The sequence below is a fragment of the Buteo buteo genome, chromosome 1, assembly GCF_964188355.1.
Source record: "Buteo buteo chromosome 1, bButBut1.hap1.1, whole genome shotgun sequence".
NCBI lineage: Eukaryota > Metazoa > Chordata > Aves > Accipitriformes > Accipitridae > Buteo > Buteo buteo.
Genome location: NC_134171.1, coordinates 10,096,840 through 10,241,018, shown reverse-complemented (window position 1 = coordinate 10,241,018; position 144,179 = coordinate 10,096,840). Strand labels below are relative to the sequence as shown.

General features: G+C 40.3%; 2 protein-coding genes and 2 long non-coding RNA genes across 6 annotated transcripts; 1 reads left to right on the top strand and 3 right to left on the bottom strand.

The window, feature by feature from the left end:
• Window positions 1-7,036: 7,036 nt before the first annotated feature.
• On the top strand, window positions 7,037-16,612 carry TNIP2 (TNFAIP3 interacting protein 2). 2 transcript variants are annotated; one of them, XM_075020691.1, is made up of 6 exons: window positions 7,037-7,537; window positions 10,282-10,587; window positions 12,506-12,589; window positions 13,148-13,429; window positions 13,807-13,926; window positions 14,423-16,612. In XM_075020691.1, exons 1-6 carry the CDS (start codon window positions 7,448-7,450, stop codon window positions 14,702-14,704), a joined length of 1,164 nt encoding a protein of 387 aa, XP_074876792.1. In that variant the 5' UTR covers window positions 7,037-7,447; the 3' UTR covers window positions 14,705-16,612. The 2 variants fall into 2 exon arrangements, with proteins under 2 accessions (XP_074876792.1, XP_074876706.1); XM_075020605.1 differs by having other exon boundaries at window positions 7,037-7,927.
• Window positions 9,357-21,819, bottom strand: LOC142027106 (uncharacterized). The gene is made up of 5 exons (XR_012649024.1): window positions 21,525-21,819; window positions 12,999-13,288; window positions 12,432-12,547; window positions 10,379-10,518; window positions 9,357-9,530 (listed from the first exon to the last, which is right to left on the bottom strand). It is a non-coding gene; the product is annotated as an uncharacterized LOC142027106 (long non-coding RNA).
• Window positions 21,820-28,160: 6,341 nt separating this feature from the next.
• Window positions 28,161-53,160, bottom strand: LOC142027154 (uncharacterized). Its single transcript, XR_012649026.1, has 3 exons — window positions 52,425-53,160; window positions 50,669-50,894; window positions 28,161-28,252 (listed from the first exon to the last, which is right to left on the bottom strand). It is a non-coding gene; the product is annotated as an uncharacterized LOC142027154 (long non-coding RNA).
• A 5,215-nt stretch (window positions 53,161-58,375) lies between these two features.
• Window positions 58,376-140,016, bottom strand: FAM193A (family with sequence similarity 193 member A). 2 transcript variants are annotated; one of them, XM_075020407.1, is made up of 22 exons: window positions 139,491-140,016; window positions 106,921-106,986; window positions 103,947-104,192; window positions 101,416-101,582; window positions 100,956-101,123; window positions 97,817-98,051; window positions 94,389-94,513; window positions 89,764-89,908; window positions 84,877-84,954; window positions 83,154-83,266; window positions 82,756-82,998; window positions 80,608-80,761; window positions 80,316-80,495; window positions 77,008-77,259; window positions 74,381-74,579; window positions 72,830-73,102; window positions 72,203-72,485; window positions 69,779-69,965; window positions 67,686-67,916; window positions 64,984-65,827; window positions 61,921-62,002; window positions 58,376-59,257 (listed from the first exon to the last, which is right to left on the bottom strand). In XM_075020407.1, exons 1-22 carry the CDS (start codon window positions 139,761-139,763, stop codon window positions 59,164-59,166), a joined length of 4,638 nt encoding a protein of 1,545 aa, XP_074876508.1. In that variant the 5' UTR covers window positions 139,764-140,016; the 3' UTR covers window positions 58,376-59,163. The 2 variants fall into 2 exon arrangements, with proteins under 2 accessions (XP_074876508.1, XP_074876589.1); XM_075020488.1 differs by lacking the exon at window positions 84,877-84,954.
• Window positions 140,017-144,179: the final 4,163 nt, after the last annotated feature.

Genomic DNA, 144,179 nt, shown 5'->3' with positions numbered 1-144,179 from the left:
GATTCCCTGTGGTCCTTCCTCTACAGATTAGGGCAAAAAGATAGTGTAATAATTTTGCCAAACAGCCATCTGCCCTAAAATGTACATTAACCCAGCAACAATCATAACATATTGGATAAATATAATATAATTAAATGAAGAAAGCATTTCATTTAGACCTGAAAAGATTTATTCCTGTTGAAACAGGCATATTTCACTGTACCACAAGTGTAAGTTCCTGTGCCACTTAGTGATATCTTAGGTAAATTTTGCCATGAAAAATAGCTGCAGTGGCTTTTTTCAAGAGTTATCACTTTTAAGAAATATGTTATTTTTTCTTACTGTTTCCTGATTTAATCTTCTATAATCCACACATCTGCATGTCCACATTAAACTGGTATCGTGGTTTAACCCCAGCCAGTAACTAAGCACCACGCAGCCACTCACTCACTTCCCCCCCACCCAGTGGAATAGGGGAGAGAATCGGAAGGAAAAAGGTAAAACTCGTGGGCTGAGATAAGAACAGTTTAATAGAACAAAAAGGAAGAAACTAATAATGATAACAGTAACAAAAATAAAATGACAATACTAATAAAAGGATTGGAATACACAAAACAAGTGATGTACAACGCAATTGCTCACCACTCGCTGACCAACGCCCAGTTAGTTCCTGAGCAGCCATCCCCCCAGCCAACCCCCCCCAGTTTATATACTGGGCAAGACATCATATGGTATGGAATGCCCCTTTGGCCAGTTGGGGTCAGTTGTCCTGGCTGTGTCCCCTCCCAACTTCTTGTGCCCCTCCAGCCTTCTTGCTGGCTGGGCATGAGAAGCTGAAAAATCCTTGACTTTAGACTAAACATTACTTAGCAACAACTGAAAACATCAGTGTGCTATCAACATTCTTCTCATACTAAATCCAAAACACAGCACTATACCAGCTACTAGAAAGAAAAATAACTCTATTCTAGCCAAAACCAGGACAACTGGTTTATTGCTCTAAGGCTGAACAGATACTGGCATGCAGACTCCTCAGAAACACTATTTTTTCATGCTCCATGAATCCTGTTTGAGAGCAGAAAGTGTCAAAATGCTTGTCTACTTCAAGTGTGATGGACAACTCGTCTACAATTAAGAATATACTTACTCTTGCTTATAACAAAAATACAGTCAAACAAGTGCTGAAGTTTTCAGCAGTTGGTATCTATATGGCATTATTTCTTCAGTCTACAAAAGACTACATCAATTACTTGAATTTAAAACTCTGCTGAAAACAGCTTTTCCATGTCCTGCCAGGATGATTGATGGATTTTCTGCTTTATAGTGGAGCTCCAGAGGAACATTAACGTGCTGTTTCTTGCCTCTCAACCAGACACTAATCAGAATTTTGGTAAATTGTGTTATTCATGTGGAAATGGCATGGTGCGTGGGAGGGGAGTGAATGGCGTGGCAAGGACACTTCCACTTACACTTCCACTTTCTTGTTCTATTTACTTAATTCCTTCCAGCCCTTCTTCAACAGTCTAGTTCTGAAAACTATTTCACCATCTAGTACCAAGGACATGTTAAGAAGCCTCCAATATTTCTTTTTTTTCCTGATTTATATATAGAACTTCTACTCAACTACGATTTATTTTGAGCTTCCTGATAGTCTTAGGAAATTACCTTTCCCAATCATCCTTTTAAAACAAATATTTAAAATAAAACATTTAAATCAAACATTTCTCTAATCAAACTCTAGAGGTCTGTTTGCTCTCTAGGTCAGAAAAGCTAAAGATCAGAAACATGTAAACTGATTTTGTTCTAGTTAGAATGAGTGGTCTGGATCACAGACACCATGGAGCCTGCATTAGGAAGCTTCATTACACAACATTAATGTATAAAACAAATGCACAAAGAATTAGGGTTTCACCTGCAACCTTTTGCTTCCAGTCTTGCAACTGAATGCCTGGCATTTAGTCATACTTAATAATTTTATTTTTTCCCCCAATTTAGCTTTAAAACTGCCTGGCCTTTAAGGAAAGGTGAATAACAGAAACCAGAAAACTCGCAGCACTCTATGTTAATCAAAGCAGAAAATTCAATCCGTATATACAGAATTCCCAAAGAATCTGTAATATGGATCATGTTAAGAATATCAGAGCTGGGGAGTGTTTCCTGCAACCCAAAAAAGGTTTCTCTGGAGTATTTCAAAGCATCAGTTTTTAGGAAAAAATGTCCTATGACAAATACAAGCCAGCGTATCCTGCACTGCCCACCAGGAATAAATAGACATGGGCAAACCCCTAAGTTTTTTAAACTACAAGGTCAAAGAAGTAATTTGCTTTTCTCAGTAGGAGTGGTAGCTGTAGTGGTATAAGCCTGTGAGTATGCAAACTGTCTCCAGTTGTCGACAACTTGTGTTCAACAAACAGGGAGCTTTTTTGCATTCCTGTAAATAAAATCATAGCTCAAAAATCAGTTATGTTGTGATAGAGTTTCCTAAAGGACCAAGCATACTGCTTGAACTTCTCAGATCAAGAGACAGCATCAACAACAGAAATAAATTCCAGTTTGTAAGGTGAGACCCAGTGAACTCATACTACTGTGCCATAGGCAAACAGAGGAGAAACTGCAAGAAGTAAAAATATCCAGAAGAAACTAAAGCCAGGCCTGAAATAGCTAAACACTTGGGGAGGAATATCCAACACAGGACCAGTAAGCCTGCACAGAATTGCAGCAAAGATTTAAAGCATCAAAGAGTAACAAGGCATAACAGAAGCCTGTTGCCTGGATACAGACCTGAATTGATCACACGACTTGTGAGAGAGACCTACAAGTGTATATCCTGCTATATATACCTATAAAGATGAGACTGAACCATCTTAGTCCAGATAAATGTGAAAGAAACACTTCTTCGGGAAAAGCAACAGCACTGCTTTGGATCTGGCCGATGTCATGGCTTTTCATTCTGGTTATTTCAGCCTTGCTGTGATTCAGAACACAGGTCCTGGGACTCTGCCCTAAGCATCAAAACACTTTTGGTTTTGACATCCTCTCAAGTTCAAACCGTGCAAAAAAACATGTGGGAAAAAGCTTACATTAGAAATAAATAAAAATCATTCTGTTTCTCCTAACTACACTAAATATTTTCATGTGTATAAATGGAAAACAAGACTGAAAGAGGAATGTTGTGACCCAAATCAGAGTCCCAGTGGAGAAAGATGGCTACATACGTATGTCATAGCAATGAGTTCACCCAGTTTTGGGAATCCTGAATGCCCTTGAGCTAACCTCTCCGTAAGTTTGCCATTCCAACTGTAAAATACGTAGAACATTAAATTATCAGAACATCCAGTACAGTAATGTATATAAAGGATGTTTACTCCTTCCCATGTAAGAAGTGTAAACATGGCTGCAGCTTATAATTACTGTTAAACTATGAGTCACAGAAGCATAGACATTCTACTTGCTCAGCAGGAGTATTAGATTCTCGGATGCACACAGAGCTCTAAGGCAGACAGCTTTTGTAGCAGTAGCATCATATCAGATGATTTCACTGGGGAAAATAAACCGTTATGGGTTTTTATTCCCTTTTGCACTGCACAATCAACAGCAAAGGAAATATGAACTGCTATTGATTTTTTCAGCCTACAGCAGCAAGAGGATCACTTACTAATTTCTAATCAGCTCTGCTTAGGTAAATCAGCTCAAGGCAACAGAACATATCATAATTGTCATTAGGTCATGACTTACCCTCCAGGACAATTAGTGGTGACTTAAGACAATGGAGAAAAACACAGCTTGATTGGCTGAACAGTGTCTGGAGTTCACAAATATAAATACACGTTCTTGCAAATTGACCATACGTTACTGTTTGGAAAACAACAGAACCTGCACCAATATGTTTTATAGTCTTGTCCACACAGAATTACACTTTTAAATACGGAGACTTGTTCTTGTATTATTTGCGCTGATATTACAGAGATATAACTACTATGTTCAAAGGAATTATTCTTACCAAATCTACAAATAACTAATTTTAAAATTAATTTTTAAATATATCTACATCTGTGCACACTTAATCTAATCTAACTATACTCTTCACCTTTCCTTCTTCCTGGTTTCCTAAGATCTGCTTCATCTCCTTTTTGTTTCTAGGTAGTACCTAATCACTTCTGTTCACACACTGTGTGACACTTCTTACGCGTTATAACAGTTGATTGTGATGTGCATAGAATTACTTATTCAAAATAACTTTGTTAAAATTTCTTTAATAAAATTTAATTTAAGGTTAAATTTTTCTCTAGTGGCTTTAATATCCTGTTACATCCTGTCCTGAGAAAAAGTTAAAATGAACTTCACCTTATATTTCAAGTTGAGACCAGTTAGGTATGGAGAATAAAGTTTTTTTCTTTATATAAAGTAGTGCACAGCATGCCTGTTGTTCATGCGATTATTTGCTGACCAGAATTACTGTATTTAAGAAGCCTTAATTTGATTGTCTAAAACTAAAAAAAGGACAACTATGCCACTCCACAGACCAGCTGCTTTATCAGCAGATCTCATGAACAGCACACGAGAGGCAATCTCGGAAAAGCCAGGTACACTATGAAACACATCTTACTATGTGACTCATTTTTTGGCACCAGCTTCTCTTACTGAATTCCCAGGAATTCCTTCATATTTCAGAATTGACAAAAGGAAACAGTCATCTAAGGGCATTCCCGAGAACATACGGGATCAATTTCTTACTCACGACTTACGCAGGTCAAATTTCCCTTAAGTCAGTGGTGTTTTCCTTGGGGGAGTGCTGTCTTTATCCAAAGCACTGTTAATACCAAACTTTCAGTAATCAGATGCAATGCTTGATTTTAATATACTGATATAAGAGTATAAATATAACTGTATTATAAAGTATTCTGTTTGATAGCTAACTAAATTCCCTGATGTTTGGTCTAAGGACATCACTGCCCCATCTGCAGGCATTGGATTTCTGAGTTTCCTTGCAGTTTGAACTGGCAAGAAATCAAACAGATTTCTCCATTACTAGGGCCTCATCATACATTTCTACAAAATATTTTGACAGTCATCAAAAGCAATCTTGCTCTGAATTTTTCAATTAGCTCTGACTGTAGCACAATGATGTTGAAAATATATAATGAAGTCTATGTAGTTTTTTTCCCTTTTCCTACTAGTATATAGGAAAACCATAAAGTGCAGGTATTTTGAAGCAGTAACTTTACTTTCTTCACAACAAAACCAATATCTTAAGGTTGTAGGATATAATGCTGTACAAGTAAAAAACCAAAAACTGTATTCCCTCAACCTCCACACAGATTTTTCACTGTCCTTAATCATGGGGTATTTACATTATTTATAAGATGAAATAGCAAATACAGCACAGACCTGTACCTTTTCTGTCACACAGGATCTGCTAGGTACATAAAGTTCAGTTATATTTTTTGAAACAGCTAAGCTAACGGACCATTTTGAATGTATTGCTCCTAATCTTTTGGGTAACCCTTTCTAGCATAATTGAGGTGACAAAACAACGACTTTCCACCTTGAAAAAGCTGAACTGAATCGCAGGATAATTCACATTGGAAGGGACTTCAGAAGGTCTCTAGCCCAAACTCCTGCTCAGAGCACTTCCAATGTTTGACTGCTCTTCCAGGGAAAAAGTTTTCCTTATATTTGATGGCAACCTCTTGTTTCAACTTACACCCACTGCCTTCACGAAAGGCTGAAACGTTATACCTTGCATTTCATACACACCAGTATCATGCGGCTTCTGATCCGTCACCAGTGGCACTGAGCATCTTGACTTTACAGTTCAGTATCCTCTCCTTTCATCATGTTCTGATTCCTGTAAATTCTTCCATGCAAATTCTTTATTGCTGTATCTTTTTACCCTGACACCTACGAGTAGCTAAGGTGCCAACATAGGAGGCTGCTCTCCATCACACTGACCAAAGTCTTTTCTTTTTTCCTCCTCTACCACTTGCATGTGGTGATTTTCACTTGCTCTGTCATTGGACAGCGTTTTGGTCCAGAAGCACCTTCTGTGATCGTGCTGAACTGAGTGTAATAAGGCTGTGTGCACATATAGAGCTCCGTGTGGTATATGTTATTATACACATGCATACATATACACACAGTAAACGTTATTACAAATAATAACAAAACGTAACCCAGGCTTTATTTTTGTATTGGTTTACAGCTTCTTCCTCCCAAGCCGTTCCACCGGTATGATGACACGGACAAAACTAAACCAATCCAAAAACCACACCGGTCCAGTCTACCATCGTCCCCTCCCGCTGTGAGGCAACCCCTCCAACAGCCGTGTCCTCCGTTAGCAGGTTCTATCGCTACGCTGCCACTAACGACGTCCTCCACCGTCCGTGGGGTGGGTGTCAGGCAGCTGGGTGTACTCCCACCAACTCCGCTCATCTCCATGCCCAATCCCGAGGGTACAAAGACGAGCTGATGACGGGAAGTCTGACGACCGGGAGATTTTGGTCTCTTCGAGGCCTTTTCCTAAGCCAAGCCTCTCCTCAAAACCTGCAAAGCTGTGCAAGCCTCGGAGGAGCGCCGCGCTGCTTTGCCTGGCTCCGAAGCCTTCCCGTTGCTACCGATCCAAGCTCCAACACGCTCTACAGGATTTCCTGGGCGTTTCGTCACCGTTTGCGGGGGCAAAGCCGGGGCAGAGACCCGGCTGCCGCCCCCGGGGTGAGGGTCATGGCGCAGCGGCGGCGTCGGGCGGGAGGCCGCCCCCGCCAGCCCTGACCCGCGGCGCATGCGCCGGCCCGACCACCGCCGCCGCCTCTGTAGAGGGGTGACGGGGGACGAGCGGCCCGGCCGCGGGGGTCGCCGCCAACGGGGAAAGCCCCCTTCCGAGCCGGGAAATTCCCGCCGCGGCTCCTGCTGGGACGCCGGGCTACGGGGCTGTAGCAACGCGGGGCCAGCGCCGTCCTCCAGCCCCTCGAAGGACCCTCGCTCCCCCCCCCCCCTCGTTCCCCTCAGCCACCGCCCCCTCCCTCAGCCCGGACTTCCCCCGTCCCCTCAGCAGCCTCCCGCTCCCCCTCACTCGCCCCCGGGTTTCGGCCCGCTCCCGTTTCTCCCGCCCCGCAGCCCCCGGGCGCCCTCTCTCCTTTTCAGCCCTCGCCGGGGTTCCCCGACCAGCCTTACCCCCGGGGCCGGCTCCCCCCCCCCCCCCGCTGGCGGCGGGGAGGAAAGCGCTGCCCTCCCCCGCGGCGGGGTTCCCCCCTCCGCAGAGGCGGAGCGCGGCCCGGCCCGGCCTGCGGCGTAGCAAAGCGGCGGGGAAGGAGAGAGGGAGGGCGAGCGGGCGGGCCCTGCGAGCCCTTAAAGGAGAGCGGCCGTCCTCCTGCCCCCGACGGGGAAGGCGGAAGAGCGAAGCGGGAGCAGCAGCGGCAACAACAACAACAACAACCGCCCCCGGCCGTGCCTGGCGCCTCTGCGGGTTTATATGCACCTGGCAGCATTACTGCTCGCCCTGGAGAAGAAAGAGAAGGGGCAGCAGCGTGACCGCGGCTCACCTTCCCCGGCCATGTGCTCGGTAAGCGAGGGTAGCAGTACGGACCCCCTGGTGGCCCGCTTCAAACAGGTGGAGGAGACGCTGGAGAAGCTGCACCGGGAAAACAGGAGCCTGAAGAATAAAGTGCCTCGGTACAACGCGCTCTGCACCTTGTACCACGAGTCCGCTCAGCAACTGAAGCACCTCCAGCTGCAGCTGGCTGCCAAGGAGGCGACCATCCGGGAGCTGCGGAGCAGCCTGGCCCGGCGGCAGCAGCAGCCGCAGCCGGCGGCGGGCGGCGAGGCGGAGGCGGCGGGCGCGGAGCCGGCCCGCTCGCTGGTGGAGAGCCTGCTGGAGCAGCTGGGCCAGGCCAGGGAGCAGCTCAGGGACAGCGAGCGACTCTCGGCGCGACGCGTGGAAGCTCTGAGCCAGGTAAAACCGCGAATGCCCTCGCAAGAGCGCGGGCAGGCGGCGCCTCGCCTCGCCCGGGCGAAAGGGTGCGCGTATAGCCGAGGAGCGGCAGCAGCGTGCACGGCGGGAGCCGCGTTTCCGCACTCCGCTCCAGCAAAAACGAGCGATTTCAGTGCAGTGAGCCCGGCGGGGGCTGTCTTGAACGGAGGATGCAGACGTTTTGCATTCAGACTGCTCACTCGCGTTTGTGGAGACAGATGGGGGTGCGCAGGCACCAGCCCCGACAACTTGGTTTCAGTGACTTGCCCACTGTCACGGCAAGCGGGTGGTGGCAGAGCCTGGACCAGAGAGCAAATGTCTTGACCCCTGCAGTGCAATGCTTATCCAACAGTAGTTCCCACTGCATTAAGTTCAAGGAGGTAAACCATGAAGTCCTAAACCAAAAACTTAGCGTGGCATTATGAATCTTCATGCAACTATTTTCACAAGGAGAAGGAAAAATAGTAAAAAACCCTAAATTTGCAAGTTCTGTATTACTTACTGAAGACCCTCCTCTTTATCAGATGCAACATTTTGTTCTGTAAGATAAACAACTGATGCCACTGCTTTTTCTGTTAAAGTGGGTTTTTTTAAAGTGCACTTAAAGATGGATTTTCCTATTGACATTAAGGCAGCACGTTAATACTTGGAGAAGTAACTGGCAAGTCTGGATTGTGAGGAGGTAGATGAGGGAAATCAGTATCTTTCATGACAGGGAAAAAAAAGTCTTTGAACTGCATCCCCTCCCATCCACCACAAGTGCTATTTTTGTTACTGTCATTAAGACTTTCCCACGTTCAGTCTGAAATACTTAAAGAATTTTAAAGCATTTCTTTCTATATGAAGCCGCATAAAGGAATTTCCAAACCCAGAAGCAGTACTTAAAATTGAAACAAGTATTTTTGTCATAAGTAATCTCTTGACCTAATGCTTATACAAAACATTTTCCATGTATGACACTCACCTAAAACACATTTAAAGAAGCTCAAGTTTGGAAATTTGTAATAAGAGGTGATCTTACTGACACTTTGCAGACAGATGACAAACCTGTGGTATCTGAATATATTTTGAAGTCTGATGCTGAATGTCTTTAATCTATAGCAAAAGGGAAATTTAGCACGATGCTGAAAAATTTAAACATCAGTAATAAGAACAAGTACTGTCTCTGTAAGTTAGATACTAATTTTAATCTTTTTAGATAAAAATATTTTATGCCCAAATCAGAAACACTGAAATCATTGTCACTAAAAATAACACCACCAAAAGAGAGACATTTTGTGAAGTCAGAGGCCTACATGCTGGCAAAGAAGAGTGTTCCCTGTGATTTACAGCTCCATTAGCCCTCCCGAAGAACTGGAAGGGTAGAGTCAAGCTTGTACCTGTCTCATGGTCTATGCTGGCATCCAGGGCGTCATTGATTCTGCAGGAGCCGTGCTGCAGAGGCTTCTGTTATCAGCATCCGCTACTTTTTGAGGATATTGAGCACAAGCTGGTTTTGACAACGTCAGGACTGGTACTTCAGATGCATGGTACTACAAAGTGGTTTACCCCAGTCAGCAAGCAAACTTCTTCCTACTCCAAACACCTGCAGAGACATTAACTTAATGCCATGCTGATGATCCCACAGAGCTTCCAATTCAATAAGAATGTGTGGCAACAAGATACACAGTTGTCTCCTAAGAGTATGTCCGACCTGCTCACATAGCTTGGAGAGTCAGCTATGGCCAAAATAGAGTCATTGCTGCCACATGGATTTAATTTTCTGTTTGCTTGTCCTTGTCACTCATCCTTTCCTAGGTGGGAAAGTTGCTGTGTATGCTCCTGCTGCTTTGTCCTTATGACAGTGCCAAGCAATGAATACGCTTCACTGGTTTTTGATAAGATGACTTTCCAGTTCTTTTCTCCACACCACACCCCCCCCTCCCCCAAGAAAATCTTTACTATCTGGTAGTTATAATGCAGGACCAGTAAGCATTTCTCAGTCTCAATAGTTATTCCTTTAATTCATTTCTTGTAAGTTCTATCTTTAGTTTGTGGCTGCTGTCTATCTTTTCATAAAATCTTCCTGAATTTTGGCTGGTTGTTTCTTCATTCTACTGACTAGGAAATGCTTGTATAGCTCTCTGAGCAGTTCTTGATTTTGACTGATCGATCTGTCGGTTCCAAGGTCAAGTGATTATATAGAAATGAGTTGGATTTCTTTTACTTTTTAAGTACTTTTGCAGTGAGTATAGGAACGATATGGCATTACTGCAGTATGGAATTCAGTCTTAGACATATTTTGGCTTTTGAGTTCACTTTGCTTTTAAATAACTTCCCCTCCCCCTTATGTTTAGGAAGTACAGAAGTTGAATCAGCAACTAGAGGAGAAAAACGGAGAGATACAGCAAATGATAAATCAGCCTCCATATGAAAAGGAGAGAGAAATCTTACGACTTCAGAAGAGCTTGGCAGAGAAAGAGAAGGCTCAGGCTACCAGCGATGTTTTGTGCCGTTCACTCACTGATGAAACTCATCAACTTCAACGCAAATTAGCATCCACAGCAGAAATGTGTCAACATCTGGCAAAATGTCTAGAAGAGAAGCAAAGAAAAGAGAAGGGGAATTCAGATGACCAGATACCTACCGAAAGATCTAATCAGGTATTCTTACTGCTACTATGCTTCTTTGAAGTCTTATTAGCTTCTGAGGTGTTAATTACAATGTGATAGTTGTAACTGGGGAGTGGTGAGAAACATCCCTTTCAATAAGTTTGTGTAGGGTGAAAAGACTACCATGGCAAACTCTAAACAATTCCGAGTACCAAAAATTTAGGATGGAAGCAGTTGTCAGTCACTTGCATTTTGGCCGTCTCACTTATGTCATCATCAGAGGCTTTTTTTGGAGAGGAGAGGATCTTGAGAGGTCCCTTCTAACCTTAGCAATTTGATGATTACCATTCTTCCCTGCATATCCAGGAGACTGTACCTTCTTTATACCGCAGCAGGCTTCTGGGCATCACTAGATGGTGCTGCGCTTTTGAAGGTGGTATCTCCTGATTACTTGTTTAAGCAAGTAAATCACAAAACAAACTAGAGGTATTTTAAAGTAGTGTTTATATGAAGAACTCTATAGCACGTGGTCTTCTCAGATCAGGATTTGGCTTTGCACACACAGTACAGACCTATGGAAAGTTGGTTAGGGAAGAATGAGTCAAGGTGTCTTACCTTTTTTTTTCTTTGGCTCTGGGGTTCCCCCCTGGCCTCCCAATGCCAGGCAATATTTCTCTCCAGCAGGGATGTTTAGAAAAATTGTTTCATGATAGGAAGGTGACAGAAATGCTACTGAGGGGCACAAAGGAACACCTGGATTTTGGCGTACTTTGCTAACAGCTGTATGACTTTGCTGCATCACCTTAGCTGAAGCTTTTCAGCATAAGGTAGAGGTAGATCATGTTATTCTGTTTTTCCAGAAGTCATGATGGTTCAGAGTTGTTAGATAATTCATGATAATACCATAAGGAAATAACACTAGAGGTGCCACCCCCAATGACAGATCAGAGCATTGAGTAGGATGCTACAGCCAGTTCTCACAAAAAAAGAATAATTGTGTCTCATGTTCTTACTGCTACGTAGTGGTAATGCTGTGTTTCACATGACCACTCATCTATGCTTTTATGATAAACTATACATCGCTCACTTCGACTTTGTAAAACATCCCACGAGTATTTCCAAAGAAAACTTATTCACATCAAAGTTACCTGTAATAAATAGAGGTTGACCAGATATAAGAAAAAAGTGACTTTTTAAGGGACTTGAGGCATTTAGTATTAATAAATTTTACGTGTAATTGATAGACAGGAAACTTGGTTGACTTTGATATATGTAATAAGTAGCTAACCTTGTACGGTGGGGACTTCCCTGTTGAAGAAGAGAAATTTCAGATGCAATTACTAGCTGATTCTAGGGAATTTTGTACAAAAGAGTTCTATATTACTCACATACACCGGGGGTTTTTTAAGCAGATGTCACAACTGTAAAAAAGGGGTATCATTTTAGTCAATTATTTAGCAAGCAGGGTTTTTTTCCCCCCTCAGTAATTTCTTCCTAGTACTGGCCAAAATTGACAGTAATAACAAAGCAAGATGAAGGCATATCTGTGTCTTTGTCATGCATTCCCCCACTCCAAACAAGTAGTTTCCAAGGAGTTCGTGTAAACTGTTAAGCTCTGTTGTCATCAGTGTAGACCCTCATGCATGTAAAATGTGTGGTATTTTTTCTTGTTACCTTCAGTAGGCTCAGAATTTGGTAAGACAGGTATGTTTTTATGACGACACATACCTATTTAAAAGCAATAGCAAGGTAGTAAAAACCTGAGTATGTTTTTGCTCTGCTTATTAATAACAAAAACTGTAGGCTATACTATTAGTATTTAGAAATATACTATATAGAAATAATATATGTATTTAGCAAATAGTTTTAGAGGAATTAAAAAAAAGATTACTTACAGTTTAACAGCATAGCTAAGTAGCATTTGGGATTTTTATGTTAAAGTAACACTCCCTTTATCTGAAAATTACAGCTTTTAGACAATGAAACTTCACTTCAAGCTCTTATCTGCAACCTGCAAGATGAAAACAGGATGTTAAAACAAAAAGTAGCTCACGTGAGTACTTTCATTCTGTACAAGATTAAGATTTGATTGAGTATTGCTGAATTACAGTAAATTTGGCATAGGTAAGACCTGGTTAATCTAATTAAATGACAGTTTAATGCGAGTCCCAAATTCTTCTTAGTCCTTTCAACATGGCACATTGTCTTTGTTCCCTTAGCTAAGAACAACTTATTACATTGTTTTTAATGTATTGGGGTTTTGTTATTAAAAATACACTGCAGAAGAAAATTTTTGTGTTCCTTCCGTGCATCAGTATTGCACCCCAGGAGAACAGCACCAGGGCCACGGTGACTGCCAACCCCTGCCATTCCATATTACTTAATACCGTCCCTATGGACTGGCGAATGGGGAAGGCTGCCCATGAAGAGCCTGGCTTACAGCACGATAATCTTCTGCTCACCTGTAAAGCGGCTCAGCCACACTCAGCGGTTGAGTCAGCATATTATATTGTCTTTTAGAGAATTTTGGTCCTGCACATATAGACAGTCTGTGAAAGCTTGGAAGTTTTTGTCTTCATGTTCTTCATGACTCTCCTGGGTAATCTTTCAGGTGGAAGACTTAAATGCAAAATGGCAGAAATACGATGCGAGTAGGGATGAGTATGTGAAGCGACTCCACTTGCAGCTAAAAGAGATGAAGTCTCAACTGGAGCAGCAGCATGGCATAGCTTCAGCACAAACGAATTCTGACCTGATGCACAAGGAGATATTCCGGTTAAACAAGCTACTGGAGGAAAAAATGAATGAATGCATAAAAACAAAGAGAGAATTAGAAGATGTGAAGAAGGCTAGTGAAGGAGATAATGAGCGCATACAAATGCTGGAGCAACAGGTCATTAAGTTTCTTTTTCCTAGAGGTGGGAATTCTTAGTTTCTCCCCAGATCACTGAAGTCCCAGGGGGAAAAATGAATTATTTCTTTTGACATTTGCCACTTGTCTTGCCACATTTGGCTATACAGATACTTAACAACACAGATTTAAAGGAAACTCACTACTTAAAGAACTGCATGCAGTTCTGCTGGATTTAATACAAAATATGAAAGGTCTGAAAAAGAAATACAAATACCTTTAAAGTATCAGATATGGTAGAGAACATAATATTGAGATCTTCAGAATGAGTATTTACAAAGGAATCACAGCCTCAACTTTTTAGTCTAACCTTCCAGTGCTCTAATTTATAAAATATTAACATAATAATCATGTTTCAGGTCCTAGTTTATAAAGATGATTTCACATCTGAGAGATCAGACAGAGAACGAGCACAGAGTAAAATACAAGAGCTTCAGGCAGAAGTTGCGTGTCTGCAACACCAACTAGCAAGAAGACAGGTAAGGAAGCAACATCCTACTTTTTCAATTAAACACGTCAACAGGATTCAGGACTAAAATATACTTTTAAATAGACTTTTAAAAAAATTTAGTACTTCTAAAACCATTTCAGCTCAGGGCAGCTATCAAAACTGACATTATTTCATAGTCAGTTCTAGTGGAGATGTTTCCCAATACACATGTAATACCCCTTTCCAGTCTGCTTCCCTTCTATTTTGGATCAACATACTAAGGGTGAATTCTTAGAAGGAAGAGAAGGATGGCCATGACGCTTGTAACAGTGGCATCTTTAAAGTAGCATACTGGCTATATTCTGTGTTTTCTACAAGCCTTCTATTACAACTATATTAATACAACTGCAAAAACTGATGCGTATTTTATTTACAAATCTTCTGATAAAAACATGAGCAGTGTTTCAGATAAAGGTGATGAAATAGTCTGTTAAAGAATATCTTTTTACTTCATGTTTTTCAAGAGCTCTTCTTTCTCTTTCTAGGACTCAAGAGACACAAGTAGTCATTTCAGAGTTCACATTGGTAACCAAAATCATATGTATGTACAGACGAACGTTGAACATCTACGAGGCAATAGCCCAGGCCAAACAGGCTTGAGAAGAACATCTTCACAGTCTGAACAAGCTTCTCCTCCTGCGAACAATGGAAACTCAGGATCTGAGGGCAGGGCACAGGGTGAACTTAGATGCCCTCATTGTATGAGGTTTTTCAGTGATGAACTCAGTGATGAATTCCTCAAGCACGTTGCTGAATGTTGTCAGTGACCACGTGATGTGAAGCGTGTAAGTCGATCACTACTTTATAGACAGTAAAACTCTTAGAAATTAGGAGGATGAACAATATCTACCTCTTATTTGATTTCACCTTCTCTTGGACTGTATGAAAGACTTCAAGATAAAGCAAAGTGTTTTTATGAAGAACTATTTTTAACAACTGTGAGGAAGGCAAGAATAATGCAAATTCTACTACAAACTAAACTGAAACTTACAGTGGTAGTTAGCTTCAGAGTGCAGCTTGACTTGTATTTGAGTCTAATTCTTCACAGCAGTCTGAAGTCTTGTGAAAAAAATTACTGAACTTGAAATTTTCCTCCTCTTCCAAAAACGTAGGCTGAAGAACGGGGGAGAAGCATTTTGGCAGAAGATAGATAGGAAAAAATCTTATTGTGCTTTATCTGGATTAAAAGCGAAAGTATTTTCTTCTCAGTCTACTGAGGCTGAACTTTCAGACATCTCATCTGAAAATCCTTGTGTTCCACTGAAATCAGGAGAAGTGAAGAAAACGTAAAAGGGCTGGTTATTGACTAAAACTAGCCTGTCTTCTTGCACAGAAACAATGTACAGGGATATTTATTTTTTCTGTGCAATAAGTAACTATTTTACACATTTGTAAATGTGTATTTGTGTAATTATTGACTGTATTCCTATTTTACCTAAGGATTATTTTTATAATAAAAGTGGTTGTGCAGTTGTTTTACTACATTAGTAAAGTGGTCAAAAATCTCTCTTTCAGTGTAAGTATTTAAATGTGAAATAGTCCCAGTAACTATACTAAGGGCTAACTAAATGTCATGGTTTCAGATTAAGAGTTATTTCATTACTTCAGTGATAACCAGTGTCTCAGACTATTTTCACATATGTTGAAAAATCACTCCTCATTTACGTGAGGAAGAATGACCTTTCAGATGCATGAGAGCACATTAACGCCCTACCCTACCACACGTCTGTGATGATGCCAGTGCTAGCTTAAACGTCTTATTACCCTACTTAGACTGGCAATAACTTCAACAAATCACAGGGAGCTGTTTTGAGAAGTATCAGAAGTTACAGTGTACAAATGTAACAGAGCCACGGGTTTTTTTTCAGCCTTGGCTCCAAGTGTTTCTCACCATGTCAGAGCTGGAGTTAAGGAGGGGATACAAAGTAAAGGCATACTGCAACCAGGACCTTTCATAATTAAAAAAATTTACTTTGTGTAACAACGCTCCTGTCTTCTGCTTTGCTTCCTTCCCAGTACTACACTTTAGGAAGATTGTGGATATTTTCCTTGATGTTTCCTGTTCAGGATCCTGTTGCAGCCCCAAAGAAAGACAATGGTTTATGCCAATGTTGTCTTAGGTGGGATATTGCCAAAAAAAGATGCATGGGCCATTGCATGCAGTGTGCAGGTGCAATTGTTCTTCTTAATCTAATCTTTAACTGATTGCAAACCTGTAATTGATTACCAACTGCTTGTTCCCAACACAACATGCACAAACATGCAGAGATTTTTATTTTTTTCTTCTTTTTTTAGTGACCATTTTATACATTGCCTTTTAAGGTCTTAGAGATCAGATGCAGCCCACAGAATATAGGCTGAGAAACGTATGATTAAACTTCCTGTGGCATAAGCTAATCTTACTGTTTCTGACTGTTCTCATTAGACAAACCTTGTTTACAGCTTCAGTGTACATCAATACTGTATCGCCGGTGATTGATACAGCAGAATATGGACTTTAGTGATTCACATTACAAGACAGTTACAAACACAACAATAAAGTGAGTTAGATCTTGGCAGTGTTGTTTTTTTTTTATTGCATTGAGATAATCACTGCTTTAATATACATCAGAAGCTCATGCCTGCTATAGATTTCCCCTCTTGTTAATCCCTGTGGGTACAGTGGGACAGACTGACCTACAACTATTAGAAATAGATGCAAGAATTAGATATGAGAATCTGCAGTCTGCAGTACCCAGAAATTAGTAGTACCTATTCTTGTGGGTTAGTGCCCAGTCAAAGCAGAGATTAGTATAAGTCCTGGGAAAGGAGGGCACTTCAGTGCTGGGAAACTGGATATACCTACAACGAGGACCACACTGGACCAACAGGCACAAACAGGTGAAGTTACAGATCATGCACAGATCACAGCTACCACCTAAAGCTGTGCAATAAATGATGACTGGAATTTGAATACCCATGGCAAAAATCTAGGACAGATCTGCTGGTTTTCAGTATAAAACCACCTCACTTCAGAGCTATTTTACTTTACCTTTTCCTACTGAGTTTTATTTTTCTAGCTGGTAAAAAGCCTTACCTATTTCTTTCTTGTTTTGGCTTAACCAAGAAATCGGTTACACACACTATGAAGAACTACCAGTGTCTTACATGCAAATGTTTGTCTCAGATTATAGGGCATAAACTATTCCTCCTAAGAGAACTTGTCTATTACCCAGTGCTTTGACTTTTCCAAAATGACTGGTAAATGTCCTGAAGAAACACTGTAAGATCTTTATATGCCCTCTCCTCGCCAATCAAAGCATACACATCAAGGCATCCCAAGCAATTACCACCACCACCACCTACATTCACAGTTCAGGTTCCTCAACTTGTAGACCAGAATGCATAAAACCTGTCAGCTCCACTGCCCCAACACTAAAGTGAAAGCAGCCATGAGCTCCCAGGATTTTTTTGAACCCTTTACGTTAAGGAGAGCTCCTTCTGGCCTCACACTGGTGTTCTCTGCCACTTGGATGCCCGTCCAAGTTGTGCATGTCTTGTTCGGTTAAACGGTAAAAGTAACCCAGTTCCTTTCCCAAAAGAAAGCAATAAAGGCATATGAGTAAGAAAGTAACTGCATAAAATGAAAGGAACTTCAATAGCATAAACTTTATGAACTTTCATTATCCATTTGTACTACACTTGTTCACTGAAACACACATCATCTGTAAAACTGCAGAAACAAGTCCTCACACAAGAGACTCTTAAAACGATACAGAAAAACTATGTGACCATATGGGACCTGGTTCCTTATTTGCTGTATTGGTAACGAAAGGCATCCAAGATAACTGAACCCTGTTATCAGGCAAAGTTAATGCCCGTTTCGGCTTCTGTAAACCTATCACTGCTGGTGAGCAATGCCCATATTGGAGAGGCATGCCAATACTAGAAGAAATACAGAGGTACCTCTAAGTCCAGGGAGGCTGGGAGGAGGCAGGATAACTGTCTCTTCTGGGACTTGCAGGAATGTGTCTTAGCATGTTAAGAGCTGCCAAGATGTATTTGACCAATTACCTTCATGATTAGTCCATCCCTTCTCCTAAAATTTCTCCCTCATTAAATTACCTTCCCTCAGTTTTGCTCTCCAAACCAGCCAGAGTTCAGACCCAGGACGAGCTCAGAGCTCCTGAGCAGCTGTCTCACCAACAATGAGGTTTTCAGACCATATATCCTCCAAGTGCTAGCAAGCTGGTTCTCATTAGTCCTGGACCTAACTATAATGTATTTTGCTTGGGATTTTAAAGTAAACGCTGTTTACTAATAACTATGCTGGTTGCCATGCAGAAGTAGGCCCTTGGCACACAACCACGACAGCAACTGTGGGCTAGACTAACTCACTGAATCTCAGAAAGTACAACTGGGAGAAGCCTCAGAAGTTGGTCCCCTCCCCAAAAAGCCCTAAGGGAGAGAAGATCAACAATAATGCTGTCTTCTGTAGCATGGGCAGTACAGAGCCTAAAAAGCTTCTCAAATCTTCTGCAACTTTTAAGGTAATGCCTGCTTCCCCCTCCAATGATTTAGGACATCACGTCTTTTAAAACAAGCCTTAAATGATGCCTCAAGATGAAGTGCTCACTAATAATAAAACTGACTACAAGAATAAAAGTTGTTCAAGAATAAGATACCTATGCTCTATGGTATTTTTTTTTAAACTTCCATTTCCTGTGGCTTCGCTGCGTGTGTATATATAGAAAGCAAGGGAAATTCCAAACAAGATGCCACACCATTATACTCAGAACAGCAGTGCTTCTCATTCTAAAAAAAGGGAAGTCTCAAATGCTTTTTCTACAAAATCTATGTGAATTCAAAGTATGCTGTAGTAATATTTCCTAGTACCATGCTCCAGTAGCTACTAGCTGGGGGGGTTCAGCTAAAAACCTAAAGCATGAGAAATACTTACAAGGCACTAGGTCAACCCAGCAGGACCTCAGCAGAGGGATGGGGTTATCAGGTTAAGCACTCCTGCCTTCTCACCCGATGCTGCAAATCACTCGCTAAGGGCAAAGCGCAGCCCAGCGCCCTCACTGAAGTGTTCCCTGCCATGGGCCGTCCTAGCTGGAGGGTCAGAGCTCCAACAAGGTTGGGTGGGGGTTTACAAGGTGCTGCAGCAACTGCTGAAACAGGGGCTCTTGAAAGGCACCAACTATCCCAAGCAGCACAGCCTCCACTCCTGCTGCTGCTCAGTTCATTCTTCCCCTTTCTCTTTAGTACGTCCACATTTTCCTCTTTTTCCTCCTTTTTTACATTTACTGGTAAGAAGCTGTTGGTGCAGGAACTCCTCACAATATGCACTGGATGTATGGCATCCATAGTGGCCCACAGCATCCCTCAGGAACTGGAGATATTTCCATAGCACATGGAGCTCCACTGCGAACAGCACTGAACGATGGCGGGTTACGAGACAGCTTGTTTCTAGAAGGCACAACCTCCCCATCCCCCAAAACACATGAAACGTGTACTTGGCTTAACCACGCTTGTTCCCCTGACTGTCCTTCCCCAGGCCGGTCCTCCAGCACGTCTTCTGGAGACCTGGTTGATGGATGGACCGAGCACCCGCGAGCAGGGCAGCTCTGGCTGCTCGTGCTGACGCCCACCTCCTCAGTGTCACACGAACTCACCTTGCCTGAGGCTTTCACACTCTAATTTCTCAAGGAGTGGGAGGGAGGAAAGAGCAGCGGGACCCAGCTGTGCAGCACTTGCAGATCCACCTCCATCCCCTCCCTATCACCGCTGCACCCTTCTCTCCCCGCCTCCCCCACCCTGCATTCACCCAACCTCTTTGTCAAATCTGTCTTCATACAAAAAGCATGTGTGCGTTTGTTGTTTTTTTTTTTTTTTTTTTTTTTTTTTTTTAAATCGCCGATAGACAGACACCTTCCTGGTTACACGCAAATATCACAGGCGGTTTTTACAAGAGGGGCACACGTGTTACCGGGCAAGCCTGGTGTCTGCCCCGCCAGCTCTTTGGCCAGCACTAGCACACCTCATGCCTTGCTGAGCTGCTGGGTTCCTGCTGCAGCCAGGCTTCCTCCAGCCACGTCCCAAACCTCCCCTGCACAGCCCAAACCGGCGTGGCTGAACGGGACAGTGGGTTTCACAGCTCAGCGTCCTGCTCCACAGCAATCCGGACTTGGGCGATGCCTGGCGTTACCTTCTCTGCCGAGACAGGAGCCCACGCCGAGGCAATGGTGCCTTGCTGGCACGGAGGGCAAGGTGCCAACCTGTGGTCTCCCTCCAGCTGTGCCCCTCCGCAGCCCTCCCTGGGCTGGGCCAGCTGCGGTTCGTGCGAGCCAGCCACCTGCGCCTGCCACCTGGGCCGGGAGGAGAGCCCCAGGCAGACATACCAGCTCTGGGAGCAGCCCCACTGTGACTAGTCCCGCTCAAAGCCCTGGAGATTTTCCTGCCCGGTGAGAAGCAGGTCTCAGACCACGCTACGGGGCAGGGTCTCCATCTCTCTCGGGATGCACGGTGGGGGAAGTGACAGGAGCTCAGATCTGCTTGGACTAAGCAATCCCAGCTCATACGAAGGGGAAAAGGAGTTAGGAAACGAGCTCAGTCACCCACAGAGGAATCAGCCCTTGTTCTGACCATCACCACCACATCTCAAGGAAGCACAGGCATCCAGAGAGGCATGCAAAGGTTCACAGACATTCAAGGAAGAACATAACCTACCAAGAGAAAGGGGGACTTGGTGGGTTGTGAAGTGACTCATACACACCACAGCTCAGCACAGTCTAAAAGAGCATCCTACTCCTCCTTCCCACCGTCTGAACTCGCCCTCAGTAATGCAGATCTCATTTAGTGGTTCTCAGCCCCTCTTCCGACCTCAGCACTGAGTACCTGCTCCACCTCATGCAAGGCCCCTTCTTACCTCCCCGGGTGGAAGGACAGAGCTCTCCCATGTGCCACCCCTAACGACAGCTGGCAGACCAGAACCAGATATCTCCGGAGAGAAAGGGATCTTCCTTTGATCCTAGCTGCTGTGATAAGGGGCCTCTCCACCCTCCACAAAAACCAGTCCTAATTTGATCCCTAAACTTCAGTAGTGGTTGATCCTTACCAGCAGGAACATCTATTACCCACGAGACACACCTCCTGGGTGCATTTTTGGAACTGCTCCTTGAGCATTGACTGCTCTGCGCTGCCAGAGCCACCAAGCAAGCCCCATCAGAGACCTGGTGTAGGGTCCCTAGAAAACAAGAGCTAGAGCAGTTCCCATCCTTAATGGCCTCCGAGACTTCTTAGAGCACTTTGCAAAAGCCCACCTCTGCCACCCCTCACACGTGACAACAGGACAGTCAAAGCAAAGACCCAGAGGAGCAAGAGCAGCACAGAGGTGAGCGGGGCAGAGGTCCACCAGCAGCTGCATCTTCCAGACCCTCCTTACTCACAACGTGACATGACCCCTAAAACACGCCATATTCTCCAGGCAGTTAAGTGATGCACTGAAACAGCAGCTGTTACACACACGCGTGGTGGGCACATGAAAGGACGTGTTTTTAAGGGGGGCATCTTTCCCCATGTTGGGGTACCTCCGTGCAGGCCCACCTGGGAACAGCAGTGGGGAAGGTCTCCTTCCCAGCGACAGCTCTCCAGCAACGCATGTCCTCTGCTGCGAGGCTGGCAAACCTTCACCTGGGAGGCACAAGTTGCACCTGTAGTTGAAGATCAAACAGATGCCAACTGTGAATGTACATGAGATGAGTCTTAGGGTGCGGACACGTCCCCTGTCACACCAGCGATGAAGCAGAGAAGTGCAGGAAGTCTGTCTGTCTGTGCTTCACTTCTGCACAACACAGAGGAGGGGCATCACACCAAATGCAACTGCCTGGACAGAGTCTAAATGTTGTTAAAACTTACATCTATCAATGGCAGGACTGGGAAAATGTAAAAGTCTTTTCATTTACTGCAATTACAAAATTCATTAAAAAGGGTCACGGTGATCTACTTTAATGCTCTTAAAACAACAGCCTCCCAGTTACCAGCATTCATTTGTCCGGGATGCTCTTCGCTGGGTGAGCATATTGAGAGGGGAAGAGATGAGTCCAGAGCACGTGAAAATCCTACAGAACAGCAGCTACAGCCTGCAAGAAGAGCAAGCGAAATCCAGACTAACCTCATCACTACAGACCTGCGTCCTGAGAGCAGCTTTTAAACAGGAAGCCGAAGCTCACACTACCAGTAATTGCAAGGTCAGACCTACAATTAGCCATGAAAAACAACCCTCTGAAGAGAAGTTGAAGGGATATAGATGAAGGTAACGTGGCATTGCCAGGGAACGATTGAGGAATGCAGTGGTTTGCAGGGAATTTGGAACTTGGGTATAGCAGGCAATAGGCATGCGTGTGCAAGTACACACGCTTCTCGTGCTAAAAAAAGGGATTTTAGCCTTTATTAGAGGGTGAATGATGCAAAAGATGCTCTGCCTCTGAGCTTGCACCTCTTGTTTTTTTATGAAGCAGAATTTTGACAGCTCCCCTGTAACTCTAAAATAGCTTTAAAACCACAAGTTACCTCTTTTAATAGGACTGAGGAGGTCAGGCTCTCTCTCTCCCCTGAGCAGTCCACTTACTGATCACCAGACTCACTTGTGCCCTATTCCAATGACACTCAAACACAATAACAGTTCTTGGGGCAGGACCCAGAGCCCATGACACTGGCCACCCTATTTGAGTGCCTCTAATCACCAAGACACACAGCTTGGCCTCAAAAGCACCATATGATTGCCCTTCTTGCTCCTTCAAGTACCTCTTGTATTATAAAGAGTGGTCATCAAAAGGCACTTCATCTCCAGAGGTAACATCACTTTCCCACCTGCGAGGTTTTACACCTTTTCAGGGCAAGTCTTCATGCAAGAAAGATATTCCAGAATATACAGGACACAGGTTGTGCCCAGTGGTGTGCTGGGACTGAGGGGAGATCCTCGACAGCCCCAACGATTTGTGCCACATGCAAACCAGGAATTCATCTCCCAGCAGAGGGAACAGCTCTGCAGCACTTGCCACTGAGCAGAGAGAGTCTGGAAAGGGGAGTAAGGTGGAATTTGTTTGAAAGAGACACAGAGGCAAAGCAGTGGACTAGACCAGGGTGTTTTAGAGACAGTTCTGTGCACTAAACTGATCTTTTTAGATGAATCTCTGTGGCCGAGACTAGGAGCCAGTGTGGGGTGCAGGCAGGCTTTCCCCTCCCACACGAGATCCATCCTTTGATAAGCAGATGCGGAATCCCCTAAACTCTCTGCATGGTGACAGCTCCTGGGGAGGCACAACGTGCAGTGGAAAATATTGATGAGCACAACCACCTCATCACCATCACCCAAAGAACGGGTGACAACTTATTTTGTGAACTGTTTTGAGGCTTTGTTTTGTTGCACCTACACACACCGGTCGCATGGCACTGTACCCCCTCCTACAAAATGTCAGTCTTCGACTCCCAAGAATAACCATTTGGGGAGGAGGGGGAAATAGTATGTGCTGACCAGTTTAACTCCCGTGCAGTGGGGATTGCACTGGTCTTGCCTTTCTCCTCAACTCAGGGTTTGCACTCACCTTGTCCTAAGTTTCCTTCTGGTGGCATCTCCTTTGACAGGCAGTGGGCAAATATAAATTTTTATCTCTGTGGTTTCCAGGTGACTCTCAGGGAAAGTTTACTGGAGCTTTATCCTTCCTGAAATGGCAGCAAAGCCAAATAAGCACTTCCTCTTAGCACAGCTGAGGAAATTCAAATGTGCAGTGTTGCAAAACAGCATGAGGACACTCTCCCTCCTGCTCTGCTCTCTTGCATGCATTAATATCAGTTGTTACACACACTGGGCAGTAACAAGGTTGGGAAATACTGCCTGGAAAGGCAGGCGAGCGCTACCTTTTACTCTCCCCTGCAGCCAGCCCGTGCCTTTGCCTTCCCAGCAGCTGTAAACAACCCAGATCCTGCAGTCACCAAATTTTTAACTGGACCTCTTTTAGAGTCTGGGCAACTGAATGATTTTGAGCCAAGCCCCAGAAGGATGCCTGCACTATACATACTTGCAAGTGTTGCTGGTTTGCTGCAATAGTGCAAAAACGAACAGTGAGAACAAATAATAACTTGTAACAGATTTCACAAAATTGATCTCTTAGGTTGCTTCCTTAACCAGAGTGGCACATAATGTCCCCAGCACCTACAGAAAAGGACCCCAATGTCTATAAGCAAGAAGCTGGTCTTGCATACCCCTTCAGCGATTCTTCTGAATCTTTGAGCAGTTTGTCTACGAGCCGGTGTTAATATTAATCCTTATAACAATACTAAAGTGGCTAATGTTGGAATGGACTTTAAAAGTCAAGTTCTAGTACCCTCTATGCAGCTTTCAACTTGAGGAAGACTTCGGGAAGGGCTGTGACTCATTTAAGCACTGTGCTTCGTGGCACCATGCACAACACAGGGGCATCCCTGCAGTTCTTCTAGAGATGGTGCTAACACAAACCAGAACAAGCTTTGTGCAAACAGTGCAACTGTTTTGACATCGTTTCAATGAGACAACCCTGTGATTTCATGGAGAAAGCCCTGGGTTGGGTACGTTAAAAGTCTCAGCCTTGGGTCACCTGTACAGACACTTTGTATGGTCACAGGCTACAGACTCCATTAGGGCTCTTCTTTCCATAGTTTTCCACATTATTTAAATGTTTTTCCTCCCTGTGGTTGACAAAGAATAAGCAAGCAGGCAGGCCTGGTTCCATACCAGAGTTCTCAACCAGTTTTTGCAAGGACCAGCAAGCTGCATCCACCTTTAGGCAGCCACCGATTCAACATGCCTGGGTTGAAGAGGCCAGCTCCGAGGCCTGACGCGCTGCTGTAGTTTAAGGCTGTGTCCAAATTTGGGGGTTACGTACTTAAATAATTACAACAATCATGCAACTTTTTAAGTGCATTAAAAAAAAAACCCCAAACCCAACACCTTCGAAAGCTATATTGACTAAAAATTCCAGCTATAGAGCAAAGAACAAGTCTCCAGTACACCCAACCCCATCCCATTACTTGATGTCCATGAACAGGCTGTAGTTCAAAACCTGCCTCACTAAGTGTATCAACACATCATTAACACCTATTTCCAAACAGGAAAGGTTTGTATAGTGAAAGTTCAGCCACATTCAGGGAGCACTTGTAGTAGCAACACAACCTGCAACAGCCATTCAGGTCTTCAGTGCGCCAAACCAGTACAACCTGTAGCTACGCAGTTGTTTATACTGGTGCAATTACTCCAACTAGTGATGCAATTGCTCATGAGTCAAGATGAGTCTGATCTACACAAGAGGCTGACAGCTGAGGCTGGTAAACTCAGACCCCAGTGTAAGTAGTGCAGGATCCTTCACATTTGGAAAGGCAGAATCTCTTTGAAGCAACAGCTGTGGACTTCAGGTTCAGAAAATGTCAACTTGTGTTTGTGTGTCTGGAGTTTGGGATTTTCACTCCAGCTCTTTGCCAACTGAGAGATCAAATATGAAAGAGGATAAAACAAACACATAAAAGCCTACTGATTTGGAAGCCAAGACTGACCATGAAGGAGGGGATTTTTAGGAAATAAACAGTAGAATAACTTTCAAGCATGCATTAAATCAATAATGGAAAATTCTGTATGCGTGCGAGAGTACTGATAGGAATTAAACTTCACAGAAAAGGACATGGGCATGGAGCCAGTACCTGAAGGAAACAGAGGGAAACTTACTGGAACTTCTGGATGAAGACAGCAGGTCTAGGCATGAATTATTTGTCTAAATCAAATTTATGACTGTCACAATCAATGGTAACTTTGCAAAAATCACTGAATAGTTGAGCTTGGGAACAGGAAGGTCCAAAGATTGTCTAGTTCAACCCCTCCCTGCTCAAAGCAGGGTCAGTTACAGCAGGCTGCCTGGGGCTGTGGCCAGTCAGGTTTTGACCGTCTGCAAGGATGAAGAGTCCACAACCTCTCTATGCAAGCTGCTCCTGGGTTCAACCACCCTCACGGTAGAAAAGGTTTTGATTACGTTTAAATGGAATTTCATTTATTTCAACTTGTGCCCATTGGCTCTTGTCCTGTCACTGGGCACCCCTGAGAAAAGTCTGGACCAGTCTTCTGTGCCGCCCCCACATCGGATATTGGTACACATTGGGAAGACCCACCCCTGAGCCTTCTCTTCTCCAGGTTGGGCAGTCCCAGCTCTCACCTCTCCTTGTTTGATCGATGCTCCAAGGCCTGAATCATCCTTGTGGTCCTTTGCTGGACTCTCTCCAGTATGTCCATGTCTCTCTCGTACTGGGGAGCCCAGAACTGGACTCACCGCTCCAGATGTGTCTCACCAGTGCTGAGCAGAAGGGAAGGATCACCTTCCTTGACCTACTAGCAACACCCTGCCTAACAGCAGCCACCTTTAGTACAAGGGGCACACTGATGGCTCATGTTCAACTTGCCTACCAGGACCCCCAGCTTAACTTCAGCTTGAGCTATTTGACACCAGTCAAGCAAAACAACCCCAAACCAAACAAAAAACCAAAACACTTGTTAATTTTGATGAATTATTCTTGTTAAAAAAATAGACCTATTTCTCCCTTTGTCCTGTCACCCCTACCCCCGATCCAGAGAGGGATTTTATATATTTATTTATTAACCATCACATTCAAAATATTCAGGATCTGCAGATAAATAAATATCCTATGGAGATACAGAGGAGACACGTAAAACCTCAGCTAAAACACTAAACAAAGAAGTGACACACTATCTCAGGAACCAGTGCTGAATATTCAGAAAAACAGTGTATTTGGCATGGCTTCTAAAACAAACAATTCTTGAAGTGTTTACAAGACAGACAACACCGTCCATTGTTGGCAGAGATGGAGGGTGAAGAGGAAGGAAAAAATCTTCCACTTTTTTTTGGCAGACTCTAGAAATTCCTCAATTCAAATACACAGCCTTGTTTTGAAAACTCATCTAACAGACAGGTAGAAAGCAAAAGAGCCTTGAAAACCTGGGAGGTCTAATGCAGGTACGTACCTCTTCTGTAACTAGGTTCCCTAAATCACAGCAAGTTAAAAATCCTAACAGTATGGTTTCACTATACATACGTTAGACCATCTCAGAGTTATCCCTTCTTTCCTGACTTCACAGTTCATGATATTTGTATTTTTTTTCAATTTGTGAAGGTTTTAAAGTAAGCCTGGGGTACAGCAACTGTTTCCATTCTTTTGTTATGCCTGATTTCCTCACAGCTCAATTGGATGAGATTTCTAAATTGCTCTCCTTGTAGCTGCTCTCCCATTTTGCGAAGATGATGAATCACACCAGACCATGTGCAAACTAGTGGGTGATAACATAAAAATCCCTCACACTTATTGTCAGTGCTTGTAGTATTCCCTCCTCTGTATTACAATGCTGATGTGGCACGGCTCCATTGCTCACAAAGGTGAGGAAAACAGCAGCGTTGACTAAAACCAAGCCGTCATTTTGGAAACTCTCCTGTGAGTTTGTGAGTGCATCACGAATATAACCTGCAACCTCTGTGCTTTCCTAGGCTGCAGGAAGGCAGCCCTGAGATGTTGATCTACATCTACTGAAGAACTAGAGCAAGACCAAGCACAAAACACTTCTGTTGTTTTCTAAGTCAGGATCTGAATTGCTGGTACCTACACAGTGGCAAAAAAGAGGGCATTACTCACTACTGATGTTATTGAATTTCTGATATTAGTACAACAGTGCATCTATGTATAATTACACTGAACTTCAGCATGTCCTTCTGAATCTCACTTGTGTGCATACCACATTTAGGACACTGATATTTAACTGAAGGAGGAAGACAAAGGAAGGAGTTGGACTCTGACTGAGAGAAAAGGACTGAAATCTGATAAGAGGTGCACGGTTCCTGCTATCCTGACAAAAATGAGCTGTAAGAGAGCAGTTAACACAAAGATAAGTGGTAACAAGGGAGCATGAACTTAAACTAAGGATTTGTTGGATACATTAGGTTTTTCAAAGTGACTGTGCTGATGCTAATCATCGCAAAGTTTAGAATAAAAAAAATTGGTTGAATTTTTTGAATTCCCACAGATACTCAATCTCATTTGGGAAGTCGTGAATGAAACTCCAGAAGCTTGGAAATGACAAACATCCTTAAAATGAAAACAAACTAACTTCAACCCCCCTCAAGGAACAAGCAAATGATTTTTAAGTGCCTACCTAACAACAAGGAGGTGATTTATTCTTGAGAAATCCATGTTGGCTGCTACTCATGGTCAAACTGATTGTTTCCTCCTTTTTCAGGATGCCAGCTCTTGTGGACAGAAGAAAAACAGTAGATATTGTGAGAGATACTGAGAGTTTCAATATGATTTTCACATGACATTTCAATAAGCAAACTCCAAAAAACATTATCTCAAAGGGTGCAAAAATCAGTCTGGGAGAATTTATCAGCAAGGCTCCTCAAAGATGGGTCCTGGACCTAACAATCAGATACTTTCATTACTGCTTCGGGGATGGGACAGAGATGTGTTAAATACACATGCAGATCCCAAATGAAAAGAAAGTGTCAGTGCACTGGTGAAAGGAATTGGAATGAATGTCTTTGGCAAATTGGGTAGGTGGTTTGGAAAATGCTGGCAATTCACCAAGGACAAATGCAAAGTTATGTAGTTTGAGGGCAATGAATTGCACAAATACATGATGAAGAATCACTAACAGGGCAACTCCTCAAGAAGGTTCAGAGGCTGAATTGAGTCACAGGCTGCTGTGAATAAGCTGCACCAAAGTGCAGAGGATAAACAGAAGAGCTGTCAGCTGGATGTGAAGAAATCCCTCTGCTCCACATGGCGTTGATAAAGCGCAGCCGAAGTACTGCACTGTGCTTTCAAAACTGTACATCAAGAAAAACATGGAAAAAGAAAAATCGGACAAAAGACCACAGGACTTTAACAAAAATATGACAACAGAGCAGAATATTGAGGGAAGTCCAGCTACATCCTTGCAGAAGGCAAAAAACCCACACAGCCTGCCTTCCAGTCTTTCTAGTACAGCAAATTTCATTAGATTCCCTGATTAGAAAACACCATGTAGTGTCCACTTGGTCCCTACAAAAAGTTTACTCCCTTTTTCCGCCACTGCGCTATGCACTTCCCTCCTACAAGGAGCCTTTGCAGCCTGCAGAGCCTGCTGCGGCTCTCTGCCAGCTGGCAGCCCTACCCTGCTCTGTGGGAGCACCTCCAGGCCCAGCACAGGCATTCCCAGGGATGGAGCAATCCCTCCTTCCCTCCACAGCACTTAACTTGACCCCGGGGACCACAAGAACGAGCAGCCGCCTTCTGCCATCCTACCCTGTTCAGACACGACGTGCGTCATGCAGTACTTCTGCAACAAACTGAAGAGAAACGATGCTGTGCACCACCTCCCATGGGTGCTCACTACATTGCCTGCAAAAAATCTCCAACATCCATGTATGCATATAGCAGAACAGTGTGTATTTGATTAAATTAGGCACATGTGTGCATCTACATCTGCTGGTAGGGCAGGAACCTTTCCTGCCACAGGGCAATGCTCTAAGTGACAGGTTGTTCAGGGATGTCTCTCCCATTCTGTTCTGATGAAGTTTTTCCACTACACACGCAAATGCTGATGGGGGCTCAGACAGACTGTCTGGAAGGAGACCTGAACCTGACTCTCCTGACCTGCAGACAGGCGCACTCTTCACCTTGGCCTTCTGGTTCATAGGGGCTCTTTCTTTCTGCATCTCCTCTGGAAGAGTCAACAGTTCACCCAAGGTTAAGTTACAATAAAAGTTTTGGTTCTGCTAAATAAGCTTTCTCCAAGAACAAAAACAGCTTTTCAAAACCTCCAAGTATCTCTAGGCCTGGTATTTTCAATTCTTTCAAACATTTCACCCTGTTTTCATTGATTCCTCAAATACTACAATTTGGAAATGATGGTTCCATGTTCTGGAAAGTGCATGTCTGGGAGCTGCATCATTTGCATGCTTCCTCCAACCTAAGGACACCAAACACAGACAAAAATTTTGCACCCCATTGCACTAGTCAGGACTAGAGAAATTATAAAAGAGAAGAGATTTTGTTCTTCCAGCTCCCAAAAACCTTCAGCTACACAGATCCAAGTTGTGATTTCATGAAGCTGCATGTTTGCAAGAAGCTGAATCCCCTTTGCCAGCTCTTCAGTTCCTCTTCACGCCCACCTCTTCCCTTCTCCACCCTTCCAGGCTTAACCTTTCGTTCCTTTTTTCTTGGCTCTTGCACAAGCCTTTCCACTAACCACCACCACCTGAGAGAGAACTGACATACGGACCTATCGGATACACAGGGTCAGACTGTGCAATTGCGCCCATCTACAAGTTTATACCTTCCTGTTCCTTGACACAGTGGTAATGGAGTCACCTTAATATATTTAATCTGGGCTGGGCTTTAATCAGCACCAGTGACTCATGCAAAACAATTGGAGACTGGGGGGGCAGGGAGGGGGAAGTACACTCCCTGTGCCATCCCCCTATCTGTAACAAAAAATCCGTAATCCCAGTGAACAAAGCTCCTGGAGTTTTTAATGCCTTGATCCAATTTCTCGGGCTCCTATTTCTAGATCTCAGCCTCAGCTGTGGGGCAGTTCTGCTCTTAATAACAGAGACCTGTAGTGGTTAAAGCTCCTAGAGGTGCCTTAAAACACAGCTGAGACTGGAGTGACTTAACACCCACAGGTGACTCTAAGAAGCCTCCACTGGCAGGGACTGCTCAGTACCTGCGATGGGTGGGTAGGTGCGGAGCAGGAGGCTGCTGCAGCCTCCAGCAGAGCAGCGATGGGATTTCACTGCCCACGGTGGGCAGCATGCAGTGGGATGCAGGCAGGCCAGCTTCAGAGCTCCCCAGTAACCCCAGCTCGTCCAGTCTGGTGTTGCTAAAGGAGTGCCCAGCATTACTGCAAAAAAAAAAAAACAACAAAAACCACCACCAAACAGACAGCATAGAAAGGCACTAAATTTATGGACAGGATGATGATGAGTGGAAGGGCTGATGTGGATGAAAGGCTGAGAAAGCAATCCTTTCTTTGGCAGCGCTGGTGAGAACTGCAGGTCTGGCTTCACCTCCTGGTTCCCTGCAACGTACCCCCGCACAGGCAGAGCAGGGAAGAGATGGGGTGCTGTGTACATGCTGCTACAGCCACCTCCCAGCTAAGAGGAGGTCTTTTTGGCCACAGCTGGGTGCTCTGGCTTCGTAAGCAGAGGTACCATGTACCCGAAACAGAGACACATCTGCTGCAGGGTTGTGTCTTCTGCTAGAAAGGAGAACACTCGAGAGGGCTGAGAAAAGTAAACAAAAGGGGCTGAGGATCAAAATAAAAGGCAGGAAAACAAAGGGGATTTTGTCTGATAACGATGAGAGGAACGCCAGGCAAAATCATCCAGTGAAGCAGAAGAAAACACGATGCATACTTAACACTGGCTTTGCATTGCAGAGTAAGACTGGCATTTCAGAACTCATTAGGATTCTTTAAAAAATTCATTAAAAGCTTCAACAATAGTACTGCAGTAATTTTCTCACAATATTACCTCCCAGAGCTTTCCTGAACACCTACATTTCTTCGCACACATTTGGACCTTCCAGTACATTTGAACATACATACAAGAGACCTGAAGCTTCAAGTTTTTGTAGGATCAACGATGTATCAGCACATATCATTGACATTTAAAGTTTCTTTATGCTTCTACTTTTCCACAAAACCAAAAGTAGTTCAAACCAGTAAAGCCAATGACAAAATTCCTCAGTTGCTGCAAAAACCACAGCACTTTCCATCCCTCAAGTCTGAGTTTGGGAAGGCTTTTGAAATCAAATTCCTTGCATGCAGCACAGATCAGACTGTCAGGATCAGCTTCCTGTTTTCTTCTCAGCTCCTCTTCTTATAATCAAAAGAAGAAAGTGATTTGCTTTTGTAATCCTGGGAATTACTGGTATCCTAAAGCACGACTTGGGTGTTTTCCTTCAGAATCAGAAAAGGAACCAAAACAGTTTCAGGAAAGATTTTCCTTTCCATTTCTTAGAGCTGTGTCATTTGGGAGGGGAGAGAGGAACAGGCATGGAACTCGGAGAGGACCAATGACTGTAACTTACAACAACGTAAAGCCATCCTCTCCCTCTCTAGCAAGTGAACTTCTGTAAAAATCACAAATCCATGTCTTAACTGATATGTATTGGCAGGTACTTCCACAGAAAGTCTGAACCAGCGCTTATAGGCAGAGTATCTTTTGTGAGTCATTCAGGAAATGTTACGTCCTTTGCCATTTCAAGGTTAGTTTTAAGCTCCCTGAACATAACAGGGCAGGGATCAGGTGCCACAACAAAGACAAAAAGAAGCTGGGAATTAAGAGAGAGAAACCAAAGACATTGTGCTAACTTAACAATCCATTTCTCATCACCACTGTACAGCTTGGCTCACCTTCCAATAAATGAGATGCAGACAACATACAAAACATATAGAAAGGGAACATAGAGAGATACAGAAAAGCTTCCACACAAGGAAATATTAAATAAAGTCGAACTTCTTAAGTAGGAAGAGAGATGACCGATGTCTGAGGTTTATAAAACCATGAGTGAACAAGGTGGTGAATGAAGGATTAGTACTTAGTGGTTTTCATAATGCAAGAGTTCAGTATCAAATAGAAAAAAAACCCAAACAAAACCAAACCCAAGAAGTTATTGTGTAAAAAAAATAAAAAAATAAAAAAAATAAAAAAATAAAAAATAAAAAAAAAATAAAAAAAAATAAAAAAAATCAGATTTGGGAACTCACTCCCATGGGATGTTTTGGATGGCAAAAGGATAAATGGTTTCAAAAATGATCAGATGAATTGAAGGAAGAAAGTTCTGTTGGCTTTTAAGCACAAGTGTGGATGCAGCATCTGGCTCAGAAAGTCCCTAAATCACTAGCTGACAAAAGCCAGCAGGGAATCCTCAGGGAAATAGGATTAGAAATGGAGCAAATATACAGTCATCACTACATTATTCATTACTGGCCTCTGTCAGACGCTGATCCTAGACTCTTTAGCAAGAACTGCAGTTTTCACATTCTTGTATTGGCATGTATAGAAAGGGAACAAAGCTCTGTACTTCTTGTTTCTGAGAGATTCCTACAGAAAGTCTGTCTTGGTCTGGGGGTTTGTATAATTGATTTTAGTCCTGTTCATTCTAGCTGTCTCTGAGTATCTGGAAAACTGATGTACGAGAGAAGATATCAGGGCAGTACATGATATAATTCATTTTGATGACTGTAAGTTATCTGCTGCTGCTGTAACACCACTACAGCATAACTACCTGAAGGACATACTGAAATTACTAAGTGTCTGAAATTGCGTAATGCTCTTCTGGATCCAGTTATGTCTTTACCCAACTTATTTTTGTAAAACACAGCAAAAAGGGCCAATCCAGGTAGCAATCCAACTGAAAGGATAGATGTCCATATGGTGCAAAGCAAGCAGAAATAGTTGGTTTCTGGCCATTCATCTACCTTGCCTCCTTCCCTTAAAATCCCTCCAAGAATTCTATTATTTATTTAAAAAAAACCCAAACCCCAAAACATCACCAGTTAGATTTTTTCATTTGCAGGCCACGTTCAACTAGTCTGTTCAGCAGAAGAAACAACATTTTGCTCAGTGTTTGCCATTCAGTAAGACTGGTCCCTGGTAATACCAGCACAAAACAAGCAGTCCAAAAACTCTAGTTTCCTATCGCTGCTTTTAAGAGGGACCTTTATGAGGAACCCATTTTAACAGCCTTACTATAAACACATCGTTTGCTGAAACTATTTGGAAGTAGTGCCCTTTACAACGGATATACTTGACTACAATCTGATTACACATCTTGATACTTGATACGGCTAACAAAAGACAGGAGCGCTCTTAAAGGTATCTGTGGCACAACACGTCCCTCTTCACCCACCCGACAGATCTGTTACAGAGTCTCTGAATGGACTAAAGGAACCTAAACTTGAAATTTTTAGTATCTTCCCCACAGTCTCCACCCCCAGGTTTTTTTCTCTGAATGCCCACTGAATAACCTGGAGGAAGACACGCGTACTGTGGTTGCCTCTCTCTGCAACAAAGCAAAATTCCCTTTGGTTAACCACCTGCTAGCTGTATAACATGGCATTTGCTTCACAGTTAACCTTAACCAAACGGCACACAGACACCACAGCTGTGTCAGAGGTTCACGGAACTCCACCTCTGGAGATTTTTACTTTTGAAAATCCAGGGATTTGGCATCTATTTGCTCGAGGAAAGGAGTCACTTCCCACAGTTCTTTGAAGACCCACCCCCCCGCCTCAGTTTTACCCGGGTACTTTTGACTATGATCACGCAGGACACAACGTTCACTTCCTCCTCCGGCTCACTGAAATTCCCTGATTTCACCACGCACGGCACGCTGCAGCGCCCAAGACGCGGCACAGGAAGCAGAGAAGCTCGCTTCTTATCGACAGCCAGAGGACAACACAGCTGCCTGGGAAGGCATAATAGACACTTCACTTTAATTTATTCAAACAAGTTTTGCAAGCAGTCGTGACTGGGGGCACGTGCATACACATAGGAACACACGGATTTATCAATGAAACCTGTGGTGACAGCTAGAAGAAGTGTTTACTGCCACAGCTAGGAACTTTTCCTAGAACATTGTGTTTTTAAACTTTTCATGTCACAAAAACTTGCTACAATAGGGAACACTCACTGCATCCAGCTGAACTTTTATTTGACAAGTGTTTTTCAAACCATCCCAGCAGTGAAGCAGCAGCATTAGAGTCCTATTAGTCACTGCAATACCATAATGCCTCTATGTTACTTGAAATGGGACAGATTTTATGGCTGTAACAAATAGGTTAAAAAATCCTTCCAGAAGATAGAAGAATTACCTCAGCTACCCTATCTCAGTATTGACCTGGTAAAACTACCAGTAACATCAGGAACTGAAATCCTGAAATTAGAGCTGAGGAAAGCAACTTTTTTTTTTTTTTTTTTTTCATTTAAATGACTTTAAACACATCCACATAGTGCATCAGAAGAGCAGGAATGAGTCTTGAGAAGTCCACCTTTAAAGCAAACTACCAGCCACATGAACCTCATGCAGAAATGTCAACTGCTTGTGTTACTACCCTGCTACCTACCACTGAGCAGCTCTGCTCACGTCTGCTCAGAACAATCAGAAGCAAAATCACAGCAGCACTACTGGGAACTGCAAACACAGAGTCATATACAGCTCTTTGTTCCTGGAAGATAAAACCTATCTCTGGAAGTGCTCCAAAGAGCATCTCTAAACACACCAGGCAACATGACGTTGCAGAGGCAGTTTCATTCATTCATTCATTCAGAGAGGTAACCAAGCCTTCTCCTCTCCCCATCTTCCTCTGACCATACAGGAACAGGAGAGGATTTCTCACATTTCCTGGACAGGAACGTGAAAACGTCACTCAAATCCACTCCTGAGATAGGAGTGCTGATGTCCAAAATAAAATCCCTGTACGTTACAGGCTGTTACAAAATCATCAGCGTTCAAGTAACCCCAAAGGGCTGGCGTCACTCTGCATAACCAAGAGGACCCAGAAGCAATGTGGAAATTCCATCCTTAAGTCATCGACTGCGACATCCTCTGGCAGTTTTCATCACTGGTACCTCACGTCAAAAAAAAAAAAAAAAAAAAAAGAAAACTCATCTCGCAGTGTGGCCTCTTTTATGGCTTGTTATTTGAACTGTTACGTGTGCAGTTTTTTCTGGTTCAGCATGCAGCCAGAAGGCCAAGAGCTTTTTTTTTTTTTTTCCCCAAGGAGATTTTTAAATTCTTCTGGGTTTTCCCCCCGGCCTCCCCACCCAGCGACTGAATTATGTACCTGCAGTCAGAGCTGCCATGTGCCAGACGTTCTCGCAGTCATGCGGCCAGTCTGCCATATCACACGGCCATGTGGGTAGTGTCACCCCTCCTGAACAAGTTCCTGCTGCTGCTTGTCCCTGCTCCATGACCAGGGCACTGCTTGTCCAAAAATGCAGGACCACATATAGCAGAGGTACAAACCATGAACAGGGTTCAGATGTTACCATGAACAGGTTCATGGTATGAGCCATGAACCAAGAACATACTTCAGATCATCTTTCTGAGCCCCAGAGACAGAGGTGTGAAGGCTTTAGAGATGCAGGACAGTATTGAAGCAATATATGGATAAAAGAAAGACCACAGCTGCGACACTACACCAAATTGCCCTTCCTCCACACAAATCTCTTTGTCCTGCCCCAGGATGCTTCTCATACTTTTAAACTGTTTCCTTTTTCACTCTGGCATGAGTCACCAGTCCAAGACAAAGACGTACAGGGTAACAACCATCAACCCTGCAAAAACTCAAGGGGAAGGATGAGAGAGAGAAAAATAGTAAAGATCAAGTGTTATCTCTCCTTACATGCATCATAGCACTTCGGCTTCTTCGCTTTGTAAGTGTTAAATCCAACTGGTTTTGATCCTCTTCCTCGCCAGCAGAAAAAAAGATGAAACTCTGAAGCTTGTGGAAAAAGCTGACTGCTAACTGCAGTGGAGACCACACAGCAGGTACGACACACGGGTGAGCTCCCCCCTGCAGCCATGGTGACACAATGGAGAAGGGAGGCTGCAGTCACTGTGTGTAGAGAACATCCATCTCCAAACCTGCTCCAGCCCTCAAGCTGGTGACAAGTACTAGCAAGGCATCTATAGGAAAGGCAGCTGTGCCATACCCACACAGCTTCTTTCCCATCTCCAGGAACAAGAGGAAAAAAGTCATGCTTCAAGGAAGGTATGGACAAACACAGAAAAGACACTGGAGAAGAGAAAAAAAAAAAAAAAAAACACTTAATGCAAATATAATTTATTCAGTATGCTACAACAAAAAATGCAGTATTGTGACCAGACCTAAAGAGATTATAAGAAAGGTATTATTCATTATAGGAAATAAATACTAATTTAAAAAAGGATAGAAAAAGTAATTTCTTATGTGGTCAACCAACACTACAAGCAGATTTAGGCCTTCCGCTAACTTGTTACTAACCTTGAGAATAAAGGAGAGAAGTGGATTAGTCCAGACAATGAACTGTGAAAGCTGAATAAATCAGAGGGAAGTTGGAAAATTCAAATAAACTTGAGAATTCTGAGAAGACCAAATTAAACAAAAGGAATGGCACAGGAAGAGAGCCTTCCAACAGGTGAGCCGGAGTGTCATGCAAACACATGGTTTCTTATTTTCTCTAAAAGCCCTCACTGTTCTATCAGAAAAAGTTATGTTATTGTTTTATGAGGATATTGTAATTTCTGTGCAAATATTCCTGGATGTGAGAAAAGAAACAGGAATGGCTTCAGCACATTACTAGCCAAATAACAGCATTATCTAAAATCAGAGACAGCATGTTAAAAGAATGCCTGACAGGTGGCATTACCTTTTAGCAGAAAAAACCCACCCAACCATAAGGGCTTGTGGAGGACAAAGATGAATAGAGAACACAACTGTGGATGACCAGCACACTCCCAAAACAGGGCATCACTAGTGTAAGTGAAGGAATCCCTGATTCCATACTGATGCTAAGCAAACTTACATCTTAGTAAAAATAAAAAGTCATCAGGCACGGGAAAGAAAAGGATCATGACAGTAGGCAACAAATGGCAACTTCAAAAAGGTTCCAGCTAATGTCTGACTTTTTGTCCGCTGTAGTCAAAACCCAGCATGGCCTTGATCCGTGACCTCTTCAGCACAGGCACAACTTGAAAAAGTACTCCTGCTGTTTTGAAGTTCACTGTGAGGAAGGTAGAATCAATGCTCCTCCTTCTCTCACCCCAGCAAAAACACCTACCCCAAAACCCTAAGAGGAATTGATATGAGTCTAATGAGTGCTGGCGCTTTGAGGCAGAGACAGTGGAACGTCTTGGGATTTCCTACCCAGCGTGTGCATTCCCATTGCAAAGCAGTGAAATTCTTAAGGCTGTGAAACTGTGCCACCTATGTGATCTTTCAGACAGTTTTGAGGAGGGGAGTATATGTGATAATTCTGTTGCTGTGGTTTGGTTAAAGATGGTTTCCTGTGAGGCTGGGCCTTCAGCATAGAAGTTTCAAAAGGGGAGGTGGGGGGGTGGGAAAAGACTGACAAGCAAGTTAGACGCAAGCTTAGACTCTCCAGGAAACCACAAAATAACCCCTCTGAAGACTGCAAAGTGCTATTTCTGTGCCTCTATCATCTTTTAAGGAGACAAGAACGGAGGAGGAAGGGCTAGACAAGAGAGCTGAGCGTGAAACCAGAGCTGAACACATGCTGAATGAACGTAGGCACGAAGGAAAGAATGATTGGGGAATGGCAAACCCTACTGAAGTCAACGGGAATTGCATCAGCAGCTTCATGGAGCTGGGGCTGCACATAAAGATGAAAATCCATCTAGACAGGAACAAAGACAGACAGTTGCTGTCAGCATAGGAGCCATGCATGGGAATGCCCCTGTTGAGCTACGCATGAACGGTGTGCTGGAATTACCAAGCTGGCTAGAGTTATTGCAAGGTTAAGCCACCACAACCAGACTGTGGTTGAGGGATGCCAATATTTTAAGCAAGTCTTCTGCATAGCAGGGAAGACAAATGAGGTGTGGAAATTGTTAGTGGGATACCCTTTGTGCATCACTAGCTGTACTAGCCTTCACCACAAGGGTTTGGAAACCTCATGGTCAAGAGCAGAGGTTAGCCTCAACGCTGCCTGTAGCAGAGTTGTTCTGTATTTGCTCTGGCTCAAAAGCAGTAATTAAGAAACACATAGCTTGCAGAAATAACGCAGGAGTACGATTCATCTGCTTCATTTGGTTTGTCACTTAAAACTGGGCAACGTTTCAAAAAGAGATCAGCTAGAAGAGGGAAAGCATTTATAAGAGATTAATGGCTCTTAAATGACAATGAACTGATCTTCCCCTCTGCTGTGCCTCATGGCTCAAATTTATTTTCTAGAAGGGAAAAAACACAGAATGCTGCATTCATTAGGCTGAACTCCAGCTTTACATTACACTTGCACTGCTGGAAACCACAGGCACCTAAGAAGCATCAAATTATGATTGCTCTGCTAAGAGCTAGAGCAGAATCAAACACTAAAAATAGAGAGGTATCAGTTGGTTGAAAGACCTTCATCTGATCAAGGCAAAACAGTGCTTTGCAGGAAATTACGAGAAAGCTTTTCCCCATACTATCATTTTTCAAAATGTTAAGTGAGAAAAGCTCACTTAAATATTAAAATCAAAATATTAAGTGAGAAAGTCCTCTGTAGCAGGTGACAGATCTATCCTGTAAGAAATGAAGTACAGAGTATTTTTCAGCACACACTTCTAACACACTTCTTAAACATCTATTTTGAACATGATAGTCTTTCAATCAAGTGACAGATCCCCTTTGACTGTAGTTCCAAATATAATCAAAGAAGAGGAAAGGTTAAAAAACAACTGTTTGCGTGTAAAGTCTTGGTGCCCGTATTGAGTGTGGTACGAGTAGGCAAGGATAGAGCGGTCATTACACCACAGATCAGAAAATGAAGTTACCCAAAACACTACCCTGTAATCTTTAACAACAGAAACAAGAAAAACACATTACCATGATTTCATCAAAACATACATGCCCTCAGATAAGCAGTAAGCTGAGGAAGTAGCGGTAAGATATTCTTGTACTGTCAAAGCATGTGAAAAGGTCTCCTCCTCCTTGAAAAGGATTCCACTAATAACACGCTGTTTCTACCTTCACATCTGCCTAGAGACAGGCTGCATGCAATAAAATGACACAGCAAGGCACTCCATCCCAAGGTTTTACAGTGGCCATCAGTCTCCGGTCTACTTTACTGCAATGTTTTTGCCACAAAAGCCTGGCAAGACACACTGTCCTGGCTATAGGCAGGTACAGTAAAGGAGAGCATAACACTGAGTAACCTGGTCACAGCAGCTGTAGAGTGCAGGGAACTCAGCACAGCTATATGTGTGACAAAGTAGACAATCACTGTGCTCTAGAAGCACAGAGTTCAAAATACATTACAGAACACGGAGATTTCTTTTGAGTTTTAACCAGCATAAGAGAAATCCATTTGACAGTGGATATAATTCTTTTTTTGGGGGGACAGATGGACACATAACACCACAATGACTGGCTAGTTTCTCTTCTGAAGAGTCTCTCAAATTATGTACAGCAGAACTCCCTCAAAAAGAAAGGCTGAAGAGAAGTTACTAAGATACTGCAGCCATTGAGCACATCATAACTTCCACAACTATGGAGAAGTGCTCAGGGGAAGTGTGCACTGAGCTCCTAGCAGTTGTTCTAGGACGGTTCCTCTTCAGATAGTCAGGGCACAATTTAGGAGCTATCATAGCCTGGGTGGAATTCACCTGAAGAACCCTGGACATGAAAAAAAAAAAAGGACTTCTAATTATCAATAGTTGCACACATCTCAGTAGAGATGAGGATGTGGGAGGAGGGAACAGTAGTCTTCCAGCTTCTGAGAAGAGGAGGAGGAAGTATGGGACCCATGCCAGCTGATTTTGCTCCCTTACACTGGGGAGAGGAAGAAAAAGTTTTCCTCCATTCTTCCTCACTGGGGACTAATTTTCAAATCCACTGTGGGACAGTCAGAGTCTACCATATGGGAAAAAGCTGAAGAAAAGCAAAATCTGCTTGAAGAAGGCTGAAGAGAAGTTATCACAGAGATAGAATACATGCATGTGTTTGTGCAAGTGCATTAAGTAGGTGAAAGTATGTATTAAAGTAAATCATCTGGGATTTAGTGTATTTGCAAACTGTCTTAAAGAGTGGCCAGTCCATCAGAGGTAGACCACTATCATTCTACAGGTACACAAACCTGCCATATGTCATGGAAGCTGCATATGGAAGAACCAAATTAGAAGTGCCTTTATCTCCTACTGTGTACTCGCTCACTCGGTCCTAGAACAGGGTTACAAAAGGTCTTTTCCCAGGATATAACAGTACCCAGTAGCGACATTCCTGACATTTCCTACGCAAGTGGAGCAGCTCCTTTCCTTCACAGAAAGATTGACACTGTGACACCACAACCAGTTCCATGGAAAATGAAAATTAAGGAGCAAACAGTAGCCAGTGTCCCTAATCTTTTCCCAAGATTCTCCCCCTCCCACGCTCAAGGTATATCACAGGGGGCCTCTCTGAAGGGCCTGTATACAAACAAATGCTGCAAAACAGAACAAACTGGAAGTCCATGTGCAGACACAAAGCTACGATATCTCTAAGAGTAGAGATGCAGTGGGATAGTTTACATGACTGCAGTGCTGTGATGGATGGATGGATGATGGCTCTTCAGGAAGGAAAAAAGAAAAAACAGAGAGCTTGGGGCTGTGCTCTATGCAAAGAAGTGGCCTGAACATGCAGAGCTCTGCAAAGCAATAGGTGACAGACTGATCAAAAGCTTATAGGTCAGGACAAGAGAGGAGGCCAACAAGCATAATAGTGTGATGGGTGTCTGCCACAGGCCACCAAAACTGAGAGAAAGTGGATGAAATCAGCTGTAATCAGCTGGGAGAAGCCTTTTGATTGCAGGCCCTGTTTCTCCCTGGGGGTTTTCACCACCCCAGTAACTGCTGCGAAGAAAAGAAGGAAGGGTGCAAGCAATCCAAGAAAGCAATCGTGGAGGACAACTTCTTGAAAAAACTGATGGACAAGTCAATTAGCAGAGACACTCTGCTCAATCTGCTACTCATTAATCAAGATGAACTAGTTAAAGCTGTGAAGGTTCATCACAGCCTTGGCCACAGCAATCATAAGATGGCAATATAAAGATCCTGAAAGAAGTAAGGTAGGCAGGTAGCAGAACAGAGATCTTGAACTTCGGAAGAGCAGACCTAGGCTTGTTCAAGGAACTGGTAGGCAGGATCCCATCGGAGGCAAAGGGGCCTAGGAGGGCCGACTGATCTCCAAGAACAACCACTCGAAGCAGAACAGCCTGTTCTGATGTGCAGGAAGTCAAGCAAACGTGGCAGGGGGCCAGCTCTGCCCAAGGGGGAACTCCTGACTGAGCTCAAAAACTAAAAGGAAGTGTACAGGCGGTGGAAGTGGGGACGGGCTTTTTAGGAGGAATATGGAGACAACTCCTGAGCACACAGGAGAACAGTAAAGTAAAAGCTTGGCTGGAGTTGAAACATGGAAGGGGTGCAGAAGGCAACAAGAAGTATCCCAGCAGCAAGGAAAATGCTGGTCCATGGACAAAGGGCACAAAAAAAGGCCAAGGTATAAAATGCCTACTTGGCTGGGAAGGTCTGTTCTCAGTCCTCCTTGAAGTTAGTGGCAGTCTGTGCAAGTAAAACATAACCCAGAGTAGAAAAAGAGTGGGTCAGGGGCCGCTTCAGCAAATCAGACATCACAAAAGACAGCAGGAAGCTGGACTAGATGACCTGCAAAGGTCCCTTCCAACCTGAATTAGTCTTGATTACAGATTCCCAGGGATCACCATAAACTCTTGTATTATCTAAAGAAAAATCAAGGTAGAAACGTCATCTCAGTCTATCATCTTAACCATAGCTGTGGCAAAGTTAAAAATCTGCTATATTTAAAGACAGAAGACATAATATAACAATGCATACGAGAAATAGCAATTTTAAGTTCACTAACAGTTCTTATCCATATACACTACACTGTCAGATGCTGACATTACTATATTTTCAGACACCAGTATCTCAGGTGAGAACAAGATGGGGCCAAACATAGTGCTGCCCTCTAAATCATATCAGAAAAGCTGTTAACATCATTGCTTCCCCCTATTACCAAGGGGTTGACATCAGAGATTTGGTGGCTGAATATTTAATCCTATAATACTCTAATATTAAAAAGCCCCCAAGCCCTTAGAGGAAGGATGTCCATTGCTTCAGCACCACAGTAAACTCATTTAGGATGGAAAAGGTAATAACAACTTCCACGTGGAAGATGCCCTCTCCTGCTGTTTGTGTTTGCTAACTTCTCCAAGGATATCTGGGCTCCCTTTAAATCTGGGCTGTAGCATACAATTGCTAATGTATTAAGATACCTTTCCTAGAGGTCATCAGTATCCTGCTGCATTGTCAAGTGGCATTATTTTGATGTAATGTCAAAGCAACCATTAGAACAAAATAGGGAAAGAAAGCCCCTGCAGGGCCACCTTCCAGAACTACTTGGATCACAGTAATAACCAGTTTGAAGGAGCTAGTCTGCAAATACAGACAGGTATATTAGCTCTGTGAAGAGAACAACCCAAATATTAGGAAAATGAGTAAAACATGAGTATATCATCAGTTCTGTCTAAAGGTCCCTTCACTGAACCATCAGCCAGATAAATTCTTCTACATTTTTCAAATTAATCATTATCTTGCAAACACAGAAAGCAACAATTTTAATTATTATTTTTAAATAAAGCAAGGCTGCTGCAACAATCAAATAGCAACTACACACTTAGTCCCAGTGCTACAGCAGGAGGGAGCTGAGCTGTAAAAGCCTGTGCCTTCAGACAACATAAGGTTTTAAAGTTCAAGAGTTTTTCAGACCCTTCTTAGAGGCTGAAACATTCTCAGCTGAGCACATACACTCATAGACACTCTCTTTAATGAACTGAAAGTGTCAACTTCCCATTGGTGCGTCAGATGGACTTTTTCTCAAGCAGTGGAAACAATTGTCTAGGCAGCACTTGCGTGGGGTTGGAGACACCACTGAGCTGCTGAAGTACCTTTCATAATAAAATTGAAACTATGAGGAGAGACCATTCATTCTTTACCTCTGAATCAGGAAGTCCACTCATTCATCAGGTCATGTAGCAAAACACATAACATTCACACCATCCCCGCCACTCCTCCTCCAAACATTAACTCACAAAAAGCCATTCAGAGGCTTCCTCAAGCCCACCGGGAAAATCAGCGGGGGCTTTTTGTAGGCGTAGCTTATGGTAGTCTAAGGTCAACAGCTAATTTCAGCCAGGGAAAGCCCACTGCCATTTATTTATTATTTCCTTAGTGTAACTTACACAGAGTAGGTTAAAAAGGGAAAGGCCTGAGACAACCATGATACAGCCAAAACGAAACAAGGCTCCTCATCAACAAAACCAGCCTGAGACAATATTAACAAACATATCACACCACATGCCAGGTTTAATATGCTATTCCACCACAAACGCTACCACCGCAATGCTCACACCATTATCGTCACATAGTGGAACAACCTCCTGCAAGAACATGATCTCTACCTCAAGGCTGATGTAAACCAGGTGTTTCACTATCCCACGTTCAACATTTGAAATACATTATATGAATAAAAATTGTCATGAAGAGCTTCTTATTGCAGTATCTAAAATCAGGAGATCTGGATCCTGTTCTCATCACCCTTATCCTTCACTTCCTCAGGAACGGAGGTAATATGTTACTTACTAGAAGAAGCATCAAATGGTTTGAGATATCTAAATGTACTACAAAGGTCCTAGCAGCAGCCCCAGATACACGGAAAACAGAGTCCTTCCTCCTGTACCTGCATCATAGGTGTGGGTGGGGAACCATGTAAGAAGAAAGAAGCACGAAGACAGTGAGGGTTTTAAACAAAGGGAGGAAACATGCCTAAAGAAAATGGAAAGTTGGGAATGGCAATGCTGTTTCACTTTCAAATTCTTGAAACGCATGGGTTAATCCCTACTCTTTCCCCAGAACTTGCTTAGAAGCCATGAGATTGCTTTTACCAATACAGGCAGAAAGCTTAGAGACATGAAAGATGAGCCTAAGGGCTAAAAAGTAAATGAACAGTAATAATAAATAAAATGCCCATTTATTACAACCAATAAGTCAATGAACAAATTGCCCAGAGAGGTTGCACTCTCCATACTAGAAGGTTTTCAAGGCCAAACCAGATGAAGACCTCAGTAACCCAATATGATCTCAAAAGCTGACCCTGCTTAGAGCAGGAGGTTAGACTGGAGACTTTAAGTCCCTTCCAGCCTGAATTACCCTGTCCTGCATTCCTGTTCTGCAGCCTTCCTGGGTTCAGCCTCTGACTAAAGGGACTATCAAACTCTTCAAGCCTGTCAATACAGACGTGTTCACGTGCCACCTTCAGAACTAAAATTCCCCTTGCAAGCTTTCCAGCCTTAAAATATTAAAGTGAGCAAGTCATTAACCCTCCTGTCTAATGGAACCATCAACTCTGTGATCATCTATTGCCAGGTAGTGCAGCAGCTTTGAGACAGCACCAGAGAGCTGGGCAACAACCCTTGATGTGGCACAGGGAGGGTGCTAGAGAGCATCTAAAAGGATGCCCAGGCTGTAACGTGTGTGCCAGACTTCGCTACCCTACCAGATCTCAGGCCTCACTAGAAACCACAATCACCATGAAAACTGCAGCCCACACTTCATGTCTGTAATTGGGCTGGCGTATGAGTGCAGCAGGCAGGGTGGCAGAGAGGTGGCATCTTGCAACAGGCATGGCCCGAGCCTGTCTCCTTGAAGCGTCAAACCAGACTGAGTCATACAGAATTGAGTCGAGTTCAAAATTTGAAAGGGAAGCCAAAACCCCTGCAAAATGCCCCGCTTCCTGATGATCGGTGGCCAGCCCTCCGCTGGGTACAGACTTTCGCCGCCTGCCACCTCGTGCTTCCCGCAAGCACTGCCAGCAGGGGCAGGATGCTGCACCAGGAGTCCTCTCTAGAGCATGCTACCAGTCTTGATTGGTCTGCACTAAACATTCGTTTTCTTAATTAACACAGGGAGAAATGCAATTAAAATTCCAGCCAAACCCATAAAATGAATCCCTGTTTGTCATCTGTTTTTCTCATCTGTTTCTGGCTAGCAGCACCCCTGGCTTAAGGAGCCAGATAGAATTTACAGTACTCTTTTTGATGCCCTGTTGGTTGTCCCATTTATTTTGACACGAATAGCATCAAACTGCATTTGCAGCTTTGCTGTTACCTGAAAATTCACCACTTCTTCCCCACGGCAAGTGCAGCTGCTAAGTTCTGCTCAAAGAACTCATTCGTCCTTTGAGCTATGTCCACTGAGACACCATGCATGAGGTAACAGGGAGAAAGAACTGGAAATGATTTAAAATTTGGATAAAATTTAAGACATTCCTGATGCTGATCCCTAAATATGAAAAAGCATGTAGTGTTGGCAATGGAAAACAGCAGAGGAAGATGACAGCGAACATAAAAAGGAAGCTCACTTGGCCACAAAGTACATGAACTTCTGCATGGGTCACACCACTCTCACTATGGCCAGAGCATTTCCTTTCCTGGGCGGCTTCTCCAACAAGGGACTGCCAGAACGCCACTATAAAAGGGAGCAGAAATATTTCAGCAACTCATCCTAGAAAAAAAGCAGGATGTAACCTTCACACTCTGAAAGGACAGGATCCACACAAATTATTTTTGTTTCCAACAAGTGAAATTCAGATCTACTGTTTTGAAATTTGAGTTTCCAATGTAATCAAGCTTCTGCCTGTGGTGGGTTGACTCTGACTGGATGCCAGGTGCCCACCAAAGCTGCTCTATCACTCCCCTCTTCAGCTGGACAGGGGAAAGAAAAATATAACAAAAGGCCCATGGGTCGAGATAAAGACAGGGAGAGATGACTCAACCAATTACCACCATGGGCAAAACAGACTCAACTTGGGGAAAATTAGTTTAATTTTATTACCAATCAAATCAGCGTAGGGTAATGAGAAATAAAACGAAACCTTAAAACACCTTCCCCCCACCCATCCCTTCTTCCCAGGCACAGCTTCACTCCACATTTTCTCTACCTCCTCCCTGTCAGTGGTGGTCAGTTCATGACATGTTGTTTGTGCTGCTCCTTCCTCCTCAGGGGCAGGACTCCTCACTCTTCCCCTGCTCCACCGTGGGGTCCCTCCCACGGGAGACAGTTCTCCACAAACTTCTCCAACGTGGGTCCTTCCCACAGGCTGCAATTCTTCACAAACTGCTCCAACATGGGTCCTTTCCATGGCGTGCAGTCCTTCAGGCACAGGCTGCTCCAGCGTGGGTCCCCCGTGGGGTCACAAGTCCTGCCAGAAAACCTGCTCCATGTGCTCCTCTCTCCACAGGTCCACAGGTCCTGCCAGGAGCCTGCTCCAGCATGGGCTTCCCATGGGGTCACAGCCTCCTTCAGGCATCCCACTGCTCCGGCGTGGGGTCCTCCTTTCAGGGCTGCAGGCGGAGATCTGCTCCACCGGGGACCTCCGTGGGCTGCAGGGGGACAGCCTGCCTCACCAGGGTCTTCCCCACGGGCTGCAGGGGAATCTCTGCTCTGGCGCCTGGAGCATCTCCTCCCCTCCTTCTGCACTGACCTGGGGGTCTGCAGGGCTGTTCCTCTCACATGTCCTCACTCCTCTCTCTGGCTGCAGTTTCTGTTGTGCAGCAACTTTTTCCCCTTCTTAAATCTGTTCTCCCAGAGGCACTACCACTGTTGCTGACGGGCTCAGCCTTGGCCAGCAGCGGGTCCGTCTTGGAGCCGGCTGGCATTGGCTCTGTCAGACACAGGGGAAGCTTCCAGCAGCTTCTCACAGAAGCCACCCCTGTAAAGCCCCCCCACTACCAAAACCTTGCCATGCAAACCCAATACAGTTACACAGACAAAAGGCAAAGCAAATTGTACCTAAGTGAACATTACCCTGAAAAGGCACTTTAAGCTTTCGGGTTAACCTTTGGGTCTCATCATCACCAAAAAAGTTACAGCTTTTGCAATCCTGCCAAGTCCACTTTCGCTGAAACATAGCAACTGATAGGTTTTAATCTTCTGCACAGATTATGGCAACTCTTAAGTGATCTAAAAGCGCCACACACTCCTTGCAGAAATTTAGCATCCAGTATCCTGTAATGCTGGTTATAGGGAAGATTATTTTCTCACCTGAAGACCAAGACGCTGGAAAACTATTTTTTTTTTTTTTTTTAAACAAAGTGTCAAGTTTCATAGTGAATTCTCAATAAAAAGCTTTAAGAGGCAACTTTTCATTCTATTGGAATAAAGCTATTGCACCAGACCAAGATGCTTAAACAGACTTGGCCAAGCTCTTTGCATATACCTGGTTTCCTTCCCCTGTGTTTGCACAGCAGTAGATGATTTCAACTCTCTCTACACTTCTTGGCAGGAAATGGCAGATTTACTAGTTGAATTAGACAAACCCATTCTGAGCTGATCATTGGAAATTATCTCACTCCCATGCAAATGAGTACATCTGCTATGAGACAAGGATCCTCACTCAATGCAAAACTTGCTGCCACTGATCAAAGCTCTCAGCTTCTTTCTATTAGCAAAAGGTGAACAAAATAAGTCACGTGCTTTCCTAGAAATTCATTTCTAGTGGGTAGAAACCATTGCCATTCTCCACAGTAGACAATCACGGCTGGAGATCACATTTCTACCATAGCTGAATTACATGAGGTCCTGTACCTTTAGAATTTCTTAAACATTAAACACATAAGCCAGCTGATTCACTTCCCCATACATAGGATGGTGATACCGTACCAGGTAGCCAGTCCATGCAACACTGATCTCAGAATGTAACCTACACCATTAATTAGCATTTAATGTTCCCATCACCTTACTTAACAGTTACTGCTAGACTTCTGCACAACACCTTTCAAAAGAAAATTCCCCCCATATGCATGTTCCATGCTCCAAAGACCAAGAACCATTGGGGGGTATAAAAGAAGTATTTAATAACGACTAAGCCATCTTTCAGAAGTACAAAAGCGATACTTAGTTTGAGGGTCACTTCACAGTTCCTATTCCCACAAGGAAACATGGTCATGTGTGGTGGAAAACAGCAACCAGATTAACCTAATACCCTGACATGGTAAGACAAAAGACAAATTTACTAAAGCCAGGAACAAGAGGTGAAACCGACCCATAGAAAACTGAGCACTAAGGGTCTGGATTGCAATTTGGCCACAGCTGTGAGGTACTTGCTTCCTGATTTATGAGAATCTACCAAGAGAGATTACAACGGGCCAGGAAATCCACAGCTCCTATCCATCCCATCCACTACCTCCTACAGCACAGGACATGCCGTTACTGTGGCACGAAGGAATGAGCTAAGAAGAAAACACAGACCCCTCCTCTTTCTCTCATTCAATGCTGTTTAGAGAACAACTAGGAACTTTAATTCATTCCGACCCCACTGAACTTACTTGCAACATGGTCTGACTACAGCATGGGGCACTTCATCCATTTTCAGCCACGCAGCTGTCCACACACGATAAGAAACACTACAGTGTGATGGCAGCATTTCAGGGGTGCATAACAGTTTAACTGAACAAAATAAACCCCATAGTACTAATTCCTAAGTTCTGCTTAACAAAACTGCTTCACCTCTGTGCTGATGCTTCTTTTGTAAAATGGAGTAAAGTCGTAGCTGCCTCACATCTTTCCTGCCTCAGCAGTTGTACACCAGTGTCCGCTTGGAGACATCTTTACCACAGTTCAGATATTCATTAATAATCCTCTTAAAGAAAGAACAATTCTCAGTGCAGTGACGAGCTACTGAATTGCATGGCTAACAATAAAACAGAAATACTGTCAGCAAGTTGAGGCAAAAGCTATTTAAGAAAGTAAGTGGATTAAATCAGAGTCCTTTACCAAAAGAAAGTAACACATTTCCAGAGAGTTGTAGGACACAAAAGCTTGCACTAAAGATTTACAACAACCTTCTTTTACATGCTTTACAAATAAAGTTAAAATGCAAAAAGGAATTGCCAAAGACCTTAGAATGAAGAACCCCCCCTTTTTAAAGAAAAAAAGTACTTAAAAATAGCTATTTTTCCCTTATTCATTTACCCACTGCTACCTAATTTTGGGTATCATACAAGTTACAATGACTGAAGTTGTGCAGAGCACACCACTTCCTCAGCATGGCCATGAAATAACATATCTTATTAAGTTTAGGCCTATAAAAATGCTACGCTCCCCCCCCCCCCCCCCAATATTAAAGAGGAAGTAGGATTTTAAGAAGTCATCTCTGTGCAACATTTAAGCCTTACACATTTAAAACAATGTTACCTTTAAGACCAATACCATTTTAGACCATTACACATTAAAGCAGGGCATCCATATTTACACACATAACTGAAGTAATTAACATGCTGCTTTTTCATACTTATGCTGCATTATCTCCTGCCATCTAACACAGAGAATGTGTTCCAGGCTATACGCAAAAAGAATTAGGTTTTGTGTTGGTTTTTTTTCCTCCCAGTCATTTCAAAACACTATCACTTCCACAATTTCTCAACCAGCTGCACTGTTTCCTCATTGGGCTACTTTTGTTTGGGCGATTCTGTATTACAACAACATTCAAGATTGCTTAAGTTACCAACAGCTAAATATTACAAAGTGTCAATTGGTATCAAAACCAGATCCAGAGTATAGATGATAATCTCCCCGTTTAAACATAGAGTGTTTTGGGCTTTTGTTTGTTTGGGGTTTTTTTTTGTTTGTTTGTTTTTTAAAGAAACTGGGCAATAAGCAAAATCAGCCAGCCAGCCCAGAGATTGTGATCTACAACTGTGTTTGGGTTCCAGTTGTTTTCAGTAAATGCTTTTCCCACAATACCATACCATGCCATGCTGACATATCGGTGGTATGAGACAAGGGAAGTGGCAACATGTCATGCCAGATCTTATCTGTCCCTATACCACATAGTTTAAAGGATCCCAACCCAAGGACAAACATACCTTTGTATGGGTAATGGCTTCCACATTTTAAGCTTCTCTTCCATGTTTAGTCTACTTGCATGGATCACACAGATTATCATGTCCTAGTTCAAGGCATTGCCAAAATCTATGTCTCTGCCAATGCTTAATCCGTTCAAGCCCCTGACTCCTGTGCCTAAGATGTTCCAAGGCATCTAGAGATGAAGCTCCTATTGCACAAGTGTAGATTAGTGTCCAAAAAAGGCATCTGCACGAAGAAAGAGAAAAACAATCAGGCTATACTGGCTAACACTGACAAAAGCAAGACATTTAAAGTTCAGACCACATAAAAACATGCCAACTCCCTCCAGTAACTCAGCTGTGACCACTTGGGATTGCCTAATTGTTAAGATTAGTTAAAAATGGATTTCAGAGGAGCAGTTACCATAATGATCATAACTGGTGGTCTTTGAATGAACTGAAATAAAGGAATACTTTGGAAGAGAGTAACAGTTCTGATGCGGCAAGATGATTATTTCTCACACTGTAAAATCAGTACACTGACCTGTTTAATTCTTGCATTTCCACTTGTTTACATCACTGTCTAGCATTATGTCCCCAGCTGTAGATCAGCAGAGAATTTCAGAAACATCTGAAACCTGTTATGACTTTACACATGCATTTACATAACTCTTTCACCAGTGCTCAACTACCAATTATGTTTTTGTACCAATTTACAAAGCAGCAAAACACAGTATGGAGAAGTAGAGTGATGTACTTAACACTTTCCCTGGCAGGTTTTTCTATAAACTACTTTGCTAGGTGTTAAACAAAAGCTCTGTAGTATGAATAAGGAGCAACACATCACATAATAGACTTAAGCCTTTTGCCTTACAATTCTGTTCTTAGCCACTCACGTTTATCTTCACCGACATTATGCCAGCTCCTCTCAGAATTACACTTGAAGACTGTAGGCAGCAGTCCCAGATTTTTTATTTTTTTTTAATAAAAAAGAACAGTCAATACACAATTTCATGCCTCTTGACTCAAAGAGGATAACTCATGATACAGAAAGGATAGGATTTTCTGCAAGACAGCCTTCAGAAAGTTTCCCCACCTGGTGAAATATGTAAAGTATGACCAATGTAAATGACACAGAAGCTCAGAAACAGCTGGGGAGAATGAATGACTGAAACAATTTCACTGTAGACCACAAAATGGTTTGGGCAAGTGACATGCCCCACGGTTACACTACTGAAAATGTTCATTAATTCTTTAAATGGACTTTTCAGACATGCACTCTGAGTCTAAGAAGGAAAGATACATTACCTTTTAAAGCTTGTAAGATAATCTGATGGCACAGAAAGAAGTAAATAGAAGCCCCATATAAGATAAATGGTAGCAAACTGCATTTTCATTACTCTTCAAATGGAAAAGTTTGTCTTCTAGTTAACAGGTAAACAAAGACTTGATTTGCAGACTGTTACAGAAAGTAAGAGTACACCCAATTAAGAAATCTAAGAGATGACTTTGCATGAAAGGATAAAGGCAACAGTGTTGTTGGTACGTTAGATACTAGTGTACTATGGGCACTTCTTCCACTCCTACTTTGAAGAGGCAATCACATCTTTCACAGTCAGCAAGACTACACAACTATGGTGCATGGAAATACACAACATAAATTCTCATTATTTCATTGCATGTCATCACTCAAGACCGGTAAAAAATAATTAAAAAACCCTCTTTCTCAACAGATCCACTACATGGATAGCTCTGACAACCCAAAAGCTCTGTTTACCTGCATAAGATATGTAGCTCCTTCCATCTCTCCCTCTGAAGAGAGGTGTTCCTCAAGGGTTGGTATTGGGACCGGTGCTGTTTAACATCTTTGTTGGCAACACAGACAGCGGGATTGAGCGCACCCTCAGCAAGTTTGCAGACGACACCAAGCTGTGCGGTGCAGTTGACACGCTGGAGGGAAGGGATGCCATCCAGAGGGACCTTGACAGGCTTGAGAGGTGGGCCCATACAAAAACTCATGAAGTTCAACAAGGCCAAGTGCAAGGTGCTGCACATGGATTGGGGCCATCCCAGGCACAAACACCGGCTGGGCAATGAGTGGATTGACAGCAGCCCTTGGGAGGAGGACTTGGGGATATTAGTGGATGAAAAACTGAATATAAGCCAGCAATGTGCGCTTGTAGCTCAGAAAGCCAATTGCATTCTGGGCTGCATCAAAAGAAGTGTGGCCAGCAGGTTGAGGGAGGTGATACTTTGCCTGTACTCTACTCTCATGAGACCCCACTTGGAGTACTGTGTTCACTCTGGGGCCCCCAACATAAGAAGGACATGGAAGTGTTGGAGCAAGTCCAGAGGAGGGCCAGGAAGACGATCAGCGGCTGGAGCATCTCCCTTATGAGGACAGGCTGAGAGTTGGGGTTGTTCAGCCTGCAGAAGAGAAGGCTCTGGGGAGACCTTCTAGCAGCCTTCCAGTACCTAGAGGGGGCCTAGAGGAAAGATGAGGAAGGACTCTTTAACAGTGAGTGTAGTGATGGGACAAGGGGTCACAGTTTTAAACTGAAAGAGGGTAGATTTAGATTAAATACTAGGAAGATACTCTTTACTGGGAGGGTGGTGAGACACTGGCACAGGTTGCCCAGAGAAGTTGTGGATGCCGCCTCCCTGGCAGTGTTCAAGGCCAGATTGGATGGGGCTTTGAGCAACCTGGTCTAGTGGAAGGTGTCCCTGCTCATGGCAGGGGTTGGACTAGATGATCTTTAAGGTCCCTTCCAACCCAAACCATTCTATGATTCTATGAAATATCTGACTTCAGGTGACTTGATTCCCACTTTTTTTTCCCTTTTGGAATAAGAGGGCTTTGCTGATTATGTATTTCCAGTTAATATGGAACCACTCTCCCATGAGCTGATGCAAATGACTGGTTTGCAGCATGAAGTCTGTTGAAGCAACAGCAGGCAGCAGTACACTCATCTGGTCTGAGGAGTTTGGCATTCCAGCTTTTCCACTGCAGAGCACTGGATTCAGATCTTGTATTTCAGTCAAGTAAAACAACCTTTGACAACATCATGCTGCCTGCATGCAAAAAACCCCCCCTCAAAACCAGCACAAGCCATTGTACTAACTTGATTTGAGTCAACACCCTGTTTAAAAAAAAACCAGAATGGGCAAGCAAGTCTAGACATCTTTCCCTCAGAAAAATCAAACTTGTATAAGCTGGCTGAGTGACATACTTGGTGTGGAATGCATGCTAGTTTATGCAATGTAAGTGACATGATCTTTTGTGAGTACATCAGTATAGATTTTTATTTATTCTTCCATTCAATACTAGGTGCCACTTTTTCTTCACAGATATTATACCTGCCTGCCCACTGCCTCCTCTCTTCATAGATGGCAAGCTGGACATAAGTATTATGTGCAGCAAAAACATTACCTTCTCATATGTTCCTTGGCAGTTAACAAATCTGAAATCGTCAGCTTATGGGTATTACAGCGTTGTCAAAGAGATTTTGGTTTTACTTTTCTGTTCAGCTTCCAGAAAAACTGGTGAAAAAAAATGGGGGTTAAGGTTGACATGAGGTTCCCGAACGCTCATCACTGGTGGAGGTTTGTCTTTGGGCGATTTCTAGAGAAGAACTGTCCAAGTAGATCCCTCTTCACACATTGTGTCTATGCAGATCTGTGGATTGCTGTACTTCTGCAACATGGATATACTGGAAGGAAATTTTAGGTTAAACAAACATCCAGACTACACACAGTCAGCTCTCCTGGCAACTCTGCCTAAAGAGCTGCTAACAACACAATAAAACTACGTATTTCTGATCAAATAATACCTGGTGAAACAGCAACTTCAAGGGCTATGGACCTGTGATTGAAGTGTTAAAACATGCTTCAAGCCATCCTAAAATGAGACATTAAAACTAGTAGAAGGTTTAAAAAATAAAAATCACTGAGGAAAACACATTGGAGAAGATACAATCAATATATACCTTCTCCCCTTTTGTTTTATGTCTTCCACAGAGATAGAAATTGGACACCATCTACTTAAAAAAATCCCATTTGTACCTATCATCTTTATAAGCAAACCAGTAAAAATCCAAGAGTACAGTTACAGGAAAACACAGGTTTACCTGGCATGTTTTTCAACAGTTCATGTAGATCTCGAGTGCATCAATAGGTAGTTTCTTCCACATCTTTAAGCACCAAGCTGGGAGAAGCCCAACTGTACAGCTAAAAGCAGCAGCAAAGCTGAAACTAAATGCACACACCTGTGAAGAATAGAAATGAGGTCCAAAGGTTTGGTATTGTTACATCTTTGTTCAGTGGGGAAAACAGAACAGAAAAGAAAAACATCCTCCTTTCAACAATAGTTCACTAATATCAGCTGCCTGTAGCAGCAGTACAAGATAAAACATTTTTATGTTTAACATTTTCAGTTAATGACAAATGGGGTAACAGGACAGACAAGTTGCTGGTGATTAGGAAGGCATTTAAAATTTAGAAAACTGGAATTTTTATTAAAAAGTTCTTTCTGATGGACAGGAAGAGGTAGGAAGACATCCCAAATCAACAGTTCTGTGACTTCACTTCAGAGAATTCCCCTACCAAAGTTTTCAGTCTTCAGATTTCCTGGAGATTTAAATACAGAAAAAGAGCCAAAGACAACAAAGATACTACACACCTCATCTCACAACATACAACATAGCAATCAGAGATTTGGGGTTTTTTTTAGAATAGCTTCTGCAATTACAAGTTGCACACCTTCATTTGTACTGGGAGATGTGTGAAATTGTGAATATTAGAGTAAACATTTACTCCAGTAACCATTAATTTCTCCATCATGATACAACAGGATCCACACTAAAGTAAAGGTGAGCTAACCTTTCACTGAAACAGAAAGCAACTTGTAAAGCCTTTTTGAGCAGCAGTGAGCACACCAAACGCCTACGCACTCAACAGTCGCATTGTGCATTAATTTTTAACACATCAATCTTCTTCTCAGGCTATGGCAAGATTTGTGTTGCCAGCATGCTGAACCTCAGCTACACAGTTTTAAGTACCAATGATGCCACACCAAAAAAGTGTGCTGAAGACTTGAACTCTCAGTTACGTTACCTCAGAAAGCAGCAATAGTGAATGCCAAGCAGAGATGAGACATCCCTGTGTAAGAGCTGACTTAGAGCATCCAATATCAACACTGTTCAAGATACAAACGTTTTATGCAATTATGCCCTCCTCCATTAAGGAAACGCCTCAAAAAGTACCACATCCTCAGATTCAGCAGCACTGATATCAGCAGACAGGCCTAAAATAGCTATGCCACCAGTCACCTCCAGAGCTTAGATATTAATCTTTCATACAAGTTACACTACAGTTATCAAAGTAGACCGGTCTCAAAGGGAGAATTTTTCCCCCTTCCAACTCTCATGAAGAACTCAAATTTACTCAGTCATGACGTATTATTTACAGAGTTCTCCTCTACTCGAAATTACCTTTGAATGTATTTTATCTGGATTAAACGCATCTGAACTACACAAATACCAGTGTAGAATATTTGTGCCTCTAATAGGAGGTTATAGTGTTGCACCTAAACAGACTTCACATCGCTACCAATTTAGGCATTAAAACATGCTCATAATTCAGCAAATCCTTAATAAACCCATTTAATGAATGGGATAACAGTAATTAATTCATTTGCCCAAGGCCGCAAAAGTGGTAGAATTGAAGCCAGCACTTTCAAATCTGCTGGCTCCCAGACTAGGCCATGCTTATCTTCATTTAATTATGAATTTAGAAAAAGATGACTTGCCTTTAAGTTCTCACCAGGGTGCAACAACAGCAGATCCATGGAGCCTCATTCTTCATGCTTTCTGTGTAGTGCGTGGAATCGTGTCAGTTGTACTAATATACCACGATGGAGCTAAGACAAGTATCTTTGAAGGTTATTACAAACACATACATGTACTGCTCAAACGCAGAAGGACTCCTGTTGTCCTAACCCAGGATTTCAAAATAAAGAGAAGCAGTCACATTCATGTAACACTCTGAACAGCTTTCTTAACAGAGAATAAAGTTGACTTTCTTCCCCATTTACTAGTGAAAACAAATGCTATGAAATGAGTTTTCTAGCGCCATTAAAAATCTCAGTACTTTCAAAGCATTCCTACCCTAGAGAAGCTGGGATCTACACCAATATTCGCCCATGTGACATCAGCTAGTTTTTCCATCCTATGCCTCAATTTGTTGAGATCACCGACCTAGAAATTACTAGTGATGACGTACACTGCCACCTTGTGTAACAGTTCAGAACTGAACAAGTCTGAAAAGTTGGGATTTCACACAAACATCCAGCTTCAGCTGTTTTAACAGCATTTTTTTTTTTCACAGCCACTGTCCCACATGAGAAGCCTCACCACTTCTACATAACTAAGATAACTCAGGTTGCAACAGATGCAAGTCTCCATGATCCCAAGAAACAAAGTTCATTCTTCTCCACTAACTGATGCAGGTATTTTCAACAGTAGATAGTTTTGCAGACACAGTTGGTGCTAAGTGGCATATATACTACCTTTTAGATTTGAAATGCTATTCCTCCAGCACAAGCAAATAAATACTATACACTACAATACTGCATTGACAAAAAAAGTGAGGCTAAGCTATTAATCCCTTCCACAACCTGAATCTGAAGAAGAGTAATATAAGTTCTGCCTTTTACATCCATGGACTAAAATTTGAGAACAGGTATTTGTCATTCCCTCCTCTACAAAACGAGACTGAGGGCTCATTTAGCTACAATGGCTGGGTATAAGCTGAGCAACTATATTCTGTACCAGCAGCACACACTGGGACAGGAGCTCCAGGACCAACAAGGATGTGAAGTTGTAAATATCCCAGTGGTCTGTAGCCAACCCAATCCTCCTGCTACATCTGGACCTCACAGCGGACATGGAAGCAATCATCCATTAAACCTTCTTGAGTCTGAAGCCAAGTGTAATTACACTGTCTTGCAAAGCAGTCCCAAGCCCAGTGGGTATATCACAAAAAAAGTACGTGTTAACAAGTAGAGGAAAGAAAAATGTGGAATGGTTCTGGAAAAGGACTTTACTGGGCTTTGAAGCGGTATAGTCCTTTTAAATACATGCTGAGTGGAAGTACTATTTTCTTAAAAAAAAAAAAAGGAAGACTGACATAATTTATATAAGTATGTTCATCTGGAAGTAAAAAGAAAGATTCTGTTGTCTCTGTTCTGAATAAATAGCACAGTATCAGAAAAACTTCTACAAGTGCACTATCTTTACACAGATCAAAATCCTAAACTACCAGTTTTCTTCCATGCTGGGCAGTACTATGCAACCTGTATAACATTACCATATTGTTAACTATTTACACGATAGCAGCATTGAGCCTATCTGCTTCATTTCTGCACTGACATTAAATTGGAAATTTTTGTATTACCTTGTTTCTTACAAATTATCCATTGAAAGAGAAGCATTACAGTAATTCACAGAATTCACAAACTTAACTCCAGCATTCAGCAGGAGTCTTCCTTGCTCTAGCAGACAGCAGGTTTTTCCCATCAGCTGAGCTGGCAAACAAGGAATACGCTGAAGCTGAGTAGCATTCACTGATCAATTTTGACATAAGATGAAATTTAGTTTAGAAAAACTTTACTTGTTTGGTATGTTTCTTTCTTCCCTTTTCCCACCCAAGCAGAAAAAAGCAAGACACAAGTCTTCTGCCATACTAATGTATTCCATCTTTCAAAAAGAAAGACATGATTTTAATATTACTTAACAATATGTTAAAAAAGTAGCCAGTTAGGCTTCAGTGTTAATACAATTATACACTCTATAACAGATTTGATAGTGTGAGTACTGTTCTTTTTTAAATTTTCTCATTCTGCAAGTATTCTTACACAAGCTGGCTACAAGTCAGAAAAAAAAAATCAAAACACAAATAGCGTAACTTGTACACTCTTAAACAGTAGATTGTGAAAGAACTGAGGAAATACTTGTCCCATAAGAGCCTCTTTTTCATGAAGTCATGTCAGGAGAATTCTGGAGCAGATGAAAGCACAACTGACTAGGTCCATTCCTTTGTCAGGAGTCAGAATGACAAAACATAGCTAGATGCAGAAGTGACAGGAGCCACTGCAGATGATGCAAACTAGTATTTTGGCCTCCACCCAAGCCTAAGCAATTTAAAGTCTTTGAGGCCAAGGCATTCAGAAGGAGATGGAAAAGAGCTATTGTTCCAACTCCAACGGCATACAGCTACAATCAAGTAAGTCTCACTCACAGACTACAAGCACACAAGCTAACAAATTCAGGTAGAAAGTGGCAATTTTTCAGTCCGCAAGAATTATCAGGCCAAAGGGTTCAGTGCAGATCCACACAGCACTGGGGACAAGGCAAGGCAGCACTGGCTCAAGACCAGATAAGCTCTCAGCACAGCAGGACAGGTAAGTGGAGTTGTCGTTCATTGATTCCTGCAGGGTTCCCTCCCCATATTGTGTCATTTCAATGTGCAGCAAAGGTGGTTTTTTTCAAGCTAAAATTGGACCAGTTGATGGAAAGTCTCTGCCTTGTCTGTCTGGCAGAATCCAAGCAGAATCTGAAAAGAAAAAATTGATAAAGTGAAACCAATATACTTAAAATCAAACCACAGGTGTTATCCCTCTTTAGACAAGCAGCTCTCATTCAGAAAGACAAAACCTCTTAAAAAATCATACCTAAAAAAAACCCAAAACACTTGTCCATCACTCAAATATATCACAAACCAGTTACCTTAAACACTGTTGCATTATCATGAGTAAGTGAATGAAGTAGCAAAGAACACTGAATATTTAGCAGCACAGAAGCCAGCTGAATGTTAACTAGAAACAGAAATGACATTGCTGTATTTACCAAAAACTTTGTAAGATTAAGAATGAGTGATAGGTGATGTGTAAAGCAGAAGCACCAATGGCTTGGGACACCGCTGCTTCTCTTGTGAATACAGCGAAGTTATGTTGGAGACAAAGACCTAGGGAAAGGGGTCTGTTTGTAAATACAGCAGATAAGTAGCCCACATGCCTGGAAAAAGCACCTTTAGAACAAAAATCTACTTATTCGCTTTCACTGAACACAACTTACGGAAGAACTTTTGAAAAAGGTTGGCATATGCAGGCATTTCAGTAACAGTTAATTCATGCTGAAGAATTTTATCAAGGCAAGGTGTAACTTGTTTAGGCTAAAGGCTGCATGACAGCATCAAGGTAGTGCGTACCCCTCTCTGGAAGGCTATACAGCTTCTTTAACAACTGAAAGCCAAAAAAGGGGAGCAGACAGCAGGAGCAAAATAGAAAAGGTACAGTGGAAGGTTAGAAGAGCTAGACTTATTTTGTTCTTTCTATGCTAAAGTTAAAAGTAGCTTGCAAAATTAATTCTGAAGTCAGGGTGTAATTAAAGTATCCATCTATTACGCCACTACAAAGCAAGAAGGAAAGATGGCAAATTAACTATCAGTAAAAAGTATGAATTCAGTAGGCCTGTGCAGCTCATTGCCATGGAGGGTTACTAAAACAAGCAATGTTGCTAGCCTTCTAAGTATTATGTTAGAAATTATCAAGTAACATATGCATTAAAGGTGCCTTCACTGCATTAAGTAGCTGGTTTTCTCCCCAAGAACGGCACCTATCAGGGCTTTTCAGACAGGTATACATAAAAAAATTGGACAGTTACACACACTTGCTAACAGATGACAGTACAGAACTAGATTACACCAGTTACTGAACCAATTACAAAACAGTACAGTTAAAAGTGTTAATTCTTCATTTGGAATCACGTTTGACAAGTTTATCTCCAAATTTCAGCTGCACTTCTACAAATATAAGACACTACTTCATTCGTCCTATTTAGAGTAGGGAATTGGTGAAAAGAACTTTTTTATTTTATTTTTACAGATACTGCGAACTTGAATGAAACTAAGAATATTCCATGAAACCCATAACAAAGCCTTATGCTACACCAACACTAGCACTATCTAATATATGCCACATTTCACCTATAAAACCTACACTCTGATTTAAAAAAAAATCCTTTAATTTGCATCACTCAAAAATAATTGTTAAGAATAGAGTAACTCCGTAAATAATCACAGACATATGCATTTTGTATAGTAATAATAAGCAGCACAGAGAAGCAGTTGTACTCTGTCCTTTGCAATACCCAGACATACATTGCATCCCAGGCACACAGACTATGAAAACTATATAGATTTAGAAAAGAACTTGAAATCCATATTGAAAGCCCTTTCTTAAAAAACCCTACCCTTTAAACAAATGGCTTTAGTTGTTTCATGAAACACTACTGTTGATTCCTAAATTATTCAACTGCAGGAAACTGATTTGCTTGTAACACTTCAGATTTGACTATCGTGATGAAAGCCTTACTAGATGTATTCATGGGAAACTTGCACACCCAGCCACCATTAAAGAACACAAACTTGAGTAGATTTCAGTATTATGGAAGAACATGTGCTACATTATTTAAACATGAGCTGTCTGCTCATATTTGAGGAATTTAAACGTAACTAATGTGATGTGTAAATCCCTAAAGCAACCAAAATGCACAGAAAAGTGTTTCACAAGCACAGGTTCATATTATTCTTTTACTGCCACTGCACTAGCATAAACATCACCTCTTTATGATTTGCATAAGCTAATATCCCACAGTTATACCATCTCTACTTCATGTACAGCGTAAAATTCCAAACTAATAGCTCCTATAAACAAGGAAGAAAACTTCATGAACAAACCTTTTTGAAGTATCTGCTCTGGAATTTAAAACATAGTTTTATTTGTTCAACAATTAACACCTAACATAGATTTTAATTTTTTTTTTTTTTTAAACACTAATCAGTATTTGGTCAGTGTGGATAAAACAAATATTCATGCAAACTTTGCTTATAGAAAAAAATGGTAACTGAGGATATTCTGAAAGCATTGATGAGAACCTGGGGGACACGTAGATGATTCTGGCACTCATTTCTGTATTTGTGCTACTCAGCTACGATCTGTGCCCATAGATCTACAGCTTTGGTGATTGTTATAGTATTGAGAACGTCAGCTGTAACAGGATTTGCTATGTTACAACATAGTACAACACAGGCTTTTCTGCTAGGAGTTAGTTATTAAGTTGTGGGTTGGTGCGATTTTTTTTTTTATTTTTTTTTTAAAAACACAGCATATGGGAGGAAGCACAGCAGCTTTATACGTAGGGATTATGGCACTTTACCTTTTAAAATACTCCACTTCTCGCTCTGTTTCATCCATTTCCACGCTATCTAGATCAATGTCTTTGGGTAGAAACACATCATCTACAAAGGAAAAAGGATGACACTATGTTAGATTCCATGGGGAGGGAAGAAGGAGAAAGGAAGAAGCTTGAAGAAGCTGCATGAAATGTGTTTTTTGGAGAACTGCCTGAACTTTGTAGGCTATTGATTAGTCATGTTTAGGCTGAATTAATATAAACTTACAATTAAAAAGACACCTTAAAAACCCTATACTAGTACCTCTGCTCAGCCTTTAAGGAGTTACACTGGGAACAAGAGAGAGATGAATCAACAATAAATTTACTGATTGCATTGGTTGCAAAAGCTGCAATAAACCTGGACTACACATGAGAATGGTCAAATTGTACAATGAATCAGATAGCTAATGAACAGCATTCAACTGCCTGAAATTTCTTGGCCTTACTACAGAAAAGGCAGCTTTAGAAACATTTTAAAAATGGTATTTCTAAAGAAAAATACTTTAAGAATTCTGGGTTTGTAGAGCTGCTGTACTCCCCCTGGGACATGATCATCAGGCTGTGTCTGCAAGAGTCTGAAGTCATGCTGCCTACAATCAGGAATTTTTTTTAAGACTTTTTTTAACATAGTTTAATATGGCCTGAATTTAGGCCTCAGCTATAGCAACAAAGACTCTTTAAAGTCTGTTGGTATATTGTACTGTCTCAGTGTACGGTTCTCTTTTGTACTTAAAAAAAATGTTCAGGAAAGCATAAATTTTTGCAAAAACCAATTTGAGCATCTTCCTATACATATATACTCCAATCTCATTTCTGAAGCAGCTTCAGAACACATTCCAAAAAGCGTGAGACAAACTAACCAAAACCACCTAGTACACATCAGGACTCTAGAATCCTTGAGATTATGAGAACAAACAACTCTTTCCTAAAGGCATTCCTGGTAGTTTAAAAGGTTGCACATCTTTGCCATGCAATTTACTTCTGAAGAACCAGAAAGCCCTATAAACAGAGGGCTTCCCTATACCCCTACTTTTCTTCAGCCTCTTCATAACAAGGAGTTAAAATACTCTGCCAGAATGTATTTCTTCAAGAAACAGACATCACACCAAAAGCAGTAATGTTCACTGCCTTATCACTTCACTTTAAAACTCAGTTAAAAAAACCCAACAAACTTTGTTACCCTCTTTTCATGTTCTTTCAATTACACTAGTTCTATTTTTTTTTCCTTAGTTCATTTTTTGTGCCTTCGCTAATTTGGTACATCAACCCTATGTCTTTAAGAAATTACAACTAAGTGAAAAATTGTATATTGCAGTATCTTTCCTGTAGTTTTGAAGTCAGAACTACTCAAAGTAGTGATCCAGTCCCAACTCTTCAGAAAGCAGCACAATTATCTCTTTATAAATTCAGAAACAAGTCCTTATGTTTTTTCACATTTAAACATCAGTTTTCAGAAATTGTAACCCTTCTTGATTTAAGCAGCAGAAAACAATGGTGAGGAGCAGGGAGAAGGAGAAGATGCAGGAAGCTACCTGCATTCTCCTGTAGTAAACATCCTCCACCACCACCCCCCTTCAATAGCTTCTCTTTCAAATGTCTTCAAATGGTTTCTCCAGTCTTCTCTTTCTGCTCCTAATTCTAGAGTTTTGTCTTGCTCCATTGTCTGGAGTACATTCTTCTCAGTAAATTAAAAAAAGCCCAAACCTAAACACACAACACAGTATGCACAAGAACTAAGGTATCAGAGAAAAGGGTTCAATGCTGTATCGCTGCTTGATTGACATGGAATGGAAACACTGAACAGAAGAAGAGTTAAAAAGACAGACTGGTGGGCTGACTCAACCCAAGCATGAAACCATAAAACCGAAGTCGGGCTCTATACCGAGCACTTGCAACAACTAAGAATTTGGTTTACATTTTTGTAACAAAGCTTAATAACATAAGCATCCTGAAACAGTGGCAGAGTGGATTAAGGTCTCATATCTTGATGTGCTTACCAGACAGAACAGCAGCAGGAACTGCAATATTAAGTCATTCTGGTGAATGGACATTTAATCTATGCACCGTTACCACTCAGCTACCAGGTGATCCCAGGGGAATGACTGGGTGCTCTGAGCAGACAGATGTCCACACTGCAAAACTGCCATCCCAACTGGCAGTCCCAGCATGGACCAAGCATGTGCAGGAATAAACTGGTGCCCAAGAATGGCAGTTTAATTAGTGTGCTGACAAAGCCAACCAGCTAGCACTGCATGAGCTTCTCAGCTGCGGTATTAGCTGTCAGATGTTTTCAGGAACACAAAAAAATATGTTGGGAACAAAATTATGCAAGTGCAACTTGTTTGAGTCAACTCAATCTTCTATGGTTTTATTATTTCTACCAGATAAATTAAAAAATCTGTTTACTAGTACAAACTAATATTTATGTGGAGAAAACACTCAATATTATCGACTCATTAACATCCCACTGTAAGTTTTCACTCTGGCAAATAAAAAATGGTAAATTAGTTTTTGTATTTACTTACCTGTTACTGTAATTAATATACGAAAGGAATTATTTCCACTAAGAAAATGCATATTTATGCATAAGTGATCATTCTTTGGCTGCAAAATCCCCTTACTTTCCTTGCTCAAAGAGTAAGACCAACTTTAGACTATACTCTTAATGCTGTATGAGAAACAACCTTGCTTTTAAAGAAGTTCAAAATGGATTTCGGCATACTATTGAATTATTTTAAATATTTATTTTAAGCAAGATAGGCTTTACAGAAGAGACTGGTTTTCTTAACTGACAAAACCCACATAACAAAACCAGCAGCATATGCCAGTTTATTCATTCTATAAAGCATCCTACACCTCTCTACTAAAGCTCTATGCATCTCCTAATTGTTATCATTACAGTGACTTGAGTTTTCCTGACATCAGTTTTTCTGTTTCTCTAATCTACATTGGCAGGAATGACTGAAGATAAAGATTTCAAATTTCTGGACTTAAATGGCAACAATAAAAACCAACCTGAATTCTTCAACTTTCTTATACACTTACCAATGGAATTGTTGACTTTGTCCCCTTTTTTCTTCTTGTTTTTCTTGTTCTTGCCTTTTGGTTGAGGAGAATCTGCAAGTATTAGCTTATTATTTTGTTGCTGATCGCTTGGTGAAGGGGATTCACTTGTTACAGGTGCCTTCTCTTCCTTTACATGGTTTAACTGTTTTTTGTTGTTATTGTTTAATTTCTTTTCCTCTTTTTTAGGTTCTGCAAGTGTTGGGAGCTCTGCTGCTTTTGCTTTGGATTCTGTTTGGTTTCTGGTTTTAGTCTGAATTTCAGCTGCTTTGGGGGATTCAACAGGCTTTTTCACTTGTTCAGCACACGGTTTGTTTATCTGCTTTAGTTTCTGTTTGCTGTTTCCTTCTTTATGTTGATGCATAATATCAAGCAGAAAAGAGAGGGGCTCATGCTGCTTTACACTCCCCTCTTTCTGATAAAGCAGCTTTGAGTCTCTAGTGTTTACAGGATTGGACAGTTCACAGCCTGTCTCTGAAACCGGCCTCTGTTCTGTATGATTCACATGTCCTGACAGCGAACCTGAGGAGGTTTCTATCTTTTCTGATTGCTCAAGTGTACCATTCTGAATGTCTTCGGGTGCGTTTGGGACAGATTCCTTCACTGCCTGGCAGTTTCGAGTAAGCATGTCCACCTTCTGACAGTCTTTACTTGTTCGTTCTTTCTTCTTTTTCTTTACAGCCCGCAACTGCTGAAGTTCTTGAAGCCGTTGTAATTCTTGTTTCAGCCTCTCTTCTTCTTCTTCCTCACGCCGCCTCTGTTCCTCAAGCAACTGGTGATGCTCCCTCTCCCTGGCTTCTGCTTCAAGTCGAGCTTTTTCTTCAAGCTACAAAATAACAATAGGTTTATTGAAAGTGACAAATGTTTTGGAAATTATTACTACTTTTCTCTACATTATAAATCCTAGGTTGTTAACATACGAACATACTTAATCCAGAAGTCTGCACAGCAAGCAAATAGCTATTTATACAAAAGCTGCCCTTTAAAGTATATTGAAGTCCTTTCTATATTTCTAGGTTTCTGTAATGTATTTGACTGTTAATGCCAGCTGTTGATCTTCTCTTCGCTACTGCTAAGCCTAACTCCGTATCAAAGTTTTCTACAACCTGCTGAACAAAAACCTGCTGAAAACAAAACATTCAGCTTCATTCTTAACAACTGCATGTATTACTAAGGTAACTCAAGTTTGCATCACGTTGTATCATTTACCTGTTCTCTTGCTACAGTAGCAGAGTTGCTTTGTTTCAGTGTTCATGAACATTAGGAAAAGCAATCATTAAAAACATTTTACAGCAAAACACTAAGCACATAAAGTTACATTAAAAGTTGTCAAAAATAGTAAGCGTGGTAAAGTCTTCTGCTGTCAGCGATAAGTTCATTAACCACATGAAACAAAGACACAAGTGATTTTTTTCAGCCATTACTGCAAATGCCTAAAATTTTGCTGTGCAGCATTGATCTTGCATTATTAGCAAAAAATAAAGAAAATCATGAACTGAGAACAATCACATCCATTTATTTTCTTGCACATTTAGAACTGCCTGTATGGGATTACTTTTTCACAGTTATAGAAGTCATGCAAAATACCCTAGGAGAATCTTCCACTGCTTATGCTCCAACTGCATTGCAAGAGCAAAGTTAATTTTGCATTATGAATTTTGCAAATTGAATTTATTTGTAACTAACTCACTAAGCCCTCAAGTTGCTGAATAGTGCTACAACATGAACATAAAGAATATAACTTGTGAACATCAGGTCTTCCAAAACCATGGAAGCATTTAAAGAACACAGAATTAGTGCCAGCAAGGAAATCCACAAACAAGAAATATTTACAGTGCAGTCACACAACATGCTTATAAGCACTCAGAAACATTCAGCAACCAATCTCATTGAGCCTTGAACTTCATACCTAAGGCTGATACTCAAATTGCAGTAAGAAAAGTAGATTTCCTGCTTGTTCAACTTCTATATATATATTTTTCCTCTATTAACTCAGCAAATATTGTTTTCAAAAAATAATTTCACTGTTATACTTTGGAGTTTTTTTAGAAATGTTTTTGCCAATTTTCATTTGAAAGCAACTTGTAATCTTTTCTTCCCTGCCCCCTCTTTGCAGCTTGCCACTTCACTCCAGCTTGGGATAGCCCTTCATGTCATCATGTGGCCCAGCACTTAACCTCTTTCAATCAGGACAGCAAGGTGCCCAGTGCAATCATTCTAAAAATATAAATTCTCAACTTTTCCTCTCTCATAAAAGCACTGACCTTATGTCTCCTGGCTTCCTACAGAGATACTTTATCATAACCATTATCCCAGTACAGAAACACTAGTTTTCTAACTCTCTCCACACTTTTAAATATCAATTCTACAAAACAATCAAATTCTTAACATTTCTGACACTTAGAAATAGCTTTCTAAAGTGTGGAAAATTCCAATATAAAGCTGACTTGCAACAAAACACAAGACAATGACATTGTGAGGAATCTTCCCAGTCTACTATATAATTCCTCAGGCAGTATCCGAACAGGTAAGTCAGTTGTGTATATACAAACAGGCAGTGTACCACAAACTACAAAGAAAACAATTATACTATTATTATAAAGTCAGTATACAGTGGTATACTTACACAGAGCACACAGATTCAAAAACATAAGGTCTAGGATAAACATACTTTTATGTCTTACCTTTCTTTGCTTATGTCTGGCTCGCTTGGCTGCTCGAGAACTGCTTACTGGTTTGGTTTCAGAGCTGTTTATAAATTGTAGCAAGTCTTCCACCTTTCGATGGTCAACAACACTTTCCCTTTCAGAGATCTGATCTGGTTTCTTCGGCTGTTCCTCTTTCCTTTTTGTTAGACGTAAACGAAGCTTTTCTCGCATCTCTGCGTAATTTCTACTGGTTGGTGCAGCTGGAGGCTGAAGGACACAAGACAAAAGTTTAGTGAATAAATACAAAAATTTCACTGACCTAAGACCTTTGAGGTTTTGAAATTTTAGAAGCCTTCAAATAACTTCGAAAGTCCAAACCTGAATATCAGACTCCTTATTGTTTGTATGCACACCTGAAGTTGTATTTAACAGGCAACAGACCTGTCAGACTTGGTGCTAGCTTGTGAACTGTATTTTCCAACTGAAAGAATGACTGATCTTGTGGAGGAACGCACAAGTAAGATGACAAATACCTTTAAAAGCAAGAAGGAAGATTTCCATATTCTCTTGTGATCGGTATACCACATTAGAAAATCTGAAAGGAGCAGACATTTGCTGCTGTTTCCATCTTCTATGAAGTCTGTTTCAGAGTTTAGGCTACATGGGCCTCTGGGCTGTAACTGTGAAGGCTTGATGACCCTGCATGCCAGCGTACCTCCAGCAGAGTCGCATCAATAACTTGGTAACACTGCTGCAAGTTGAATCCTTGCGTCATGTTTCATATCTCTATTCCCATCTACTGCTCCTGCCTCTCAACTTCTCATTCCTCCTCCCCTCCTGCTGCCTTACCCTCTCCCTTCCTGCACCAGATCTGGTGCCCATCTGTTTGGAGCTACACCAGTTCAACTCATTAAACGAGCAAAACAAAGCCCATTAACTTAAAAATCCTGTAGCGTTCTGCCACTTCAGCAAAATGAATAACTTACTGTGCAATCAGATACCTATCAAAGACAGATCAATCATGGACATGGTGGGAACATGCAATGAGAAACGGGATCCCCTCCCTGCCCCTTCCAGCCACAGGGCAGGGGCTTTTAATTCACTTCAAACTCTAAGATGAAACTGCATCTGATCAAATAAAAGCTGTTTATTGGCCATGTATGCCAAATAGGAAAAAAAATGCCAGACGCTCAAATTCTACTAGTTAACTGATTATTAAACCAGACTATACACAGATTTATAAATGAGGCCAGCAGGAAAATGAAATTTTAAGTTAAGAAAAAATTTAATGTGGCAACTTAACAGCTTTTAGAATTTCATTCATGCAAATGAAAAGATATGATTTCAAGAATTCACTAGACATGTATGAAGTTCACTTCAGGATGCTTCAAACAAAGTGTTAAGCATTCAAATAAAGAACATAAGGGAAAAGATTTTATATAACCCACATGCTTTAGAAATCCATAATTTCTTCAAAACACCCTTTAAGTACTAATGCAAGTCAGTGCCTATCAAAATGCACCAGTAAATAAAATTGTCTGTAATACTGAAAACAGGGAAAATGCAGTTTGGGTTTTCCTTTGATAAAAGTATAATTTAAACTTACACTGCCTAAGTTCTACATAAGAATAGTTTATTTTTTAAAAAAGGAAAAAAAAGAAAAAAGAAAGTTCAAGTGAATACTTTGAGGATTGCTGTTTTTACAGATGGGAGAATGGCTCATAAATTGCCACAAACATTTAAAAAATATCCTATATTAAGTGTACTTTTACTCAAACTCATCACATTATTTATAATCACACTACTACAGATAAGTGCATGAATTTTGTAAAGTTATTAGAATGGCTCAATGCCCTTTTTTGCAGTTTCAGTCAAACATGGTATCTATTATCCAAGTCAGTTGCTTCCTAAATATTTTAGTCATTTTTATTGAATTGCTTTCAGCTGGAAAGGTTTGTTTCAGACCTTCATTTCGAAGAGGAAAATTACTTTCTAACCATGCTCCTTCTACTCTTTCCCTTGAGTGAGCTCCAGTGCCACTCCCTTAGTTGCAGTCTGATAAATCACATGCAATCAATGAGTAAGTGACAAAAAAGCAAATAAAAGCAATTTAAAATCCAACAACTTACTCCTCCATGGCCGAAGAACTCACAGTAACAGCAGTCACAGTATTTTCCTTCCTTCTGATTTGTGGATGTTGAGGTACTGGAGCTGTGCTCTGAACAGCTGTCTTCATCTTGGCTCTCCTCTCCATCATACTGTTGATGATCATACGTGTTACTGTTCTCACAGCGATGGCCCTCACAATCAGGATCACTATGTTAAATTAAGAAAAAGCTTATAAAAACTCTAGATTATACTAAATAAGGTATTTGAAAAGGAACATATACAGTTCTATGTACATCTACTGGGAACAATGACTCTCAAACTGGGAAATCAGCCACCAGTGATGCATCAAATCAAATCCTAAAGCCTTCATCTAGTAGCTTGCAAATGGAGATGCTCAAAACCAAACAACAAGATAAGATGATACAAGAGAAATTGATTTATAAAACCTCATTTAGTGACTCATTGAATGAGCAGCCTAGAGAATGAGTTTTGGAACTGTTCTTCCTGGCTTTAAACAGGTAAAATGGTTTCAGAAGTAGTGATTTACCTTTTTTAAATGGAACGGTTTTGAAACTACTGCCCATCTCATCACTTGTGAGTTGGAGAGAGCTGTGCAGTTGCAAAGTACTCAACTTATTTCTAAAATCCCCTGGTTTTAGATAGATTTGCAACCTCTTGACTTTAAGAAAAAATTCAGGGTCAGATAAAACCAAAATGTTCCCATTACCCTGTTTGCACCTTTATTTTCAAGGGGAAATACTAGCATGTCTCTTCAATAAGCACGTACATAGCAGTTTATTCCCTCCAGAGCTCTGCATAACTGTGTGCCCAACATATCTACTGTCTGGTTCTTCTAAAACTGATGTGATCTTGCTTCAAAAGTATTTAAAAGAAAATCCACTCATCTAGGATTAGTATTTCTTCATTCTTATGTTAGAAAGGTGAAAACAAGCCATAATCTGTCTTATCTGCAAAATATATGTGAATCTTTTTTCTAATCTTACTCCCCTCCACTCCCTACCAATAAGTTTCTCAAGAATTAGTTACCAGGACAGAATGAAAAATTGTTCAACTTCAGTATCTCGGTTATGGAAAAGGCATGCAGAACTGCTGAACAGGAAATACTGCCAGTCAGTGCAAACATTCTGACTAGTCAGTTTGAGCAGCCCTTGCATCACTGTTTCTTGTCTGTTGAGAGTCAGCATTACAGTGCCCAGCAGCACACTGGGATAGCACGCGCTAGGGGTAACAGATACAATTCCATAGAAATCAAGGCTTCGTTAGTTCTGTCGCTCAGTCACTAGACTGAAAGACTAGAGCATAAAGCACTTTTTCCCCATTATAGCACATTACTGATTCATATAGACTGCAATAATTGTTTCTAGGTTCTCTCCCAGTTCATTCCTTACGAACTAAAATTACTTTGTCATGTTAGCACCTGGAGATTGATGATAAAGTTGGATTTCTATTGCATTAAATACCCTATATTCAATTCTCTCTCTGCACTAGGTAAGACAGTTTCTTTCCAAAACTGCAAATAGTTTCTTGAGCAGGAAAGAACAATTACTTCTTTTGTAATATCATCAATAAAGCCTGTTGATAACAGAAATAAGGGCGTTTTTAGAAGCACTTCAGGTATGCAGTTAACTAACTCTGCCTAAATATCACATCATCTTTTGAAAACTACTGCAGTAGCCAGCAGACTACATGCATAGCAACCATGACCACAGCCCTGCAGGTCACAATACTTACAGTAATGACTCAACTGCTTTTCTGTTATGCCTGCACTCTTCAGACTTATCGAAGAGTTGGCACGATTGTCAGTCTGCTACAATACATAACGCTACCAGAAGACAATTCCTCCCAACCTCCAAGACCTTTGAAAACCTTCAGAAATCAGAACATCCTTCCACACTACAACCACTGTATAAATGGTGGGACTGATACCTAAGAAGTCTTAAGTGTAGTCAGGAAAATGTGTTACTATGTAGCAGGTTTCAAAACCTTTTTATAGTTTGAGCTAAATCTGTCTACAGACTCCTTAAGTTTTCACAGCTTTTCATTCCTGCTTGCCATGTAATGCTGAAATGACAGAAGACAGATACATTACACAACAGGTTTGTGTCTCAGCAGCAGCAATCACCACCAGCAAGACAGAGTAAGAAATAATAGAGCTTGACTTATTAATCCCAGGTGATATTTCTAAAAGTGAGAAAACATTTGTTTTTAAGCCTCTAAACTCAGGAACTAGATTCTGCAATGGAAATCATATTTGTAAAGTCTCACACCAAGTTACATACTAAGTATCTAAACTCAGTCTCATTTGCAGAACACACAGACAGCTCTTCTTTCACGCTACAACCATTGGCAAAGGAGAAGAGTTATCTGTATTTTAATTCCCCTTCTACTGTAAAAAAGAACAACAATAACAACAACAAACTTACCTGCAGACACTTGGTGGGGCACTTACAGAGCTGTCTGTGGTTGAAGTAGGAGGTGCAACTGTAGTAGGACAAAGACCTGAATGAGGATCCACAAATCCAGGGGCTGTTGCAGCAGCTTTGGGGAAAGAAGGAGCAGCAAGATTTGGAAGATGCGGTGTAGAGGCTGGAGACAGTGCAGCAGGAGACAGCGAAGGAAGGGATGCTAAACTGGTAGGACTATTTCGTGGTGCAACTGGTGCAGAATGTCTATGGTCCTCTTTATTAATATTGTGGAACACTTCACCTAAATTGGGGAAAAAAAGAAGCGACTTACAATTAAAAATAATTAATAAGTCTCCATTAACTACCCAAACAACCACACAAAGTGCTGGATGTTCTCAGATTCTGTAAAAAACAGCAGTATTTCAACGTCTTTCTATTACCAGTTCCAAAACCTAACATCAAGGTCTTTTACAAAGTTCTTTAATCCAGGAGGACAGAGACTGTAACTCAAGAGTAAGAAGAACAGCAATTAAAGAAAATCATCAAGATACATAATATTACTAAAATGAACACATACAAATCTTTATGGTTTGCTAAATGTACATGAGTCAGTTACTAAGCTGTACATGAATTACAAATCCTTACCTATCGACGAAGGTCTCTTGGATGATACTTTGAATTGGTTGCTGCTTGACTGCACTGTAGTTGCTGTGCAGGAGACAGAAGAAGTGGCAGAAGAGGTTGCCATGACAACTTTATTAGCTTCCATAAAGGCATCCTGGAAATTGTACAGACATTTCTTCTTTGCAGCATTTTTTTTCTCTTTGCTGTCAATAACTGTTGTTGCTTCATTGCTAGATGTAGTAGGAAGTGCTTCGGGTCTTATTTCTGAGAGCGCTGGTGCTAATATATCACTCCCTTCAATTGAAACACACATAGTTATTAAGAATCACAGAATTACAGAATTGTCTTTATGGCATTTAGAATTCAAGATTCAATAATTTAGATGCAGAGAAACAAGGATATGTTGTTAGTGTTGGCTTGGTAGGATTAGTGAAGCGATCCTCCTTTCCCCCTCCTTCCCCCGCAAATATAGCTGTAACAAAAAGTGCCAAGAAGTCTCAGAGCAGAAGTCACAAACCTTAAAGTTACAATTTTAAGAACACTACTGAATGTGTGTTAACAAGTAGCAAAGATGCTACAGATACTTTATACATTTATAATTTAAAAATTAAAATTGGACACCATTTTACATGCTAAGTATATAAACTTCAATATCTGAAGTCCAGGTTAGCCATGCAACAATTATAAGCAGGAACAACATATCCTTCTATCAATATAACATCATAAATCTTATCTTTACTTATTGGAAATTCCAGCTAACTACAGTAACACCTTTGTGACAGACCTTCCACACAAGCTCGCCACTAGTCATCTGTTGGAACAGCTACCCCTAACTACATTTGTAAATAGATGAGCTGTCCTACTGGGGAAGCTTTTAATGCCTCTCCCTTTTAAATATCCCTGTACTATCTTGACACAGGTTAGCAGCAGATCAGTCTGAAAAAAGCCAACACACAAAACCAAGCTTCCTTTTTCATACAAGTCAAATGAAATAAGAAAGGCATTTTAGTATTTGCTGTTATGTGAATAGAAGGATCTCTCTCTGTTGTTATTCCTCTTCTATTCTCTTTCACTGTAACCATTAGTATTTCCAAAGGCTTCCTGGCTTAAAGTAATCTTTTGCTTGATTTATGCCTCTGTCTTTCTGTATGACAATGCAGTTATCTCTGCACGTTTTAAGAAGTAGGATGTAATACCATGTTACCCATGCTCTTACAACCCTGTAGAAAAAGAGCATGCCTTTGTGGCAGAAAACCAAAAATTATTTAAGTTTCCCCTTAATTCCCATTTCTTTGCAACCCTAAACTTCTGAAGACAAAAATACCTCTACAATGACTGTAGGTAAAAAATAGCATGCTATTCTTTTGCCTTTAGCATCCTCTCCCCAATACATGAGAATTTATTTTTCAATTTTCAGCCCCACTGGAGTAGAAATGGCAGCAAATCTCTGCCAGAATCTCATCTTATAAAACCATGATGATGAAACCTACCATTCCTGGAAAAAAGTGCCACACTCCATTTCAAAACATAAGGCTTTTAACTAGTCAGTGTGAAGTAGTAACAAACCCTCACCAGGAATCGTATCAGGCAAAAATGTAGCAGGATTCCAGTTCTTGTCATTCATCATCTCTGATCCCCAAAGACTTATGAATTTAGAACTATTCCAATCTGGAGTGCTCCCAAAACAGCTTGGGTAAATATGATCTTGGAGAGATGCATTGAATACTTGATGCTTGTTTGTATGATTCTGAACTGGAGCTGGCGGTAATGCCTACAAAAATAAAGAGTATTTTCCTCATTAATATTCTGTTTGCTTACACAGTCACTCCAACAGCAATATTCAAATCATAGTGTTTCAATTGTGAAAAGCATTCTAAAAAGCATAATAACTATTTCCCAGAATGATAAAAAGACTGGTTTGTTGATTTTTAGTGCAGATAATACATTACATAGATTGTATGTACATGTATATATTTTATAATGACAAACATTGCTTTTAGATTCAGCTAACTGATAAATACAAAAAAGCGTTCTCTAAAAATATGTGGGTTAATATATATTGGTAGGGCCTCATTTTTAATTAAAAACAGTATTTGTATATACGTAGAACTTGTTAGGAATTACTACCTTTCAAAGCCCAAGCTGCCAAAACCAATCCTCTGTGACATGATAATCATTACCACATAAGACAACTGTGATAAAGGGATTACAAACACTTCAGGATTGAAAATAAGCATAGCAGAAAAAGAAATAAAACACTTGTTATTTGAAAACATTTTAAAATTGATTGTATTCTTCTGCTTTTTTAATCTCCAAGTATTAACAGGTTCCTGACTTAAAAGGGAAGGAATACACCCTTTTATTTTAGGAAGCAACTAGGAGGCAAAAAAAAAAGGGAACACGCAGTTTTTCTTGTTTTATAGAGGCAAGTTGTTCTGGCTCACCACATTTCTTCTGGCTGAAATTGTTTATTCACATTCTAGAAAGTAACTTTCTCCCACAGACCTTGTGCAATGCAAGCATTATATTCAATTACTGTCACGTTTAAAAAAGCCAGGGAAGAGTGAGTTAGTTCTATTTTTGCACTAGATTTGATGCAATGAAAAGCTACACAGGAAGTAGATATGGATATTAAAAATATCAGCTCAGTCCAATGACATTTCAGACATGGAAGTCTGAACACTCATGGGCAAACAAAACACTTACATACCCAGTCTCCTTTTTCTATATAGAAGGATTTTCATTGTCTGACTAATGGTGAAGGTGGGAGAGGCTGGAATACCCTGCATTAAAGAAAACTCATATACATGGGTACAAAGAAACACTTCACAGGGCAGAACAGCCTATCCATGATAGACCAACCCTGATCCAACAGGGCTTATTAGCTCATTTACCACCAGCTCTGCTACATTCAGCTGGCTCTTCAAAGGCAAAAGGTCCCTAAAGCTTCAGCTTCCACATATGTCTTTCCAGCTCCAGCACCACATAAATACATGGAGCCCAGCTGGTTCAGGTGCTGTGCCAGAGCTAATAGATCTGGCCTGCATTACAAAGCCACTTAGTGCTAGCAGCCTGCTACTCTGCGTGGGGCTTCTGGTGCAGCCTTGACAGTGTGCTGCAGATGTTCTGCTACACAAAGGTCTTCTGAAAGGAAAGACAGCAGAGATCAGGGATGGGCGCTTGAGTAGATGGATGGGAGCTTGAGTGGACTGCCATATGTAAAAAGAGCTCTGGAAGGATGGCAGAAAGTAGGGTACAACAGTTAAGGGTTTCAGAAGAATGGCAGTGGGCTGTTGAGAAATGGCAGGCTGGCACAGTGCAGTTACTGAACTGGTGCACTGCAACAGAGATAAGAAAGGGACACCAGCAAGACGAAAAAACAAAGTGGATGTTAAGAAGGACGGTAAGAGTAAGTAATACTCATCTTAGTGAACTAATCTACTCTTCTTGCAACCACAGGATCACTGGACCAGACCAAAGGGAGACGACAGGAATATGTACCTAATGACAAAGTCTTTGCCCCTTTCAGCAGCACCCACAGTTCAGCTGATTTAAATGGTATGTGAAGCAACACCACATTAATAGTAATTCTTGCTTTTGACTCATACTTCTGAAAAGCTGTCACCTGGTCCCAGTCCTTGTTCCACATCTTTCTCTTGCTTATTACAAGTTTTGGGTCAAAAGAATTTTGCAGAACCTGCAAAAAAGCAAGTTCTCTCAAAGCACAAAAACCCCCATCACAAATAGACTCCTATGCCTCAATTTTCGCAAAAAAAAAAAAAAAATTACCAGCATTTTGTACTAGAAACCTCAGGATATTATTTCCAAAATGGAATATTAAATTTTGACCTTTAATATATATGAAATGAAGATTTAATTAGTCCTATTACACTGACTAAAGTCCCATCACTGTTTCCACCATTCAATACTCATTTAACTCCATGTGCTTTCTAACCACAGTAAGAAAATTATCAGTCTTCCTGACAACAGCTACCCTTACCCCTGCTGTATGAACATTCCACCAGGTCTGAATCTGTCCTGTTCCCTACCCCTCTCTATTCCCTCCAAATGGACTACTATAAACAGACAATTTAAAGCAACTTTCGTGGTTTCATTGATACTCAGTCATGCCAGTTCATACAGGTGTAACAGTATTTTTCCTAGGGTGAGAATGCATCTATCTCCTTCGTCAGGCTTACCTTATTGTGTGTGAAGGGAGAAGCTGTATACAAAGTGGGATGGATAAGTGGACGAGGCAGATGAGGAATTGTATGCAATGGTATATGTCCATGGATGTGAGGATAAAGATGAAGTGCAGGATGTGCAGGTTTTTCAGGATTCATGAACTGGTGGCCGGCAGGCAGGCGTCCAGTTGCAAGTGCAGAGGCTGTTAGACCTGAGGCTTCTTGTTTGCAAACATGACATTCACAAGCATTTGGACCTTGGTCAGCCTGTAAGAAAATAAAAATTAAAAAAAAAAACAAAACAAAAAAACCCCAATAATAAAGTTCAATCTACTTGACAGACAGTAAAATCAGCTACTTCCCCCATCCTTTTTTCTTAGTAATCATTAATATTATTTCATTTTACATACATCAATTAACATTGTCAGAGCACCCACAAAATTCTTTCGTCTAATACCAATGAAAAAAACCTTGTAGTGAACTAAAAGCACTAGTGGAAGATCTTTATCTTGGTTAAGAAAAGAACGGCCTAAAAACTGGCAGCATTTCATACTATATAGACATTTAGTGTTCACAATCAGTGACAACAAGCGAGATACTGATGCAAATAATCAAGAACAGACAGGAATAGGAACCTTGACAGCATTTGATTATTACTAGGCAATTAATTACTCCAGTATGAAAATTCAAATTGGATTATTATTTTCCACAATTTTCCAAGCACATGGAAAAACAGTCTGTGTAGAAAGCAGTAATAAGGGTTGATGAGCTGATGAAGTTGGAAATAGTCCTGAGCTGCATCAGGCAGACCACTGCCAGCACGTCAAGGGAGGTGATCTTTCCACTCTGCTCAGCACTAGCGAGACACACCTGGAGTGCTGGGTCCAGTTCCAGGCTCCCCAGTACAACAGAGACGGACGTACTGCTGTGAGTCCAGTGAAGGACCACAAAGATGATTTAGGTCTTGGAGCATCTGTCATACAAGGAGAGGCTGAGACACCTAGGACTGTTTAGCCTCGAGACACAAGACTCAGGGGGATCTTATTAGTGTGCGTTCCCTGGCTGGGCAGGGAAGAGGAAGAGTAAAGAGGACAGAGCCAGACTCCTCTCAGTGGTATCCCATGAAAGGACAAAAGAAAACTGGCACAGACTGAAATACAGGAAATTCCACTTAAATCATTTGTGAGAGTGGTAGAACACTGGAACACGTTATCCACAGCAGTTCTGGAGCCTCCATCCTTGGGGATACTCAACACCCAACTGGACACAGTGCTGACCAACCTTCTCTAGATGACATTGCTTTGAGCAGGAGAGCTGGACTAAACTATCTGCAGATGTCCTTTCCAAACTCAACTGTTCTGTGATCGTGAGAAGCAGGCATTTCTCACAAAAAATTTCATAATCGCATCAACCATGAGAAATCCATGCCTTATTAGAACCTTCTACTGATCTCAAGGTATCACTAGTCTCTGTTGTCTCAAAAGGATTCAAGACTTCAGAAGAAAAACAGCCCAGGCAAGAGCAGCTCTATTTCCCTCTCTCAGCTCAGTACTTTTTCCTGCCACTGTCACCTGACATTTCACTGGAAGATAATTTTACAAGTAGTAATACCAGGAACACTTCCCAATTGCTACTTTTCCCAGCAACGTGGCAGTACGCATTTTTCCAAAAAGCAACATTAGCTAACTTAGCTTTCTAGAAAAGAATTGACAGGTGGTATTCTTCTTAAACACGCCTTCCTCTCAGAAACAAATAACTCTTCATTATCACAAAAAAGAATTACAGCCTTTGACAAAAGGTATATTTTAACTACCAAAGATTTCATAAACCAAATACAATTATTGAATTAATTAGGTGTATAAAGAAAAAATAACTTTCTCACAAAAAAAAATTGTATCATGAAGAGACCAATACTATTCTACTAACAAATGTAAATGGAAAAAAATGTCAAACAGTATGGCAAGATTCAAAATCCAATTCTGACAAACCTTTGGGTACTGAGTATGAAAAGGAATCCGAGAACAAATAAAGATACTGCATAAATGAACAACCCCAACACATAATGCCAAAAAAACAGAAATGCACATGACCTGTACCAGCGAAATCAGTCGCTTGAATGCAGTGTTACAAGGTAGATACTCAGCTCTGATTAAAAAATCAGGCTAAAAAAGGAAGACATTAAGAGTTCCTCAGAATAATTCTGAGAAAATTCTTTTTCCTCAAACAAAACAAAAAAAGAAGAAGGTTAAATCTGCCTTTTTATCTTGCATTTTTAGCTTGCTTCCCTAAGGCAAGCAGACTTACATAATCTCATTTGATTTTTCACAACAAATGCTGAATCTGTTCACCAGTTTCAAACTAGTTTGACAGCAGTCTCAGCCCATATAAGTATTATGCCATTGGTCAGTCAGAGTAAAACATGTCAGCATACTCGCTGAAAGAAAAGTAGCTTAATACTCTTAGTATGCTTAAAACATGAGAAAATACTTCCAGTGGAAGGCCTTACAAACATCCTAACGACAGGGGAATATCTAATGGGAGTTCCCACCTGACTGTCACCTAAAGTCTGAAAGGTGCCCCCTCCCATGTGGATTCTTTTATACAATAAGCAATAAAAGCGACTGGTAGGTTCCCTGTCAATGCAGCAATCCTGTGTTGTAGCTGCAGGATAACTCAGATTAAAAGCCACACAATCCCAAAGATAAGTCCATCGGATGCTTTGCTTTGGTGCTCAGGTTAAACCAAACACCTGCTGAGCAGATACTCTAGACATGGCTCTCTGGGTGGTCTGCTGACCTTACAGTAAAGAGCTTAATAACCTTAAACCATTAAAAAAAAATATTAAAAAGAGCCAAACACCCCAAGACCCATGCCGTAAGTCATGCAATGGATTTAACTGCACAGAGTTTCATCAGGGGAAGTTAGACTTCAGATATAATATTACAAAGTGCCCGTTAAGTAAGAATTCACATCATTTCCCCCCACCCCAATTAATTTCAAATAGCATTAATATTTAACAAAGGCCAAGCTGAAAAGTCAAAGTAGAAATGCTTTTTAGTTTCTGTAGGCAAGAATAAATTTTTTTCCCCTCTTACTGAAGCCACCTTCAATATAACTAACATATTTCAGGTTTTGACTGAAGGAAAATATTAGCCATGACAATATACAATCAGCTAAAAAATATTTTTGGTATCGTATCTACCTACTGAAAACTTAACGTATTAAAAGTTAAATATTTAATTGAAGATATAAATACCTTATCATTTGAGCATCCACATTTCAAAAACTAATTTACTAAAGGGGTTGCTTTTAGATTACTATACCTGCTGACTGGGGTAAGAAGGTGGTGGACTATCCATTTTTGCTTCATCTTTCCTTAATGCCCTTTTTCCTAAAGACATTTCCTCCTTTTGAGTCCCTGGTGGTTCACCACTGCTCTCCCCATCCGCTTCTTCATCATCTGCTTCTGAGGAACTGCTGCTAGTACTGCTCACCTGAGGAGACTGGACAACATTAACTCATTAACATCGGGGTGAAGGACAGGCCTTTCTCCAGTGAGCACATCCAACTGCCAGAAAAAGATATGCCATAAAAACGATAGTGTAAATGCTGTACCTCGTCTTTCAATGCCATGTTTTCACCTCCACCATTTAGCTCACTGTGAATTCCATTCATGTTGGCTACAACCTCTGCATCGTCGTAATTATTCAGTGGGTAGATATCAGCAAATTTTGCTGATAATGGTGCAACATCTTCATCATCACTACCACTGAGGGGAAAAGAGGCTTAGATAAATCACAGTGCTTAGTAACCTCAGTTATTGTGAAATTAGATAGAACACCAAAATGAAATCAAGTTGAGGGCATCCCTTGTATACATGTTCCAATTAGGAGTCAAAGGATTGTCTTTCAAGTTGTTTAACTGAACTTATTTTTTCAGGCAAGTAAAATCAAGCAACCTGCCATATAATCCTACTGAATACAGCAGTTGCATGCCTGAACAACAGACTGGATTGAAAATAAGATTCTGCTATTTCTGTGTAAAATATTTTTCCACCATTGTTTTCTGACCAAGAATCTATGGAATTAATAATGACAGGATATGGATGACCTTTAATTGGATGAAAAAAGCCTTATGCTGATGACTTCCTTTACAGAAAGTGTGAAGTGGAAAAAGTACAATATAAAATTAAAGTTTTTTCCATACATTAAATGTCAAACCAGTAAGTAGGGAACATTGAACACATCACCGTAACTCTTAAATTTCTCAATAGCAGTCAGCTCCTAGACAACTCCACATCTACGTGCTTTTCAGAATCTGCTCTAAAATACTTAATGGAAATATTTTCCACACAGAGAGCTAGTAAAAGAACATGCAAGTTTAATTACCCGCTCCAAGGAAGTGTTGCCAAGATTGGTTAGTTCATGTTTCTACAGCAATCCAGAGCTCCTAGAAGAGCTCCTAAAGTGTGCACATTATCATTTTGCATTCCATGAAATACTGCACCAAAATTTAATTACATGATGGCATCATTAAGCATATTTCAAATGTGCAATGAGGAACTAAAACACAGCAGATATGAGACATAAAATGGCCCTTTCCCAAGGAGCAGTGGTATTTCCCTAAAAATAGGCTTCTTACAATAAATAATACTTGGATTCAACTAAACTAGCTTCTGAAGAGACAAACTGAACAATTTTAGATATTTCAATGCCAGAACTAATGAGAGTTCACAGAAATCGCAAACCACACATTTAAGAATATGTAGCTAAACATACCGCCACACAATCTGTTTTAAAGCACTCCCCAAATGGGTTCAGAAACTAAAGTCCTGTTATGGAAGATTAAACCATTGACAGTAATAGATGCAAAGGTAAATGTTTAAAGCAAAGTGAACTTAATGAACTGATATTCATCAGAAACATCCCACAAATCTGAATCGTCCTTGTTCATTACACCATATCAACATGGAATGCTAACACCAGTTTCCTTGACTGTACTGACAACAGGTGTTTCATTAGTGTTCCCACCAGTACTAAAGTTGGGTTTTTTAAAAAATTCCTTTAGAATATCACATGACAGAGAAGACTGCTGGTTTGCTGTACCATAAACATGTACAGAAGCCAGCCTACCAAGCAGTTTTAATCCTTCAGTATTATGGAAGGGGCACAAGTCTACCATTAGACTAATGCCTCAAATCTGATGGTCATTGTGATCTGAATTAAAGAAAGAGGGTGGCACATACTTCTGATAGGGACAGTAATCTTTGATGCAAGACTCAAGTTAACACAACCTCAACAATCCCAAAAGCCTCCTAATAAAGGCTTTTTTGGCATGAAACTGATTCATATGAAATGACCAACCCTCAAAGAAAAGATCACCAATTTCCTTGCTCATTCTAAGAAAACAGGCCATTTTAAAATGAAGCTCTAAAGTAAATCAGTATCTGACGTCCTCGTTATCGCAAAGCAGGAAAGTACATACGACACACACTTCTAGCAATAGTGTTAAGTCAACATCTTCAAAAATTTTTACGAATTTTACAAGTTTGTTTGGGTTTTTGTTTTTTTGTTTTGTTTTGGTTTTTTTTAATCTATGTTTGCACAACATATAGCACTGGAATTATGGTCTGCTGAATACAGTACCATTATTAAAAAATTTTCTAAGGCAAAAAAAGCATTACAAAATGATAGTCAGCCAATGCAACTCACCTGCTTAAGTTCAATTCACTACAAAATTTTAAAACAAAGAAAAAGAACTTACAAAGTTGGTGCAGAACCATTATCTGCGAGGATCAGTCTGGGGTGTTGCTGAATGGTAATGGGCGAGCTGGAACCTGATCCTGAACTTGCTGAAGACATACTGGGTGGGCGGATCTCAGATAGATAATCCGGAGCAGAATCAATTTGTAGTGGTAACTGATTAATGTGGATATCATCCGTTATTGGAGAATCCATGATGCCACATGTTAAAATGTGTGAAAGGCTGCAGTCATCACAAGTACATCTGTTCAAGAATTAAGATTACAGATTTTTAGGATCTTGTTTAAGTAGCATTCATTTAAAGTAACTACACTCTTTGTTCCAATAATGTATTTCCTTTTTCCTTGAACAAGAAATTAGTGATATATTATGATTTCATATTAAAAAAAATCAGCTCACCTTCTTCTATAATTACAGTTGGGACAGTCAGGCATGCTCAAACGTGATGACAGCATGTGTCTCATTGTGTCTGTGAAGTTGTTCTCCCCAGCTAGTGCTTTCTTGTTATTAAGCTGAAGTAAATTATAAAAGGCAGTGTTTTAGTAGTGCAAGTTTTTCCATTAACAATTCAATGGCACATCATGATTAACAAATTACATAATTAAAAAGGGTTCTTTGGGCAAAATATTTTAAAAGCAGAATGGTTCAGAATAATTTCATGAAAGTGGTGTTTTAATCATGAGTTAAAAACCAAAGAAGTTCAAAGTCACAAACAACAAACATTTGACACTGAAACTCTTCAAAAAAGTATGTTTCTCCTATGAAATATTAAAGTGGCCAAGTCCATCTCCTTGACTCATTTGTACATGCATCTTGCATGGTATTTCTGCTGACAGACCCAGAACTTGAGCAGTTCTTGTCTTGCTTCATGGTATGCAGAAAAGGACACTGCTGACAAATGTAGAGAGAATGCAAACTCACCCTTAGCTTGCAAAAAAGAATTAGGACTAATTCTGTAGCCACAATGGGATAGATTCAAGGAATGAAATAGCTGCCCAAAAGAGGACTTGACTGCATTAGTGAAAAAATACAATCCAAATAACCTCCACCTGGCAGAGGCCTAAACCTGAAAGCACCTAATTTCATTAGAAACCTACAAATCTTAAGTTAAACAAGGATGCGCCTAAGCTTCCACTTCTATAGATGCCCAGACCTCATCATGACCAAAGCAGCCATGGGCTTAGAGCTCACTTAAGCCCAATTAGGATCAATGAAAAAGAGGATTCTTCCTCAAGTCCTCTGAGGAGCCCTGTATACCAGATGTTCTAAAGACATGGTTAACACAGGCTTATGTTCCTTATAGGAAAAAGTACTTACTGATGACTGCTTTGGGACATTGCTAATTTAAGCTTAGGTTTACCAAAATGTACTGTCATATGCTCTCTTTCTGTGGCTCATGACTAGCATTTCTTTATGCACAGTGGTACAGGAATGGAGAGGTTCCCCATCCAGTCTTGACTCTAGCCAAGTCACACTGTACTCTTATGGACAACATGATACATACTTGAACACTTCTAGGCTACAGAACAGAGTACTGTATCTTAAACAGCAGACAGTTTTATAATAAGGTAGGAACTTCTACTGGCCCCTCTCTGGCTATAGCTTAAAAAAAGGCAAGTAGTTCTGCTCAGCCTTTTCCCCACAAAACACATCTAGGAGCCATCTCCAGAATCCTAACAGATGCAATCATCTGCCCTGCTACCGTGGCTCACACTCACCAGCTCTGTACACATAAGTGAATTTGTTAAACTCTTGAACACAATATTCCCTACCATGTACATCAAGGCAGCTCCACACTCAATGTATTGGCTGTTTTGGATCCCACTCTAAGGCATCAAAAATTCCCCTTTTATTTTGTAAAGAACTTTAACACCTGATATTCAATCCTAAGACTATGGTGCTTAAGTTTTTACCTTGTAGTAACTGAGATGACATACTATTACATACTCTTCTTGAATCTTGCTTTTCTCTATTTTAGCTGACCAAATTTCATGCCTGGCATAGTTGCAGAATCAGATCACATAGGACTAGTAAGTACAATATACTACACTCATATGTTTGCATCGTACAAATATACATGAAGCATTAGCATAACTTAGTATGGTATAAAAAAAAATCCTACCTGCTCTTCAATAAAACGCCTCTGTTTAAAAAATTCCCAGTCTTCCTTTAGCATGCGTTGTTTTGTTTTCATTGCCATCTAAAACAGAATTTAAGGAAAACTCATTGATTTAATCATAGAAAACCTATGCTGTTGTCAATTGGTCTATCAGTTTCGTTAAACCTAGCCTGTCTATGCTATTTTGAAAGTCAATATGAAGTGTATTTTATTTGCTAATCATTTGATTTTAATCACTTAAACATAAGATTTTATATTCTTTTACACTATTTTTCAGTCAGATTATTCCACTGTTATTCCTTACGTTACTATTTCTTTTCATTAAGTATTTTCATAGCATTTTCAATAAAATGTAATTGGCATTAAATCCTCAACATCTCAGATCCACTAAAATTCATTAAAATCTAGAGATACAGGGCTTTCAGCAAGGCCTTAACACAGGCTGAAGTGCAAACTCTGATGTACCACATGTGGAACTAACCAGCCAGTCAAAGAGTCAAAAAATTAGAAGTAGTAACCTAGACTAACACTATTTACCGCTTTTATTCCTCAATGTATGTCATGCCCATGATTTATCTAAGGCTAGAAAAATATTTTATACAATTACTCATCCCTGAATCACATCACCATAAATGTACACAGAGCCTGTAACTTTTTGTACACAAATGATATTTTTCTGATTTAGTAAATAAATTCATTCTGACATAACACAAAAGCTTCCATGAATTTTAACACAGCAAAATGCAAGAACAAAGCTTCTCCTGTTGCACATTACAACATTTTAAGAGCACTACTTCATCTAGGTTATCTAACTATCTAGGTTATCTTTTACAGTTCTTTTTTTCGATTCACCAAATTAATAAAAATATCTACCACCTTATAGAATGTAACAAATTGCTTCATAAAGATATGTTAGCGAGCAAAGATCAGTAGGTTATACCACTAGCAATCTTTTTTTTTTCTTCAAAAGCATGCCTCCAGAAATTCATTCTTGATCAAAAGTTTAAAGTCTTACTATTAACCTAAGTGTATTATTGCTATTATCATTATTTAACTTGGGAAAATGAAATTCTAAGCTGGGGATTTGAAACAGTATTAAGTGGTACAGTTTTGCCTAATGAATTTCTGAAACAATCTGCATCACACAATTCTAATTACTACTGTGGATTTTGATTTCCCTTGCTCCAGTGAGGTTACATTAACACCAAAAAAATGAGTTTATCATGTGAATGTGTGTTTTTTTTAAAAAAAGAGTATGCATGGAATATTCTTGAACCATTGGTACCATTTCTTAGACACACTAAAAGGTACTGCAGAGCCTAGGGCCAACAACATTGGAAATTTCATCCTGGCTATACTATCAGCTTCTGAGAACCCTTGAGCTATATTTAAACACAGCAACACTAACTGGTTTAGGTGCTCTGCCACCTAGCTGAATCCTCACCATCAGAGACAGGCACCTACATTCACTATACATTATAAGAGAAGACTTCAATGCCAAAGAATGATGTTTAAAACAGCCAGTGCATTAACTGGGAGCTGCCTACTCAAGTCTGCCAAGAAACTGTCAAAGAAAGCAGCATGGTTTAAGTCTTGGTACTCTTCAGTATTAATGGGAACAGGGGCTGAAGCTAAAATTTTCCTACTTCCAACTTCACAGCCTTTCCAATACCCCATGTCTGCTAGTATCTTAAGTTATTAATTCCATAAATAATAGGAAATCACTTCTCTCCCCTCTTTCTTTTCCCCAGTGAATATTTATTTCAGCAGAGCAAAGCAGCTGCAATACAAACCACATGATTCATGCCTAAGAATTCTGCTAGGGAGTGGGAGATAAATTCAAATGCTATCAGAAAGGAAAATTTACACTTCAACCTTGCACATCTGCAATGAATATGGTACCACTGCTGTCCAATGGAGAAGAAAGGTCCACTACCACCCTCTTCCTTCCTCCCTGTTTATTTGACACTAAGAAGTATTTGAGATCCATCAGATGGAGACATGGTAAAGTGAGACAGGCAGGTGAACAAGTATTTTTCCATTCTGAAATAAATTTCATCATGAAAACAAAGCCAGCAGTTTGGTCAGAACTGACACATACCACTAGATCACCTGTGAGAACTCTGACATTCATACATACATCACAGGTTACTTGCTTCCAAATTTTAAACTCTGTATCACATGTGAATAGAACATTTGAGCATTCCAAATACCACCTGTAAATCTAATCTATGTTCCTAGCCTGTTTCACTAGAAATAATAAAATAATTCCTCTTATCACAAACTCTCAGCACTGAAAAATAGTGTTTAAATTATTTATACAGCCACCATAAAGATAAAAAACAATTATGCCTGTACAATACTGTTTTTTCTATTAAGTTGACCAGAACTGTAAAAAAAAAAAAAAAAAGTCACACACGAATATGTAAAGACAAGCAAGAAGCTCTCCCTGGGCTCTTGTGGAGCTGGGCAAAGGCATTCCTTTATTCCTTTCTTCTGTGGGAGCCAGCAGTAAAAAAAAGGTAACACTTTAACACAAAGTACATATGACTGTCTAGCCATTACTTATGGAAAAGATCCAGATATATTTAGGAAGCCCTGAGTTAAAAGTAGTCTAAATCTATGCAGCCTGTACCTCCAGATCCTGTTTTTCTTACCAAATTTAAGCTCTCCTGTTTTCCAGATACCCTAAACATCTTCCTCAGATTTTAACATGTGATACCAGTGCTGATATGAACAGATCCTTACTCTAAGTTTTCTTGCAGCACACACACGTGGTATTAAGTTATATGTCTGTGCATGACACAGCTGTCCTACACAGCCTTAAAGAAAAAAATAAAGTATATTTCTATTGCTTGCAAAAGCTATTCACTTTTTTCCCCAAGAACAAGTAACATAACATAACACAGTGGGAGGGTTCATTAATTACCTCTGCTGATGCCCTGTCTAAAATTTTGCACATAGTTCCACAGTAGATAAATGAGGACCATTCATAAGTCCTCTGTGATGGTCTGCATTCTAACCTTTGATATACTAGCAATAAAACCTCACAATTTTGATACGCCAAGAGGCAGCAAATAATGAACATGCATTCACTGTTAAGATCCACAGTTTCCATAGTAGCCAGGCTTTCTGATTTCTACCTTGTGGACAAAAATATCACTGCAAATTCAGGTAAGATGGTCATACTGAATGATGTATTTTTGATCAAAAGAGTATAACCACAGGTTATCACCAACATGGGTTTTAAGGCACAATTGTGAAAATGTTCTTTCTACATATAAATACCAATATCTCCTTCAAAATTTGATCATTTAAGTTTTAGAATTGTTTCCCCTACACACACCCCTTGGAGGTTTTCTTGATCATTAGGAAATAAGAAGTCATCATATTAAGTTTCCCCAAATGGGAGAAGGGTTTCCGTTTGCATCAGGATACAGGCTTCACTAGGCAGATTAAAAAAAGTGCTGTAAGATAGTACTTGTGGCAATGGCATGGTCACTAGATAGAGAGAAATACAGGAAAATCAGTTAAGAGTTGATTTTGAAGTGGTGCAGACCAACCAGTCAGAAGTCTCATATGAATGTGACTCCACAGAAATTCCAACTTTAGGAAAAGTAAGTGAATAATGAGAAGTGAATTGGGCTCTGTTTCTTACTGGGGAGGCAGTATCAGACAGCCACAATACCCTGACACCATGAGGAAAATGACTTCTAGTAGCACAAAATGTGAGATGATGAAATTTTACTGAGCTGCAATCAAATATTTAGTTGCATAAAAGCAGCCAGACCAAGAGAAAACTTCGTAACTGATAGCTTACAGATACAAACCCCAAATATAGAACAATCTCTAAAAATAAAATTAGTTACGTCCTGTCTCCATCTTGAAAGTAATGGAATTAACGGTAAAGTTCACTTAAATCTTCATCACAGGGAACAGCTTCTGAAGGACAGTTACAGTGTACTGTAAGACTTTAAAATGTTTGTTATCTATAGGAATAACATAGCATTACTAAATCTCAAATTGGATCTCCATATTCCTAATGCTCATAAAACTTCAAAATACAAGAAAAGTTCTATAAAATTCTGTATCTTCAGTTATTTCAAGACACATTCTTTCTTGTAGTATACTTAAGATTGAACTAAACAGTATCCAAAGCCTTATCCTGAGCTGTTTTAAAAAAATTCAAGTTCTTTAAACATGAGAAAAAGCACACGAGCAATTCTGGGAAAGTATAAACAACCACTTGCAAAATAAACAGCTATTTTTCTGAAAATTAAGCTCTTGACAATGTAGAAGTCAGTACAGCAAAGTGATTATTTTCTGAAATGTAGAACAACCTTAGAAGAATCAGCTATCAGAACATATACTTAATAAAAAAAGGATAACTTCAGAGGTCTCAAATATTTCTATAGTGAGAGTCTGGAGTTCTGATTTTGACAGCTGCACAAAGGTCATCACATTACGCAACATGCAACAGTTTTTAATTTCATTTAGTGCAATTATTATTTTAGAAACTTAGCGGGTTTTATGGGGTGGGTTTTTCCTTTTTTTCTTTTTCCTAGTGACATCTACAAATGGAAGTTTCAGGTTACTGTGCTATGGGTAATTTACAGGCTAAAGTAATTAAAAAATGTTCAAAGACCATCTCTAAACAATGGCACAACAATCTGCTTCAATAATTTGAAGATGTTTCTGTACAATCGCCATTACATATTTGTATGTTAGCGTTCTTTTCTATTCTGAAAGACTGACATCAATGAAAAAAGTTACTTTCTGTTGCTTCAAAGCTCTGGATGAAAATACCAAAGAAAGTCTTCACTGGAGGCACAGTCTTGCATGGGCTGCTCCCTACATAATCAGTCTTGAGACTGTTTACATGATTCTTACCTGTTCATCAACATAGTCATCTATTCTTTTCTGGCATTCAAGCCATGCTTCAGCAACTTGACCCATTTCCTGTTCCAGCTGATGATACCTTTGTAGCAAGGTACTATACATATCTTCACTACAGGAATCGTGTGTTGTTCCAAGCCTAAAAATTCAAATAGCACTTGTTATAGAAGAGACATTTCACTGGAGAAAAGAAAAAAAAAATATCACACTTAAGTTCTGCCAGCCAAAAAAGCGTTGTTAAAGTGCAGTTATTGATACACCTAGGCCCACATAGCTGCTTGTATCCCAAAGTTTAGTATTTTTAGTCATTTTTCAAAAAATATCCAACAACTGCTTGTTCCAACGTTCTGTAACCAACAATAGCAAGAATGTGGGAAGTGCAACATTTCTAGAGCCTCTTTCCCACGAGCAACCAGATGTCAAACCTACTGAGCCGTATTTATTCAAATTTTGTTGCTTGATATATTTATCCTTCCAAATTCTATGGACTAAATATACATGTTGACTATTTACTGAAGAGATATATAGTAAAAATAAAGCCAGAAGCTTGTTAATCAGAACTCTCATGATCAATGCTAAAAAGATTACTAGACGAGTTGGAGTTCCAGCTGGGAAAAGTGCTGTAGAATGAGGCAAGTGAGATAATTTGGTTGCATGCAGTTATGTACTATCACTTGAGCAGCATCAAGTCCAAAACGTGGTTATGCCGTACACTGATGACTGCCTCTGTAAGGAGCCCCAGAAACAGGAAACAGATTTACCTCCCTTTCTACTACTACATTTTTGTACAGCAAATTCCTTTAAAAAAAAAAATAATCTATTAGACTGCATCATCACAACAATTCTTAAGTAAATAAGCAAACTCCCAAAATCTTGACTTCAGAAATAAATAAAAAGACAAAATTCTATTCAATAATGTGTGTTTAAAGCACACTGAATTGTAGTGACCTGTAAATCGACACAAACTGAAGCTTTTCAACATTTCTCCTACTCAGTAATTAAGGGGAAACTGGTTGGTAGTTAATTAGGCACAGAGGTTGTGTGGCAAGTCAAAGCCAGTGCCAAAAAACAAAATTCAAGCACCTCAAAACTTGATATTTAAGCCCAGTTCCAGCATTTCAGGGAGGTTTGTTAGAGATTTCCACTGCAACAGGATGCTAACGCAACCCAAGAACTACATAGTCCTACCCATCACCTGGCAAAGAACTGAGCCCTTAATTTTCATGTGGCAATTAAGTATAATGAAGAGCTGAGCAAACAGATAACTCAGTAAGCATTAAGTCACAGCTGTTAGCATGACTTTGCCAATAAATTCAAGTTTGTTTTATTTTGTTGTTTTTGCCTGGAACCTGCAACACAACATTGCGTAAGCAATTCTGCACATTCTGCTTGGTAGAGTACAAAAAGCAGTTTAAAGGGATACGGTGACTTTAGGATACAACACTTCCTTACTATCAGTGCAAACACTATCAATTCCTGTTACTAGATCACAATTCACTACTCTTCTTGAAGCTTGTGTTTCTGGTATTATGCAGTTACGTGAAATTCTGATCCCTACTGTACATAAGTCAAGAATCTGTTCTCCTAACTGCTGCTGAATAGTACTATTCTTTCAAACACTAGTTGTGCATAAAATCTTTTTTAAATACATTCTCAAGCTAGAAGCGAAAGAACTTCATTTTTAAAAATTTAGATTACCAATGCAACAGCATTTACACTTTCCGTTTTTATTGTGACTCTTGATTAGAGGTTAACATGCTACTAGTAAATACACTTTCACCCCCTCAAAGCAAGTATAAAGCAACAATCTAGGTAGTATTTCAGTCCTGTAAACAGAGGTGGAATATATTCCTGGACTGCAGCAAAATAAGGTAATAAAAACATCACACATACATAAAATTTAACAAGAATTGCTTACTTTACGGTAACTGAATCTTCCAAGGCATACCTGTTGACATAAATCCTACTGTATGCCTGTGTATCTTGATCAAGAACCCAGAATTTTTTGTCCAGCAGCATTTAACTGAAGCTCTACGTACACCCTGAACATTGTCCCACCCCATACAGGGAAAGCAAAGAGGACAGAAAAACTCCAGGACAGAAAAGCCCCAAGTATCAGTTGTTACTTCATTACCAAACACGAATAAAGCAGCCCGTTGAATGTAGGAGGCATATCGGTGGTTGCATGTAATCAAAAGCATCTAAACCCAAGAAAGGTATTTAACCTCTAAGAAAACTTTAATATAGACAACCTTCATCAAGAAGTACTACTCACTCACCCATGAAAGGACTGGATTTCCTTAAATACTGAAGATACAGCCTTATGAAATGCTGTGTCTGATCTAGAAGCCCTGCTGATTAATTAGCTCTTGATAAGCATATGGACAGCTCTTACAGCTAGTCTGCCGATTGTACAACTGAGTGTGCCTCCTAGACAAACCAGAGGTGTTGACTAGGTAGCAGAACAAGATATAATACATTAAGACCCTGGTAGTTTACCCTGAGTAGATGACCAGTCCTGTGAAATACTGACACAGTTGATCTTGTATCAGCTAGTAACCTTCAACCCCACAAGACTGCTCCATTTAAACCTCTCTAAGTGAACATCTTTTCTAGTCTGACATCTGATAAACATCCATGGAACGAATCACAACACACCAACTATATATTTTGAAAAAGCCAGAGATATAAAAAAGATTTAGTGATGGAAATAAGGGTGAACTCCCAAAATCTAAGTGAAGCTGAGATGCCAAGATGCCATTTCACATTTCTTCTTCAGGAAGAGAAAACAATGAGGCCAATGCTCTTTTGTAAAGAGACTGGCAACACCTTCTCTAATGCATGCAAATAAATGATTCTCTCCTGACCAAATGATCAGGGGACTAGGCTCATCCTTGCTTCTCCATGTGAGGCTTCTCTGATTGGAACATTCCTCCACCAATTCCTACTGTAAGGCAGATTATCCTCCAGAAAATTTTCTCAGGGAAGGCTACATAATTCTCTTACTTCAAGACCCAAAGAACTCAGCAGTAAAATCCTGGGAGTCCATGAAAACAGGCATAATCTATGTTTACCAAAGAAAAACAAGACATACACTATATAAACTAGAAACCATGGAACAGGAAGCTTGTGCTGAACCTCTCCTTTCAAAAAAAGCTCATGTGAATCAATCTAGGCAAAACCATAGTTTCTGTGAAACACCCTTAAAGCCATCTAGTGAGCACAGATGTACTGGAAAAGAAATTCCTGCAGGAAGAGATTCTAACTTCATCGTATTCAAGCCTTGAACTTAGCTGTCACTACAATGAAGTTCTGCAGAGAAACACCTTCTGTTGCTCAGACTTTAATTGCAGTAGCACTTGAGAACAACAGGTAAATGCAAACAATCCAATGCTTTTGTTAAGAAATGACCATAAGCTTCACTAAGACCATTCTCAGCTCTGCAGATGAAGGCAATGTAAACAGTCTTCATATAGCCAGGACTGGTGGAGGAAGAGATGCAGAGAAGCCTTGTCAGAAAGCATGGAGATGACCGAGGGATACAGTATCAGTGGTACTGGGAAGTCAAACACAGATCACTGGAAAACTATGTGACTGCACAACATGCTATTTAACATAGGAACAGAATTACGTGTCTGGAGAGGAAAAAAAAAAAACAAAAAGGAAAGAAAAAAAAGGCTTTCAGTACCAACCAATTAGACAAGTTATTCTGAGAGACCTTGGACTTCTTGCTGAGCCTGGTGACAATTAAGCTTTCTTCCTTTTTCTTACTTTCCTTTCTAGTATCTACTAGCAAAAGGACAACTCATCAGAAATTTCTTTATTCACTGTGAGCAACATATATTGTGACAGACTTAATCAAACTGCTCTTGTATCATGAAAAAATACCCAAGACAATACCTTTAAAAAACATGTACATAGAGCATAAACGTCTCTTCATCAGAAACTAGATTGAGAGGTCAACACGAACCATCCATGACTGTACTTTAAAAATGTTTGGACATAGGAAAAAGAATAGAATTTCTATGAATTAATACCTCTTCCCTAAAAAACCCAAACACTTTGCAGGTACACAAATCACAAGAAGAGCAGCCTTGCCAACAAAATATACATTCTAAAGCCCCAGGAAATACAATATGCCATCAGACCTACAAAAATATAGCAAGGGGTTTTGTTTCTTTTGCTTTTGCCAGTGAAAAGACTGCTTAAAATGCCAAATTAAGCTATTTGTGCACTGTGGGAAGCATGAAGGTATTGAGGCTTTAATTCAGTTGTAGAGCTGTAAAGACAGTAGCAACACCTTATGACAAGTGAAAACAGTACTATTCAGTCATACCATCAGCAGTTTCATAGGATGCTGTCATTTTACTAGGTAACTTACAAGCAAGCAGATTAGGGTAGTAATTCTTCTGACAAGCAAGTTATGACAGCAGCTTGCTCAATCAACAATACTGTCTTCAAGACAGATCAACAAGGATTTTTACCTATGAAATTGTAGAAGCAGCAGAGAGGTGTTTTTGTTGGTTTGGTTTTTTGTTTTGTTTTGTTTTTAAACGCTGTGGTTGCAAACATGGGTTTTCATTTCTCCTTTAAATTACAAAAGAAAATTTAAACTCTACCTTAGCTGTGACACCAACGTTGGCAAGCTATTCTGCAAGAGTGGCTCAGAAAATACCAAATTTTCAAACAGATGCTTATTGTGCAATTCCCATGTCACCTGAAATTTCTTCAAATGTTCATTTTCCTGTAACAAAAACAACAACCAGAAATAAGGCAGGGTTAGGGGCTGGGGGGTGGGGGGAGTGGGGGTGGAATTTCTGTCCAAGGCAAGAATTTTTTTGAAAATCTAATTTCCAACCTACATGCTCGTTTATTCAGCTCATATCTTACTCAGTTTTAATATCCAGAAACTCAGACTGTAACTAATTCTTTAAGGACTTAAATAACCATAGCTTCATTCCTTGTTTTTCTAAGTTGTCATGGATTAGGAAGGAAAAAAAAAAGAAAAAAGAAAAATCAGACTATGCTGTTGAATGCTTCCATTCATTTCTGCACTGAAAGATGTATTTTACGACCTGAACCAGTTGCTCTCAAGGTTTTCTTGTGAAACAACTTGTCTTTCTCTGATTATTTTTCAGTTCTTTGAACTTATCTAGTAACAGGCACATATATGATGGCAAGCTATAATCTTTATTCAAAACTGACATAAATCAACTGAACAGTTCTCTCCAAGTACAGCTTCAAAAAATGAAGTTTTCTAAATAGACAAGAGACCAACAGCTTACTTCCCTAGTAAGCAGAATATTTTTCTATTTGAGGATAACACACAATTGTATGTAATTTCAAGGCCTAAAACTTAAATCTATTATTATCAAAACATAAGAATCAAAGACAACTATACTATTTTTTCAAGTCAGTAAGTTTTCCCACAGCCAGCCAGCAGTATGCTGGTTTTCTATAGCAGGACTCCCTCACACAGCAAAATTAAATACAAGCATTCTGGCTATTAGATCGGCAAGCAAGCCTTATGCACTATAACCTCAAGTACCCAGAAATATCAGAATACTCTGGAATTTCAAAGTTTTGTTAAGCATAGTGGGTTAAAAAACAAATACATATTTATATCAGACCTAAACATGAGACTATCAGTATTCAAAAAAAGAATCGTTTGGAGTTTTTTTATTATTTAAGAAGGGTGGGTGGTGTTTGTTCTTTGCCCCCCCCCCCGGCCCGAGTTGCACAAGACACATGTACCCTTTCACTTTGAATATTATGTCTTCAAAATATTTAAAATTTCTATAAATTGCTAATAATTTCTCGAGGGTCAACACCGAGAAAGGTTGTTTTCCTAAGTAATTTCCATATTATTCTGTGAACAAAACAGTCAATAGTTATCTATAAAATTTGTTATATCAGATTGTGCAGAGTACGATATTTCTCACAAAGAAATACCAGGTGATTTTTCCTTTCTAGTCTGCTAGACTGTGTACTTGAGGGCTCTTCTGTACTGACCACAGTCTTTCCAGTTTGCTCTCAGTATAATCTGTCATTCCCTGGTGGGGCACAAGGCTTTAGTTCCTGCTCTTGAACTTCACTAGTTAGCTGGATTCCTTTGAAAGGAAAGATAACTGTTCATAATTTCAATGAGAAATTAGCTCCTCACAGGTGGAGGTTCAAGGCATTATATGCCTTTTTACAGCATGCTACATGCAAAGGTTTTACCTTTAAAAGGAAGGCTGCTCTGAGTTTAGAGATCTTGACTGCCTTTTACATATTTCAGCTGGAAAGATTCCTTCTTCCATAGTGCACTGGTATCTTGAGAAAAACCAACCATGCACACTGAAAAGACTAGTGACTCTGCTACCTGTACTGAAAGCTGTGACATACTACTCCGTTTAATAAAAAGGTTATTTAATAAATCTAAGAAATATTTGACAAGAGACAGTATCCTACATTCTCAGATTTCAGTTTCTGAATGTCACAGCTTAGTAGAAAGAAATTTTTAGTACTTACTGCGCTGCAGAAGGAAAAGGACAAGAAAAATCTGGGATACTTTGTTTTTTCTTATGCTTCGTTTTTTAAGAGAATAGGAATTTTATTTTACTTTTAATTTTGTCAGAAGGGGTAGATTAGGGAGTTCAAGCATCTTCTGTCTCTTCATGGCCATTATCTCAATATCTCATACCTGCTAAGTTTTCATGACTACTAGTTCACAATAATAACCAGGGGAAAAAAATATAAAAATATTATTTTCTGGTACTAATGTGTTCATTATTGGCAGATCTACTTTGAGAAAACTAACATTTGTACTGTAATCCATCTGCTTTTCAGCTGAACAAATTTCTAAATTCCAATGCAAATCAACCTGAAGAGCAATGTTCTCTCCAGCACCTTGTTAGAGACTTAATGACTATTAAAAGCAGCCAATAAACAGGAGACAGCAGTGACCTCACACCTGTATCTAAGTGATAAAGCTGGGGAAGACAATACAGACAATAGGAAATACAGAGCACTGACAACAGAAGAAAGCATCAGATATGTTCAAGTTTCTTAATAAAAACATCTTCCTGCTTTACCAATTCAATTTTACTAACAGTCCTACCTCAGTTATGACACTCTGCTTACCCTCCATTTTATCTCCTTCTCCCCTGTGGCCACCATAGTCTTGTTACTGCCTATTCTTTTCCTCTCTTTATATACCTAGACAGTCACTTTCAGCTAATAGGCAATAAACCCCAAATTTACCAGTTTATCCACTTCTTGGTTTTTTTTGCTTGCGCAAAGTTTACACAAGAAAAGGGATGTACAGGATAAGGACATTAACAAGGGATGTACAGGAAAGAATTATTAACAAAACAAGATTAATAACCTTCTCAGCCCTTAAACAAGTATAATTACAGAGTTTATTTACCGTATTAGTCAGTCATGATGGACAGTTACTCAAGAAGAGATTTTTAAGGCTATTGCTTATTTTCTACCTGACAATATAATCCCAAGTCTAACATCACAATCAGTTGACAAAACAAGCATTTAAGAAAGAACAAGAACTTTAGAAATAATAACATAGCAGATTAATTCTGAGTAAGGAGATCATCTTTTCAAGTAGCCATTCTTGCTTATAAGGGAAAAGAATAACTGAACATTGAAACAATCTAAGTTAGTGCTCCACCTGAGAGTTTGTGTCCTTTAAACATAGCTGTCAAGAAACCATTAAAGATTAACAGAGAAGTGTTTCACATTTTCAAAGGCATTATCTAAAATTTTGTAGATCTGCTTAAAGATTAGTTTCAGACTAAGTGCCACAAACAGCATTCTGCCTTTTTCTTCACAAACAAAAGATAATTTCATCAATTCACGGTAAGAGATGCCTAATCTACATTTCTGAAGAATTAAATTTGCGTTTGCAGAACCTCCCCGTCTCCAACCATGCATACACAAAAAACCTTACATCTTACAAACTACAGAAGATACCTGAAAGAGCCCAGAACAGCTCTGCTAGCATTACCCCTAGAAAGTAGAAGCATATAGGTTATTTTTTCAGTCTTACCAGAGTAACTAGAAAGGCGCTGATTGTACATGCTGCCTGACAGAGTGCACTGTATTCCTCAAGTAGGAGTGAGATGAACTGATGTGCCTGTGGTGGCCCTTGTATTGCTAATGTTGATGCAACTTTAGATCCCAGTGACAAGTGTCTGAGCAGACGAACCTTCATTTCAAGCACATATTCTCTAGCTTGCTGTTCCAACCGTTGGTAAAGCTGATATGGATCTCTTTCACAAAGCCTGTATTTTTAGAATATTTTTGACAAAAAAAAATAATGCATGTAATAAACAATTTTCACTTTCCTAAAAATATTTACCAGTTACCATCATCGTCATCAAAAAGAAATAATGGCTAGGGTTTACAGAACTACCTCAAATCTGGGAGAACACAGCCCAGTTCCCTACTTTTACATTGTGGAACTGAGCTCCTGTGTAGCTTTAGGACTAGGATGCTTGCACACCTGAGGAACAAATTAATTTAGGACCTCGGTATTGCACTTCAACTTGTGAGCTAAAAAACCTTTACTCAATTTGCATACAACCCTACAGACATACTCTTCAGACAAGCTTCTTCACAACTTCTCCATGTTCTTACATACAGATCTAATAAGTGTCCCAGCTGGAACAGCCAGACCTAGGCCTGATTAATATCCTGTAGAAGGACAGGCATTTACTTCAAGCCGTTGAAGGAGCTTGACTTGTTAAGGCAGCCAGAACATACCTAAACACATACCAACCAGACTGGACTTCGTGACTGCTTTGGGGGACCCTTCTGCTGTTGAGCTGAACTGAAAGAAGGCATTTCATACAATTACCAAGCTTTTAAGACACTCAGCCATGAAACTCGTCTTGCCTTCATTGAGAGTTTCTTACCCCAAGTTGTGAATCTTCTGTACAAGAAGATTTTTTGCACCTTTTATTACAGCTGTGCCCACTGCATAGCAGAGTTGTGGGATTCACAGGGCCACAAAGAACATCCTTCAAGGAACATGACTTAGGGCACTCTACTGTGGTAGCACCTAACTGCAATCATTACAAGTGACTGGTGGGGTTTTGGGGGTTTTTTCTTTGTTTGTTTGTTTGGTTTTTTACCCTAGAATAGGTACCAGAATTTGGGACTCATCTGTCCCACGGAAGCACACTAACACTGAAGCTCCAGAACCATGTTGCCCTCCCTGCACTCTATTCAGCCACTCTATACCTGCAAGACTTGTCACTGTAACACACAGCTTCAAAGAGGGTCAGGGCTTCCTGCCAAGGACAGCCTACAGCTGGCTAGGTCTGATACTCTCCTGGAAGCGAGACATGGGTTTGAACCACCTCACACAGAAAAAAACTGAACACGATGGCTGCTTTGAAGCACTTTAGACTGAAATTGTACTATTTAAAGTCCTGTGCATGGAGTTTAAGCACTTGCCTCAGGTTTTTTACAGCACAGGGAGGTAGGGAAGAAGAAAGGGATTAGAGAAGTACTTAAGAGTTAGATGTATAAGTATGCTGCTGCCTACTACCTGCTCTTCCCTCATCACTCACAAAATAGAGTACTATCACTTTGCCATAAAGTCCCCCAACATACAATAGGGACAGCACCTGGCACCACTACTTATTTTCAAGCAAGACCACCAGACAGTCTGTTTCTTGCCAGCTGTGTCTAACAGAGCTGAGCATGAAATCAGGAATTTCTGCCTTTTAAACATAGATTTACTTGGCCACAGCATGATCTTTGGCATGCTACCTACATGGTTTGTTTGGGTTTTTTTATTTTGTTTGGCTTTGTTTGTTTTGGTTTTACACTTTCAATACCTACATTGACTAGCTTTGATAAAAAATTTTGCATGACACTAGCATCATGGACTGGACACACTGGTGTCTGCTCAAACACAATATCCTAATTTTATTTCATTCTTTGGAGACCACAAGGGACTTGGAAATTTAAGGTTTCCTTCTTTGAGAAACTGTTTTTGCCTTTGTATTTTAACAATCTCTCTCAAAAGTGAAAAACAGTTCTAGAGAAATCAAAGCTCATAAGGTACACAGTATTTGTTCCAATTTCCAAAATTTTTCCATTAAAGAGAAACTGCATAAAAATCAACCACCATTTTAGCTGTGATTCACTTTTAATTACCTACACACTATGCAACATTTAAGCATCTTTGATTTCAAAACCTATGTTGCATGTTTTGATCACTTAAACTGTGACTAATAGGGAGACATACCATATACTCTACATTTACACAACTCATGTTCAAAACCAAACACTCAGTTTTTACATAACAGAAGTGCAATAAGCTTATTTAATTATCTATTAAGGCTGATTCAGTAGTATAGTTATGTAAAGAGCAATGCTAGATGACTACAATCTTTCAAAAGTTTCCTTACCTTGCTAGAATTTAGCTTCAACTAGAAACTCCAAAAAAGAACTAGTTTGTCAGACTAGTCAGGCCTTAGTATATCAAGTATGTACAGAACCAAGGAGAGTAACTATTCCTTGACCACATACTTAGACAGAAACTGAGATGAACCTCCTGGAGCACTTTAAGGACAGCCAGACTATTCTCCAAAGGAAAAAATCCACAACTTAGGATCTCATTAAGCACATCTTTAACTTCACACCTAGAAAAGCTACAATTTCAACTTCTGAAATGAGAAAGAAGTTCTTGGAATCTGCCTCATCTAGTGATCAATAGCCAATATTACTTTTTTTTTTTTTAAAAAAAAAGTCTCTTCTAGCTGCTACAGCTACAGTAAGATGCAAGCACTACAACAACTCAGGTTAGTTCAACAAGGTAAGATTTTCATGTGGGGCAATTCAAACTAAACAGTGTCTTATTAATAATGATCATCTCAAGGTCTTTTGAAGAATAAGATTTTGGGACCCTTCCAAAATTATACATTAATATTCCTATTGCAAACAGCATATTAATTTAATAGCTTCCCATGCATTCAACCTAGCATTTAAAAATCCTGCATGAAATGGAATTGACTGGTCTGAATTTTTCATTGTAGTGGAGAGGCAATCATTCCAAGCAACCAGACTTACAGATGGTAAATAACATTCTATTAAAAAGCAATATGCCAAACTACTTAAAAACTAACTTTAAAAATCCTCTTAGCAATTAATAGTTATTTTTCAAAATGCTGTACCTATCCACCAGCTCTTTCATTCCTTCTTTATCTGGTACCAAAGATTGGTCTTGGTCATCTGCCAAAGGGGTCCCAGCTTGGCGATATATACACCGAACCATGTATCTTACTTCTGACCAGTAATTTTGAAGCTGCTGAGGTTCACGTTCAGGCTCTGCTGAATTTTCTCTGCAAATAATGACAAAAATAATGACTCTCTATTTGTATATCGCATAGGTGTACTGATTCCTACTATTCTGAAGATGTCCTTCAGGAAAAACAACATGCATCTGAAAATGCCTAAAATAAAGTACATGCCTAAAATAAAGTATAAAATTGGAAAAAAGCTGCCATCCGTAAGTTACTGTTCTTGTCAGATAGCCTGTTTAAAGAGTTTAAGCATACACCAACAAATAAGCTACAACACTGCCAACAGTCTGACTACAGGCACCACGCTGTTGAGTCTGAATTCAGTTCTTACCTGCGCTCATTACAGGCCTCACAGTTGCATGCTATGTCTGAAGGTGAGGAATTGCTAAGATCTGCAGCAGGCACCGTCTGTGCAGCAACAGTTATTCTTCCTCCTCCTACAGATTCCTGCTGTGATCCACTGTTTCCAAGAGGCATGTGCAAAAGGAAATCTTGGCTCTGAAAAGAAAAAACACAGGTAGCCTTCAGTTTGTAAGGTAGAAGTCTGAAATGTTAATAAGCAGGCAAATAGTAATGCAGCAATTCTTAGTGCTCAATGTGTTTTGGTAGGACACTGAACCAGGCACAAAGAATTTACCTTCAAAAAGCGTAATAAATGCAAGATACGGACTGAGAAAACCAATGATATAAATATAGTTTCATTTCTAATAACCAAAGCATGTTGGTTACAATTACCACCTTTATGTACTCCAGCATAAACAATGAACTAAGCTAAAGGAAGGCTTGCATCATCCATGATTAATCATAAACTAGTAAATCTCTTCAGTCTCTATTTGACAGTATGTTTGACTTTTGAAGTTCAACAATCCCTTCTAGCAAAAAGCATAAAATCTCCTTGTTTATAACAGCCAGACATACTACTTCATACTAATGGATGTCAGAAAGCTGCTGTCATTGGGAATGGATGCTATCTCCTGTGTACAGTGCTGCTCAGTACTAGCAGATGACACAAACCTCTCTCCCAAGGCAGCTGGTATTCTGGTCTCCAGTTTCTCTTCCTTCTCTGTGCTCCAGCACCAGTACACACCATGCTTCCTTCCTGCACCCTCCCCAGGTTGCCACCACCTTACTGTGGCACCAGAGATCTCTCCCATGTCAGTAACATGACTGAAGGGCTTGTTTTGTGCTTCACCCCAGATTCTGGAGCAGGAAGCAGACACAGGTCAAAACAAACCTGTGTGCATTTGCTGCCAACAGCAAGACCATCTATTGGGGATGGTGCTGAGGCAAACAAAGGTAGCAATGAGAGCAACAGCAACCTGAATACAGGAGCATCTATAGCAAACCACTTATACTCTGGCTTGCAGTGACTGATAACAGATTTTTTTTTTTAACTCATTTTGGTTTTTTTCCCCAGCTGGTTTCTCTAATTTGACTAGCCACCTAATCCATTTAGTAGCTATTTTAAGTCAAGCTTCCCAACTTGGAAAATCCTTTTGCTGTTTTGCTTTTAAAAATTCCTCTAACTAAGAAAACAGTTGCCAAATTAAAAAAAAAAATACTGTCAATTTTTATTTTACCTGGAGTATCTGCAACTTACAAAACATTTAGGAAGCAAATCCTCCCTTCCTTGCACTTGTAGGACACTTAATTTTCTTTACTAGTTCATTAAACAGAGCTTAAATATGTCAAAAATTTTGACTCAACTGAATAATAATGTGCTTCAGTCTTGCTGTGCTTTGAACTATCTAGGATGTGTTTACCATCAGACTACCAGTATAATTTCCTTACATGTAATCTTTTTTGACTAATTTTACTAACCCTTGTTAATAGCAAGAATATCAGTAAACACTAGTTGTATACAAGTGATATACTCTTAAAAAACTATGTTAAATGTGCTTTTAACATAAGTTTAACAACATATGCTATACAAAGACAATCTTTCTTCACACTGATTTGTTTACTGAAATAAAAATCTGTATGTGCCTATGGGCATGTGCACAGTCTGTTAGCTCTCTACAAGAAGATGTCAGCTGGAATCTATGATGCTTCCAATTATTGGAAGTGTGTGGCTTCCCAGATGAGTTGTGAAGATTTGGTTCTGCAGTACAGCATCACATTTTACTTCTAATGGTGTTTTGCTGGACCTGTCAATGAACTTTTTGTATCTTTCTGCTACACTGAGCACAGCTCTTAAGTGAGGTTGAATTCTCATTTGAAAATATATTTTAACACCTAATTTAGAAAAATCACAACTTGAAATATTAGCACCATGTATTAAATCAGTGTTTGCAGTGCTACAACAAAGAATAAGAAATTGTTACGTGCATACTATGTAGAGTTGTGCTTCTTTATTAAAAAAATACAGGAAAGAAAAGATGATAAAGCTCAGACACATGCAGGAAGGTGGCAGTGCAAGTACAGTGACTCAGGAACACCACTGAAAGAACAAGGAAAATTCAGACAGTTTACCTCACAAAGCAGGCGAAAGTACACATGAGCAGACAGAGAATAGAAAAGAAGTATAATGATTAAAGTTGCATTGGTACGAGTAGAAGAAGCAGAATTTTAAGTAAAGGGGAAAAGGACAACGTATGAGATCCAATAAACTGAAAGGGTAAAAAACCAGCAAGAAACAAATCCAAGCCTTGCTCTACTCAAAAATATAAAACTCAGAATCAGAATTCCCCATTTTTGGAACAACTTGCCTGTTCAGCTTAGCTCATAGGAAAACCAACTCAAAATCTCCTAAAATATTTTCTAAGCATTTACAGCTTCAGTGGTTCCAAAGCACTAAGTAGCATTCAGCCCATCATAACAACGTATCTTCTTAGTCTACTGAACTGAAGTACTTCGACTTACCACAAGAGATTGCTCTATTGTAGCATGCCTCTCCTCCTTTTCGACTGTTCGTCGACAGTCTGGACACACCCACAGTGGAAGATGCAGCATATTGTTTGCTTTTGGAGATGTGGAAAGTGCTGTTTTGCTAGAATTTTTTATTCCGCTCTCTGAAAGCGAAGTATCTTTTCGTTCACTTCTACAAAGAAGACAATGCTCGCCAGTTGTATATGGTGCCCTTTGGCCCAAGCCAAAGGTAAATGGTGTCTAGAAATAAATGTTTTGATAGATAATTGGTTATTCACAGAATACATACCAGAAAAACCTATTCTGAGATTGAAAAAAAAAAAAAAAAAACGAAAACATATTTTAACAGTCATCATTAAACGGTGAATATTTGGAGTGTCCCAAGATCAAACACAGCAGTGTTAATAACCATGTGGCAAACAATTTTGATTATGAATACACTCCCGTTTAAAAAGTAATGTTTTCAGTGAGCATGGACTACAGCCTTCCTCTCTAAAATAATTCGGCCTAGATGCAATAATCTAGAAAGTAAAATAAAAAAGGGATAGTACAATTCCTTTTACTGTTGTCATTCTTAGAGATAAAAGGAAAATAACTGCTCTTTGAAGTTCTGCATCACCTCCTCTTTCAATACTGACTGAAACAAAGATACTTTCAGTTAAGCTTGTTACAAAATAAAAGCTTAATTCAGTTTTAACAAACACAATCAGTTAGGTCTTAAAATCCACTGTCAGCTATTGAATAAAGTAGACTTGGTAACTTAGGAGGACAGAGGCAGTTCAAAACTTAGTTTCTCTTCAAAGATACTCCTGTGCATGAAGCTATGGTTCCGCCATGAGATTCTGATGAAGACTGATACTCAAAAACATGTCAAGCAGAACAAGTGAAACAGAACCCAACTTTATAAAACATAAGCAAAGTTATTAATGAATAGAACAAAACATCTTGCAATGGCGGAATCAGATTTGTCCATTTATATTATGGCTACTAGCTCTGCCTTAATTAGCAAGATCTATGTAAGCCTCAAAATAGTGAAATTCTTTCTCAAAGGAAAGGCAAAACTTAAATAAGTTATTGAACCATTCCTCTTAGATACTGCTCCAACCCCAATACCAACAAAAATACTACTTTAAAGATCCTGTAGGGCTGAACTGCACAAGCACAGGTGAAAAGTTCTTTAGGGCAAAGGCCTAGTTGAAGCTATAGCACAATTCAATAACTCTCTTGTCTTCACAGCAACAACAAATCAATTCCCTATTGCTGACATCTGAAGAAAAACAGCACAGCATTACAAACTCTGATTTTCATGTTCTTTGCATTTATAAAACTGACAGACTCAGCAACATGGAAAGAAAAACTGAGAATTCTAGACATCAAAAAAGACACACCGAATTCATCTCCACAAGTATCTTCTCCTTCAGAAGTTCATGAGAAATTTAACAGTTTTAGTAAGAACAGCTAATCTCTTTACTCACTGATGCCACTTCAAGAATTCCCACCTAAGCACTGAGGCAAGAAAAAGAACACAATTTCTCCAGGTATCTACTGCAGGTTTTCAGAAAACATTCTCAGGACACAAGACTCACTCTGCCTCCTGAAAGGTGGGAACCATCCCCTTATTGGCTCTACAAGTATGAACAGATTCCTCAAGTTAGACATTCCTCTTGGCTGACCTGTGCTCAACTACAGATCTTATTAATGCCTAAAAAACCTGCAACCAGGAGGCCATGGCTGCTCATCTCCTTAGCCCTGAAAGTTTCCTTGTTAAAATAAAATTTTTTTGAAGCCAGATTAAGTCTCTGTTGGAATGATGACATCGTTATAGCTATTGCAGGTAAACCCTTATGAACATCATCTGCAGTCCATCTTGCGACAAGTAGGAAAAGCAGAGGACAAAAACGTAAAAGTTCAGAAGTTAAGACAACCTGACACTTACTCTTTTGCAAAGGTAAGGGTCATGGCAAACATATCCCAGCCATGGTGCAAATACTTCTAGAGGTTAAGACTTGTGTGTGTAATTTACTTAAAGTTGCATCATAATCATTAAAAAAGCAATGGCAAATACAGCAGGAACAATAATCTTAATTCTGGCCACTTCACAGACTCAGTAAAACGCTAACAATCTCCCAGTTGGGCCCATATTTACAACAAATATGAAGTTCAAATGAAAGCACTTGGTTCCTACAACACAATGCAACTCAACTGCTAAGAATGAACATTTCTGAGCAGTTTATTTCTAACAAAATTGACAGTTGGAACCTTGACAAAATCTAGACCATAAGTATCTCAGATTCCCCTTATGGCTCTGTCATACTAAAATGAAGCTATGAATTGCAGTTTCTTATTTATTTAAAAGATGATGAATGCAGTGACTGTTCATGTGACCATTTCAACAGAAGCAATAAACTCTTCCTGGATTAGATGAGCTTGGAATTAGGTCACACATATATCTGTATGCGTCTTCTGTATAATCAGAGCAAAGTGTACATTTTGAGAAAAGCAAGATATTTTTCCACTAGTCAAGCTTCAAAAAAATGTGTGATGCATCTCTGCAAGAAAACACCCAGTCTCACTTTCTCTCTGAAACATGTTCAGATGTAACATTCATAAATGAAGCTGGAAGTAGGACAAGCTGGAACAGAAATAACTGCATCTCTGCTACGTATTTCGGTTTATTTCCAAGAATAACTTGTTACCATAAAACTGCACTTTTTTTTTTTTTTTACATCCATGTCCAATTTCAAGATTATAACAATAACATTTTACTTTAGAAATAGTAGCTTTCACTGCTTTTTAAAGCTTGAATAGTGAAGTCATCAGAAACTGACTTCAGTTAGCCAAGTTCCAATCTCAAACAGAAGTCCTTTTGGAGAGTTTTCTCTAGTACATTTAATACTGTGTAATACCTTCTCCCGTTAACAAATAATTCTGCTATCATATACACCCCCCAAAATTTGGCTGCACATACCTGAGAAACACCTGTGAACTCTGATCCAACAGAACTGTCTGTAAACTGTGTACCATTTAGCGAAACCTGGAAAAAATTAATAGTACATCGGTTATAATAGTTGGGTTTAATGCTAAAAGAGCATTAAAAAAAATTAAACAACAAAACCCTCCCTTGCATCTGAGGGTTGAAAAAACAGCTTTTGAAACTTGAATGATTGTTTGACTACAGAGATGGAAAGTGCCTTTTCTTTTGTAATAAAAGTTATACAGATGCAAAAGTTTACAATTTATGTATTTTAAAAACTTTTGCACTATAGCTGATTTATTAGCAACTCTGAGATGAAAGAACTGATGCAGGGAAAAAAAAGCAAGTTATAAGCTACATGACATTTCTCCTTCTGTATTTGATTGTTTGCATTTAGCTTTTAAACTTCTATTGTGAATCGAGACAATTACCAAAGATTCTTGCCTTTTGAAAGTCGAATACAATACTGCTTAGAAAAATATGCAGTGTTAACCAGGAAGACTCTTCCACAGCAAGCCTCCAACTGGCATTCAGCTATTCTGCCACAGCAGCCTTCCTCCTGCCCCAGGTTATAATTCATACAGAAACCTCTCAGAGGTCTCCTCTATACCTTGTTTCTCCACAAGTGTTACAGAGACTACATCAGATATCAATGAAGTGCCTTTCACAATCCCCAAGTGTTTTCACACAGCGTTATTTGAGGACACTAAGACAAGAGTAAAGTTAAGACAGCATACAAATTCAAGTCAGTGACAATGAAGAGTCCTAGATCACAATGACTTGAAGAAAAGGCATTTGACTAAAAAAAACAAAAGGGGGGGGAATAAAGTCAGTCAATTATTTTATTCTTTATTTTCCCTCCTCTTGAGCACTGGTTTATCTCTTGAATTTCAGATATAATTTACCTCATGCCTCTGTTCCACCTTTCACATGTTTTTGCTAACCTCTTTTTGCTCTCCAGTTTTCTACCTACTATTGCCTGCCATTAATATTTCTAAGACCCCTCTAAAGACCACAATAAAAACCAGTCTGTTTAACATAGGAACCTCCACATCTTGTGTGTTAGTTTTACAGAGTTCAGAAAATATTTTTACCCTGCTACCAAACCGGAAACTCAAACTGGAGCCTCCTCCAGTACAAAGGAGCATCCTTGAGTTTTACACAGGCACAGAATTACTGACTGCTCAGTTTACAGAGCCAGGGAGATTATTGCAAAGTCATTGTCTTCAGCCAGATTTTTCCAAGGCAAAGTAGAGGATAAAACACAATCTTCAAGTAATTGCTAGAAAAGATACAGATAAGAAGCTACATAACTTCACTTACATACCCTAATGCTAACATTCAAGAGTAGGTATTTAAGAAAACATGCTCACATGCAAGTCAGGCATCTCAGATCTAAAATCATGGGAGCAAAAATGCTGATGTGGAACAACTTCCCTATTTTTATTCAGCTACTTTCCAAAAAGTGGTAAAAAGAAAAGGTCTTCTGAATTAAAGAAATCGTCTTCACCAAGAAAAGAAAACCTCCAGTACTGGAGGTCCCCTGGTTATTGACATGCATGTGCATTCAAGGAAAAAAGAAACCAGTAAGAAAGTTTAGAATGAAATTGTTATCTGCAGCTCAAAAAAAAAATTTCAGGGGGAAAAATTCAAAAAAGACAAGTTTATCCAAAAACATTATCTATTAATTAAGGGAGTACATTTACCTTCTTTACATTCAAGACAGTGAAAACAAGAAATGCATGAGCCATCACATTTAAACATGCAGATGTTGAATGACCAAGCTGAAGGCAGTCAGAAATGTTACAAAAGCAAAACCAAAAACAGTGGGAGGTTTCTGTTATCCACCAAATGTCACAGGATGCCAAGACAAAATACTGAACATCAGGAGTGATGGCTTCATGGAATGAGTTGTCATGCTACTAAAAAAAGAAAAGGCATCTCTTGATCCTAAGCACTGTGCAGAACTGGGTTCAAAATCTTAGTGTAAACCCCCCAGAATTTAGTGGTGACCTAAATATCTGCAGGAGGAACAAACACCAAGGAATTTAAAGAAAGGAATTAGAGAAATAGGAAGAAACTTAAAGGGAATAATCAAGAATTGTCCGTAGGCAATTAGATTTAAGACATTGTATGTGATGCTTAGAGCAAATATAAAAATCACAAAGAGGACTTGAGTGGGGGTGAATAATGACATGACAGGCAAGGGTAGGAGATGACTAAATAGCATATTAGAGAAAACATTAAAAGAATCTTGAAGACGTTGTCCAAATGGGGCTCAAACAATAGCAAGCTAAAAACAGAGAGAAAAAAAATACGAGACAGTCTTACAAATAATTTAAGGAAGTGAGGAAAAAAAGTATAAAAACTACAACTAAATCCTTTTTCAAGGTACATGAGGAGCAAGGAGCAGTAGGTAGCCTGTCAGGATCTCCAAGTCTAAACTAAGCAAACAAATAAATGCATTAAAAAAATGCTCAAACAAGCAAAGGTCGTGTTAGAAACACCAGATTTATTTTTCACATCTTCACGTTCACTATGGAGGAGTTTAAAGATATTCTCCCAGTGAAAGGCTTCTTTATGGAAGATGCATTAGAGGATCTGTTTCAAAGCAAAACACTGCTAGAAAAAAGTGTGGAGCAAATGGTCAACTCAAAAATCAGCAAAGAGCGGATGACATTCAGCCAAGAGTCCTGAAGAAGCTCAAGGACATTATAGTTGCAGTAATGATTTCAGTATGTTAATACTTGCTTTATGCTTCACTGTTACTAGAGTAGAATAAAATGATTTTTTTTTATATATTTATTTTTTAAGCTTTCAAAGGAGATCTAGGAAACTGCATTTATCTAAAGTCTGTAGCAAGAAAGTGCCCAAGATGACAAAGTTAACTAATAAAACTAAATTCTTCATGTTACTAAAGAGACTGGAGAATGGCAGAAGGACCTTACAAGATCCAGTTACTGGGCCATATGTTGACAGATATAACTCTGTGTGCAGAGATTTAAAGTAGAAGTGACAAGCTAGAGAGCTGTCACTTCTGGACAACCCTAACTTTTTTTTTTTTTTTAATTAAAGAAAACTTATTTTTACAGTCCTGAGTATCCTTTTTAATGATTTTAAAGTTTTATGTTTTAAAAAAACTATTTCACAAAAATTAGTGCCAGAAAGAAGGCTGACATGAATCAGGAACGTGGGACTCTCTGCATGCACTCTTCATCATAATGGAAAGGGGGGTTGGGGCACGGAATCTTTCTGTTCTTTCTATAAATGTTATTTACAATGGAAAAGATATATGGAAATACTGTTTTTCTTGCAAGCTGCTGTCACACTAACTCACCCTCTCTAAAATGTTAATTTTCTGGAGAATAAGGCATACACCACCTTAGCACAGTATAATTTGTACCAGAAAGTACAAAGAAAGTGAAAATCACAGCTTAAACAATACTCCTTGATTTCACCTGAATGACCTTGAAAAAGCAGTTGAGCAATTAGAACATAAGCACTCAAAGACTGCCATGATTTGCTCTAACAGCCTGTCACTATCAAAATCAGACCTTCAGTGGGCTGAGTGACATATTTACTAGACAACACACCCCCATCTTTCTTGCAGTTGAAGCCTGGTGAAGTCACACAAACATCATTAAAGTGAGAGTGATGCAACGTCTCAGGAGAGCTCAGGTAAAGAAAAGCACAGGAGGAATATTTAAATTTGGCTCATCATCACTAAACCCTAAACAAGTTCAACAGAAATGTGATGCTCAAAAAATATGCAGGATTTAATCAAATTTCTCATGGGGGAAAACAGCTAGAAAATATTGCACTTATTTTCTCAGGCGCATTAAGAAATATACAGATTAGGAAAAAAAATGTTACCAAGAGACGATAAAGGCTACACTTTATTCTACAAGGTCCTAATATAACAAAGGTATTCCATACCACTTGAATTAATTCCCTTTTTTTCTACATAGGTGTCATGAAATCAGCCCAAGAGTGGGGAAAGAAATGCACCACCACATTAGGAAGATGAAAAATTAAGTTTGTTAAAACATTTGAAACAACACATTTTCTGTAAGTGTCTGAGTAACACTAAAGGAAGTACTGCCCTTAACCCTTGCTAGGCCCCCAAAACCCATCAGGATGTTTTGTCTATGCTACTTGCTCTCCTGCCTACACTTTTTATGCCAAAACCCATTTGCCACAGCTGGTCTGTGCTAAGCCTTCTCCGGCACTTCCAGTCACCGAGCACACTATGACATTGCTCTGCAGCTTCACATAGCAGCTCTGCCTCGCTTCCCACCGCTGTCACCCAACGCCGTTTGGGAGGCAGCAGTCAAGTCGCACTCGCTGGTGAAGACCTCCCTCCCCACCGCCCGAGTGAAGCTCTGACTTGGGTGCTCTCCAGTCGCAGGCTGAGCTGTTCCTCTCCTCTCCCAGGCACAGCTAAATTGGTCACAGAACTGCTGCTGGCAGATGAGTGACACTTACAGAATCCTAAGTGATTTTCAGATATGAAGAAAGATTTCTTTATGCCTTCAGTTCAAGATATAGGAAACTATCCAATAAATGAAAATTTAGGATCCTTTCTCCCTAATGCCAACCGATTTAAGGATAAGCCATTCTGGAAGTCAAACACACGGATGAGGGCTTCAACAATAGGTAGCAAAATCTGATGCAGGACATCTCTGGACAGGTTAAGATATGGAAAGACACACAGGAGGAGAATTATTTTACACATGCACCACAGTTCTCTTCTCCATTCATCTAGTACCAAGCACCGTCAGACAGGACAGCATGCTGGCCAGACCTCTAGCACAGCAAGGTTTTGGGGGTTGTTTGCTTTAAACACTGCTCCTGAACGTTGTCAGTAGTGACCGTAGTCTCTACGGTAACAGTAGCCTCTATAGAAGGTATATTACAGCACTGAAGAGATATTATAATGTAAAAACCAGCAGTAAACTATCAACACCTACCCCTTCCTTAATCCTTTTTTAAATCCACATTATACCTAGTTAACATCTGGTATAGCCCAGTTTTTCAGAGGAAGAGCAAACTGAAACAGATCTACTTGGCAGTGCCATCACTCTTGCCTATATGATTTCATCTATTTCAACATTCTGGTTATTTTTCATCTGCTATGCTTTAAGAAATCCATGAACATTTTTGAAAGCATTGGAAGTACCCATCCAAAAGACTAAGAAAAATACTGTCTGGTTTCTCACAGAAAAGGTTGTCTTTGCTACACTCTGGACAGACCAGTTCCGTGCACCACATGAAAGTGAGAACAAGCTCATCCACCAAAATACCGTAAAGCCCTGCAAGATATCAACTACTGCAAAACCGAAGCAAAACAAAGCAAAATAAAGCATATGCCTAATAAAGCAGAACACTACCTGCACTACAAAAAACAGTGTACTCCATTTTTTCATGAAAGTAGTTGTTAAGGGTGGTATAACAGTGAAAGAAACGGTCCAGGAAGGTCTTGGAATTAGATGAATATCACTCAGAACTATATTCAGGACTCCTCTCGAAGAGGATGACCACATTACTACTGCAGCTATTTGTATATTTATGGTCAATATTGACACGGCCAAGAAATGTAGAAGTGTCCTCTGACACAGGGTGCAGTCAGTCTGCACCTCTGTCTGCTGCAGTCAGTGAGGGGCTGGCCCAAGGTGACTAATGGTCCCTGTCCATGGTCATGAAAGTCTGACGCCAAAGTAGCAGGTGAACAGGACATTTTTCTCACAGAAGGCAAGATAGAAGTCTAAAGATTTTCTTTTTTTCATTGTTAAATAACCCTCCAAAGTACTAGGGGTTTTGCAGTAAGAGGACATGCCCTTTTAAAAAAGCATACTGAAATGGTATTTTAAAAAAGGTTAAATAAGAGTTTTCTTCCTAGCACTGGAGTATGAAGAATGCAAAATTAACATGCCCAACAACAGTCAGGAAAATGATCAGTAATATGCAACACACTTCCAGTTTCGCTGGCACAGCAACACTCAAGAAACTCAAGCAGCTATCAGAGTTTATTATTATTATTTCAGAGAAAAAAAAATTCTTTTGACATCAGTTACACAAAATACAATTCCATAAAGCTTTTAAGCAGTAGCTTGGAAATTGGTAAATGACTGGCAACAGTGAAAAGTTCAGAGGTTCCTACTTCCAAACATAGTCATGGTTTAATGTGATGCAACAGTGAAACACACCTTTGGTTTCGGGGGGACAGGTTGTATATCAATAAAGACCACCAAATAGTTGTAACTATAACAATAGAAGATTAACAAACTACCATAGTATCCCTCCCTGATTTAGAAGCAGGAGTGTTTTGCTTAAGAAATTGACATTATAAACACCTAAATTTTTAATGTGATAATCACACATCTCAATGACACTGAACAGAATGCAGTTATACTTACTAACACACAATTGCTTGCCAGGGAGTCTCGGTATTATAGGAGAGAGACTGACAGAAAAAGTGATTATTGATTAGCTGCAAACGTCACCAATGGGGAAAGCTGTGAAGGTTTCCTACACAAAAAGATTCTTGTTTTTACTAAGGATGCTGAAGTACCAAATAGAAACCAGAGAAAGCAAAGATGAGGTGATAATAATTAAAATTCAAATATCCACATTAAGGCAGCCAACATGTGATCTGGCCAATTGATTAATTTTGCGGACTGTTAATCCATTTTACCAAGCATGCTATTCTGGGCATTAATACTCACAAACAGTTAAGTTATCCTTTTCCAGCCCAGCCTGCATTATTCTCGTGTAGTCCACATTCTTGAGATTGGAAGACTGTTCAATGAAGAAAAATATATCCATAAACAGGTCAGTGATGCATGAAGTCAGTCCCTTGGTACTCCTTTAAAACGCTACTGGACTACACACCATTTCAGAGAACCTTTAAATCTTTACGTCAGTTATCAGGTATATACAAAAATGAAGGCTACAGAAGAACAAGCATTCCAAAGAGTGTCACAAGGCTTTTGTGACTCTCTGGATACAAAATCTGAATATTACACTCAAATATAAATAAACTACCTTTTAAGTCTGAAATAATTAAGTAGCAGGAGAAAGAGAAGTTGCCAGAAGTTGAACAACAGCCAAGAGTAAAGCGTTAGTGAGAAACCTGGCAGAGGCTCCAGATGGCAGAAAGCACTGCACATCAATACAGCTAACGTGTCGACTCAACCCTTACTTATGCTGGTATCTAATACACAGCACGTTTATGTTCAATAGCTATCGTACTTCACAGAAATCATTAACATCATACCAGAGAGCTCAGTCAAATATGTAACCTTACCAAACTGTTCTGAATTAGAAATAAGCCAAAACTCCACTCGACAGCCAAGGAGCTAAGCATGACGTGACTGCACACCCCCCTCATGGTCACAGAGGACATTTGTGGAAGCAGATTTGCTACAGAACACCATCTTAGCTGTGAGATATATCAACTAGCTATGATAACCAACAGCGTGTTACTAAAACTGATTTATGTACGATCTTGTGTATATACATTTGGACAGGGCAAGTTGGAAATATTGTGACTGTAAAGTACACCAGCCCATTTTGTCATGCTCCCTCCATCGTGATTAGCCAGCGGGAATTATGTACTCAAGGGCTAACCAACGGAAATAACCTATGAAGGGGGAAGGGAGACAATGCTGGCAGCAGGAAAAGATAATTCATCTAACTTGAGAATTCGCACTCGTTTTGTTTGTAAAGACAAGCAAAAGATCGGAAAATGCCAAGCAGATAGCACCAGTGTTGCACTCAATTACAAACCCAAATACTTGTTTGAGGAGCTAACAAGGCTGCTGTCAAGCAGGTCACTTATTTAGGCCTCCAAAAGGTGAAGTATGATATTACTTCATATTAGGAACAACATATTAAGATAAATCTATTAAAAGTTTTTAAGATATAATTCGCAATAGACAGTCATCATATTAATTCAAAATTAGGTACTCACTATCCAAGCACCTCCACAGAAAATTCTTACGAGCAAAATGTTTCTATTCCTTTTGATTTGTGGTACTGCTAAAATAGTTTGTGAGATCCCAGGTAAATCCCTCTTTAGCCAATGTAACAAATAGGTTTCTTGTTTGTAATTTTCCTCATTATTCATATACAGTCGACATTACAAGACTTCAATAATTTTAGTGACACTTCTATTGCAATTTCAATCTTTTCAATGTAATAACATTGACTTCCAGTGTTTTCTTTATTAAGTAAAATCACATAATTACAGAATTTGACTAACTTGCAAGACAGGTTCTCTGAAGGCTTTCCGTCTTCAACAAGTCATATTATTAAAACTTATCACTTGGATTTAAGTAAACACAACACGGTATTTCCACAGCTTAGTAAAAGCTATTCCTAAAATAAATTGTTGATGTCAAACGAGCTGACAAGCTGAGGGTGGGAAGGCTTAATCTAGAAAGCTCAATCTACCTTGCATATAGATAACAAAGCAAGTTTACTATGAATGACTCAAAACCCCAACAAAATTATTCCTCTCCCCACACCCCCAAGATCCCAAACCTGATTTGCTTCTTCTCCAGCAGTGAAATCCCTTAGGACCTTTGCTACTAAGTCAAAACATCACAGGAGTTTTCAACAGAAACTGAGATTATTTCAAAGGAAATACTTTTTCCAGTTGAAGCCTTTATAGATGTTCAATCTAGGGAGAGGAATTATAAAAAGTATAAGTAGCATAAGTAGCAGGCATATACGGGACTTGTTCAAAAAGACCAATACTTTCTGATTTAGCAGAAGTTTTGAGTTAAGAGTGAGGTTGGGAGGCTCTTGGAGAGGCTGTCCCCGTCTCACCCATTTTGGGAGATACCCTAAAACAGAACAAGATGACAAGCCTCTACTACCCCCTGCTAAAACTCAAGTTTAAGGTACTTGGCCAACAAGACCTTGTGTCAAAGAATTTTTATAAAATGTAACTATTTACAGGCTCATCACAGGGGCAGGGGGAGGAGGAGGGTAAGTCACCTGTACACAGCCCTGTTTTTCAACACAAGGCATAATATTAGTACTTGGAGAAAGTTAAAGGCATTTTTTCCCCCCATGGTTTGGCAAAGTTCTGGTCATGCACTGTTAGCATCATCCGGATCAAATACATAGATAACTTTAACAAGTCAGTGCAAAAAGTATACGTAATCAAGGGTTTGTTTTGTTTTCAGTATGACCAGACACACACAAAAGCCTCAAAAACAGAGCTGGGAGGAAGGAAATCAGACAGCACTGAACAATGCAGAATAGGAAGAAAACCAGTCTTCCTTCTACTTGTAGTTCTTTAAGGACTCAGGTCGTCTGAATATAGGTAAAAGCAACACTTTTGGTAGATTTACACGGAACCGATTATTTACCTATTGCATCTTTTTTTCCTTTGGGTCCTCAGAGCCAAGATATAACAATTCTACTCTAGCACAGTAATCAGAATAGACTGAAGTCTAAACAGCTACTTAAATGCACAAACCACAAACCCATCAAACCTTGACTGTCAAAAAGCTATACTCAGAAACACATCCATCTTAAATAAAATAAGCTACTCTGCAAATAAAGGTGCCTGAAACTATCTTGGGAAAGTTTTTTTCAGTAGTACCTCAAAAAGACAATTTTGAAGTAGTACTTTCAAAAGAACGCAGATACTGTTATTCTGTAATGAGTTTTAAGGGAGCAACATCTATATTCTGTGCCCTTCCTCTCACGCATTCTTCAATAGCACACTCAATTTTTCTTTTAGCTGAATCAATCTAAAACACACCCTTCAGGAAATGAGCATCTGTTAGGAATAAGAAGTTCACAGGTTATAGTGCCACAATATGAAAATGTTAGCACACACAAAAAAAGCTATGATCTCTGCAGGAACTAGGAAGCATTCACAAACCAAAATTAAAAAGATGAAACTCCGATCTGTATCCCATTATAAGACAGAATGATCTACAATCGCTTAACTTTTTAACTGGAAGTTAAAGCAAGGTTATACTCAAAGAAGAGGTTTTTCATCTATTTTGTTTTATTACACAAGGACAAATTACTTCCTTGGACATTAATTTGAATGATGCAGTCTTAAACTATTCATTCCATGAAACTTACAGATGAGTATATTCATTCCTACCTCAACCACTGCAATAAAATCCACCACCTCCACCTTTTTTTAAAAGAAGTCTGATGTGACAACTAATCACTATCAAATAATACCCTAAGAAAAAAAAAACAAAAAACCAACCACGACACACAGTTGCTTTGTAGAATGAAGTGTCCAGACCCTACCAGAAGTCCTGCTGTGCTCTGTAGACACTCTAAGTTGAATTCCACCACTAAAAACAAAGCTACATAAGCTGTACTTAAGAAAAATATTAAGCACCGCCTGGCACATGATCTCATGAAGTTTGTATTGACAAAGGCCAAAGACCTTCCTGAATTAATTCCTGTTTGGGTGCCTTTTCCAGAAGATACGATCTAGTGTAATCCCTATTCAAAGATTGCAAGTAGCAAATAAATGATCTAAACCAGAATTCATCTGGGCTCAGAATCAATTAGCAAATTTCATTATATTTGTTTACTCTCCATCATCACTTTTCTTCTGTTATGTATTCAGACACTTCTATCTGATGAGCCATTTATTCCTTACCTTCTGAGAAACTGGAAAGAGCTAGAAAACAGGTCCTTGGAACTCAGGAACACAGACAATTAGCATGACCCTTTCTACTAGGTAGCCATAAGAACTGGTGGCACTGAGGAAGAAGTCCCTGCCAGATACAAAATAACCTCCCTACTCCTGGGTTTGGTTGTGAATAGATTTAAGGATCAGGCTAGTCTGTCTTCTTTATACAAAATAGTGCAGCTAGGCACAGGCCATCAGCACAGCCACCCCCAAGGTCAGCCTGTCTATCTAGCTAAGTCACAGGAAATTTGGCAACACTTGCATGAATACTGTTTGTTTGTAGCATATAACAAATACTGGTTTTCCTTAATCATCTGAGAGCTCTTATTATCCCTTTCCAAGTCATTATATCCTCTGGAAGCTTTACCAATAAAATCTCACATTTTCTTCCAAGTCAACACAAAAAGATCAACAGCATTAGCAGAATTCCCTGTAACCAGGACAAAAAGCTGGAATCACCTAGGAACAAAAATACTTCTATTGCATTCAGAAGTGAACAAGCTGAAGTCACCCTTACTTTTTCAAAAGCAGTAAACACTAGATGCAGTGCTACCCCAACCCTGAAGATAAAACTCCCCAGCCGTCCCCATAGCCCTGCATAAGTTCATTCTCAAGGAAGATGTATGCTTCCAAGCAACAGTTATTAATGCGATAGTGAACCTGCACCGACCGAAGTCTCTGGTGGTTAATGGTTAATTGCCTTCCAGTGGAGAAGGATCAATACAGGAGAAAGCAACAGATCCCTGATGCCATGAAAAGTGCCTATGCTTGCAAGTCCCATCTTGTCATTTTATCTTCCTTTCAACCTAAAACCATCTGTCTCATCTTACAAAAAACTTAAAGTATCAGAATCACAATTTATACCATGCTTAAAACTATAAACACATACTAGAAAAATAAGTATCATCTACAACACTGAAATTCAAACTGTATTGCAATAAATGAAAGATATTGCTCTTGGGGGGGGGGGTTGGAAATAGAAGCCTAAAGCTACACTTTTATCCAACTGTCAAACTTCACTTTGTAAACTACAAGCATCACTGTTTGTACAAATGGGCAGCCCTCAGCTGATGAGCCATCTCCCCATAGCATCACAAATAGAGAAAAAATTCACTTCCAGAATAAAACAAAACATTAGTTTTGGTCATTAAGAATTAATAATTTTTTTAAAAATATGTATCTGTATTTAACCTTAAGGGAGGGAGGAAGGTAAAACAGGATTTATCATAGAAATATTACAGCTTTCTCAGCATACTAAAACAATGACCCTTTAGCAAAGAAATGGTGAAGACAAAAAGAATCAAAGCCGTACGTTTTGAAGTAAAAAAATGAAATACAAATCAGAAGGCTTCAAACTATGACATAAGCTTGTGCTCATCTTTTTTGTAATTATATCTTCATTCTTCTCAAAGAAAAATGTTTTTAAACAGAACAAAGCCCAACAAACTACAATAAGTATGAGGCTTTCAGCTCTTAAATTGTGTGTAACCAAGAAACTACAGCATGCCTATACTTGCGCAACCAATTACTTGGCTAAATAAGACCATTTATTCAGATTAAAGCCAGCAGCAATTAATATCCTTATCTTCTTTGTATTTTGCATTGCATTGATCTGAAGTACTGCACATAAACTGAAAAATACGTTATTAGAAATTGGTTATTTTTTAAGAAGTATCACTGTGCACATGCATATTAAATGATCTGTACTAATAACTCTGTAACTTCTTCCTTTCATCTTATTCAAATAATTATTCATATTTTACATTTCCAACTGTCACAATTTTTCAATTCCCAGCTCCAAATCAAGAAATTTCACATCTTAAGGGAACATTAAAAAAAGTCAGAGACACTGATAAGTGTCTTGTGCTGTATTTGCAACCAAATATCCTTTCTGAGATTAATTCTCTACCAAGATTTGGAAGCTAATGGGGAGGATTTGGTTATACCAAGGGCTTATGCCCATCCCCAAGACTGTGACAAGGAAACACGATGCCAGGATGCACCACACTGTCTTCAAGAGACACTCGAAAGTATTAGTACTGCTTCACAGCCCTCTGGAGGAGACCTCATTTGGTCATCCACCTTCAAGAAATGACTAACTGGAATAGACACGGTGACAGCCAAAGGGGGTCATCAGCAAGAGGCCTGGTTCATTTAGCTTAGCAAAGCAATGAAGTTCTCTCTGCAAATGCACTGGGGGTGGGCGGAAGACAAGAATTAAACTGAGGACAGGAAAAGCAGAGTAAAATGTCCTGGAATACATTCAAACTGAAGTAAAAGACTATCAGTCACAGTATGAACGATGTGAAGCAGAACTAAAGATAGGGACAGTGAAGATCTATTTCAAATGAAGTTGAATCAGTTAATGAAAGCCATTTTATAGTATTTCTACAGATAGGCAGTATGAAAAAAACTGCCCAGATCCCTTCACATTTTTATCACCATTCACATGAAAAAACTTTGCAGTTGCCCAAATATATTTGCAACTCAACTGTAATGCATGAACTGCTGTCATGGTTTAACCCCAGCCAGCAACTAATCACTATGCAGCTGCTCACTCACTTCCCCCCCCACCCAGTGGGATGGGGGAGAGAATCAGGAAAAAAAATTAAAACTCATGGGTTGAGATAAAAACAGTTTAATAGGACAGAAAGAAAGAAAATTATAATAAATAGCAATAATGACAACACTAATATAAAAGAATTGGAACACACAGAACAAGTGATGCACAATGCAATTGCTCACCACTCACTGACCGATGCCCAGTTAGTTCCTGAGCAGCGATCCATCCCCCCACCCTGCCAACTCCCCCCAGTTTATATACTGGGCATGACATCACATGGTATGGAATACCCCTTTGGCCAGTTGGGGTCAGCTGTCCTGGCTGTGTCCCCTCCCAACTTCTTGTGCCCCTCCAGCCTTCTTGCTGGCTGGGCATCAGAAGCTGAAAAATCCTTGGCTTCGTCTAAACACTGCTTAGCAACAACTAAAAACATCAGCGTGCTATCAACATTATTCTTATACTAAATCCAAAACATAACACTATACCAGCTACTAGAAGGAAAATTAACTCTATCCCAGCCAAAACCAGAACAGCTGCCTTTGTCTTCTGGGTGGTTTTTAAAATTCTATTTGCAGCAGAGGAGATGAAGGGAAATTTGCCTCGAGTAGTTTTTAAGGCTCTTGCATACCTTTTAACACTGCAATTAAAATAAAAAGCAGAAAAAATTAGTATTTTAAGTTTTGTTTAAAGGTATGGACAAGCAAACTTGAAAACCTGAAACCAAATTAAAATCAAATGTAATATTAAGCCATAAGGGGAGGAGGAGGAAATCATGTCTTTTACTGGTTGAAGTATAGTAATTAATTATATTTAAAGAGTTTTCTGCACAGCATTAAATGCTATTCCCTAGTTGACAAGTGAAATGGCAGCAGGTATACAAAATAATAGAACTAATTTGAGCGTGGACAAGCTCAGACTTGAGTGAAAAAACACTTGGGTCTGTAATACCCAGATGTGCAGCCACCAAGAACCCAGACTCTCCAGGGGAAAAAGGGAGGGAAAGAGATTTTGTTTTAATTACACGCATCACAAATTCTTTAGGAGCACATATCCCACATGCAATGCTTCCCTTCTTTGTAGCCAAATATGACACAGCAGAACAGAGCCAATCCACCTCCTACCAGGATTCTGCCTTTCCTGTACTAGAAAAATATTCAACGTTTTCCCAGCAATTATGCAGCCACATGTGCTAAAAAAATACCAAAAGCTAATAATGATGATTCAAACATTTCTCTTCCCCAGTACAATGGCCAAAAGTGTTCTGAGCAGGTAGTTAAAACACCCCAAAATTCTCTCAACTAGTCCTGACAGGTAACAACCATGCATATACATTTTTTTCCTAGTAGAGAGTTGTTAGAGATTTAATCTGTTGTTTATACTTCAATCCTGAAGAGAAATATGTAAAATTAACAGGATTATGCACAAAAACAACAACAACAAAAAAAGTGCCAGCACTTTCCCTATGAACAGTAAGAAACATTCACCCAAAGGCAAGTTTAAGTGCGTAAGAACATTTAGGAATTAATTACTTGAATATGTAGCTTCAATGATACAACTGTAGATGCTCTATTCCAGGAATTATGTTACAAGAAAATGACCTCACCTGGTAAGCGGTAAAGGGTTAAACACACTCACTCTTGACAGCAAAATCTCCTATTAAGTCAAGCCATGCACCGGAGAGGGTATTTTCAGAAGGATCCACCAAATACAATTTCTAAAACTAGCCATGTTGTTCCCATAACAGAGAAACAGAACTGTCAGGCAAATTGCAGACACTGTACTTGGACACGACACAGACAATACAAGGCAGAGAAATAATTCTCCAGTTCCAAGCCCCTTCAATTCTGCAAAAATCAGCATCAATAAGAAGCAGAGTCCTAGTTTAATAGCTAAACTTAAGAGCAATCAGCAAAATTACTGGAGAAGATGCAGCAAGTAAGCTTTAACATCAGAACTGCATTGAGGTTATCTTTCTAAGAAATCACTACAAAGTTAATAAAACCACAAGTTAAGCTAATATTCATAGCAGATGACCTCAGTCCTTGCACTTCATTATCCCTAAACGGCCCAGCTCTACATGTCCACCGTACACGCACACATCACATCATGTATTAAATTCCTTATAGCCACATGAAATACACTACTGAAACATAACACATGGTGTGCTTCAACTACCACTATGGGAGGAGGGACCAGAAATTTACTGAATTAACTCAGGAAATATGTAAAGCTTGAAGTCCTTTGACCCAAGCATCTGATTTACTGCTGCAACTTAAGAAGCAGAGAAGCAAAAGGCAGGGGTGCTAATAGCAGGAAGCCAACCATGATCACAACATACATAACCGGAACAAAAAAGGAAAAGTGGCATCTCCAAAACTCTCATCTCAAATGTTCCCTGACCCAAAGACACAAGGGCTATATCCAGATAGCAAGCCAAATCTAAGTCCTGGACTGGATTTGTCGCAACAGTTGCTTAGATTTCCTATTCTGAGGAAGATCACAAGAAAAACATACAGAGTGCACTAAATCCTCCATTACAGATTGTCTTAGTGGTTTCAGGGGGTTGGGTGTAAGGTTTGGTGGTTTGTTTGGGGTTTGGGTTTTTTGGTTTTGGGTTGTTTTTTTTTTTAGGGGGGGGGGAGTAGGGGGACAGGGAGGGCATTAAGGAGAAGCAGGAGGCAGCTGAGCTGAGACACTGTGATTGCGATGTCTTTAAAGCAATCTATGAAGAGACTGCCAAAGCCAAAGGCAGCTAAACAGTTGTATCAGAAAAAGCTGTAGAGAACAAGCTGTCTGCCAGCCATACCTAGGGCTGCATACTGCTCCAGTTGTTCTCTGCCTCCTTTGGATCCAAGAAAGCAAAAGCAGTTGTCTGAAGCAACTCTTAAGAGGAGCAGAAATCACATATATCAGGCCTAACCAACAAGCAGATGTGTACCAACTTGAACATGAACAGAAAGCTGTTCAATGTTCATTCATCACACCAACTACTGCTCGTGGCTGCTTATACGCATGGGTGCTAGTTATATTGCTAAAAATAACCAAGAATGAATAAGAAGCTCCCTATCAGCCCTCCATATCCTAACACTGTCAGGAGCAAACTCATCCAGCAGACAACCCCATGTGTTTGAAAATGCCATCAGAGAACAGCATTGGCTTCTCTGATCACATGAAGAGGTTCCACATGCTGGTAGGTGAGAATGTAGATGATTTCAAGGAATTAACACACAAAAGAAGCTCTTCCTGCTTGTTAAATTGAGTGAAGAATATTTTATGCTAGGATCACAAGCAAAGCATCAAGAGTCCAAAGATGATGTACCAGGGCAACCTGAACAAAAGCCTAAAATAAGAACAAGTAATTATTCACACAAAGTTCATAAGAAACAAGCAACCAATCCATCAGTCTTAGAAGTACACATACTAATGTATGAAGCATAAGAAAAGGAGCTAGAATTCTTTGAACATGATCAAGACTATGACCTACTCCATAAGAGTCCACTCCCAGCTGGAATACTAACAGAAAGAGGATACACTCAGTTCATAGAAAAAACAAACAAACCAACCAACCAAAACAAACAAATCCAAGTGCCCAGGGGTGTTATGCCCTGTATCTAAAGGATGTAAGCATCACAAATGCAGAGAGAGGTATCTTGGAAGTCTACAAATAATAAAAGGAGGAAAGCCCATGAATGCTATCAAGCTGCAAGCTTACTACAGAGCATCAAAAACAGTGGACAGACAGATGATCCCTTTTCTGAGCAGGTGGAAGAGTGAAGAAAAGCACAGGACTTTTTGTTACAAGGAGGTACTAGGAACCTAGGCACCTACTGGGAATGGAACATAGCAGAACTCCAGTGAGAGTTCAAGGAACTTGCTTTTTTAAAATATCAAAAGCAACCAGAGACTTTTCCTTTAGCCATAGCCAGCAAGAAAGAAGTGGTTGACAGTAAACAATGAGAGACAGTTTTGTTGGAAGTGAAGTGTCAAGTCAATGGTTACTGAAGAGGGAAAGGAAGGAAGAACAGCAAGAGACATATTTAACATTACAAAATAAGAGCTTGCAGAAGGCAAGTCTAAGGCAAGGAAGAGCTAATTCTCAAATGACACAATAGATACAAACAAATTCAAGAAAACCAAACACAGCAAGAGGATAGAAAACACTGCAAGACAATAATGACTCAGAAAAAGCCCACAGAAAGGGAATAACAAGCATAACAATGGCAAGAGAATACAGGGGACAAATCAAAAAGGCTAAAGGCAAAAAATGAAATAATTCTCACAAAACAGCTTGAGGCTACTAAGAAATCATTCTATCAGCACTCTACCACTACTAACAGAATTTGTCCATTACTGAATGAAGAGGGAAAACAGATTAATGAAGTCCTCACTAAACAGATCAACTACAAGCAGGTGACTAGCACAATTACTACAAATAAATGGGTAAAATACCCACCCAGAGTCAGCCTATTATTGGAAATACCCATACTTACATTTTTTTCCCAAGTTGGCTAGATCTGATAACATTCAAGCAAGTTGCTCAGGAAATCCTCTGAGCCATCTCAAAATCAATAATCCTATCTTTGAAAACTCATGGAAGATGCCTGAGATATCAGAAGCTTAGAAAAAGGTGAATTACACAAACCCTTTCTTTAAAGCAAATAAACAACCTCACCCCTCAAAAACAAACAAATAAAACCCAAAAACTGAGGGAGAGAAAAGGGATGGTGAAGGGCAGGAACACTTGAGGAATAATATTGGCTTGTCTTCAGTTCCCAGGAAAGCTAGTCAAATATATTCAAACAAGCACTTAGATGATACAGAGAGGAGGAACGGCCACCTTGGTTTTGTCAAAAACAAGCCACGTCAAACCAGTACAACTTTCTTCCATGACAGAGTTACACAGGGGAGAAAGAATAAATGTCATGATTTATGCGATTAATGTTTGTGACAGTCTTAATTACTGCGAATTTCTCATGGCCAAACTAAAAAGCAAGATCTTGATAGAACTACCATGAATATCCAAATAGGCATAGGTGACTATATGCAAAAGAGAAGTCAACAAGGTCAGACTGTTGGGAAAAGCTAATGCTACCTTGAGATGTATAGCTTATGTGACACATGACATAATCCTTCCACCTAATACTGCTCCAATAAGTCTCAGAGGGACAACTGCAACTCACCCTGAACACAGGTCTTCAAGCCAGACAGGAACAGCTGGAGAAAAGCCACAAGAGAACAGCTACCGGACACAGACAATATTACCTGCCAGGAAAGGCTGAAAGAACTGGGGACACCAAGCTTACAGATCAGAATACTGAGGGGATAAAGAGTCAGTTAGTTCTCTGTATCCACAGCAGACAGAAAAAGCAATAAAATGTTTGAATTGCAGCAAGGAAGATTTCTATGCAATAGAAAATGAATAGCAAAGTATTTAAAGACAAAGATAGGCTGCTTGGTGAGGTCGTGGAATCCCCATCAACTATCGTCATTTTAAGAGCAGGTTAGACAAACAAGTCACAAAAATATAATCAGTGCTGTCTCCACCAGCCAGAAGACAGACAAATGAATGAGAGAAAAACAAGGATGGAATGAAACTTGAAGTCAAGATTTTATAGCACTGATAAGAGATTCTGGAATATTACATTCAGCTCTGGCATCAAACTTAAGGAGATAGTTAAAAAAGTGCAGAAGGAACCAAAGAACTACCTGAGAGCCAGCGCACATGCTTAGACTAATTGAGAGTCTAATGAGTTTTGATTATGAAAAAGGAAGTTGAGGGGTAATTCTGTTACAGTAAACAAGTACCTTCACAAGAATAAAACATCAGATTCTAATGTGCTCTTTCACAAGAAAAATCCCCAAACCCCTACCCAAGAACCATGGCCTATTCAGCAAGGATACCTTTGTAACAGAATGAAATTAAAAACAGGTGTTTCAATAAGATTGTAGTAAAGCATTTTTGCACAGAGTAGGCAGCTATTCTAAATTAGCAGCAAGTCCGGCTACTTGGCTAGCATGAGATTTAAAAGGTAAAGCAAGCATAGTTAAATTAGAATGGTTATGAGCAATGCTCTAAAAGATGGTTACTTGAATTTATGCCTGCTTCCTAGAGTGCAATTACCAAAAAAAAAACCCTCACCAAACAACAAACCCCACCCAAAAAAACCCCAAACGAACCCCACCCCAAGCCCCCTCCAAACCAAAAAAATCCCCAAACAACAACAAAAAAATCAACCTTAAAGAAAATGAGTTGTATTTTTTCAGACAAATCATCCACCTTTTAATATGTACCAAAGTAGATAATTACCAATACTGTTGTCCATTAATATTTTAAAAGAAGATAAAAAGCTCTATAACCAGTAGAGTCTACCTAAGACAATTCACAAAAGGAAAAAAAAAAAGGGGGCCACAAAGCTCAACTTCCCTGGTAGCTACCCAGCTTGTGATACACAGCTGTGCTCACACTGCCTGCCTGCTCAGTGCCTGCTCACCAGTCACCCAAATGCATGCTCTCTCATCAATGTGCAACCAGTAAAAGTGTGATTAATAAGATAAAAAAAAAGACAGCCTAATTAGAGGGATAAATCCACACAGTAGCAGTGGGACACACAGCCATCCTTTATGCCTTTCCCACCACTATTTTCTAGCATTATAGTGGAGTTCTAAGCCTATCCAATGTCATTTCCTTTCAAGTAGGCCAACTAGACGAGGATGTCTACCACAAAGAGGGCTGGCTTTCCAGAAAGAGGAGCTACAGTCATCCTCCCTGTTCACTAGTGCCAATCAAATTTTGCTTAAGAGGAAAGGAAGAATCACAACAACATATTGGAGGAGCAGATGAAACAGGTGCCAGAAAGACAACATCTTCCAGTGATCCTCTCATGGTTTAATGAGAGGGATTCGTGCTCCACTAAACCCCAGTAAACCCCACTAAGCAGACACACCTACAAAAGAAAGATGTAACACCTCCCTGACCAGGTACTAACACTTATTAATAGATTATTCCTATACTTATCCAAAGTCCCTCATGTCACAGACAGGCCCCTTACAAAATATCCATTGCAGTGAAAAAGATTAAGACAAGGACACTAAAAATTTTCTAGTCATAATTACAAAGCCTTAAAAGCATCAGTTAAGGCAGACACTATTGCACCAACTTTTTTTGCTGATCATGAGTTAATACAAACAGTAAAAAAAAAAAACACCTTTGCATGTAACTTCAAAAAGTTAAATTACTCAAGCAAACTACACAAAAGAATATATTTGTGGCAGAAGTGTTACAGATAGGACAATGCAAGCAAATAAAACAGTGAAGACTAACTTCCTGCTACAAAAAAAAAAAAAGGAAATACGTGAGTCACAAAGAAACCATAGAAAATTATTTTCTCATCAGAAGAATTCATCCCTAATTTGGGAAAACAATTAAAATGTAAAAATACAATTATTTGGGAATGATTTTTTAATATTAGGGCAATACTTCAAGTATCCTCATATAACAACATTGTACACTACGTATCAGCCATTTTGCCAAGCCAAGACTTCATGGAAAAAGCTAATGATAGGGATGTCTACTTTCTCAGGACTATCATATATATTAACAGGGTTGGTAGTAACTTTAACAGATTTTTTAGTGTCTTCAGTATAAGGAAGGCCTAACACTGGTTAGGATCCTCTAGGCTTCAACAGAAAACAGACACAGACTACCACAGACTTTTTCAGCTTAGCTGTCAAATTATCAGAAATCTCTTATTGACTGAGAGGATGAGTCAATCTCACTAACAGGTAACATCATTAGGTGCAAGCTGCTGACTTCAAAGTTTGTTTCAGAACTGGCTTCACATTTACACAAATATTCATTCCTATGTCCTTAGTCAAAAGCCACAAAGGCAAGCACGCATTCAGACTTCTATCTGAAAGCTCTGCTTGTACTTAAGGAATAAATTCTTACAGGCCATTACTAGTAATGTTTTAACAAAGTCCTGGGGACCAGAACAATCCCCTAAACCTCACACAATCACTAGATTTTTCACCTCACTAAAAATGAAAACATAGGCTCAGAATGACTTTAAATATCAACAAAAGAATATTCCTCTTCATTTTTATTAGGAAAACATAAGATACAGCCATCAAGTTAAAAAAAAAAAACATGCAACAAGCAGTCTAAATAATATTCAAAGTGTGCATGATTAAGTGTCATGATTTCCCCGTAATTCTGAAAACCAGTAAGCTAGGTTGCCAACAACAGCACTTCCGAAAACATTAAATAGTAATTAATTTTTAACTTAGTTACTATGCAATGGTCCTCAGTACAAAGTTCCTCCTCCTCCTCCATAAGGTTTCAGATTTATAGCTAGTAGAGGATACTGTACAAGTATGGTAGCCTGTTTTCAGGACAGAAGAAATCATTATAATTTTTTTCCATTGAAAACAGACAAATTTTTTTTTAAAGCAATGTATATCTGAAAATTATGGAAGTTTAATTTCATCCACTTTCATTCCTGTGGTTCAGACTCTTCACCAGTTATGACGCTGACAAAAAAACCCAGTCAGCTTCAGGCTGCTGCTGCAAGCTGTCTCAAATCACAGCAGACACCAGTACAATTCCCCGCAGACTCCCTGAAAAGAAGCAGAGAATGACAGTATAGTGGAGATGAATCTTGGGAGTAGCCAGGAAAAAGAAGTAAAGATAAAATAAAGATTATCACACAGATAAAACTGCAAAGTTTCTTCTGACAGCAGAAGAATGTTCTATCTCTTGGTGAGTGACAAAATAAAGCCTTAATGCATCTGAAGCCTATTCCAGTGAAGATTTGGGTTTCAACTACACATATATAGCCACATAGGTAAGTTATGGCCATTAAAATAACGTGGTGAAAAACTTCTAGTGAACCTCAGCTAAACCACTAACTTGCCATCTGTTGTGGCAGCAGCTTACTGAAGATAAGCAGCCTGGAAGCATTACAGCAATTAAGAAATCTTTTGGTCATTAACTCCACACCAATTAAACACTAAAGGCTGGCAAAACTGTACTGTGGCTCAGAACTGCTTTTTAAGGCAAACTCTTCTGCTCCTGATGACTGGTTTCACTATGAGACCCAGTGTGGCAAAGAACCTTTACACACTTACTCGGGCACTTCTTTGTCTATCAGCAGCCCTAACATATATTCTTTGGACTCTTCTAATCCAAAAAAATGTACATGCACACATACAAAGTATTTACTTCATGCCTACACTTACATAGCAACATTATTAATCCACATTCAAAAATGCCATGTTTTAAAAAGCTTGGATACATGCACACACATGTATGAGCATGCATACACACATTCTCACTCACGCATCTGTCCATGAAAGTGTCTCTGGGCTTGCATCAATATTAGTGTTATCCAAATTCAGAGCCTCACATCCATCTCTGTGAAATACTCCCTACAACAAGTTTGAAATAGTCAACTATTGGGTTTAATATGGTTCCAGAATTTGAAAGAGGTTCCATAACTTCTTGTAATAATCACAAACTAACCGAAGTCTGCCTATGCAAACACCTTACCTCAAGGTATTTTAAATCACACTTAGTTTGTTGCACCTAGATCAATGGAAAAAAACAGTTAATATTTGAAAATAGCTGAACTACCCTTGTGTACAATTCAGTAGTAGCACCACCTTCCTAGCTTTGGAAGAATTCTGCTTTGAGAGTTACTACTTCTGCACATGGGGGGGGAAACCACAACCAAAAACAAAACAGAAAAAAAAAATCCCAACCAGAAAACAAGCTTTGGCTTTCAAAAAAATAATCATCTTAGTTTAAAAGCAAAATTACTTTAGTCCCAAAATACAGAAGTTTGCAGTGCCCTGTTAGTGCACTGACTCCAAACCCCATCAACATACAGCTGTTTGCACTAGTTCTCTCTTTGAAAAAAGCCTCAAAGAGAAGAAGCGGGTGGCAGAGTGCATTCAAGTCTGGCACCCCTGCCTAAAGCCACTTCTTTTGTTTGTAAGGAGCTGTCATTGATGCAGTCTGACAGCACAAAGCTTAAAGCAGAACAGGAGTCAAGGTAGAGCCTTACAGCACTTTGCAGAACATCACATGTACATTACATTTAATATAGTTCCCAACAAATCTCAGCACTACAATGAGATACACCCTAATAAAGAAATACATAGATTTTAGAGAGTCATGACTTGCATTAACAGGCTTCTTCCAGGAGCAGGATTCAATTGACAGCCTTCTTTTCTTTCCCTCACCTTACAATGCTGATATAATTAAGTTTTTTAGATGTCACTAATGACAGGCACTAAAAACCTATAAGGACATGACCAAAACTTATTCATCAAGTTAAAAAAAAAGTTATATAATGTCATCCTCAGTTAATATGTTCAAGAGTCTTTCTTTCATGAACTCACTTGCCCATTTCAAAAGGCTAAGAATATTTCATGTAACATCAATAATGCTTGCTCTTTTACAGCTCCTTCTCTCCTCATCCACACTAACTCATCTCCTACATCATCCAGGAGGAAAGAAAAAGCCACTGTAGTTTCATTCTATCCTTCCAAAGACCTCATCCTCATTCGCTAACCGCAGACTTCTCTTAACTTACCAGATCTGTAATTGCCACCTGTTTCTTCTGACAGATGGGGAGAATAAAAGTATACCAAAAAAGACCAGTCCCTGAGAAAGCAGTATTTTGCTACGCACAAAGTACGTCCAGGTGCTGTTTCAGGGCTTTGTTCAGATATTGGTCTACTTGGTAAATATCCATGTTTATAGCTCTTAAATAGTTGCTGGCGGTACAGAAAGAATGCTGAACACTAACTTGGAGTTATTTATGCACCAGCTCTGGCAGAAGCTAGACAGCCATGCTAGCACACAGCTGCGCTAAGTCCACCTGAGAGGCAGATTACTACCATGAATCCAGATCATATATTAGCTTAGAGGACCAATTTTAGATGAAAGCTGGTTCAGGAGATGGGTGGTCCTAACACAACATGCCATATGCATGTTGCCCCCTTCCCAATAGCTTTCTGAGTGTTATAACTAAATGAGATTCCCATTACTGTAAACCTCCTTCAGCTTCTGATGCTGTAGAGGAACATGCCTACAACTCTACCCTTTACTCTCCAATACCCTCTTCGGGGAATAATTTCAGCGGTTACTTCTGCTGTGCTTGCAGATTTCCTTAAGGAGGTGAGTGAGACCTTAAGGGGAGGGAAAAAGAGAACTACACCAAAACACCTCTCTCAATTATTTCACTGGTGTCCACAGAAGTCTAACTACTAAAAGCCCTAGCATAGACTAAGTTACCAGTGTTTACATTCCTAATTCAGAAAACTGCAGATAGTTATGGGCACATGGAGCCCTTTACATTTTCACAGGACAACTACTGGATTAAATTACTATAGCTAACATATCAATCATATATTTAATAAACAGAGATCAATCACTAGAGTTTTATATGCTAGTGATGCGTGTATTTATATACAATCTTTAGGAAGCTTACTTCTTCAGCATATTCACAGATTCGGGACATAAACCCACCACTGCCCAGTTCTCTACACGTTTGGTTTTGCTTTAACTTAAGCAGAGAAGTTGTTATTTCCAAAAAGAGCAACAACTGACTTACGGATCAAAGTGAGCAATGCTGACATTGCAATGCAAGCCATGACTAAACTAACACTTTTGATAGCGTAGGCATAGATAATATCTAGAAGAATAGAGACGGGCATCTGAAAATTTAGATCTAGAACACTGAAGTCCCCTGGGCTGCCAGCCGGACACTTCTATCCAGCATGCTACCTTTCCCTGGAGAAGACAAGGAACAGCTATTTAGAGCAGCAAACACTGCCCCAACAGCTGATCACATCCTCCATCTGTTCGCAGCTCAACACAGACCACTGAACTGCTGCCAAAGCAGTTTAAAAAAAAAAAAAAAAATCCAGCAGCTTTTTCTAGGAGCAACTCCCATCCATGCACACTCCCAAAAACTAGTCCTTGCTGCCTATTGCAGTGCAAAGCTCCTGGCCCCTCCTGCACCACCAGCAATTCACCTCCCACAGCCACCTTCTAAGACAAGTAGAAAACAAGACCAGAAGAGAAGCCCTAAAGTCCAGATGACATGGATGACAAGTCTTCTCTAGATCAAGGGAGTCCAAAGCTCTGGACTTCAAAATAATCACTTTTCTAACCCTGTAAAAACTTAGTTATTTACCTGGATGATTGTGGTCTCATGTTTTTGAAGTTCCTTCAGAAGCAGACACTGGACAAAGCTACTACAAACCAGTTCAACAGATCAATGTGTTAAAGAAGGACTACTGTAAAGATCTACTGTGCATGAGGACGTAACTTTGTGATGTTCCACCATAAGTAACACTACAGACGCATCTGCAATCTTCTAGGCCTGAGAAGACACTATGCATCGCAATATTTCATGGAAGCGCCCAGAGCTTTTCTTCTGAGAAATGCACAGCAGAGTCAATCTTCTGTTTCCTCCCTATAAATGAGCAAAGTTCATCTTAACCCTTCTGAGCTCCAACTTTAAAAAAAAAAAAAAGGGAAGAAGCCATAACTGAATAGGCAAGTAGAGGCTAAGCATGGCCTCCCTACAGAGATTTTTCATACTATCCAACTTTGGGGACCCAGCTTGTACCAAAGTCCCTCAAGGCTTCCTCTAATAAAGAATGGAGAGAGATGGCCACTCTACAGAGTGATGCAGAACAGGAGTGCCTCCCTCTCAGACACCCGAGTGTGTTCTATCATTACTAGGAATTTTGAGATGGGGAGAACTACACTTGTGGCTTGTGCAACAGATTGCAAGATGATTATTTAAGAACATGGTTAAAGTTCACACACCAAGAAAGTTTTTTCCTCCAGCACTATCACCAGCCTAACATGAACAACTTCAGTTCAACAGCCTCAAACAGGCTTGCAGGCGACCCCATTGATTTTTTCCCTTAAAATCCACTTCATAAAGCAGTGCTCAGACTAACTTCTGCACCACTAAAGCAGCTGTACATTCTATTTAAGAAAATAAATAGAAAAGATATAAAAAAGAAAATATATACTTCAGAAAAATTACTATGTTGCTCAGACCTATCTTTAATACTATTTCTAGTGTGTTTCCTCACACGGCTAGGAGATGAAGGTCACTTATGTCACAGGCTGCCTTGAATTTTTACAATATAAAATCAAGTAATTCTTATGTCAAAAAAATAATGGTATATTTGTTTTATTGCCTTCTCAGACAAGCCTCAATTTGGGTAGTTCCCATAATAACATTAAGAGTGGCATCATAAATGTCATTTCCCAGTTGAACTCTTCATTTTCAGCACAAGAAATCTGGAACTTGTAGATTAAGATATTAATGGAGAAAGAGAACTGAACTGCAGCATTCTTTTATCCACTTAACTCGAATTTTTCCTTCTGTTTAATTATCCTAGAAAATTTCACATATGGAATATGCTTTCTCAAAGCAGACCAGTCCAAAGCTACCTCAGTCACTATTAAAATAAAAAAGTTAACACAAGAAAGGAAAATGTAGGAACTGTTTTCATTACCTTAATAAAAGAGGATATATGACCTCCTTTCCCACCAGTGAAGGAGTCCCCACAAATATTAAATCTTCTTTGATTACCCAGATCTATATAAACCTGGAACACTGCCTAGCACATCCATGAAGCCTTGTACATCCTAAGCAAAGCAAGTTTATTTTCTGGTTATTTCTCCTAATAACTTTTCCACAACACATCTTCAGCAGACCTGTATTTAATAAGGACCACCCTCGCTACACATACATCAGGGACTAAACATTAGTCTTGTAGGCACCAAACACCATCAAATTGAATTTCTACATCCACTCAGCTCTCCTTGCCATGCAAGGAGAAGAGAGTAAGCCTGGATCCCTTCCTTGCACAGACTGTAAAGGAGAAAGGATCTGAGGGGTCCCCTCAAGATGGGATACCGCTGCAAAAGGATAAATGCCATAACCAAGAAAAGAACGTGATATTAAATACCTAAATGAAGCTTCAGATACTGTTTGGGATCAATTGCAGGACAAGAACCCTGAATATTCTCATCAATATGCATGTATTTCAGAACTAACTTTTCATATTAATCTAGATCCAAATTAAATCAACAAGGTTTTGTTTCACAGTCAGGAAACAAAAGTCTGGAGAGGAAGGGATTCACTACGTTTTCTCGAGTAAAAGATTTCTCTCTCTCAATCTCTCTCAACCATTTTGCAACCAATACAGCAAGGGGGGGGGGGGGAAACACACACAAAAAAACAAACTTCACCTTCACACCCAGAATTAAATGTCTCATAACAAAGCCATAGGAGGATACTTAGCTAGTACAGATCAGACACCGCTGAACCAGATGCCATTTTTTTGGCCACACTTCCCACATGTTTCATTTAACAATTCACAACCGATTATTCTTGTTATCAATTGACCATGATATAGCAGGTGCAGGAGGTGGGGGAGAAACAGAGCGCTCGGAGATTCAATCTACGTCAAGGTCATGAGTACACACAGGCACACACTTCCCAGGAGCAGTATTACAAGATCTGAACAAACCACTAATATGTGCGCCTGTGGTCTCAGATCTATTAGCTGAAAAATGCCTTAACTGATCATAGGAAGAAGCTAAGAAAGAGCTATTAATGTGAATGTTATGCAACCATTAAGCTTGTTTTAAAGTTTGAAATGTTCTAGTTAGATTCATTTAAGTCACACTAGATTCTCTTTTTAAATTAGGAAGGTAACTCAACCACACCACCTAAACCGAATCCTGGTAGTTTCATCCCATTCTGTTACAACTCCTTTTATTAAAAAAAAACCAACAAAAAAAACCAAGCAGAGCATAAGCTTTTCAGGGCAGGGATTGCATGTCTATTTTAAAAAAGAGAGAGAGAGAGAACTGCATTTTGTCAGAGGAACAAATGTGCTACCAGACTGTCAAAAAGACTTATTTTTCATCGAGTAAGCATTATGAGCGTTTAGAGAACTACCTGCTTCCTCAGCCTGAACAGTAGAGGTTACAATACTATTTTATTTATTGAAATTTATCTAGTTTACCTGAGCCTTGACAAAAATTGGCCAGAATAAGTTTGCTTTTGGAGAGGAGGAGGCCCTACATAAAAGTACAAAAGCTAGCTATTTGCTGAACTTCTGAGTTCCTGACAAAGCTCCTCTTTTGTATACTATTTCTTTTGAATGTTTGAATCATGGGGGTTGTGGGGGGGGAGAAAAGGGAAAATCTCAAACAACAAATCAAGCACAGATATCAGTAAAATGCAATTAACTACAAAGCTGTGGAAAAAAATGGGTCTAGAAGATGGCAATGTATGGTCTGCTATGTATAGAATCTCTATTTTAAAAGCAGTATCTCATAATAAAGGAACAGTCCAGTCAAATGTTTTATGAAAACTCTAAAACAGACAGCTCTCAAATGTAAAAAGATTTAATACATTACTACCCTTGACAGACAAACAATACTTTGAAAAATGCAAGAGAATTATAAAACGGCTACTAAATTATTCCCCTTAATAACACAAGACCAGTCAGGCCTATAACAAAAACTACTACTGTGGCTGATCAGCCACTGACATACAACTCTTCACTCTGAAGTACCTGAACAGCCTATTTTACTACAGTATATCTACAAGTTATGCAGTGGTTGATAAAGATAATCAATGCATCTCACAGCATCAATAATCCAGCTGTCAGTGAAAAATTTATAGGATCAAATTATGAAGGCCTGATGCAATGCATTACTGAATTTTAAAAAAAAAAACAACAACAGAAAGCAAGATCTATTTCTTTAAATATATACATTAAACTTCAAAATATTTATTTTATTTTCTGGTTACAAATTACTGTTATTTATAGGATACTTGACTCTTCACAACATTGCTGTAAATAGTTCTGTAAGGAAAAAAATACAACTCCTAGGGAAGTCCTCCAACAGCACCACACAACTAAATGACTTTGTTTCCAATTCCAGTTAAAGTTGACACAGTTACAGGTTTCCAAAACTGAGATACTGAAACACTGCCAAAGCATCCTTAATTTCACTAGGATTCTAAAACATCTGACAGTGCTAGAGAGGATGAATTTGGATGCTACAAAGCATGTGCATGGGGCAACATAGCTTCCAGGAAGATTCCATTAGGAGTTGCCCACTTGCATCCCAGAACAAGACTTAGCATGTACTCTAATGCAGAATTTAGCCTACAGTCTTAAAAAAACCTCCAGATAAGATGTACAAAAACCTCAATTAAAATGTATTTGTTAGCTCTAACAGGCTTAGCTAGAATTTCAATACTGGCACATGTGCTTTTAGTTTCAAGCATAAATATATCCAATTTAAAACTCTGTTCAACCTGTTTTATAAAGCATGTTGAAAGTATACCTCATTCTGAACAACTATTGACACACAAGAAGACAGAGCACACAGGGGATCATTCCTTAAACATCTTGTTTCACTCTATATTTTAGAGAAATTTTGGAAGAAGCATCTAATAGAACATTAGCAGAAGGACGTGCCCACCACATCCAGAATGGATACCCTAAAACCAGGGGAGTGAGGAAAGACAGAAACAGAAAGCACGTTAAGAAGTAGAAAACATTATGCCGTGCAGCAAATATGAAATTCTGGGGTTTTTTATATTTTATATACTTACAGAGATTAAACATTCAAGTTTGTCCAGCAGAGACCTGGCTGATGATTTCTCTTACCCACTAATGGGAACTTCACAATTTTCTGTGTAAGATGAAAGTAAAGCAACTCAGTTTACTACTTTACAGCTATTAGTTGTTGCTTACTCTCCATCCAGCCAAAATAAATATTGCACCTAATTTAGAAGCGATCAGTCATGTAAAATACACAGTTTTCTTTCTCAACTTCATCCAGAAACAACATATGCTAGTCTTTCACTCAAAGAACGAAGTCTTGTTTTGACCATGTACCCTTAACTAGCACATTATTAACCATTAAGGAAAATGCATTTGCATGCAAGTAATAGTCATGTAATGATGCTTTAAGATTTCATCTTTGAAACAAGATTGTCAGTTAACTTTTAAGTAGTGGCAACTTTCAGATGTCACCACCGTTGGAAAGGTATCGAAAATGTCAAGAAAAAGGTCACTGAAACCAGCATGGAAGAAGTAACACCAACTTTAAAGGAGTATTATAGAGTATAAGCATTTACCTTTCAGAAACTGAGCACAGGGGTTTATCTATCCTCAAAATCTAGTTCTAATATGCTTACTGTTTGATTAACTAAGGTCTGTGTTGCTGGTTTATTCTAGCTTAACTAACTGATCTATTTAACCAACTTCTTAATTCCCTGTTTGTCCGTCAGTCTTCAGAACCACTTGTACCACACTGTTAAGTGAAATGGAAACATTTGACAAATTGCATACACATCTAAGAGCACAGGCAGAAAAGATCAATTAAGACAAAGTTACAAATGCATTCAAAATAACATGTTGTGCATACTTATAAGAGTTTGAATAATATACCAGTACATGTAATATACAGAAGTATTTTCCCAGAAATTTAGTGCTGAAATACTGTATTTAATTTTGATGATATTACTTATACTTTCCAAGTGAAGACTCCTGAAGACTGAGAAATTTTATTAGCAACTACCTGGTCTGAAAGAAAGAAGAAACATGAAGTAGGAAGACTAGCAGTGATGTTGCCCTTTTAAGATGCATTTCAGAAAAAGATCTGATACAGAGCGATTAGGTTAGAACCAAAGTCCTGGACTAGACATAACCACAAGATACAAACAGATCAAAGTATCAGCGATAGCAGAGCCTTCACTATTTGAATCACATCAATGTCCCATTCTGCTGGGACATTCCCACTCCACTACTTTTTCTTATTTCCCTTATCATTATCATGTTTATTCCAACAATACCTAGGAACCTGTGCCTGTAAGAGCTTGCAATTTAGAGATGTAAAACAAAACAAGATGCATCTTCCTGCTAGAGGTTTAGTGATGACTTGTAAAGTTACAAATAAAAACTCGCACACCTCTTTGCCATTATGAACATCATTCTTCCGGATATCTAAATCACACAAGGGCTACTGTCCCAAAAGGAAATTATTCCTGAAATAAGTGTCAGATTAGAACAGACATACAGAAATGGTTAGTCTAAAGCACTGTGGATTTGGGGTAACCAAGCATGAGTGTGCAGAAAGACAAGTTTCAAGGAGGGGGGAAGTTAATCTACAATCATCAAATTGCTTGCTGACCTAGCAAAATAGATGGCACAAAATTACACGGAAAACAAAAAAAAACACATTTGTTACATCATGGTATTTCAGATACTCTACATCACAAAAGCCACTTCTTCTATTTCCCCCTCACATATACAACAAGTTTATGAGAGCAAGAGAGGAAATGGACCAGGCTGTATGACATACACATGAAAGTCTGAAGATGCTGTCAGCAGGAAATGCTTTTGTAAATATGATACCTAAACGCAAGCTTTGTGTAGATAACAAAAAAATTGGAGTAACCTTTATGAGAGAAAGGAACATAAACTTAGTCTTTTGTCACTTGAGCCAGCAGGATACCTTTCTAAAGGCCCAATAATCCCTGAGCAGTTTTTCTTGAAAAAAAAAAAAAAAAAGACCAATTAAACCACACAATCTGCTCCCAATAAATTTCACCGTATTATGAAATAACGTAACAGATCTAAATTATTCCGAGGCACGAGTGCAAACCACAGCCCAAGCTAGAATGAACCTCCTGTGCTTAACGAAGTTGTCCGCTGCAAAAAGGGCTCCAACATCCGTGGAGAGAAACATACACAAAGGTATATTTTTGCTTTTTCAAGGCCCGCCCACCTATTTCTTACAGCTCCTCCATTAAGGTGGGGCCCCAGCCCGAAGACCCCGGAGGATGGGGACCCCGGAGCTGGCTCCTGCCGGGATTTCAGGAGAAACCCCAGGACGACACGGCCCCGAGCAGCCTGCGCTGCCCTTCCCCCACAAAGGGTGGGGGAGCCGGGGACACTGCCCAGCCCCACCGCCCCGCCGGGCAGGGCAGCGCCGCGGCCCCCCGCCGCTTCGAGGGGCCCAGCTCTCCCTTCCCCCGCCCCGCGGAGGCCCCGGGGCCCGCACCCGACCAAAAGGGCAGGAGGAGAGGGCGGATGGCGCGGCGGCAGCCCCCCGCCGCCCTCCCCGGTTGCCAGCACCGCCCGCCCGCCCGGGTGGGTGGGTGTGTGCCGGGCCCGCCGCAGCGGGATGTCACCGCCGCCCGCCTCAGCCCCCCCCCCCCCCGCCGCCACCGCCGCCACCTCCCGCCTCACCTCTCCGTGTCCCGCCGCGGCCCCGCCGCCGCCCAGGGCTCCGTTGCCGGCGGCCGTCGCCGGCGCTGTCAGCAGGCCGCCCACCGCGCTCGGCGAGGCGGCGGCCGCCTGGGTCGCAGCCCGCAGTGGGGCCGCTCCCGCCGCCGCCCCGGCCTTGCCCAGGCCGCCGGCGCCTCCGCCGCCGCTGGGTCCCGGCCCGCCGGTGCTGCTGAGGCCGCCGCCCCGCTTGTTCTTCCGGCGCTTGGCTCCGCGCTTGGCGTCGGCCGGACTCATCGTGCCTGACACCCGGGCAAGGGAGGAGGGAGCGGGGCGGGGGAGGGGGGGGAAGGAGGAGGAGGAGGAGGAAGAGGAGGAGAAGGAGGGGAAGGGGCGCGGGGCCGCGGCGAGCGCCCGGGAGCGGAGGGGACGGGCAGGGCCGGGGCACGGGCCACCCCGGGCGCCGAGGAGCGGAGCGCACCGACTGTCACGGCAACGGGGACTCCCTCGGCCCCAGCGCCGCTGACCAGAGTTACCGTCCAATATGGCGGACACAAGGGGAAAGTGATCCCCCTTTACGTCGGGGGGCTCCCCCTTGCGCTGACGGGAACCCGCCCCGCGCGGCACGCTGGGACGCGTAGTTCCCGCGCCGCGCCACAGCCCGCGGCTGAAGGGGGACGGCGGACTACAGCTCCCGGCGTGCACCGCGAGGCCCGCCTGGGCGCGGCCGGTGAGCTCATCCGTCCCCGCGGTGCCCGCCGGGAGCTGTAGTCCCCCCCGCCGCCGTTAGCCCCGCCGGCCGACGTTGCCACCCCGGTCAAGGAACTACACCGCCGCCCAGGAGCCGGCGAGCACCACGTGACGCGCGCCCCCGCGCCTTAAAGGGGCCGCAGCTCCCGGGCGCTCCCGCTGGGGGTCGAGGCGCCACGGGCCGCCTTTTCCCTCAGAGCGGCGGGTGGGCTGCGGCCCCTTCCGCGGAAGGGGCCGCAGCCCACCCGCCGCTCTGAGAAAACCCAGCCCTTCCATGCGGGCCTGCTTTGGCGTCGCGCGTCGCTCTGCATGACTGGCTTTGTGCCCACACACGCCCCCCCGCACACCCCCCAGCACCCCACGAACCCCGCTTTCCTCAAATCCCGGGCAAGGCGGGCTGAAAATGGAGGTTGCACCTCTCGGGCTGGTGGCTGAGGGCCCTTGAAGCGCCCCGAGGCCTTTGGCTGTGAGGCCGGTGGGCCTCAGCCACAGGGTTCCTCACGCCGGAGGTACCAGCCTCCAGGTTAGGCCGAAGGAGGCTAACGGTAGCCTAACGGCCACCAGCCATGGCAGCCAGGCTACTCTTCCGACCGTCGTCACCTGCTAGCGGATTATAAACCGCAGTCGCCGTCGTTTCCCCGGGTTGTTCTCTGCAATCGCACGTGAGGGCCCAGGAAAGATGAAGTACCGTAGCGGTGGGCTTTGATGTGACTGGGCGGCCTGATGTAAAAATAACAGATACGAGCACGTTAAACCTGGTGATAACTTAGGGCGGGATGAAATCTTACTGCAGTGTTAAAATTGTGATGGCGTTGCGCGGTAGCGATGGTGGGTCAGAGTATAGTTCAGGGGCACCAGCGTTATTTGCCTTTCATTCACCGATGACCATACACACTTAAAAGGTCACAAGAAAGACAGCTCAGGAGTTTGGGGAGAGAAATGGAAGAACATGCTAATTTTGGCACGTCCTGATGAACGGTTGGCAGCTCCAGTAGAAGCTACCATCCATGCTGAAGCTGTTCCAGGCTTAGTTTGCCTCGGTACACATGGAGGAGCTTTGCAAGTACACGCAGGCAGCTGTGAAACCAGGAAAACATGTTTGTTCGTTCTGTGGTCTAGTAAATGGTGAGTTTTCGGGGGCTGGGCCCTAGACTTCATAAACGCATTCAATGCTCAGCACGCACAGCGCTGCATAAACAGCAAATAGCAGTGGCAAGAGTAGGGGCTGTACAAAACTCATGTGATTGTATGCAGCCTTTTGCCACAAACAAATAAATTCTAGGCCTTGTAGCATAAATTCGAAGTTGACTTCATATGACATCTCTTCTTAATATATGGCACTAATTTCAAAGCTAACATCTTTCACTTGAAATGGTGACACATCTTGTTTCAGTCTTATATAGGGCCGTCTTTATCTTCCTTTCAGAATTATATTTTCACTTGGCCCCTGTTCATTTAACACCACGCTTCTGAAAGAAAGATTACAGCTCTGTCAGTCTCTCTATCCCCTATGTATTACAGATAAAAAGCATTATTACAGGAAACTATTATAGTAAAATCACTCAACTGTACAGGAGCTAAAGTAATACTACTTAGTCTGACATCACGGCATTTAATTCCCATACTCTCATTATAGAAACATAAGTGTTTTCCTTTTACACTTCAGAAAATAAGGGCCATCCAGTGATTTTTTTTAAATCCAGTTTTCAATATTAAAGAACATTCACAGTGCAGGACGGTAAGTTTTTATAAACTGTGCAGGTCAGGGTCTTTTTTTAAACCTGCAAGTAAATACTAGTGCTCAGGGAAATGAAGTACTTTTATGGTTTTGAACTGAACTCAGCTACCACACCTTGTTTTTAACTTACAATTAGCTTCTGAGCCAGTAGGTTGTTTTGGAAGTGAACTTGCCACTTTGGTGGTGGATTTGAACGTTTGTATGAACCAGGGCAAAAGGGAGAGGAAATTAATTTGACTGCTGTGAAGACCTACAACTAAGTTTCTTGCCCTTACTTGAATCAAATTACTTAAAACATTCCAGCTCATCCCTAAGAAAATAAACTCAGTCATTTGAACAAACTAACTTTAATTTACCTCATTGTTAATTTAAAGCATGGCATTGCACTTCAAAATCCTTTAGGGAGGGAAATTATTTGTACTCTGAAAATTTTTCACATTTTCCAGGAATGACATTTATAAAAACTCACTGCCTAAACAGTGCAGACCATTGCAGTGCTTTCCCATGCTCTTCCTTTGAACCAGCCCCAGTTTCAGCAGCATTGTAGTTTTCTCTGTGAGCCATAAAGTCAATAAAAGGCCATATGGAGAGTTGTGCAGATCACAGTTACCTTTGAGTTCTGCCTTCAAGATGCAAAGGTGGCTGGGAAAACTCAATATGTTTTTACTGCCTCGCTGTGTGCTGGTCTCCCGTTGCACACAAAATGATGTAAGGAATCTACACACTGAACTGTTGTTGTAACTTCAAGTAAAAAACATGAGATCTGCTAATCGTTACTGTTCTTTAAATAATAGTCTCTGTGCCAGGGAGGTTAAAAGTTATGGTTTCTTTAGTTTCAAGGGGTTCTTAATTACACATTTAGTTCTTAATTCTGCAAGTGTACTTGGTGACATTAGTAATAGACTGAAGTCAAAGGAGCAACTCACATGCAAGGTGGCCCCAAGAAGAGTTTAAAGCTGGCCTTCTGTTCCCCACCATTCTGTAATTACCCAGATTCACAGAACTACTGTTTTATTTACATTTCCAAAACTTACTTTGAGGTCCTGGTTTTCTCTCCATTTTTCCCATACTGCTACAGTTTTACTGAAGATCCAGGGTTTTTCACTAACGTTAACATTACAGAACTCAAGCAATTTGTCAATGTAACTATTCTGCAACTAGCACTAATTCATCTTTGCTATCCAACAAGCTGTCATTTTAATAGCAAGTTCATTTTTCTGAAAGGCTTCTCTACAGGAGAGTGAACAGGCACGTGTGTGGGCATGGGGAAGGATGTATTTACGCATAAGTGAAAACACTTTGAAAATATTGAGCCCAGACATTTCATCTCATGGGAGTGTTGACAGGGGCTGTGGCATTAGAGGTCCACATTGTTCATCTCCAGAGTTCCTGGATGGCCTTCGTGGAGTCCCAGGCACTGCCTCCTTTTCAAAGAAAGAAAACATTCTCAGGATAAGGTTATCGATTTATTGGCTTTGGTTGAGAGAGGTTTTGTTGCTTGGTGGGACTAAACTGAAGAATGATGCAAGCAACGTCATTCTTCTAGCAAGGCTTTCTGTAAAGCAAAGGACTGCAGTTTTTCCTTTAGATGGCCAAATTCAGTTTCACCTAATCTCCTCTGGAATTTGTTTCACAGCCAGATGCCTCAGCCTAAAAAACTTTATCTAATGCTGAAGAGGTTTAGAGCAAAATAAAAATAATCTCACATGTTGTATAATAAAATTTGATTTCAGGAGCTTTATGACCTCTTTGGCTTTATGGTTATTGGCTTTTTTCTAGACAATCTTTGCTGGTCCTTAAACAATGTGTTCTTTAAAGCCATAAGCACAGAGGTCTTGCAGAAAGTCAGACTTGCTCCAGAGCATCCGCCATGGAGAAAAATATCCCAGGGAAACCTTGACTTGGTACTTGCTGTAGCTGAGAAGATGTGTGATTCCTAGGTCCTTGTTCACAGTGCCAGTGCTGAAAGACTCCTGTGTTGTGCTGAAGTTATAAACAATAAATGCAGAAGCAGAAAAGCAAGAAAACTATTTTTTTTCCTTCCGAATACCTCAATAAATAAACTGAATGATGATCTGTTTCTTACAATGGGAATGCTAGAACATGTATGTCTACTGAACTGATCTTAATTCAGCAACTATTTTCCCAATATTCCTTTGATTCTCAACCTTTTCCCCCCTCAGAGTAAACTCTTTCAGCCTATTCTGAAGAATGTCTTTTGAAAC

Excerpts from the sequence above, each read along its gene's own strand:
- TNIP2 (XM_075020605.1), top strand. The coding sequence starts at position 7,448 with ATGCACCTGGCAGCATTACTGCTCGCCCTGGAGAAGAAAGAGAAGGGG. Across the intron at positions 10,588-12,505 it reads CTACCGAAAGATCTAATCAG|CTTTTAGACAATGAAACTTC; the intron begins GTATTCTTACTG and ends TGAAAATTACAG. Across the intron at positions 12,590-13,147 it reads TAAAACAAAAAGTAGCTCAC|GTGGAAGACTTAAATGCAAA; the intron begins GTGAGTACTTTC and ends GTAATCTTTCAG.
- FAM193A (XM_075020407.1), bottom strand. The coding sequence starts at position 139,763 with ATGAGTCCGGCCGACGCCAAGCGCGGAGCCAAGCGCCGGAAGAACAAG. Across the intron at positions 83,267-84,876 it reads GGCGTTTTATTGAAGAGCAG|CTTAATAACAAGAAAGCACT; the intron begins GTAGGATTTTTT and ends AATTTACTTCAG. Across the intron at positions 82,999-83,153 it reads AACTGTAATTATAGAAGAAG|ATGTACTTGTGATGACTGCA; the intron begins GTGAGCTGATTT and ends ATTCTTGAACAG.